General features: G+C 40.3%; 2 protein-coding genes across 2 annotated transcripts; both read left to right on the top strand.

Moving 5' to 3' along the window:
• Positions 1–34,771: 34,771 nt before the first annotated feature.
• LOC149251523 (iron-sulfur cluster co-chaperone protein HscB homolog) lies at positions 34,772–137,228 on the top strand. Its single transcript, XM_089459485.1, has 6 exons — positions 34,772–35,361; positions 35,545–35,641; positions 35,789–35,878; positions 136,276–136,341; positions 136,476–136,544; positions 136,635–137,228. Exons 1-6 carry the CDS (start codon positions 34,985–34,987, stop codon positions 136,770–136,772), a joined length of 837 nt encoding a protein of 278 aa, XP_089315611.1. The 5' UTR covers positions 34,772–34,984; the 3' UTR covers positions 136,773–137,228.
• Positions 130,018–130,797, top strand: LOC149251524 (uncharacterized). The gene is made up of 2 exons (XM_089456541.1): positions 130,018–130,154; positions 130,264–130,797. The coding sequence occupies exons 1-2, from the start codon at positions 130,027–130,029 to the stop codon at positions 130,700–130,702; spliced, it is 567 nt and encodes a 188-aa protein (XP_089312667.1). The 5' UTR covers positions 130,018–130,026; the 3' UTR covers positions 130,703–130,797.
• Positions 137,229–144,179: the final 6,951 nt, after the last annotated feature.

Below are 144,179 nucleotides of genomic sequence, written 5' to 3'. Positions count from 1 at the left end.
GAACCCAAAAAAGATCAACCCAGTTCGAGTGTCGTGAACCAATCCCTATTTAAAGTGGAAGAAAAAGTTGATATCAAGCCATACCATGATGAGATCGACACTCTGAATCTGAACCACTGGTTGAAGCAACTAGAAGTTTATTTCAGTGTCCATCAGATCGAGGAAGGGTAGAAGATCTCATTCGTGCTATTGAAATTAGAGGGCCATGCAAAGACTTGGTGGGAGAGCCACACGAAAACCTTGAGGTTGGAGGGAGAACCTTCAGTGACTAAGTGGGAGGATTTCAAACCCTCATTAAGTCTCAGTTTTATCCCATTGGGTATGTGGAAAATCGATGGATCTGGTGGCATTACTGTTGGGTGTGGAGCCTGATTATCTTTTGTATTCAAAGGTTTCAGCCGGATGTATACCCCAAGAAGATTGTACACCCCTCCACGCAGGGGGGAATTGTCCCCCCCGCAGGGTTCCGGGGGGGGGGGGGGGGGGGTAAATCCCCCCCGGTTGGGGGGTCCGGGGGCCAATAGTCCCTCGACAGGGGTTCGGGGGCAGCGCCCCCGAAGCTAAAAATAGATGTAAAATTACCTTGTAAAAGTCTAGTAATTTCTAGTCAATTCGGGTCGTTAGGCAGATGATATGACAGTAGAAGTTATGTTTAATTTAGGGTTTTTTGCCCTAGAAGGCAACCCCTCAGTATATATGAGGGAATTGTATTGCATCTATGTATATCTGTATTCTGAGTGAGGAAGAGAGAGGAGATTGAGAGCGAAGAGGTGTTACAGCGGATCTGCTGTAGGTTGTATCTCTTCAGTTTACTGGATAATATAATAAAAGGATTGGCTGTTTCTCCATGGATGTAGCCCAAAATGGGTGAACCACACATATATATATATATATATATATATATATATATATATATGTCTCTCTTGTTTTATGCATTTTCTGTGTTTATATTTTTGCAATATTTTATGTGTTCCATTGCTCCGTAACATATAATTTTCTAACAATTACTTCAGGCAAAAGTTGGGCCAAAGCATGCAGGAGTACACCACAAAATTCAAAATGATGGCTATAATTTTGGGTATCTCTCCAAGGAACCCAGATATATTCCTAAAGTATTTGGGGGGTATGCACCGCCATCTGCGTGAGCAAGTGATGTTGTTCAAGCCCAAAACTATGGACAATGCTTATGTACACACACAATACCTGGAGAACATAGGCCTCAAAAGAGCGCAATCAAGTGGATTGAAGCAAAAGAAGCAATAAGACGCTTCTAAGGATGGGAAGAAGAAGAAAAAAGGGGGAAAAGATAAAAAAAATCGCAGCCACAACACACCAGTGCAAAGATCCTAGCAACCACTACAACATTGATGGCCATACAGAGGAGAAGTGCCAGAAATTGCATCCAGAGCTAAGCCCGAAGAACAAGATGAAAGATAATAAGAAGAAGAATCTCATGGCCATTGATTCAAGCAACCAAGTTGAAAGCAACTCGGACATGGATGAGAATATCGTCTGTACGTTAATGTAGAAGGAGCTGAATCTTAGTAGCCTTCAACAACATGAAGAGAAATAAATGACCAAACTCTTCCATGTAAAGATGCAGCTCAAGAAGACGAAGATTGATGCTCTGTTTGACTCAGGATCGTAGGCAAATCTCATTGCAGCAGATATGGTCAAGAAGTTGGGGCTAGAAGTTCATGATCATCCAAACCCATATCCACTGGGATGGGTACATAAGGATGCAGAGCCGAAGGTAACAAAACAGTGTAAAAGTAGATTCACTATCAGTGTTGATTTTATCGATGAAGTAGATCTAGATGTGGTTCCCCTTGATGTATGTGGAGTCATGTTTGGGAGTCCATGCATGGTGCAATATTCATGAGGAGAGCTAACCAGTACTGGCTCATCAAGGATGGAAAATCATTCATCATCAATGCGAACAAAGGCAAGTCGAAATTTTCACTCGTAAGTGCCAACCAAGCCAAGAAATTGATAAGTTCCAACAAGAAGTATGTTTTATTGTTTTTAAGAGAAAATTAGTCTGTAGAGGAGCCAATAAGAGGCAAGGCATTCGTAGAGGGGCATACTAATAATCAAAAACAACAATTGGAGGAGTTGTTACAGGCATACAAGGACGTGTTCCGAGAGCCTAAAGGGTTTACCCCTAAGAGAGAAGTGGAGTGCAAGATCAAGCTATTGCCACACTCCCCATTGCCAAATATTTGGTTGTATAGGCAATATGTTATAGAAGCAAGTGAGGTGAAGAAACAGTTGCAACAGTGGCTTGTTCAGGTATTATTCAAACGAGGACATCACCATGTGGGTCACCCATCATCATTGTGCCAAAGAAGGATGGGACTGGGCGAACATGTATAGATTACAGGGCATTGAAGAAAATCACACTCAAGAACAGATATCCTCTGCCCAAGATAAACGATCTGCTAGATCAGTTGTAGCAAGCAAAGTATTTCACCAGCCGTTATAGTACCTACAGACCCAAAATAAGCTACAATAGGCTAGACATTACAAGTGGATGGAGTTTTTATAGCAGTTCCATTTGGTGATCAAGTATAAGAAGGAAAACACAAACAAGGTGGCCGATATGCTTTCAAGGCCCCACATCAAATATTACAACTTTGGGGACTTTTATGATGCATACAGAGAGGCATATTCAGAAGATGAGGACTTCAAGAAGATGTATCAGCAGTTGCAGAGTCAAAGTCATGTGCACGATGGCGACAACGACATTGATACCATCTCCAGGATGGGTTACTCTACGGACTGGATAAGCTATGTGTTCCTAAAGGTGAACGTTTGCAACTGATTGGAGAGGCTCACACCTCCAAGGTTGTAGGGCACTTTGGTGTAGGGAACACCATGGCTAACTTGTAGAGGTATGTGTATTGGCCCAAGATGCAAGAACAAGTAGCTAGGTTCATAAGAGAATGCATGCTTTGTTGTACCCTCAAGCCTAGCAATAGGAAACATGGTCTGGATAATCCCTTGCTTGTACTTGCTCGTCCTTGGGAAAACATTTCCATGGATTTTGTGGGAGGTTTATCGACAACCAGGAAGTGACATGACTACTTGTTCTTGGTAGTTGATAGGTTAACCAAATGTGTGTTTTGATGCCATGTAAAAAGATCATCAGCGGACAAGAAGCAGAAAACTTGTTCTTTGGACAGGTCTGGGTACACTTTGGGATACCAAGGAGCATCATTTCAGATAGGGATACAAGATTTCTTAGTGCATTCTGGACTACATTGTGAGAGAAGATGGACACAAATTTCAAGAGATCTACAACATTCCATCCACAGACAAATGGGCAGACAGAAGTAGTCAACAAGACTTCGGTACAACTTCTAAGGGGTTACAACCAAAAGCATCTGAAGGCTTGGGTTGAAAATCTGGTATATATAAAAGCTTCTTATAACAGAGCAATCCACACTTCTATAGGAAAGTCCCTGTTTCAAACTTGTCTTGGATATTTGCCACCTTCACCTCTGGATATTGCATGTGGGCAACAAGGAGGAGTGAAGGAAGACATTACTAGAGATGCTTTGAGGGCTAGAAAATTTATAGAGAAGATCAAACAGTTCCATCTACACGTACAATAAACACTGCAAAAGTCACAGGTGAAGTATAGGGCCAAGCATGATCAGCACAGAACAGAGAAATCATTCAAGGTGGGAGACATAGTATCTCTACAATTGAACAAGGAGAGGTTGTAGGGGCCTGGTAAGAAAATCAAGGCTCTAAGGTATGGTCTGTTTGAGATACTGGAAAAGGTGGGTGATAATATCATTCGACTAAGTTTACCACCATATATGCGCATTTGCTCAGTTGTAAATGTAGAGAATTTCAAACTCTATGAGCCTTCCATGTCAGATTAGGAAGAGGAACAGGTCCTACATTCTATGGAGGATTTGGCACTAGACGCTCATGTAGAGTTGACAGAAGATACAATTTTGTAGAAGAGTTCCAGAACTACAAGACAAGGGCAACAAGACCTTTGGCAGATTGGATTGAAGGGACAACTTCTAGGTAAAGCTAAATGGTACACCAAAGAGAAGGTGGAGGAAACATATCCTCACCTCATTTAGTGAAATATTTTGGGAACCAAAAGCCTCCCAAAATGGGGAGGTGTGATCCGAATTGGATCATTTTATTGTTTGTCATTCATATCAATTCATTTGGAGTGGAAAAAGTGGAGGAATCAGCACACGAGACCGTTTTTATTGGCAGGACCCAGTTTGGCAAAACAGTGTCTGAAACCTTCCAGGAGTGTTTTGAGGCATTAAATGATGTTTTTTGGGGATTAAACTTTGCTAGTTTGCGACATATTAATTTTACGTTATTCTACACACACATAGATTTCCAATGGCGCAAGAATCACGTTAATCGGAGTCCGTATGCAAAAGTTATGCCACTTAGAAGTTGACCTTCCTGTTTTGACACCTATAGTTTAGGAGGATGCCGCGTCAACCCCTATTATTCATGGAAAAGGGGTTAGCCACATGTTTGTGATGTAAAAGACTCTAGAACAGTCTATTTTGTAACTCTAGTTAAGAGTTGATGTAGTCAAACGTAACCACTAGTAGGCTATCAAGTCGTGTTATAACCGGGCCACTAGGAGGAAGAGGCATTCGATTCTTTCGAGAGCATTTTGTTCCATAGTTGAGCAAAGATAGCTAGGAGAGATAGGAGGTAGAGCACATACTGAGGATATGTGCACTGTAGCGGCTCACGGGCTGTTTGGTCAATTTAGTGTTGTCTAAATTGCTATCATTAATTGTCAACCCGGGGCTCGTAAGCTGACGAAGTGATGTGTACAGTATGTACTTAAGTAACCTTTCCTAGTTCTTTTTGTCGTTTTTAGATGATGTTTGTGGTTGATTTAACTTCCTAAGATGGAGTGATGGATTTATAAATAGATGAGTGTGTGTGTGTATGGTGATTACTAAATGCTCCTAAAACTTTTTAAAGAGAAAGCTTGAAAAATGACTTGCAATGGAATTGAAATTTCGAATGAAAGCAAAGCATGAAACAAAATGACTAATGGCACTAGTCCACTATCTATGTTGCTGATAAGAACAGAAAGAACATCTATGTTAACTCAATGAAAAGTGAAAAACACTACTTTAACTGCAAAACTTAAATGACAAATCATAACACTTCATTCCTTCTTAACACTCTGCCTCTAGCTGTAATTGTTCATGTGAAAAACAGTTAAGAAGAAATCAGTAGTATGAGTCAAAAAGCTAATCAAACCAATGCTGCCACTTAATGATATTCTGGTCTAATAAAAGTTAAATAATTATGATAAGAAGACCATCAAAAAGTTAGTAAGCAACTTGTCAAAACTTCAGAAAGTAAACTAGCAATGAAACTGCGTAAGTAAAGTAAAAAAATCAGCAGCTAAGACAAGACAACTTCAAATACCATCAATGAAATAAAAACACACTATCCCGGGCTCTAACACACCTGCATAAACAAACTGATCAGTTCTGAAAAGTGCTGGAAATGTAAAGGCATGAAATCAAACTGTACATTATTATACATGATCAAAGAAATGAAAAATTGTAGAAATCAAACTATACATTATTGTACATGTGAAAATGAAAACAAAGAAAGGCAGGAAAATAAAATTAAATGCTACTGTACATAGGTTGTAATAGATGGGGGCCCTCCATCCACTCAACCAGCTAAAGATCAGCTACGCAAAGATGAGCAGAAACAGTCTTCTTCTATTAAACCAGCATGTCAAAATACAGTGAAAAAGTGTTGTAACAGCAGTCTTTAAAACAGAGTTTTACAACCAAAATGATTACGGCAATTACAATAATAAGAGCTAATCTTTAAGCGTTGAAGAACGCTTTATTTATAGGCACAGAGGTAAACTACCCTCTGCGTAAACTAAGCAACTACAGGCCTAACTAATTAACTGCGCAGCAACACGCAGGCAGCTCCGTGCACATTTAGAGGAAACGGTCATCATGGGGAGTAAATCTATGGATAGATCCTGTTCCCCGATGTCTTCGTGGCGTGGAGAAAGTGCCAGCTGTGAATCCGTGTCTCAGTTGCTCACGCAGAGCCGTGCCACCGTCTGCAACTTGACTGTTTGACCGTGGGTGCTCCTGCGTTGACCGGGGGCATACGTGACTGATTTGGCCCAACCAATAGCATACGATCCATGTGGACATCCATACCAACATGCCCATGTGGCTCGTTCCTGGAGAAGACACGTGGAGTATAGCAAACAACAAAAAGGCTGCGGAATCTCTGAACAGCTGCGGAATTGCAGAACAGCTGTGGAATTGCTGAACATGTACCAAAATTCTAAAAAAACAATCAATCATTAGCACAATCAATCAAATCATGTTAAAAGACATATAATGCAATGAATTGAACAAGTTGATGGAGGAAATGATGTCAGAAAAGAGAAGTGAATGAGGAAAAGCTGTTGGGAGGACAGGTAAATGAGTGCAAAGTTGAGGCTCAACATACCCCCACTGCGAGGGTGTTGCATGTCCTCATGCAACCAAAATTTTATCATAATCTTTCAATTCACATGTTCGGATGCCTCTGCCAAGACATCCAACCTTCTCCTTTTCCTTCCTGTTGCCACATTTGTTCTTGGTTTCTTAACCAAGCATCTGAATTTCAAGTTGACCAAGGCTCTGCTCAATTTCCTGCATTTCTTCTTCAATTTCCTGTTCTTTCTTTGCCAAAGACCCAGATGAAGCATTGTATTATCGTGGATCATCTTGTCCACGTTTCTCTGTTCTTTCAGTGCTTCATTTTCCTGTTTGATGTGACGGTTTAGGACCTCAAGCTCAAATACTTCTTGCTTCAAAGATTGAACCTGTTGTTCAAGGGGCAAGACAGTACTAGGGCCAGCAACAGATTGTTCTAATGTTTCCAAATAATCATATGCCTCCTGCTGGACAGGGTCAATGTCAGGTGTTTGTCTTGGCCTAAATTCAAATCCTTGAAAACTGCTTTCTCTCTCTTGCTGGTCAGGACTTTCCTCTCTTGGAGGACTTAGCTCAACAGCTAGCTGAATTGGAGTTTTCTCAGGTGTGCCCAAATCAATGAAATGAGACTGTTTCTCTTTAATCACACTCTTTTTCTGTATAAGTCTACTGCTTCTCCTTATTTGTAGGCTCGTACTTTTTGGTTCTTGCTGTTTTTGCTTTTGTTTCTTTTTGGAGCTGGCAGTTTCATGAAGCTGAGCAAGCCTATGAGCTAATGTTTGGGTATCTTCTTCACTTGAAGGTTCAGGTGAAGGGTATGACTCTTGCAAAATAGCTTTTCCTTTATCCTCCTTTTGTCTTTTTGTTCTGCTCCCCTTTTTCTTTTCCTTCTGAATGGTTTCTTGAACAGTTTCTTGGGCAATTTCTTGAAGAGTTTTTGTAACAATTTCTTGGGCAGTTTCTTCAACTTCTACAGCAGTGTCTTGGGAAGCAGTGTCTTCTTGGGTGACTATTCCTTTCCCTTTTCTTCCTTCTTTTTGGCACCCTAGGAGAGCTACTAGAGTCTTCTGCTGCCTCTTGAAAATGGTTTCTAACAAGGAATTTCTCCCATGTATCCTTTCTGATTTTTAACTGCTCCTCAATCAAGATTTTAATGAGTCCATGGTGATATAGGTGGGGCTCAATGTTTCCCACATTTTTCTGAACAGTGGCACTCATTTTTTTCAGACTAGCCAGCAAGAAATAAGGAAGATTGATGGTATGTTCACCCATAAAATGCATCATTATCTTTGTGTGATAAACATACATTACACCAAATCTGCCTTCACATGTTAAAAATTTCTGAACTAGCAAAAGTAAGGCAGTCCATTCCTTTTTAATGACACTTACAGGTATTCCTTTGGTGAAGATAGTGGTATCCATACCTGGATTTTTCAACATGTTCTTCCACTCCTGGCCTTCAACAGTTCGATTTTTGAACCAACGTTCCCCAGTACGAGGCAAAGCAGTTGCTTGAGCCAAGCTGCTCTCGGTGACAGTGAATTGTAGGTCTCCAATCTCTACAACATTTGTTTTTCCATCAAACGACCGAGCAAAGGCCTTGGTGACTTCCTTGTGATATCCTTTGAACTTCTGAATGAATTTTAACCACTTGGCCTTCTGCAGGGCACTCTTCGTTTGTGGGTAACCGTCTAAAAACTTAGAACCTTCCGGCTCTGCTCTTAATAACTTGCCCATTTCGGTTACCAGCTCTTCTGCTGCTCTGTCAGCGTTGTTCGAATACGGAAGAGAGAGAGCTTATACGGGAAAAACAGTGCTCAGCAGTGGGTATTACGGCTACAGCAGAATGGTCAGCAGTGGTTTTACGGCTACAGCAGAATGGCCGTGATGCAATTACGAAGCTGGTGGTCAGGGTTTTGAGCGGAGAGGTGAGGAATAGAACAGAGTATGTTCACGGTGAAACAGCGTGATGAATGAAACCGGAAGTGAAAACGGTGAGGGCGTAAATAACAATGCGAGGTTGAGGTTTATGCATGCGGGAAGCAGAGTTATGGGTAGAGGATACAACGGCCGAATCCCTGAACGTCGGGTGGCTGCGTACACTTGGCTGCGGAATAACCAATTGGAGAGCCGTGGTACAACAGTACACGTCACTCTGGTACGAAGAATTGATGAGAGAGAGCAGGCCGTATTAAGTTCAAATCACAACGATTAGGGAACCGTTAGGAAGGCAGTGAGGTGGATTACGCAGCGTAATGGTTAAGGATTATGAGGAGTGGACGGGGATCTTGTTAATCATTACATTACATGCCTCCTACCACAATCCGAAAAACCATACATAAATGATATGACTGTTAGTTAGAAATTTTGAACATACCTTCGTATCATTGCATTTTGATCCCTAACCTTTGATTTATTGTTGCCTTTGTATATGCCATGTGTCCTTGCTCTTGTAATGATGCTGGTGCTTTTGACTGCAGATTTTTTTTTTTTTTTTTTTTTGAAACAGAGTTTGTTTTCGTTGCAGGAACAGAGTGTATTGGCTGCGGAATCTTGATGTCAGCTGCGGAATTGGCTCCTAGCTGTGGAAATTGCAGCAACACTTTTCTGCCTGCACAAAGAGGATTAAAACAACTTTGACTGAATGGAATAGTCCTGAGAGGGACTTTATTGGTGAAAATGAGATGGAATGAATGGACTGAAAGAAAATGAGGTGGAATGAAAATGATGAAATGGATGAGATGGATGAGATGGATAGGAAAAGAAGAGAAAATATAAAGCGTCAGGTGACCCTGATTTTCACCTCATATTTTCTGCATAAGACTGCCAATCCAAGATTGGTTTTCAGGCTTATACAAGAGATTTTTTTTTTCTTCTTTTTTTTTTCTTTTTTTTTTCTCTTTTTTTTTTTTTTTTTTTTTTTTTAACTGAAAGAAACAAAGATCAGGCTGATGGAGGAGAAGAATTCTTCTCCACTAGCCTCATTGCAGAATCTTCTTGGAACAACTTAACAAATTCCTCTCTTGAGAGTGGCTTATGGTAGACTTTCAATCTATGGCCATTCACAATGAGAGGAGTCTGAAGCTCATCAATGGTCTTCACTCGAACTGCTCCATTTTTAAAGACTTCATCAATCTCATATGGCCCAAGCCAGTGAGTTTGAAATTTTCCTTTGAAGTCCTTAAACTTGGAATCAAACAATAGTGCCCAATCTCCTTTCTGAAACTTTCTTTCTTTGATGTGTCGATCATGCCATTTAGTTCTTTGGTGCTGAACTAGATCGGTCCTTAGAATTGCATCTTGTCTTATTTCATCTAGCTCATTTAGCTGGTCCATTCTGTGTTTTTGAGCTTCTGATAGGCTCATCCCCAATTGAACTGCCATCTTGAAGGTCTTGATTTGGAACTCAATGGGGAGCAGGACTTCTTTCCCATAAACAAGTTCATAGGGAGAATGTCCTGTTGTGTTTCTCCATGTAGTTCTATAGGCCCATAAGGCTTCAGGAAGCCTTTCCGCCCAATCTCTTCTATGAAGATGAACAGTCTTGGTGATAATGCCCTCAAGGACTTTATTGGTAGATTCCACTTGACCATTTGATTGCGGATGGTATGGAGTAGATGTTCTATGCTTGATCTTGTATTCCTCCATCAGCTTCTCCATCAATTTAGATGTAAATTGGCTTCCTTGATCTGTCACAATTTCTCTTGGGACACCAAAACGAGTAAAAATATCCTCAAAAAGAAATTGAACAACTGAATTTTCAGTGGCAGAAGGCAATGCCTTGGCTTCTACCCACTTAGTAACATAATCAGTGCAAACCAATATATACTTCTTTTGCCTAGATGGTGGATTAATAGGTCCAACGAAATCTAGAGCCCATTTCTCAAAGGGTTCGATGCATACCTGCGGCTGTAGTGGCATTTCATTTGAAGGAGTTGGTCTCCCAACTCTTTGGCAGCTGTCACACCTTCTAACATATTGCTTTGCATCTTTAAAGAGAGAAGGCCAATAATATCCTAAAGAAAGGATTTTATAGGCTGTCCTCTTGTCAGCAAAGTGTCCGCCGCATGGTTCATCATGACATGCCTTAAGGATGTCAGGCATTTCATCTTCCCGAACACACCTTCTGATCATACAATTTGGCCCTGTTTTGAACAATTCATTAGAAATCCAAGAATAATGTGAACTCTCCTGAATGATTTTCCTTTTCTCATTAGGAAATAAGTGTGGAGGTAGCTTCCCTGTAACTAGATAATTAGCAATATCTGCATACCAAGGAGTCTTGGTAGTTACTGCAAACAAGTATTCATCTGGAAACTTATCCTCTACAGGAGAATCTTTGTTAGTGTTTTGGATTCTAGACAAGAAATCAGCTATTGTGTTTTGTTTTCCTGGTCTATCTAACACAGTAATGTTGAATTCTTGTAAAAGTAAAAGCCATCTTGTAACTCTGCCATTAGTAATAGGTTTGTTCATGAGATATCTAATTGCGGAGTGATCAGTATGGACAAAAGTTTCATAGCCGGTTATGTAGTGTCTAAACTTGTTGATTGCATGAACAACGGCTAAGAATTCTTTTTCGGTCACAGTGTAATTTAACTCGGTGGGAGTCAAATTTTTGCTGGTGTAATAAATGGCATAAGGGACCAAATCTTTTTGTCCCAAAACAGCTCCTAGAGCTGTATCTGAAGCATCAGTAGAAATGTGGAAAGGGAGTTTCCAATTTGGCCCTCTCAAAATGGGTGCTTCAGATATTCTAGTCTTTAAAGTTTCAAAGGCAGACTGACATTCAGGATCCCATTTGAACTCACAGTCTTTGGTAAGTAATTTGAAAAGAGGAGATGCTATCTTAGTGAAGTTTTCAATAAATCTTCTGTAATATCCGGTAAACCCAAGAAAACTTCTAACATCTCTTTGGCAATTTGGAACAGGTAACTTGGAGATGACTTCTACTTTGGATCTATCAACTTTAATTCCATCTCCTGAAATATGATGTCCTAAAACAATTCCTTCAGTAAACATCATAAAACACTTTTCATGACTTAATGAAAGATTTGTTTCTTTACATCTAATTAGAACTTTTTCCAAATTTCCTAATGCTTCTTCAAATGTATTACCATAAACTGTGAAATCATCCATGTAGACCTCTACACAATCATGAATTAGATCTGAAAAAATTCCTAGTACAGCCCTTTGAAATGTAGCGGGTGCATTGCATAATCCAAAAGGAAGTACTCGGTAAGCAAAAGTTCCCCAAGGACAAGTAAATGTGGTTTTGTCTTGATCTTCAGGTGCTACCTGAATTTGATTGTAACCACTAAAACCATCCAAAAATGAGAAAAACTTTTTACCTGCTAAAGTATCTAAAACTTGATCAATAAAAGGCAAAGGAAAGTGATCCTTCAAGGTAGCTTTGTTTAATTCTCTGTAATCAATGCAAACCCTCCATTTACCGTTCTTTTTAGGTACTATGACCAAGGGAGAAACCCATTGGCTATCTGAAATAGGGTAAATGAAGTTTACATTGAGTAACTTCTGGAGCTCTTCTTTCACTATCTCCCTAAGATTTGGATTCATCCTTCTTTGAGGTTGTCTGATTGGTCTACTGTTTTCCTCAATGTAAATGTGATGAATGCAAGTCTTAGGGTCTATTCCTTTCATGTCGGTATACTCCCATGCAAAAGCAGTAGAATGTCTTTGCAAGACTTTGGTTAGCTCTTCCTGTTGAAATTTTTCCAAGTTTTTGTTAATGTTTAATGTTTTTCCTGGAAAGATTTCAATGGCAGAACTACCAAATTCTTCCATAGAGAAAAGAGACATTTGTCTAGATGATAGACACTCTATGTCAGAATCCAACTGAAATTGTGTAGAGTCATATTCTGAAGATGGTTCAAAATTTTCTAATGTATTCAGAATCTGACTGTCTTCACTAATCTCAGAAATGGTAAAGACAGGTTGTATAGTGTCTTCATCATCAACCCACTCATTATCTCCTATTTCTGTAATTGCTCTCGCTGGAGGATACAAATTGAACTTCTTTGTTGAATTGCCATCAGAAATATACATGTCCCCAGACCTACAACTTATGAAAGCATCAGCTGTGGCCAGCCAAGGTCTTCCTAAAATAAGAGGATGTCCTCCTAGATTTTTCTTGGGAGTTAAAATCATAAAATCAATCGGATATTCCCAAGAGTCTAGGGAGACTGGAATGTCTTCCAATACACCATCAGGTTTAATGATCGATCTATCTGCAAGCTGCAGTAAAGTAGGTGTAAAGAGAAGGTTAGGAAGTTTTAACTGGTCCATAGTTTGTCTACTCATAATGTTGATAGCAGCCCCTAAGTCAATCAAAGTATTTGGTATTTCTACCCCATTGATATGTGTTTTGACAATTGGACTACCGGGGTCTACATATTTCTGCATGGTAATCTTTCCCATCATAATGTCTGCAATTTTTCCTACCAGGTGGATCTTTCTGGTATCTCTTGGTTTCCTTCCTGGTCTCTTAAGGCTCAACTCCTTTATTGTTTTTGCTAGAATGGGAATCTCCTTAATGGCTTGTAACAAGGGAATCTTGATACAGACATTCTTCAATTCATCTAGAAAATTATAGTCGGGCAACCAAATTTGTTTTTCCACTCCTTTATCGATTTGTAATCTTTCAGGAAAAGGAGGTGTGGCTAAAGATGTAGGTTGCTCAACTATGGGAGTTGTGGGGGTTGATTCTTTTTCTTTTTCTTTTTCTGTTTGAATGTTTGGGTGTTGAAGGGATGCTTCAGAACCCTTATTAGCTCTAAGAGATTCTTCCTCAGAAATGCTTGGTTGTTGAACATTTATAGAAGGTTGATCTAAGATTTTACCTGATCTGAGTTGTACTTCATTGAGAGGAACAATCATATAGGTAGGGAATGGTTGACCTTCCATCATGTAAGCATTTTGAGGGTTCCTATTATTGGGGTTTGGCAATGGCTGAGATGGAAGTTGATTTGGCTTTTGTTGGGATTGTAGCAAGAGTTGAGAATTTTGATTTTGTGGAGGAGGTTGTTGTTGTTGAGGGAATGGCAATGATAGTTGTTGACTTTGATTTGGAAGTTGTGGAGCTTGCTGGTTCTGAAAAGGTGGAGGATATTGATAGAATTGAGCAAATCTCCCATAAGGATTTTGCATCCATGCTTGAAAAGGATTTTGAGGTTGAGGCCAAGGTTGTTGCCAAGGATTCCAATTTGGTTGGGGTTGAAAATTCATAGAGTTGTTAAACCCTTGATTTTGTTGCCCCTGCCAAGGTCTCCTTGCAACAAAGCAGAGAGATTCAAGTGTATTTGGATCTTCTTGAAAGACTGCTTTGAGCCCAGGGATTGAAGGACAATCCTTGGTCTCATGAGTTTCTGAGCAAATTACACATGTTTCTGCAACGTGTGCATCCAAGGGACATTCCCTTAAAGCATGTTTCTTTCTACATTTCGGGCAAAAGATGGCCAAAGCCTCGGCTTCTGTTTTCTGTTTATTATGGATCTTAAGGGTGTCTAATTGTTCACTAAGACTCCCTAAGATGTCAGTTTTGAATTCATCAAGCATATTGCCGATCTCAGCCCTACTTACTGATCCAGTTGCAGATTTATTTGCTCTGAGGAGGGAAGGATCTCTAGGCCCTTTTTGAGTTTTTGATTTGCCCCTTGAGAGATGGATACATAGCTCTGCTATATCATTGAGTGAAAGTTGAGATATATCTCCTTTCCCCATCATGTTCAAGATGTCTATCCATTCATCTCTAATGGCTTTTAGTAGGAGGGCTTTCAAGGTCTCCTCATCCAAATTACTCATTTTTTCTCTTTTCAGGTTATATTGAAATCTTTCAAGTAAATCTTCTAAACTCTCATCTTCTTTTTGTACCATTTTAAATACCTCATCCTTGTGATTAGTAGGCATACAATAATCCAGGTACCTATCCAAAAATGTTTGTTTCATTTCATCCCAAGACCTAATGGATTGAGTGAGTAACCCCATGAACCATTTTAAAGCTTGATCTTTCAATGTTGAAGGGAATAATTTGAGTTTTTGAGAGTCATCTAGATAGTCATAAGTTCGACACATGACTTCAAACTCAAATAGAAATGTTTCAGAGTCCTCAGTTCTTAACCCATGGAAGTTTGGGAGGACAGATGGTGATATATTTTTCATAGTGGCTCGGGAATCCTCATCAACGATAGGAAACCCAAATGAGTTATTCCCATCTCTATTTCCTCCAATGTGACCTCTACCTCCTCCATTGTTTCCTCCTCCTCCTCCTCTACCTCTACCTCTACCACCTCCTTCCTCTGTCATAATGGTTTCCCTAGAGACTTCAGAATCTTCTGGTTCTTCTACAAAGGGTGAATGAGGAGGAATTTCTCCCTCTTCTTCAGATGATTCTACTTCTTCAATTACAATTGGTCTTTGTGTAGAAGAAAGGAAAGGATCTCTTTCTGATTCAACTTCAATAGAAGGTGTGGGAGAGTCAATTCTTGCCTCTTGAATTCCAGGAATTCTAGGGCTAGGAGTATCAGTGGGAGATGAGGGAGGTGTCTCTTGTCTATTCCTTGAAGCAGATGGACTTGTGAAAATCGAACTTCTGGCTGTAGCTAAAAACCTTCCCCTAGAATCTCTAGCTCTATGCATGTCATTTTTTTTATTTTTCTCCAAGTCAGGTTAATAATCCTCTTTCTGATCTTCCAGGTCACTCTAGGTGCAAGAAGAGAGCATACTTAAGAAACTATTAAACCAATAACTTTCTCTTTTCTGATCCTCCAGATCACTCTAGGTGCAAGAGGAGAGCATACTTTGAGAGGTTATCAATTTCCCTTTCTTGAAATTTTCTTGATTTTTTTTAGAATTGGCTACCTAATTTCACTTCCCCGGCAACGGCGCCAAAATGTTTGGTCAATTTAGTGTTGTCTAAATTGCTATCATTAATTGTCAACCCGGGGCTCGTAAGCTGACGAAGTGATGTGTACAGTATGTACTTAAGTAACCTTTCCTAGTTCTTTTTGTCGTTTTTAGATGATGTTTGTGGTTGATTTAACTTCTTAAGATGGAGTGATGGATTTATAAACAGATGAGTGTGTGTGTATGGTGATTACTAAATGCTCCTAAAACTTTTTAAAGAGAAAGCTTGAAAAATGACTTGCAATGGAATTGAAATTTTGAATGAAAGCAAAGCATGAAACAAAATGACTAATGGCACTAGTCCACTATCTATGCTGCTGATAAGAACATAAATAACATCTATGTTAACTCAATGAAAAGTGAAAAACACTACTTTAACTGCAAAACTTAAATGACAAATCATAACACTTCATTCTTTCTTAACACTCTGCCTCTAGCTGTAATTGTTCATGTGAAAAACAATTAAGAAGAAATCAGTAGTATGAGTCAAAAAGCTAATCAAACCAATGCTGCCACTTAATGATATTCTGGTCTAATAAAAGTTAAATAATTATGATAAGAAGACCATCAAAAAGTTAGTAAGCAACTTGTCAAAACTTCAGAAAGTAAACTAGCAATGAAACTGCGTAAGTAAAGTAAAAATCAGCAGCTAAGACAAGACAACTTCAAATACCATCAGTGAAATAAAAACACACTATCCCGGGCTCTAACACACCTGCATAAACAAACTGATCAGTTCTGAAAAGTGTTGGAAATGTAAAGGCATGAAATCAAACTGTACATTATTATACATGATCAAAGAAATGAAAAATTGCAGAAATCAAACTATACATTATTGTACATGTGAAAATGAAAACAAAGAAAGGCAGGAAAATAAAATTAAATGCTACTGTACATAGGTTGTAATAGATGGGGGCCCTCCATCCACTCAACCAGCTAAAGATCAGCTACGCAAAGATGAGCAGAAACAGTCTTCTTCTATTAAACCAGCATGTCAAAATACAGTGAAAAAGTGTTGTAACAACAGTCTTTAAAACAGAGTTTTACAACCAAAATGATTACGACAATTACAATAATAAGAGCTAATCTTTAAGCGTTGAAGAACGCTTTATTTATAGGCACAGAGGTAAACTACCCTCTGCGTAAACTAAGCAACTACAGGCCTAACTAATTAACTGCGCAGCAACACGCAGGCAGCTCTGTGCACATGTAGAGGAAATGGTCATCACAGGGAGTAAATCTATGGATAGATCCTGTTCCCCGATGTCTTCGTGGCATGGAGAAAGTGCCAGCTGTGAATCCGTGTCTCAGTTGCTCACGCAGAGCCGTGCCACCGTCTGCAACTTGACTGTTTGACCGTGGGTGCTCCTGCGTTGACCGAGGGCATACGTGACTGATTTGGCCCAACCAATAGCATACGATCCATGTGGACAGCCATACCAACATGCCCATGTGGCTCGTTCCTGGAGAAGACACGTGGAGTATAGCAAACAACAAAAATGCTGCGGAATCTCTGAACAGCTGCGGAATTGTTGAACATGTACCAAAATTCTAAACAAACAATCAATCATTAGCACAGTCAATAAAATCATGTTAAAATACATATAATGCAATGAATTGAACAAGTTGATGGAGGAAATGATGTCAGAAAAGAGAAGTGAATGAGGAAAAGCTGTTGGGAGGACAGGTAAATGAGTGCAAAGTTGAGGCTCAACACGGGCCACAAACATTACTCTTTGTATCTACAACCATATTCTTAGACAGAGAAAGAGAGAGAAGCAACATCACCTTCCAGTGGAGTTTTCTCTCGAAAGGGGTTCCCTGAGAGCATATCTTATGTATTATGTGTGTGTGAGATTATTTTGTCATTCTCTACTTTTATTGTTGATTTAATTTTACATGGATGCACTAATTACAATTAATTTTACAGATCTAGAAATTAAATAAAACTATAATAGCATAGAATCTCATATGTTTAATATAGTATTATGAGATCTATTGTGACGAACTGTCCAGTGGAATATCCACGACATTTTGCGGATCATTTGGTATCAGAGCAGGGTTCTTTGTGTATTTTGTGGAGATTGTAGGGATCTAGATCGACAAGGCCGAAAATTGTAAAACCCTAATCATGGGTGACGAATCTATAAATGAACCTCGTGATCCTGCAGAGGTGAGGTTTTCGCAGCTCGAAGAACAAGTCGCAAATGTAAACTGCAATGTAAACCTACTAATGACAACCCTAAGCAATAAGCTTCGGATATTTAGAGAAGAAGGGGGTTCGAATGCAAAGGAAAAATCAAAAGGGGGATCGGGAGATCGGGAAGGCACAGATAACCAACCAAAGAAAGAACTCGGAAAAGATCAACCCAGTTTGAGTGCCGTGAACCAATCCCTATTTAATGTGGAAGCAAAAGTCGATATCAAGCCATACCACGATGAGATCGATGATTTGAAGCTAAATCACTGGTTGCAACAACTGGAAGTTTATTTTAGTATCTATTAGATCAAGGAAGGGCAAAAGATCTTATTCGTGCAACTGAAATTGGAGGGTCATGCACTGACTTGGTGGGAGAGCCACATGGAAACCCTGAGGTTGGAGGGAGAACCTCCAGTGACTAAGTGGAAGGATTTCAAAGCCCTCATTAAGTCATAGTTTTATCCCATTGGGTGCGTGGAAGACCGGTGGATCCTGTGGCATTACTTTAGGCAAAAGCCGAGCCAAAGCATGCAGGAGTACAACACAAAATTCAGAAAGATGGCTATAATGTCGAGTATATCTCCAAAGAACCCAGATGTACTCCTCAAGTATTTGTAGGGTCTGCATCGCCATCTGTGTGAGCAAGTGATGTTGTTCAAGACCAAAAAGGTGGACGAGGATTCTGTACAAGCACAATACCTAGAGAACGTAGGCCTCAAAAAAGCGTAATCAAGTGGATAGAAGCAAAAGGATCAATAAGACGCTTCTAAGGATGGGAAGAGGAAGGAAAAAGGGGAAAAGATAAAAAGATGACAGTCATAACACACCATTGCAAAGATCCTAGCAACTACTGCAACATTGATGGCCATACATAGGAGAAGTGTTGGAAATTGCATCCAGAGGTAAACCCAAAGAACGAGAAGAAAGATAATAAGAAGAAGAATCTCATGGCCACTAATTCGAGAAACCAAGTTGAAAGCAGCTTGGACGTGGATGAGAAGATCGTTTGTACGTCAGTGCAGAAGGAGGTGAATCTGAGTAGCCTTCAACAACAGGAAGAGAAAGAAATGACCAAACTCTTCCATGTAAAGATACATGTCAAGAAGACGAAGATTGATGCTCTGTTTGACTCAGGATCGCAGGCAAATCTCATTGCAACAAATCTAGTCAAGAAATTGGGGCTGGAAGTTCGTGATCATCCAAACCCATATCCACTGGGATGGGTACACATGGATGTCGAGCTGAAGGTAAAAAAATAGTGTAAAATTAGATTTGCTATCATTGTTGATTTTATTGATGAAGTAGATCTGGATGTTATTCCCCTTGATATATGTGGAGTCATGTTTGGGAGTCCATACATGTACATGCGTGATGCAATATTCATGAGGAGAACTAAACAGTACCAACTCATCAAGGATGGAAAATCATTCATCATCAACGTGCACAAAGGTAAGTCGAAAATTTCACTGGTAAGTGCCAACCAAGCCAAGAAATTGATCAGTTCCAACAACAAGTATGTTTTATTGTTTTTAAGAGAAAATCAGCCTGTAGAGGAGTCAATAAGAGGCAAGGCATCCCTAGCGGGGTGTACTAAGAAACAAAAGCAACAATTAGAGGAGTTGTTACAGGCATACAAGGACATGTTCCGAGAGCCTAAAGGGTTACCCCCTAAGAAAGAAGTGGAGCACGAGATCCAGCTATTGCCAGAATCCCCATTGCCAAATATTAGGTTGTACAAGCAATAGGGTATAGAAGCAAGTGAGGTGAAGAAATAGTTGCAGCAACTACGGGAACAGGGCGTCATTAGACTGAGTACATCACCATGTGGGTCACCCATAATCATTGTGCCAAATAAGGATGGGACTTGGCAAATGTGTATAGATTATAGGGCGTTGAATAAAATCACGCTCAAGAAGAGATACCCCCTGCCCAGGATAAATGATTTGCTAGATCAGTTGCAGCAAGAAAAGTATTTCACCAAGCTGGAATTGAAGTCTAGGTATCATCAGGTTCTAGTCAAAGAAGAAGATACATGGAAGACCGCCTTCAAAACCAGGCAAGGTTTGTATGAGTGGTTAGTTATGCCATTTAGCCTCTGTAATGCACTAGCTACATTAATGAGATTAATGAATGATGTATTATGCCCTTTTATAGATTCATTTGTTATTGTCTATTTGGATGATATACTGGTATATAGTGATACATGGGAGGAGCATATTTCATATTGGACGCAGGTGTTGGAAACATTGGAGAAGCACCAACTGCTAGTAAATCTCAAGAAGTGCAATTTTGCACAACAGTCCTTAGTGTATTTGGAATATGTGATTGGTGGAGGAGAATTGAAGAGAGATCCTTCCAATATGGAGACCATCATGAAATGATCAATGCCTACTAATGTTACTTAGGTTAGGAGTTTCATTGGAGTGATGTAGTATTGAAGAAATTCATAGCCTTATTTTCAGTTGTAGCAACACCCTTCCATGCCATAACAAGAAGTGGCAAGAGTTTCTAGTAGGGAAAAGGGCAACAAAAGGCTTTCGATGAGTTAAAGAAGAATATTAGTGAAACACTAGTTCTAGCATTACCAAACTTGCAACGAACCTTTGAAGTGGAGACAAATGCGAGTGGGTATGCTATGGGAGTTGTCTTGATGCAAGGAGGAAGGCCCATTTTCTACCATTCTGAAGTATTTCATGGGGCAGTTCTTAACTACCCTACCTACGATAAGGAGCTCTATGCCATGGTGCAAGCTATGAAGAAGTGGAAGCACTATCTGATGGGAAAGGAGACAATAATCCACACAGATCACTAGTTCTTATAATACCTGCAGGCCAAGAATAAGCTACAATAGACCAGACATTATAAGTGGATGATATTTTTACAGCAGTTTCATTTGGTGATCAAGTATAAGAAGGGCACCACAAACAAGTTGGCCAATATGTGTTGGAAACGGGTCCCCTTGTGTCAATTTTGGGGTCAAAAGCCCAAGTTTTGGGGCTAAAGGCCCAAGTTTTGTGTAAAGAATGTAAAGTCTCTGCATTTTGTGGCCACGAAGCGCGAAGATGTAAAGAGTTACTAAGGGTTTTTCCGCCCTTCTTTTGTATAAGTCATGTCGGCTTTAGAGATCTACCTGTGATCCACAAACCATGTGATTGTATAAAAAGGGAGCCTTAGAAGAGTCGAAGGCAGTTAAGTTAAGTTGAGTTGAGTCTTATTATGTTTTATGTATGGGTCTGTGAGAGCTAAGGGCGAAGAGTCTTAGCGTAGGAAGAGGCTCTGCAGTTGAGTGCACAGAGGCCTAGGGTAGAAGTCTGCAATTGAGTGCGTGGACCCCTGCAGCTATGTGCGTAGGGCAGTCAGATTCTGTACTGGAAATCTAGATTATCAATAAAGAGGAATATTCTACAATTATCTGTGAATGCGTTATTTTACTTATGTTATGAATGTTGCGATTATGTTATATTGAATATTGGAGTATGAAGTAATGCTATATTGATGCGCGAATCTATGTATTTTACTTTGTCATATGAATGCAAGTAGGAATATCTATTTACACGAAGATAATTGTAATGCATGTTAAAGTAACCAATACTTAAGTGAATATGGGTAGATACAAAAGTAAGAGTAATTACAGAGGCACATAATTGCCTAATCTATCTATTTAGGGTTCGTGAAGGACGATCAGAGACTTTCGCGGAGGCCTCGAGGATGAATAAGAGACATACTTTTATAAGCCCTAAAGGGATTATTGACCTGCGTGAAGGAAGGGTTAGGGAAAATAACCGACATCACAACTATCTCACGGTGCGGAAACTTGGTTCCTGCATCCCCTCATACTGCTTCGAGTGAGACTTCAGTTTGCGCTTTGCGGATTGATGCCGAAAGGGCTAGTAGTGTAGGGATTTGCTTGGCTGCTTAACGCTGAACCTAGGTCAGGGCCCATCAAGCCAACAAATGGTTTTGTTGCCGGGACCGAGATCTGCATAACGAGATGTGTGATGTCGCATCATTGGAATCCAACTAAGAAGGAGATTGAAGACTGGTTGGATAGAAAGATCCACAAATTTGCGGCACAAGAAAACAAGAATCCGCGATTGATGAAAGAACAGTGGTTGGACATATATTTGTACACATAGATACATGAAATCTTCTTATGTTCCTTCCCGGTTGAATTATACGAGTGGATCGCGAAATTGGCAGACGACCAAGGGAGGTGGAGGCTTAACGGTCTGATTGTCTGGACCCCAGAGTTAGTGCGGAAATTGGAAGCCTCTAAAGATAAGATCACACGCATTGTCGATCATTGGCTCGACCGTATCATAGGAGGGTTTGTGACAGAGTTTGCGGTCGATAATTCGGTTGGTTACAACGAAGCAGAGCGTCGTTTCTTCAAAGGGACGTGAGGTAAGTATTTGAAATCATCAAATACTTGGATTAATATGCTCTTGTGTGAAAAGCGGGTTATGCAGTTACCTTGATGTTTGGGGCTATGCGAAGTGGAAGGACTTTTAGGGACGGAGGAAGAAAAGGCCCTGAATATAGCCCATTAATTGAGCCTCCTTTGAGTGACGACGAAGGAGCAGCACAGGATTCTCCGCTGAGCACTATTCAATTGATAAGATAGGGATTCCCGCGAATACCTACACCACCTCCATCCTCACCTCATCCACCCACACTACCTCCATCATCACCTGCACCACTTACCCCCTCACCCACATCACCACCACCACCACCATTCAACATGGCGAACTTCGTAAAGCTACCTATATTCAAGTGTGTAGGAAATGAAGATCCGAACCAGTTTTTGTTTGTCGCGAAGGTTGTATGGGAAGCTCAGGGTATCACGGACGATCAAACAAAGAAAGCAACGTTGGTGAGTGCTTTGCAGGACCGCGCACTAACTTGGTATATTAAGTATTGCACTGATAATCCGACGTCCGCATTGGCAGATATCCAAACTGCGTTAAATAAGGAATTTAGTAGACCTAAGTCTGAGGTGAAATCAATTGTGGGATTCAAAGAGATCATGATGAAGCCTGGTGAGACACCCTGGGATTTGGATCAGAGATTGAAGTGTACGATTCATGAAGCCAACATGAATTTGACTGATGGGCAGCACCGTGAATGGTTTGTGGCCTCACTCCCGCCTCATCTAAGGGTTGCGCTATCACAACAGAAGATTGGGACCTAGGAGGAAGCTCTGGAAATTGCGATGAGATTACACGAGACACCGATGTAAGATGCTAATATGGGGGTTCAGCCATAACAACTCAGCCATAGGTGCATGAAGAATTATGGTGCCTAAAGTGCAAAAGCCAGGGGCATGACAAAGATCACTGTCTAGTTTTCGCGAATTATGTTGCAGTAGGGGGACCAATGCCTTTGAGGCTAGAAGCTGCAGCAAGGCCAAGTGCAGGGCCCGCGCTATAGTGTGTTATTTGTTAGGTAGCTGGGAAACATGCGACAAACAATTTCCATTTGCTGTAGAAATTCGTATAGACACCACAACAGCTCTTCTGCAACTTCTATCAATTATTGGGTCACGATGAGCGCAATTGTCGGACTTACGAATTAATGATGGACATGACACTTGCATACAAGGTGCAGGCAGAAACGCGACCTCCAGACCAAGGCACTGGAGGAATGCAAGGCGAGTATCAGGGGCGCGACTGAGGCCTAGGTGGAGGAGGACCTGGTAGAGGTTGAGGGTAGGTTATTTGTTACAATTGTGGAGGACCAGGACACTACGCACGAGATTGCCCGAATCCGACGTGGCTGTCATGTCGCTATTGTACTCAGTTTGACCATGCGACGGAGGATTGCCCTATATTGTTAGCTAAGATACGCAATAAGGGAACGTAGCCTCAACAACAAACTCAAAACCTGCAGATGATGAGGGCCGAGCCTTGCGAGGAAGACCCTAAGGTAAATATTGTGCTGCGGAGTGGAGTGACGACTGGTGAGGATAAGGGGAAGCAGCCTGAAGAAGGTGAGTGGGTTCACAAAGCACTAGAAAAGGAGATTGGGTTTGATCTAGAATGCGCAAAAGAAACATTTATGGAAGCGAAGAAAATTTTCGCTGAAGCCTCTAACTCAGGGAGTCAAGAAAAGCCGGCTGAAGAAATGGACTCATCCATGACAACCATGTTCTTGGAGACTTGCATGAAACTGCTACGTGATAGCAAGGTTGTGAAGGGACTACAAGAGATGATCAATAGGTGCGCTAGCAAGGAAACCACTACTGATGGACCGCACGTAGTTAGGAAGCTTGGTAAGCATAAGGCAAGGACTGGACGTGAGATGAGACTCACCGCACAGATAGGAGAATACGAAATGGACCAAGTTATCTTAGACCTAGGGTCTGACGTGAATGTTTTGCCTAAACAGACATGGGAGCGAATGGGGAGGTCGATGCTACAGTGGTCTTCGATTCAGTTAAGGATGGCGAATCAACAGAAAATCGTCCCAATGGGGAGGTTGCAGGGGGTAACAGTTGATATTGAAGGCGCAAGCACATTAGCTGATTTTGAAGTGATAGAGATTGTGGATGACAACAATCCCTACCTTACACTCCTTGGGATCGATTGGGCCATTGACATGAATGGGGTAATCAATATGAAGAAGCGAAAGATGATATTTGAGAAGAAATCGCTCAGCGTAGTGGTGTTGCTGGACCCTACCAAAGGACCACACTATATTGAACCAGTCTGCGATTATGAAAGTGATGACGATTTGGACCACATTTACAAAATAATGACGCAAGATCGGGATTGGGTGAATCCAACAGCAGATGAACGTATTGCATGGGACCGCGAGAGCTCCTGCATATCAGATTCAGACGAAGAGCTGGAGCACTGGAAGAATCAACTACATGAAGTATCTACACTACGCTATAATATGATGACTAAGTCGTTGCGCTGCGTATCATCAAAGTTAAGAAATTTACCTCACTATGATGGGTTAACTAATGTTGATCACTTTGTGGATGCATTTGAAAGGAAAGTACCAAAGAAGCATCGCTTCCAGGCATTGGATTGGGCACTGCGTGCTATGCCTGCAAGATGGTGGGGTACGCACAAAGGTAGTTTTGATGATTGGCGCGAATATAGGAGGATGATGAGGGTACACTTTGGTCATCCGAAGGTGCGACTAATGGAAAAATATGATGGGAGAAATGATCCACGCGACCATTTAGCTAAGTGGACTGAAGTGTACAGAGGGCAACCTCAACCAGAATGGGTCCATCTATTTTCCCATACCTTGGATTTTATACCAATGAATTGGTACTTGGAGGCGGAACTCCGTCATGGCACCGAAGAATCGGATATTTTGCGCCAAGGATTTTTTTATGACGTTCAGTTTTGAGGATGGATTTGAATCTATCGATGAAGCGTTGCAAGAGGTTAAGACAACAATTTTCAAGGTACTGCAAGATCCCCTAGATTTGATTCAACCTGATTGGACTACCCAATTGAGCCACGTGCTGGAATGCTATAGTGTAACAGCGGAAGAAGAAGATGAAGACCCGAGGAAGATCAATATCCCAGAGATTGAAGGCCACCGCGAAGTCGAAGGACTGCAACTAGAGAATCCAGACATAACCGAGCCGCGCGAAACCAGGGAAGTGAACATTGACACGGAGGTAGAGTCGAAGTTTGAAAAGATTGGGGAATACTGGGACGACGCGACAATAGATAAGGTTGTTGAAATACTTCGCGAATATCAAGATCTGTTTCCCACGAAGTTTTCAGATCTGAAAGGGATAATAGGGGACTTGGGTGTCATGAAGGTCACCCTAAAAACGGATGCGAAACCTGTGAAGAAAAGACCTTACCACCTCAATCCAAAGTATAAAGAAAGGGTCCACTTAGAGTTAGACAAGATGCTCGCGGCAGGTATTATTGAACCAGTGGAAGAATCTGATTGGGTAAGCCCAATAGTGGTTCAGGAAAAGAAGCAGAAGGAAGAAATAAGGATATGCGTAGATCTCAGGAAGTTGAATGATGCCTGTTTTCATGCTCCCTTCCCAACTCTGTTCAATGATGAGGTCCTGGATAATGTTGGCGGCTAGGAGGCATATTCGTTCACTGATGGGTTCTCTAGGTACCATCAAATCAAGATCACGCCGAAGGATAGAAGTAAGAAGACTTTCGCCACTGAATGGGGATGCTTCCAATATACGGTGATGCCTTTTGGGCTAAAGAACGCGTTGACAATCTTTTCGCTAGTAGTCATCACGACGTTCAAGGATTTCATTCATAAATTTATTGAAGTATACTTTGACATTTGGACAACGTTCGGACTGGTGAAGCGCCATGTGGAAAGTCTACGCTTGATGCTAGATACATGCCGAAGGTACCAGATCGCACTCAATCTGAAGAAATGTTTGTTTTGTGTTCCTTTTGGGATCTTGCTGGGTCATGTGGTATGCAGACAAGGCTTGATGGTAGACCCTGCAAAGATCACGATCATAATCAATTTGGAGGTGCCAAGGAGTGTGAAACAGTTGTGCACAACGTTGGGGCATACGAGATACTATAGGAAATTCATCAAGAGCTATGCCCAAATCACCGCACCGATGGAAAAAATTGTTAAAGAAGGATGTTATGTTCTATTGGAATGAAGAATTCCAGAAGAGCTTGGATGTGCTAAAGGAGAAAATGGTCACCGTGCCGATCCTAGTCTTCCCGGATTGGAAGAAGGAATTTCATGTGCATGTGGATGTGTCATGTATTGCGCTGGGAGCAGTACTGACACAGGTCAGTGAAGGGGACTTGGATCACCCTATAGCGTTTGCAAGTAGGAAGCTGTCCAAAGCTAAGAAAAATTATTCCACGACAGAGTGCGAAGGACTAGCTATGGTGTACACACTCTAGAAGTTCAGGCATTATTTGTTGGGCAGACATTTTAAGATGTATACAGACCATTTGACATTAAAATACCTGGTCAACAAGCCTATGTTGGGGGGGAAGATATGCAGGTGGTTTTTGTTGTTCCAGGAGTATGATTTTGAAGTTATTGTGAAACCAAGATGCTTGAATGTTGGACCGGATCATCTGTCGTGCATTGAAATAGGAGAGGAACCTACGAATTTGGAGGAAGGACTACCCGACATGCAACTCTTTGCAGTACGCGTCGCGGACAACCACTTTGAAGATATTATACACTTCCTGACAATAGGTACGGCTCCGGAAGGATATACAAGCCAACAGAAGAAGGAACTAGTGGTGTGCGCGACATACTTTTCTGTCATTGCAGGGCACTTGTACAAAATGGGATCAGATGAAATATTGCGATATTATGTGCCAGAGTTTGAACGAAACAACATCCTCGCTGAGGCTCATGATGGAGTTGCGGGAGGTCATTATGCAAGAAAAGCAACAACACAGAAGATTCTACGCGTTGGGTTATGGTGGCCGACCTTGCATAAGGATTCAAAAGCATATTGTAGGGCATGCGATGCATGCCAAAGGACTGGCAAACCCTCGCGCAGGGATGAGCTGCCGCTGAATCCGCAGGTATTGCTACAACCATTCGAGAAGTGGGCGATTGACTTTGTAGGACCAATTCAGCCTCCAAGAAAGAAGACGGGTGCGTGGTACATCATCACCACGATTGAGTCTTAACCAGATGGGCAGAGGTGCAGCCTATGAAGGACTATACAAGTGTGACAACAACCAAATTCATCTTTGAGTACGTGTTGACAAGATTTGGTTGTCCAAAAGTTTTAATGAGTGATCGCAGTACACACTTTCTTAATGAGATTATTAGCGTGATGACGGAGGAATTTTAGGTTTACCATCAGAAGAGCATGCAATATCATCCGTAGGTTGATGGGACGGTGGAAGCATTTAATAAAATATTGGAGAGCGTGCTCACAAAAGTTTGCAATGCTCAAAGAAGTGATTGGGATGTTCATGTGCCCGCAGTGCTATTATAAAACGACTTGCAAGAAGTTGACTGGACAAACGCCGTTCATACTAGTTTATGGTGTGGAAGCTATGATGCCGATGGAGTACATTGTACCTAGTCTGTGCATAGCGGCATTCACAGGAATGGCGGATCGCGGAGCCCTAGAGGAAAGGCTCACGTAGCTAGCAGAGCTTGAAGAAGATAGATTTATAGCTAGATTCCATCAACAAGTTCAAAAGGAGTGCCAAAAGACATGGCACGATCGACACATCAAACTGCGCACCTTCAAGGTAAATGATTTAGTTCTATTATATGACAAGAAGTTTGATAAATTTCTAGGAAAATTTTGGATGCATTGGCTGGGTCCATATGTCATCAAGGAGATTATTGATGGTGGAATAGTTCAGTTGGTAAAGTTGAATGGAGAACCATTCCCAGGGTGAGTGAATGGTAGTTGATTGAAGCCATACACCAGCGATCCGGCTAGATGACTACATGGTGGAAGCACAGTCTTAGTGCTCCAGGCAGCTGAAAGGAGGTGCGGGACTATAAACTACACTGCCCGGGTTAAGGAGCTACGCGGAATGGAGGAATGTCACAGTGTCAACATAAACGCGCGGGAAGTTGCTCTATCCAAGAAAGGGTCGTGTAGGGCAGCTATAAAGTGATCGTTATGGTCACTGTTCATGACTTGACAATGGGAAAATGATAAAATGGAGTGGGGGTGCGGCATTTAAGTCAAAAATTAAGGGAAAGATCTGTGAAAATTTGTTGCCAATCCAACATTTATTAATGAATTTTGGGGGGAACGGTCGGATTTGAATTCGAAAATGTCTATAAATTACAGGTGGTTGCCCAGCCAAAAACACTTGGCATTTTGAGAATTAATGTGTTGACCTCTCAGGCGTGTATGAACCGTGAGTACTTTGAAGCTTTGATAGCGAGTTCAGCGTTTGAGAAGTTGCCAAAGGAGACGCACGATATGTTGTCTAGTATCATCTCGGCGCCCACAGAAACCGCGATCACAGGAGAAGCAATGATAGCTGAGGGAACTACCCCAGAAGTAGCAATGGCAGTTGAGGGAGCTACCCAGAGGTTACGACTGTCGAAGTACCGATAAACATGCCTAAATCATCGAGGTCACACAGGCCGAGGCCTACGCCGACGAAAGAGGGTCCAAAAACAAAGAAAGATAAGTAGAGAGTGCCATAGCCAGTGCATGCATCACCCAGAAAGCACCCATAGAAGGAAAAGTCCACTGTGCAGGAGAAGGGCAAGCTAATTGACCTGGAGCCTAAAGAGGACATTGGATAAATTCGTATGGATGAGTAATTGGAGAAAGTTGGGCTGCGGAAGAAGTCCAAGGCCATCAAGACTTCCCTTGACCCAATCACCTTGATTGAAGGTGATTCGAACGATATTGGTGATGCGGTGAGGGATGCGACCGTGAACTGCTGCAACAGTTTGAGCAGCAGTAGAAACAGGCCTTGGGTGCCATTCAGACAGGTCTACGCAAGTTGCAGATCCAAGCGTCGTAGGTACAGACCAGTGTGGGATGGAGCAGTGCAACGTCAACTAGTTTGGCGCTTGGCACCTTAGAAGCAGCAGGGATGGTGCACACACTGGATCCCTGAGCAATAGCGCTGCCAGACAGAGTATTGACTACGGAAGCCGAAGCTGACAAGGCCACTGTCAGCGCCCTCAAGGGGGTTGGACTCAATTTGGCCGCACTTCCAAGTGAAGCCCTTCACACTTTGCAGGATGGTGTGATCGCGGAACTTCGGGCCTGCGAACAACGCGCGCTACACGTTATCAGTGAGAAGAGGGTGAATAATGCTCAGATGGTTGCACAAAAGAACTCCACTATTGATCTCTTTAAGGCCATCACGGACAAGAATGAGCGCATGACCAAGGTAGTGGTTGAGGCATGCAAGTCTATCCTGGAACTGGACATTCCTGAAGATGAGCCAGTGGATGTGCAAATTCAAAAGCTCGTTGCCGAAGTGCGTAAAGCGAGGACAAAATTGGCAAGTTTGAACTGAACCTTAAGATTGCAGAACTTGCATTGAAGGCCCAACCTTCGACTTTGCCTGAAGTCAGAGAGCAACGCACGACAACTGTTAGGGACGTCGTTGCAGCAATAGATAGCGCAATAAAGGATTGCATTGTGCTCTTCGAGCAGTGTCTTGAAGTAGTCACCAACTTACAGGAGGATCCCAATGTGGAGAGGCTGGAAACAGAGGCGCGGGAGTTGCAACAGCAATATGACGAGGTTAAAGCAACGACACACACCGTCACCATTACCCAAAGGCTAGTGAAACTGCAGGAAGCAAAGGCGTTGAAAGAGCAAGTGGACGCAACACAACACAGGGAAGCATTATTGAAGGCTCGATTGAAGCCTTGGCTAGACGAAGCATATGTGCTCATGACCACCATTGAAGGAAAACTAGCTAGTTTGCAGGAAACACAGCAAAAGGTACAGGTAGATGGCACAGGGCCAGTGACGGAGCAACTGGTCGAGCAGATGAAGTAGGTGGCAACACAGTGCATCGTCGAAGTCGCAATGGTACAAGTGGAGCTGGGAGGTATTCGCGACAGGATCTCCGCGCCAGTAGAGTGACTCGAGGGCGAGTCACCAGATTTGTGTTGGGGGCCTGTTGGGAACGAGTCCCCTGGGGTCAATTTTGGGGTTAAAAGCCCAAGTTTTGTGTAAAGTCTCTGCATTTTGTGGTTGCAGAGCGTGACGATGTAAGGAGTTACTAAGGTTTTTTCCACCTTTCTTTTGTATAAGTCATGTCGGCTTTAGAGATATACCCATGGTCCGCGGACCATGGGATTGTATAAAAAGGAAGTCTTAGAAGAGTCTAAGGTGGTTCAATTCAGTTCAGTTCAGTTCAGTCTTGTTATGTTTTATGTATGGGTCTGTGAGAGCTAAGAGCGAAGAGTCTTAGTGTAGGAAGAGGCTCTGCAGCTGAGTGCGCAGAGGCCTAGGGTAGAAGTTCGTAGCTGAGTGCGCGGACCCCTGCAGCTATGTGCGCAGGGCAGTCAGAGTCTATACTGGAAATCTGGATTATCAATAAAGAGGAATATTATGCAACTATCTGTGTATGCGTTATTTTACTTTTGTTATGAATGTTGCAAATATGTTATGTTGAATACTGGAGTATGAAGTAATGCTATATTGATGCGCAAATCTATGTATTTTACTTTGTCATATGAATGCAAGTAGGAATATATGTTAATGAGAAGATAACCATAATGCATGTTAAAATAACCAATACTTAAGCAAATTTGGGTAGATACAGAAGTAAGAGTAATTACAGAGGTGCATAAGTGCTTGATCTATATATTTAGGTTCGCGAAGGACAATCGAAGACTTTTGTGGAGGTCTCAAGGATGAATAAGATATGTACTTTGATAAGCCCTTAAGGGCTTATCGGCTTGTGCGAAAGAAGGGTTAGGGAAAATAACTGACATCACAACCATGTCAAGGTGCAGAAACTTGGTTCCTGCATCCCCCCCATACTGCTTCGGGTGAGACTTCAGTCTGCGCTCCGCGGATTGATGCTGAAAGGTCCAGTGGTGTAGGGATTTGCTTGGCTGCTTAACGCTGAACCTGGGTCAAGGCCCATCAAGCCAACAGTATGCTTTCAAGGCCACCCACATCAAAGATTACAACTTTGGGGAATCTTATGCACGTGGAGCCATTCACCCATGATGCATACAGAGAGACATATTGAAAAGATGAGGACTTCAAGGAGGTGTATCAACAGTTGCAGAGTTAGAGTCATGTGCATTATGGTGACAACACCATTGACTAACATCTCTAGGATGGGTTACTCTATAGGCTGGATAAGCTATGTTCCTAAAGGTGAGCATCTACAGCTGATTAGAGAGGCTCACACCTCCAAGGTTGTAGGGCACTTTGGTGCAGGGAAGATCGTGGCTAACTTGTAGAGGTATGTGTATTGGCCCAAGATGCAAGAACAAGTAGTTAGGTTCATAAGAGCATGCATGATTTGTTGTACCAACAAGCCTAGCAACAAGAAACATGGTCTTTATCATCCCTTACCTGTACCTGCTCATCCTTGGGAAAGCGTTTCCATGGACTTTGTGGGAGTTTTATTGACAACCAGGAAGGGACATGACTACCTGTTCGTGGTAGTTGACAGGTTTCGCAAGACGTGTGTTCTGATGCCATGTAAAAAGACCATCAACGGACAAGAAGCAACAAACTTGTTCTTTGGACAGGTCTGGGTACACTTTTGGATACTAAGGATCATCATTTCAGACAGGGGTACAATATTTCTCAGTGCATTCTGGACTACATTGTGGGAGAAGATGGACATGAAGTTGAAGAGATCTACAACATTCCATCCACAGATAGATGGGCAGACAAAAGTAGTCAATATAACTTTGGTACAACTTCTGAGGGGTTACAACTAGAAGCATCCGAAGACCTGGGATGAAAATATGTTATATATACAACATTCTTATAACAAAGCAATCCACACTTCTATAGGAAAGTCCCCGTTTGACACTTGTTTTGGATATTTGCCACCTTCACCTTTGGATATTGCATATGGGCAACAAGGAGGAGTGAAGGAAGACATTACAAGAGATGCTTTGAGGGCTGGAAAATTTATAGAGAAGATCAGGCAAATCCATCTACAGGTACAAGAAACACTGCAGAAGTCGCAGGTGAAGTATAAGGCGAGGCATGATCAACACAGAACAGAGAAATCATTCAATGTGGGAGACAGAGTATGGCTACAATTGAACAAGGAGAGGCTATACGAGCATGGTAAGAAAATCAAGGCTCTAAGGTATGTTCCCTTTGAGATACTGGAAAAGGTGGGTGATAATGCCTATTGATTCAGTTTACCACCATATATGCGCATTTACTTAGTTGTAAATGTAGAGAATTTGAAACTCTATGAGCCTTCCATGCTAGATCAGGAAGAGAGACAGGTCCTACCTTCTATGGAGGATTTGGCACCAGACACTCAGGCAAAGTTGACAGAAGATACAATTTTACAGAAGTGGTCCAGAACTATAAGACAAGAGCAACAAGACCTATGGCAGATTGGCTTGAAGGGACAACTTCCAGGTAAAGCTAAATGGTACATTAGAGAGATGGTGGATGAAAAATTTCCTCACCTCATTCAGTAAAAGCTTTTGGGGACCAAAAGCCTCCCAAAATGGGGAGGTGTGATCCGAATTGGATCATTATATTGTTTTTCATCCATCTTGATACATTTGGAGTGGAATAAGTGGAGGAATTAGCTCACGAGACCGTTTTTACTGGTAGGAACCAGTTTGACAAAACAGGGTCTGAAACCTTCCGAGAGCGTTTTGAGGCATCAAACGACATTTTTTGGTGGTAAAACTTTTCCATTTCAACGCATCATAAAATTATGCTATTCTACACAGAAAGAGATTTCCAACGACACAATAATCGTGTCAATTAGAGTCCGTATGCAAAAGTTATGCCACTTAGAATTTGACCTTCTTGTTTTCACACCTATTGTTCGGGAGGATGTTGCGTCAGCCCCCATTATTCATGGAAAAGGGGCTAGCCACATGTTTGTGATGTAAAAGACTCTAGAAGAGTCTATTTTGTAACTCTAGTTAAGAGTTTATGTAGTCAAATTTAACCACTAGTAGGTTATCGGGTTGTGTTATAACCGAGCCACTAGGAGGAAGAGGCATTCGATTCTTTCAAGAGCATTTTGTTCCATAGTTGAGCAAAAATAGCTAGGAGAGATAGGAGGTAGAGCACAGAAAGAGGATATGTGCACTATAGTAGCCCACGGGCCACATACATTACTTCTTTGTATCTACAACCATATTTCCAGACAAAGAAAGAGAGAGAAGCAACCTCACCTTTCAGCTGGGATTTCCCAGGGAGCATATCTTGCGTATTATGTGTGTGTGAGCTTATTTTTCCGTTCTCTACATACATTACTTCTTTATATCTACAACCATATTTCCAGACAGAGAAAGAGAGTGAAGCAACCTCACCTTCCAGCTGGGTTTTCTCCCAAAAGGGTTTCCTAGAGAACAAATCTTGTGTATTATGTGTGTGAGCTTATTTTGTTGTTCTCTACTTTTATGCTCAATTTACTTTTACATGCATGCACTAATTACAGTTAATTTTACAGATATAGAAATGAAATAAAACTGTAATAGTGTAGAATCTCAGATTTTTAATATAATATTATGAGATCTATTGTGACGAACTGTCCAGTGGAATATCCACGGCAGTTTATGGATCAAATAAAGTTAAGGCACTTACGATGGATGTCACCTATACATTTGTTGTGGACATTTTATGATGGTTGGATGCTATTGTTCCTTACTATGCTTTGTATTGGATATGCATTGAAATATTGACTAAGTGTTAACATATTGTTAGAATGTTTTAAACGTTGTGATTGATTGTGTGCCTATTGTTGAATGTATTTGGTTGAGTAAAACTTAGCTGCATTTAGCATATTGTAACTTAAAGATAAATTATGAACAAACCTTAAACAAAGAGACATTCATAGTTTGATTATAATATATGTAAGATGACCAAATCTATGTGACAAAAGCAAGAGACGTTTATAAATTTATTATAATAGGCACAAGATGAACAAGCCACGTCATAAAAGCAAGAAAGTGCCACACAAACTCAAATACTAAAATATACAGAAAACAAAAAGAATGCCACACAAACTCAAATACTAAAATATACCGAAAGCAAAAAAATGCCACACAACCTCAAATACTAAAATATAAGAAACCGAGCTATAAAAAAACTCAACTTTTACAAATAAATATTTAGAAAAATGTCCCCCCTTCAAACCGTATCATGGAGTCATAAATCATAAGAATAATAAAACTCATAGAAAATAACGCAGTAGTCTAACAAGACTTCTTTTTTGCCCTGAAAGTTATGGAAATTCTAGTCATATTTTAAAGAAATCTAGCCGGGATTTTTGTAAATCCAAGTAAACGCTGTCAAACTTCATAATGTTAGGTGCCTTAAAATTTTTTGATGGTGCTGAATCTATTTCCACCTGTCAAAAACGTGATTCAAAAATACCTCTACAAATTTTTTTGAGATTTTTAAACCAAATTCCAACCAAAAATAGATATCGCAACAATTTCTCCCCTCGTAAACGACTCCAAAAATAACCAATATAAATCCATCTCAAAATGCTATCCGGGCTATAATACTATAATACATATTCAAAACATGAATCATAAAAGCCAAAATTACATGAATCGTAAACGAAACTTCCAACCTGTTTCAACTCAAAGCTGCTTCACACCCCCCTGCGCCGGGTGGAGTGAGACCCATGAGTTCGGTTGATCGGAATTCTGGAATGTTGTGGAAAGGAGATTATTGCTGGGTCGTAAAGAGCCCACCTAAGTGAAACGCCTTCGTTCTAATGTCAAAGCAACCTAAACTGTAGCGTAGGCAACTATGGTGGCGAGGAGGAGGCTTCTCAGTTTGGCTGCAACTTACACTCAAGATGCCCTATTCTCTTTATCTTCTCCTTGTCAGGCCTTCGATGCCCTTCTGCACCAAACTTCCGGGTCTCAGCGCTTATCTAATTGGACCCTCTCTAGCTGCTCATATGTTTTTTACAAAAAAGATTGCATGCCCAACTGTCCCAGTGGCCTTTTTTATCACTCAACCAACTTTGGGAGATTTTCCTCCTCAGCAAACGCTCAAGGTGCCGTCGTTAAATGCTGGGCATGTGGCACAGAGGCAGCTGCTGGGCCATTTCTGGTGTGCCCATCATGCAAGAGTGTTCAACCTCTGGATTCTTCAGTGAACTATTTCCAGATATTTAATCTGTAAATCTCTGGACGCTGAAACTCACATGACAACTTGTTTTTATGAGGAACCCCACACAAACAGATATATAAATATTTATTAAGATATGACTAATCCCATTGGATATGTTTTCTATTTAGTCTGGGTAAAATTTTATTGCAAGCAGGAAGTGAAATTGATTGTGTGCGCATGCTTCTCTGCAGGCAGCTAGGGTATGATGTACATATAAATGATCTGGAGAGAAAGTACAAAGATTGGCAGAAGAAATTGCATCCTGATTTATTTCAGTGCAACTCTGAGGTCAGGTCTATTGTTCCTTTTGCAGATTCCTATTGTTGTAATATATTGTTGGCTTGCAACTTTCTGTGACTTTTGCACTAATCCCGAGTATTCATTATGGGAGTTTTGAGTAAAATTTCTTTTATTTTCTCGTCGATTTGGGACCAGGAAGAGAAGGAGTATTCGGCTCAGCAGTCTGCTCAGGTGATCAAGGCTTATAATGTGCTTCTTAAGCCTCTATCCAGAGCACGATATCTGGTACACAAGTCTCCCTCTCCCATGTCTTTGCTCTCTTGAATTTCAAATTTGATTTTATTATTTTCTCACTTTTTAGACTTCCTTTCAAAATTGCACTAGTTCCCACAGGGTTTTAGTTCAGTCGTGAAGGCAGTCCCTTTTCTAGTTGCCCACCGGATTCCAGTCTCCCGAGAGCATATGCTCAAGCGTCGCTGGACGGTTTGCCTACATAAGTAGGCCGCTTTGTGGTTCATCCCTTATGGGCCGAGGGCTGTTAGCCATGTGAAAGTGGAGCCATATGTAATATCTAGCTCGTTGAAGCTTCATATACAAGGAAAAATGTTGCACCACTGTGTACTCAGGCAAACCAAAATCGCTGATGCCCACTAAGCCAGAGCTAGTTTTTTCACGCGTGCCATATGTGTGCGTGGGCATGTTTGTGCACATATCTTTCTCTAAGCCAAGTATCATATATGAGAGTTGACAAATCGAGACTCGTCTAACATTTGTGGGTTACAAATGCCAAATTTTTTTTCTAAACTATTCCAAACTTTGAGAAAGGCATTTCACTTACTGTGTTGACATTTTCTTTTATCCAAAAGTGTGATCTACTTGATAAGGTGTTACAGTGCTTCTTTTCTAGATATATTTGTAAAAGCTAGAATGGCAAGTTACTAAAAGTTTCTGTCATATATTTAGGAGCCCAGAAACTGTCAGGTTAAATGATATAAATCATAGTTTACCCAGTTAGCATTCAGTTTGAGACTGTAAACAGTCAGTTGTACAGACATTTGTGCCATCGTAGTCCACTTTTCAAACATAGAATATTCTGCATATTCTATCATTGCAAAATCCATAAACAGATTCATAAGGTATATAGACATTCAAAAAGACCAAGAGACTAGTTTGAATTCAACTGATACTTATTTTCTTGCAATTAGTTTGTTAGTTGATGTTACCAATCTCATTTTGTTTGCAACCAAAACTCATCACAATTACAGCCTGTCTGGTAGACGAAATAGATGATCTCTAGATATTTTACTACAACCGAATGATCTCTATGCATTCTATGAAACACATAAACTGTTAACTACTATTTTTAGATTAACTGGATCATCTCTTATGCAATACTCTGAAATGCATAAACTGCATACCTCTCTCAAACAAAATTGTGCTTTCAGATTACAAACTTTTGCAGAAGCCATTCTTTGTGACACCATCTTCAAGAATATCTGCAATGCTTTTAGGGGTGGCAGTTGAGGGGGGAAGGTTTTTTTTGGCCCCGAAGGACAGATTGAATTAGGCTACTCTTGGAATCTAGGAAAAGACTCTAATCCTTCAAGACCTTATTCTGTCTGCTTCTTCTCCAATCAGGTCCCTCAATATTGTATATAGGATATTTGCTATCCACGTATATTGGGTGATTAAATGCTTAACAGATGCTTAAGAACTTGTACAATCATGCTCTCCACAAGAATTTGAAAGATCTGAATTCTTTTGAATGATAAATGATATAAACAGAATAGGGACCAACCTTAAGCATTGAATTTAGTTTGCGGGACTTTAGAGCATGCAAAAGATTTAGTACATCTAAATAGTGATGAGACATTAAAATCAAAAGATTACACAAGGATTTTCTCTTTCTTGATAATTACTTGTGAATTATGTTGGCTTCTTTTACTTCTTTGTTATATTATCTTTCATGAAGCAATTACCAAACTATGTGTGTATGAAGATCACAAAAACACAAGACACAAAATGTAGGCACTCTGGCAGGGCAAAACCCCTATCTAGGTGAAAACCCAGTCAAAATCTCTTCCTTCAATAGTTTTCTTGAGACTCTTCAGCCTAGAGATAGACCTCCTCCAACCACCAAGTCAGCCTCCTCTTCCAGAACTTCGACCTTGAGGCTTGAAGCAGCAGCACTTTGACCTAGTGAATGGCAGCAGTAGCAGCTTTGACTAGACAAGAAAAACTTCGATCTCCCAGAGGAATCCAAACGAGAGAGAGATAGATAGCCCAAAATTTCAATTTTCTCTTTTCCTTCCTTTTTCTCCAAACTTCTTTTAGCTTTCTTTCCTTCATCGCACTTTTCCAACTCTTTCTTCTTAATATCGAACTTATGAGCGAGTGAGAGAGTGCTTCAAATGAATTCGATCAGCTTGTATATATAGGCGTGAGGTGAGGTCGAATTGCCCTATTTGAGGCCGACTTGGTGTGGTCAAAAGCCCAAGAAGGGTCTCATAAAATATACAATGACTCTATTGACTCAATATAAATCCTAGGAGTCCACAATGGGGACTTTGACTAATAAAAGATGACCCAAGCATGAAACCCATGCTTTAATAAGTCATTGTAGTAATAATAAAATTTTTCTTTTTCATTCTTTTAACAAGTACATTACATAATGACTCAAAAACATTTATGAAGACCGAACCTAGTTACATTTTTCAACACTCCCTCTTAACTAGGGAGGTATTCATAATAACATATACAAGTACAAGGAAGATCTCAAAACATATGAACTATGAAGAGTTTAGGCACCGCAATGCCATGGACTAGATTCTTGACCAGGGAAATCTATCCAAGGTCCTCCAACAATTTAGGCACTCACGATGCCATGGACTAGATTCCTGACCAGGGCAATCTATCCGGGTGGGACTAAGATGGACTAAAGCTTTTAGCCTCTCTAGGTACCATCAGGTTTACTTGCTAACCATCAACCTAGGGATCTAGGTGCGTATCTGAGGTCAAAGCTCCATGACCAACACCACCCTCCCTACTTTGGGATCCATACATCAACACATAGTGTCGGCTAGATGTCCTCCCAAGCAATGTGTCTCACACACAAAGCCTCAACAAATCTCTTCCAAACTTTTATCATCATCAACAAGATCAACAATATCAACTAAACCAAGCATGCTTCTAAGATATTCAAACTTCTTATTAGGAAGAGAATTTGTTAGTATATCAACTACTTGATTGTTTGCTGGGACATACTGTAGCTTCACGATCCCATCTTGCACCAAGTTCCTAATGTAGTGGAACTTATTGTTGATATGCTTCGTCCTAGAATGAAACACGAGATCTCCAAACATCTTGATGCAACTTTGATTATCACAGTAGGACCCAGAGGCTTCTCGAACAAATCTGTTAGAAGCTTCCTCAACCATACAACCTCCTTTCCTACTTCACATGCAACCACATACTCTGCTTCAGCACTACTCAAAGCAACAAGATCTTGCTTTCTACTAATCCATGAGATCATGGTAGATCCCAAACTAAAGCATCCACCTGTAGTGCTTCTTCCATTGGTCTCACTGCCACCCTAATCAAAATCTGTGAAGCCAATCAACTTGACTTCCTTGCTATCGTACTTTAGGCAGCAATGTATAGTGCCACGAAGATATCTCAACATATGCTTGGCAACTATCTAGTGATCATGTTGAGGTTGCAACTGAAACTGACTAAGAATGTTCACAACAAAGCATATATCCGACCTAGTATTTACCAGATACATCAGAGAACCCACCAACTGACAATAGGAGGTAGGATCTACGAGACTTGAGTTAGAGCTCCTCAACTTCTTGAGATTGGTGATCATAGGAGTAGTCATGGGCTTGGAATCCATCATCCCAAATTTTTGCAACAACTTGATGATATACTTTCCTTGCCCCAAATATATCTCCCCAGGCTTTTGCCATACTTCCAGACCTAGGTAATAGTGCATCAGTCCTAGATCCTTCATCTCAAATTCGGCTGCCAGCATCTTCTTGCATTCTTGTATCCTTCGCTCCACACCTATAATGAATAGATCATCCACATATAGTAGAATAATGACTGGCTCATTATCCACGTCTGTAATGTCCTGAATGAAATAAATTTGGAACAAGCAAAATTTTTCTTCAAATTCTAACTCAAAATTTCTTCAGATAAAAATTCTATTCATAAACAAAAGATTGCCATGTAAAATTTAAGCCAATAGAACAATGCAATCCCATAACACACTGAACAAAAAATCCTCAGCTTTATTATATTAGATAAATTGGGGTTTACATGCACATACAACCCATATAGCTGAGATAAACGGGCCTCAAATAGATCTACAATAATGCTGCATATCGACCTCCAAAACAAACCGAAAAACAATACATTGCACCTTGTGAACCCTGAATGGATCCACCAAGGGAAGAGAAGGGTGCTCGCCCACTCTCACTGAATCACCAAGCGTTTCCGCCTTGGGTCTACTATTGAAGTAGAGAACCATGTTCTCAAACCTCTCCACAAGAAACAATATCAAATCCAAGATCCAAGATGTTTCTGAATGATCTTCTCCTCCTCTTTTATAGATCTCATGGATAGATCCCCAAGCCTCTAGAAGCATCTTATTTTATTATTATTCTAGAATCTTCTCCATTGACTTTATCAAGTGACCTTTTGATTTTATTTTATTTCACTTAAGTCATTTTTGGTCCTTTTTTTCTCTAGTTAATAATTTTTCTTTAATTAAATAACTAATTAAAGTCATTTTTAACTAAGGAAAATGGAAAATCGCCCACCATATTCTCTTTGGCTACTGGAAGTCTCTTCTCAGCATCCCATCCTGTAGATTTTCTCGTTCCGTTTCCAATGAGCTATTACACTGAGGCGTTCCATCAATTAATCTCCCCGGAATGCCACCTCGAGCATAATTAATTAAGTTATGCCCAATAATAACACTGATTTTTGAAAGTTGTCGGAATGCGACGGAATGAAAGGCAAACTGTGTGGATGATGGAATATGCCAAGCGAATGCCATCAAATCCCATAAAAACGCCTCAAAAGTCCATCGGGACCCTTGATGACATAAACCCGCTCCATTAACCTGGATATCCCCTGCCCTGGAAATCTAACCTGGTTGTACTATGAAGAAGAATAAAAATGGGGAGATGACAGTCCTCCTGCCCCAATATTGCTTGCCCTCAAGCATTCCAATTCTTTGGACCAAACTGGCAGCCCAAAGCAACTGAGAGCCAATGCCCAAATCCCATATGAACCATTGGGTGATGCTCTGCTCCTATGTCAACTCACCATGAACGGACCCCTCAATACCCAGATCCCAAACTAATCTCTGACTAAACTTGTCATCAACAAATCCTCCTGGATCCCAATGCCACCAAGAACAAGTATCAAGGCTCCAAGGCTCCTGTTGTGCTATAACTCCAACCGTGAATGTTGCTCCATCCACCGCGTACCAACTCATCACCTCTCTCCAATCCAACCTCGGGCATAGGTCGAGGTCAACCCCACTTTGCTGATGCTGGGCTAGTGCTACTGAAATACTGATGAACTGTTGGTCCACATCCCATTGCCCACGGAAACATATAGTAACCCCCTCATCTAAGTGCCCCTGTTGTACTGTGCCCCGAACTAAGGTTGATACTCCATCAAAAGGATACCAACTCATGATCTCCCACCAATCTAATGTATGGACACCTGTGCAAGGAATATGTCTACTATGCTGATACTGGTCCATGCTCAACTCCTGATGCTCTACCCAGTCAATCAAAACATGTCCAAGAAATCCTGCCTCTCTCCCTCTAATGGGAAAAAGTGGGCAAACTGTGCTACAAGCCCTGTCTATGTACTCCTGGAGAGGGCTGCTGCCTGAAAATGTTGCAGCTTTGCTGGCTACCACTACATCTGTTTGCACCTCATCAATGGGTAGACCCAAAGATGGATGCACTACCACCTCCCTCTTCTGATGGGAAACTCCACGCTCCTCCAATCCACCAATCTCCTGCAAAACTGTCCTGTCATACTCCAGCACCTCCTGAAGACATGTGTCTGCAAATAATGCCACCCTGTTAGCTGTTTGCACATCTATCTGCTCCTCATCAATGGCTGGCCCCAAGGATGGTTGCTCATCCTCCTCCATCATGGGCTCAACATGAACCTCCAGTTGGCTCTCCCCAAAAGGCTCATCATGCATACTGTTTTCGTGAAGAGTTTTGTTGGATATCGAACTTATGAGTGAGTGAGAGAGTGCTTCAAATGAATTCGATTTGCTTGTATATATAGGCTTGAGATGAGGTTGAACTGCCCTGTTTGAGGCCAACTTGATCTGCTTGAGGCCGACTTGGTGTGGAGGTGTCAAATGCCTAATTTGACTCAATAATAAATCTTTTTACATTATTCAAAAGCCCACGAAGGATCTCATAAAATGTACAATGACTCTATTGACTCAATATAAATCCTAGGAGTCCACAATGGGGACACTAATAAAAGATGACCCAAGCATGAAATCCATGCTTTAATAAGTCATTACAGTAAAATAAAATTTTTCTTTTTCATTCTTTTAACAAGTACCTTACATAATGACTCAAAAACATTTATGAAGACTGAACTTAGATACATTTTTCAACACAAGTTAGGAGGGAAACCACTGTTGCATCAAGGATTTTTAAAAGAAGAGACATTTGGAAGTTAGAAACCTCCATGATGAACTATTAGGTCATTTGGAATGATGATTGAATGATTTTTGAAAGTGTCTCGATGAATCATTAGGAAGTTCAAGAAGTTTGAATGACATCTTTCAAAATTGCGTGATGAACCATCGATAGTCTTGGAATGATATTATATTCAATGTTTTGAAACCTCCCAATAGCCTATCGAGAATCTCTGAAAGATATAACAATGCATATTTGAAATCACCTTGATAGACTATTGGGAGAGATCCAAAATTGTGAAAATTTCAATCTATCACAACCACTGGAAATTATTTTCCTAATTGTTAATTTATTTGCAGTTTGCTACGACAAATACCAAATAATTCACATTGTGATTTTCACAAACAAATATTGCGGAAGAAAAATAGTGCTGGAATCTGAGAAAATTTAGCACACACACATAAAAATATGACACCATTATTTTTGGACAAATGTCCCCGGAAAAACCCAACTTGAGAAAACCGATGCATCAACTGAGGGTTTTATTATTATGCAACAGTGAAGTCTGAGTACAATCTATGGATGCCCAATTGGCAATCCAAACAACATGAAAATCTGACCAAAATTATCTATAAGGGAATTTCACTTCCATAAGCAATCTCGACACAATTCTGCCTCAGAAAACTCGTCCTACTGGACCCTTTGCATTAGCTTTTGCACAGTGCTTGCGCAGACCCTTGGACATCTAGCCCGAAATTGCCTCTAATCAAATCGTTCTTCCTATCTCTGCTGAGGAAACTGATTCTCCGACCCTCTGGAATACTTTCCCGGCCTCTAGAAGCTGAATCGAATTTTCCTCCAGCCAAATCGAATTGCTCTTTTGAATGAAGAAATTTCAACCCCCACTTCAGTTATCAGTTTTCCTTATCACTTCATGCATTTAGTTTTAAACCCAAGCATGATAAAAATTCTAAAATCTGGAAATGACAATATTTTTCTGAAAACACAAATTTAGAGATTTCACAACTGCTGAAATTGCAGAAATAAAACACAACAAAATTATGATAGCTACACACACAAAATAAAATATTGATTTTTGGTCAATGTGACCCTGAAAAACCCCCTACAACTCTTGGGGAAAACTAGTTTGAGAGCTCTTCTTTATTTCTGAAAATGCTTTTACAGAGAAACTGAAAGACATAGTAAAAATTCCAGCAACCACACATTACAACTTATCTCGATTTCCATGTTTGAACTCCACCTCGAAAATCATGCCAGTCAGCAATCAACTAAAACATAAACTTTTATAGCAATAAAACAACATTGAATGTTGTACGACCTGCCTTGAAAAATGTGCCCAAAACTTGCTATACACACTGTACGGACCGTACGGATTTTAGCAGTACGTCTGCCTCGAAATTTGTGCCCAAATCTGCCTCAAAATTCATGCTATTGCTGCTGTCCCTTTCCTCGATTTCTGTGCCTTTCTCCTGCTATAGGGTTTTGCCTTGGGATGCGTGCCAATAAATGCTGCTGTCCAGATTTGCTGAAATGTATTCTCGCTGCTCTCCTTCACTTCCTCACTGCTTACAAATTTTCTCCTTGCTCTCTCATCTCTTTCTCTCAAATGCTCATGAAAGAATGAATTGATCTTTTCCTCTTCTCTTTTCCTTTTAATCTCCAAATGACCTTTTGGGTTACCCTAAGATCTAATGGCTAAGATTCATTTAGATCTAGGGATGAGAATAAATGTGCATTTAATTCTCACTTTCTATTTTTTAACTCACCCACTTAAATAAAGACCCACTTAGCCTTTTATTTCCATAGTCACTTTTTCACTTTCTAATTTTTTATCGACTTTAATAAAGTCTCCTTTAAATTAGAATGTAACTTTACCACTTATAAAGTCACTTTGAAATTAAATTTGACTTTAGCACTTATAAAGTCATTTTAGGAGAAAAGTAAAAAATAAATTTGGACACTTTTCCCTAGGCCAAAGATCAAAGCCTTAGGGAACCACTTGTCCTCTGGTACCCAAATTTTAACACTCCCTCTTACTGAGGAAAGTGTTCCTCACCACTCCCATCTTGTCTTTGAAGTAGACATGCTTGCCCCGTGGTAAGGCTTTGGTGAAAATGTCTGCTACCTGCTCATTTGTGGAAATGTATTCAAGCTTGACAACTCCCTTTTGGACATAGTCTCTAATGAAGTGATACTTGATCTCAATATGCTTTGACCTGTCATGAAAAACTGGATTCTCCGTGAGTTTTATGCAACTTTGATTATCACAGTAAATTACTGAAGGTCTCAATGCCTGACCAAATAGACCAAACAACATCTTGTGAAGCCATATGGCCTCACAACTAGCCAAACTAGCAGCCATATACTCTGCCTCAGCGGAGCTCAATGCAATTGATTGTTGTTTTTGGCTGATCCACGACACAACTGTTGAACCCAACCCAAAACAGCACCTGGAAGTACTCTTCCTATCTGAAGCGCAACGTGCCCAATCTGAATCCGTGTACTCTACTAGTCTCACTCCATCACCCTGTCTATAATCCAGACCAAAATCCACAGTCCCCTGCAAGTAACGAAGAATGTGTTTTGTAGCCACCCAACGCACTCTCCTAGGCTCACACATGAACTGACTCATAGTGTTAACTGCAAAACATATATCTGGTGGAGTGTTGACCAAATACATCAATTTACCAATCAACTATCCGTATAGAGTAGGATCCACCAACTCGGAATCAGAGGCGTGAAGCTTCTTCTAGTTAGTGATCATAGGTGTAGACATGGGTTTGCAGTCCTCCATGTGAAATCTACTAAGAATATCCACAATGTACTTCCCTTGTCCCAGGAAGAAATGCCCCTCCTCCTGCCACACCTCCAATCTCAGAAAATAATGCATCAAGCCGATATCTTTCATCTCAAACTCTGAAGCAAGATCTCTCTTGCAGCCCTCAATGAGTCTCTCTGCACCAGTGATGATCAAGTCATCAACATACAACACCAAAATGAGAGGCTCCTCACCCACCACAATGAAGTATAAGTTCGAATCAACCTCACTCTTTGTGAAACCCAACTGCTGCAAGTATGTATCAATCGTAGAGTACCAAGCTCTAGGAGCTTGCTTCAGGTCATAGAGTGCCTTTTTCAATTTGCATACATGGGACTCCTTCCCATGCACCTCAAAGCCTTGTGACTGCTCAATATGAACCTCCTCTTGAATGAAGCCATTGAGAAATGTGGTCTTCACATCCATCTAGTGGATCTTCCAACCCATCTTTGTTGCAATCGATATAATGGAGTGAATAGATGTATACCGAGCTATGGGAGCGAAGGTCTCCTCATAGTCAACTCCCTCTACCTGTGAGAACTCTCTCGCCACAAATCGAGCCTTGAACTTCTTGATGCTGCCATCTGCAACATGCTTTATCTTGTAGAGCCATCTGGAAGTAACAACTGATTTACCTTTAGTTCTCGGCACTATCTCCCAAACATCGTTCTTCATAATAGAAGAATACTCCTCCATCATGGCCTCTCTCCAGACCTGCTGGCTGGCTGCCTCATCATAAGTAGAAGGCTCGGAGTCAACAATGCTTGTTACGAATGCCATGTAACTACATAACTGCTTAGGTGGTTTACTCTCTCTAACCTGTCTCTTTGGCCTAGCAACTGATGTGGTCTCGCGCAAGGTATCTTGAAGCCACTTAGGCTTCCTCTTCCCTAAGCATACTTCTCCCATCGGAGTGAAAGAATCCTCATCATTATCAAAAACCTGAACTCTTGAAGGCCTACCAACTGACCTCATGCCTGACTCTTTGCCTATAGATGCTGAAGTACCCTGCGAACTGTCCATTAATGGAATGCCCTGTGAACTGCTCTACGGACTGCCCTGCATGCTGCCTGAAGAACCGCCCACCTGACTCTGAGAGCCTGATCCAGGTGGATATTGGTGGCCACCCTCCAATTCCGCTTGGACCCCCACCATTGTTTCTTTCAGTTTTTCAGTCTCCTTAATTGTAGCACAATTTACTATTTTTAGCAGTTTTCGGGTCCTAAATTTCTGGAGCCGTTTTGAGGCCCTAAATGACGTTTTTTGGAAATATACTGTCGGCGATTTTCTGTCTAAAATCGTCTTTTCCGTTGCAGTCCTCAGAGAGATCTTTCCAATGGGTTATCATGCGCGTCAAATAGAGATAATATGACCAAGTCGCGATCCCGGGAAGTTGGTTGTCAAACTCACCCCAACGGGGCCCATAAACTCTTGGTGTTACATCTCCTTGGGTTAGGGTTTTGGTTGTTTAGGGTTTGCTCTTATTGTTCAATAATAAAAAGGCCCTTGAGCCTCATTGTAACGGAGTTTAGAGGCATGTAGTTGCCACATCTCTTCTCAGAGATAAGCTACCATCGTCCTAGCTAGTTATTTCCATTTCTGTTTGTAAGCATATTTCAGTGTTTTACAGTAATGAAATGAAGTATTATTTCTGCTGCATCTCTGTATGTATGGTTATATCTGTAATTTGTTGCGTTCTTGTTTAAATTCGGATCAGTGGTATCAGAGCGATCTGCTCTTTCTCTGTCTTTCTTTGCTGTACCCAACGAGGTCGGGATATAAGGAGTTAGGGCTTGAACTGGTCGAAGCTTTGCAAGACCAGCCTCGCAAATCCCGATGGCCTCCCATGGCGAATGAAAAGAAAGACGAGGGGGCAGGAGATCCTATCAAAAATCTTGCTTGAAGAAGCCCTCGAGCGACAAAGGAACGCGTTGATAGACAACTTTGCCCAGATCCTTCAGCGACTACCCAGAGGCAACACATCTACTTCTAACAGCTACTCTGGAAGCGCCACACCCTTTAAGGTACAAGTTAACTTTGACATTCCCATATTTGAGGGTCAAATAGATGCAGATGCTGTAGATAAATGGTTAAATCTGCTAGAAGGGTATTTTTCTGTTCATGATTTTTCCGGCTGGGAAAAGATTACTTTCGCTCTTCTCAAAGCCGCCCCCCACATCAAGGATTGGTGGGAAACCTACTGCGAGCAGAAGGATGAAAGTACGACCTCACTGTTTTCAGCTACACCCACTTGGAATTCATTCCGGGCTGCCATCAAGGAGCGGTACTACCCTGTCGGAAGCTATGAGGATCAATACATAAAGTGGACCATGTTGCGGCAGGGAAGGGACCAAGATGTGCTGGAGTTCACCAATATTTTCCACACCCTTCGCACAAAGTTGGGTATCAAGGATTCGGAGCATCATTTGGTACTCAAATACTGCGGCTGCCTGCACAGGTACATCTAAGACGAAATAGAATTCCTGAACATCTCCTTGCTCGGCACGACATACCGATATGTCGTCAAGATTGAGCAAAAGTTTAAACAGAAAAAGCGAGACTTTGGATCTGCGAATCCGAAGCAAGGGAAAGGTGCCCCCAAAACGTAGAACAAAGGACAAAGTCAAGGCGGGGCGACCCAAGACAACCTGCCAAAGCTGCAAGCAAAGAACAGTGCCGCGAAGCCGAAAAAGGACACGGGAAAGTGGTGTGAGTTCTATAAGAGTTCCACTCATAACACAAGTGAGTGTCGGGCCAAGCAGTCACTGGTGGCCGAGCCAATGTTCCACCAAGACTCCGGGACGGGGAGACGCGGGTGCGGGGAGACGCACAAGGGGGACATGTGGGAGTACCCTCAAATTTTGTTGAAATTTAGAGGGGACGAGGGGACGTCGGGGTATATAATTTTTTTTCCTTTTTAATATATATATATATATTTCAAATTCATATTCAATAATGAAAGCATAAATAGAATGATACATACATAATTGAATTAAATAATGAAATACATTGATCCATACTCATCATTCTTACTAATACATACATGATTCATTCATAAACCACGAAATTCAATAATGAAATACTCTGATCCATATTCATTATTCATTATTCACCATTCTAGAATCTACATTGATTTAAAAATTAAATTCATCATTCTAGATTCTAAATTGATTTAAAATTAAAATTCCTCATTTATCATTCTAGAATCTAATTAGTACTAAGCAAAACAGACTATAATAGATACTGAAATCTAAAGACTGAAATATTACATTAATATAACTAAAACTAAAAAACAATGGAGTGACGAGTCTAAAAGTCACTCTAAAAACCACAGAGGGCTTGGTGCTCTTGATTAAAGACTAATTCCATACCTTTGTACATGACAAAATGCAATGGAAACATTGCAATACATCAAATCCTGAATTCCTGAAAAATTGTTAAGTCTACTGGATTTTGAGTGAGATCTAAAATTCTACTTTCTCCATATGAAATCCAATGAGGTTGGAACCACTCTCAAAAATCCTGAGTCATTTCATGGTAATGTTAAAAATTTAAGTAAAAGGATGAAAATGAAAGATAAAGGAGAATGTCACTTTTACTTTAAGAATTTAACATTACCATGAATTGCATAGCATTAGTAGGGAAATATGGTCAAACACTAGGTTTTCCCCGTCATAAATCATTGTTTACAAGCAAATTTAAGGGGAGACGCATAAACAATTTTGAAGGGGGATGTCCAAGCGTCCCCCACACTGGGGAAACGTCCCCCTCTGGGTCTCCCCGCGTTTCCCCAAAAGAGAGACGTGCGGAAACATTTCCCCAGACGTCCCCCTGTCCCGGGTGCGTGGGGTGCGAGGGGTGCGTGCACCCGACCCTGGGGGACGCGTCCCCGTGGAACACTGGGTTGAGCTAAAGGTTTCAGAATTAGATGCATGTTCTGACTCTGAGTCGGAACCCGTCAAGGGGAATGATAAAGGGAAGCAGATTATCGATGCGGAGCCCAACGCCATCGTTGCCACCACGAAGATCTAGAAGGAGGAACCCGCAGATCCAGAAGGAGGAACCGCGCCTCTTCCACTCCCAGATGTGGGTAAAGGGCTCCCCGCTACAGTTTAGTGTTGATAGCGGGAGCCAAAAGAACCTCATTTCGGCAGAGGTCGTGAAGCGGCTGGGCTTACCGACCACAGCGCATCCACAGCCGTACACCATCGGGTGGCTTCACCAAGGACGGGATCTTCGCGTGAGCCAGCAATGTCACCTTCCATACAACATCAAATCCTTCACGGATGAGGTATTGTGTGACGTTGCTCCCCTTGATGTTTGTGATGTATTATTAGGCCAGCCATACTTGTGGAAGCGACATGCTGTGTATGAATCAAGGCCTCGTGCTGTTATTGTTACTTTTGGAAATAAGTTGTACAGGATACCGGAGGTAGCACCGCCCACCGCCATCTCTTTGGTTATTGCAAAACAATGCATCAAACTCATTTCCAAAATCGGGAAATTTGTTTTCCTGATGATACGCTCTCAAGGAAAGAAGAAGATGGTGGCCACGACCTCCAGACAGGGCCCCTTCACACGACAACTGCAGATGGACAAGGTCGTGGAGGAGTAAGAGGACATCTTCATCTCCCTCGCAGGGGTTCCTATGCAATGTCAGGTCAAGCACTCCATCGATTTGATCCCAGGTGCGCCGCTGCCCAATGGACCAATCTATCGACGCTTCATTCTGGAGAACGATGAAATCAAGAGGCAGATTCAGGAGCTGCTGCAGAAAGGTCACATCCGTCCAAGTTCATCCCCTGTGGGAGCCCGATCGTGTTCGTACAGAAGAAGGATGAGACTTGGAGACTCTGTATTGACTATCGGTCGCTGAACAAGATCACTGTCCGGAATAACTACTTGATCCCATGGATTGATGATCTCATAGACCAACTGAAGGGGGCAAAATATTTCAGCAAGATCAATTTGAAGTCAGGATATCACTAGGTACCAATCGAACCCTCCGATGTGTGGAAGGCTGCCTTCAAAGCCAAGGAGGGCCTTTTCGAATGGTTGGTTATGCTTTTCGGGTCGACGAATGCTCCTGCAACCTTCCTGAGGCTAATGGATGACATCTTGCGGCCATTCACCAACTCATTTGTAGTGGTATATTTGGATGACATCTTGATCTTCAGCCAGAGTTGGGAAGAGCACCTCCACCACATTCGACAAGTTCTCCAAACACTGCGACAACACAAGTTGTGTGCTAATTTGGAGAAATGCACTTTTGACATGACCCAGGTTCAGTATCTAGGATACATTATTGATGAACGGGGGGTGCATGTGGATCCAACTAAGATCCAAGTCATTCGGGATTGGCCATCTCCAACCACTCTGACAGAGCTTTGCAGCTTTCTGGGTCTTTGCCAACTTCTACTGCAGGTTCGTGTTGGGATTTTCTCATATTACTTGGCCCTTGAGTCAAGTCACCAAGGGAGGAGCAAAAGAAAAATTCTTTTGGTTTGAATCTCAATAGAAGGCATTCATAGAGTTGAAACATTGCCTCTGCTCGACACTAGTGCTCGCATTACCAGACTTGCAACAACCATTTGAGATCGAGACAGATGCCTCTAACTATGCTATTGGGGCAGTTCTTATTCAACACGGGCATCCAGTGGCTTATCACAGTGAGACACTTTCAGACATGGTCCGGAAGTATCCCACTTATAACAAAGAGATGTATTCCATTGTGCAGGCCTGCCGAAAATGGAAGCATTACATTTTGGGGAAGGAAATGGTCATCCACATAGACCACCGGCCCCTGTAGTTCATACGAACCCAAGGGAAATTGCAGAATGATCGCCATCAGAAGTGGTCCACATAACTGCAACAGTTCCATTTGAATATCAAGTATAAGAAGGGCAGCACCAATAATGTTGCAGATTGCCTCAATCAACCACCGATCATAGCGTTAACCACCGTGCTCAACTCTTGTGGGCACGAGACTTCGGATTGGCCACTTCTCTACAAAAGCGACCCAAAATTCGGCCACACATACCAGACACTCTTGGAGGGTCAACATGTTCCAGATTTTCACCTCCAGGATGCCCTGTTATGCCACTCGGGTCACCTTTGTGTTCCTTCAAGCGAGCGTGCCAAGATGATTTCAGAAGCACACTATAGTCGGGCTGCTGGGCATTTTGGGGTCGAGAAAACGGTGGCAGTATTGCAGAAGTATTTCTATTGGCCGAATCTTCGACAGGATGTCGGGAAGTATATCATATCCTACACTACCTGCGCCATTGCCAAACGGACCATCAAGAAGTAAGGCCTCTATACCCCGCTGCCAACCCCTAGTCACCCTTGGGTATCCATCTCCATGGATTACATGTCGGGCCTTCCTTCTACTAAGCATGGAAATGACTGTGTTTTTGTGGTCGTTGACAGGTTCTCGAAGATGGCCATTATGGCAGCCTGCAAGAAGAATATCACAACAGAAGCCACTGCTAAACTCTTCTTTGAACGAGTGTGGGTACACTTTGGGATCCCACAGTCTATCATCTCAGATCAGGACAATAGGTTCCTCGGCACATTTTGGTCCAATCTCTGGTTGATGCTGGACACCAAACTCACTAAGTCCACAACCTTCCATCCCCAAACTAATGGCCAGACAGAGGTTGTCAACAGGATGATCGTACACATTCTGCGCATGTACAACTCAAAGCATCCATGCACATGGGATGAGAGCCTCCCTTATGTTCAGCACAACTATAACCGGGCTCTCCATAACTCGATTGGCCACAACCCTTTTCAGGTGGGCTTGGGATTCCAGCCACTATGTCCCATTGATGTGGCCATGCCATTTGCAGCTACTCAGGCAGATTCGGCTCATGTCCAGTCTGAAACAGATAAGGCAAACAACTTCATTGAGAACATCCAACATATCTACTAACAGGTCCACGACATTCTGGAGAAATCAAATGCCAAGTACAAGCAGCGACATGATCAACATCGGGTGCCACACAAGTTTTAGGTGGGCGACAAAGTCTGGTTGCATTTGCAAAAGGAACGCCTTACTGAAGCCTATCAGAAATTCAGACCACTTCGATATGGTCCTTACACCATTACCAAGGCTGTGGGAGACAATGCATTTGAGCTCAACATTCCCCCATTCCTTGGCCTGCACCCAGTGTTCATTGTGGACTCCCTTCGGCCATACTTTCCACCATTATTAGACACATTCGACATTGTAGAACAACTCACACCAACAGGGTTAAATCCAGATTGCTTGGAACAAACTGCAACTGATCGGATCACAGACACACAGATCAAGCACACTCGCTAGCAGCAGATCCAACTGTATCGAGTTGTCAAAGCATGCCAACTCCTTCACCAGGGCAAGTGACTCACCAGGGACCAAGTTCAGTAGAAGTTTCCTCATCTCATAGAGGAACTCAACGCAATGGAGACCATTGCTTCCTAAGGGGGAAGGAATGATCCAGGTGGATATTGGTGGCCACCTGCCAATTCCGCTTGGACCCCCACCATTGTTTCTTTCAGTTTTTCAGTCTCCTTAATTGTAGCACAATTTACTATTTTTAGCAGTTTTCGGGTCCTAAAATTCCGGAGCCGTTTGAGGCTCTAAACGACGTTTTTTGTTTTTGTTTTTTGGAAATCTACTGCCAACGATTTTCTGTCTAAAATCGTCTTTTCCGTTGTAGTCCTTGGAGAGATCTTTCCAATGGGTTATCATGTGCCTCAAACGGAGATAATATGACCAAGTCGCGACCTCAAGAAGTTGGCTGTCCAACTCACCCCAACGGGGCCCATAAACTCTTGGTATTACATCTCCTCGGGTTAGGGTTTTGGTTGTTTAGGGTTTGCTCTTATTGTTCAATAATAAAAAGGCCCTTGAGCCTCATTGTAACAGAGTTCAGAGGCATGTAGCTCCACATCTCTTCTCAGAGATAAGCTACCATCGCCCTAGCTAGTTATTTCCATTTCTGTTTGTAAGCATATTTCAGTATTTTACAGTAATGAAATGAAGTATTATTTCTGTTGCATCTCTGTATGTATGGTTACATCTGTAATTTGTGCATTCCTGTTTAAATCCAGATCAGAGCCACTGCTCACTGATGGACCTGACACTGTAATCGATGTACCTCCTGATCCCTGACCACTGGATCCCTGTGATTGACTCAGCTGCTCCTGAGGGTCTGGTGACTCTGGATACTCTAACTCCCGTGACCTCCTGAAAGCTCTCTCCTCCTCGAACTTCACATCCCACTCGACAACCACTTTCCTCTACGCAGGAATATAAATCCGATAAGCTTTTGAGGTCTCGCTATAACCCACAAAGAAGCCCTTGTCTGCAATGGGCTCTAGCTTGGTCCTGTTCTCCTTGGGGACATAGGAATATGTAAGGCACCCAAAGATACGAAAGTGCACAACATCAGGCTTCTTCTCAGAAGAAGCCTCCTCCGGAGTCATATTCCCCAAGGCACGATGTGGACTGTTGTTCTGCATGTACACAGTAGTGTTGCAGGCCTCTGCCCACAAAAATAAAGGTAACCCCTGATCATGAAGCATGGCTTTGTCAGCCCCTGCAATGGATCTGTTTTTCCTCTCTGCAACCCCATTCTGCTGGGGGTAGTAAGGAACTGTGAACTCCCTCCTAATACCTGCCTCAGCACAAAAATCAACAAACTCACCAAGGGTATACCCCCCTCCATTGTTCGACTTGAGGACGTTGATCTTCCTACCTGTCTGGGTCTCTACAAGAGCTTTGAAATCTTGAAACCGCTTGAAGACCTCACTCTTGGTATTCAAGAAATAAATCCAGGTCTTCCTGGAGTGGTCATCAATGAATAAAACATAGCACTCATAGCGACTTAAGGATACATGAGACATTCGACCACTGACATCGGTATGAATCAAGTCAAGGATCCCGGTCGTTCTGTTGTCACTGCTGGGAAAAGGGGATCTGGCAAACTTCTTCATAGCACATCCTCTGCATACATCAAGGTGATCAGAACTGAAATCTGGCACACCAGTGGTGATCTCCCGCAATGTACTCAAGGCCCCATGATACATATACCCCATCCTAGGGTGCCAAATTTCACAGAACTCTGAACTGCTAGATCTGCTGTCGGTCCTGTCTCGGGTGCTGCTACTCAATGCCATCAGGGGCTGGATTGAGAACTTGTACACCTTGGCATGGCGCACACCAATCTCTCTAGCTGAAGAAGCTGGAGTTCCCCTATGATATATAAGCACTTGCGCTCTCCTAAACAACACATCATACCCTCTGTCCTCAAGTGCTGAGACGGATATCAGGTTCTTCTTCATTCTAGGCACATATAGAACATCTGGCACTTTCAAGGGAGGTTTGGGTCCCCTATCAAATGTCAATGTCCCCACACCAACTTCTTTAACTATGCTGTCATCACCAAGTACTACCTCCATATCAGTATCACCCTCTGAAAGCTTTGAGAAATACTCTCTGACTCCTGTCATGTGGCGGGAAGTGCCACTGTCAACATACCAAATGCTAGAAGATGCTCTACTAGTAGCGGGGAATGCACACTCCCTCTGAACCTATATGGTAGGTGATCCTGCACTAGTGGCCTCACAAGCTATGAACCCAAACCCCCGATCAAAGCTCTTTATCTCTGCAGAAGCTGCCATGGGTTTGTCTAACCCTTTCTTGTTCTTCTTCTCTGGAGACACAACAACATAGTGTCCCAACTTTTGACAATTCCAACATTTGACTTTGGAATAGTCCTTCTCCTTGTTTTGATGTTTGCCTTTACCTTTGTCTTTGCCTCCACTGTTGGTAGCTTGTTTCTTTGCTCTGCCCTTCTTACTTCTTGCTAACAATGCCACATTGTCATCCTCCTCCACCTGTTTGGCTGCCCCAAGATGGTTCTTTCTGATCTCATTCTGAATGCAATCATCCCACAACCTGTCCCAATCGAGAAGATTTTCCCGTGCAACAATGCCATCTACAAAATTCTCCCAAGTCTTGGGAAGACCATTCAAAGCAATCCTCACCAACTCAGTGGGTGCAATGATCTCACCTGCGCCTGCCAACTCATCTCTCACTTAAGTGATCTTTGTGAGGTATGCTGTAGCACTGTCAGTCTTAGCCATTTTAATGGCCTTCAGTTTCTCTTTTAGGATCATTTTTCTGTTTTCATTTGAGCTCTGGTAAATACTGGTCAAGATTGTCCACATCTCATGTGCATAAGTCTTTCCTCTCACATGAGGAATGACATGGTCTTTGATTCCTTCCAGAATCAATCTTTTTGCTTTAGCATTTTTTTATTAAACTCTGTTAGTTGTACAGGGTCAGCAGGTACTACTACTGGGTTCTGTGTGGTATTTACCATAATGCCCCAGACTTTTGCTTCCTCAAAGATGCTCTGGATTCTCTCCTTCCATGCACTGTAGTTGTTCTGCCCATCCAACCTGTCTTCAACTCTCAAACCCAAAGACATGTTTCACTGTCCTACCAAACTGAAATTTTCAAATCTGTGGTAAAGGTTTATGTTTTCTGAGTAAAAATCAGCGCGCTGTAATTTTCACTTTGCTGTCCCGAACTGCACTTTTCAGCGAACCAAGCTCTGATACCATGAAGAAATTTCAACCCCCACTCCAGTTATCAGTTTTCCTTATCACTCCATGCATTTGGTTTTAAATCCAAGTATGATAAAAATTCTAAAATCTGGAAATGACAATATTTTTCTGAAAACACAAATTTAGAGATTTCACAACTGCTGAAATTGCAGAAATAAAACACAGCAAAATTATGACAGTTACACACAGAAAACAACACAGTGATTTTTGGTCAATGTGACCTTGGAAAAACCCCCTACAACTTTTGGGGAAAACTAGTTTGAGAGCTTTTCTTTATTTCTAAAAATGCTTTTATAGAGAAACTAAAATACATAGTAAAAATTCCAGCCACCACAAATTACAACTTTTCTCGATTTCCATGCTTGAACTCCACCTCGATAATCGTGCCAATCAGCAAACAACTAAAGCATAATTTTTTACAGCAATAAAACAACATTAAATGTTGTACGACTTGCCTCAAAAAATGTGCCCAAATTTTAACGTATGGACTGTATGGATTTCAGCAGTACGTCTGCCTCGAAATTCGTGCCCAAATCTGCCTCGAGATTCGTGCCCTTGCTGTTGTCCCTTTTCCTCGATTTCTGTGCCTTTCTCCTGCTATACGATTTTGCCTTAGGATGTGTGCCAATAAATGATGTTGTCCAGATTTGCTGAACTATATTTTCACTGCTCTTCTTCACTTCCTCACTATTCAAAAATTTTCTCCTTGCTCTCTCTTCTCTTTCTCTCAAATGCTCATGAAAGAATGAATTGATCTTTTCCTCTTCTCTTCTCCTTTTAATGTCCAAATGACCTTTTGGGTTACCCTAAGATCTAATGGCTGAGATTCATTTAGATCTAGGGATAAGAATAAATGTGCATTTAATTCTCACTTTCTATTTTTTAACTCACCCACTTAAATAAAGACCCACTTAGCCTTTTATTTCCATAGTCACTTTTTCACTTTCTAATTCTTCATTGACTTTAATAAAGTCACCTTTAAATTAGAATGTAACTTTACTACTTATAAAGTCACCGTTAAATTAGAATGTAACTTTACCACTTATAAAGTCACTTTTAAATTAAATGGACTTTATCACTTATAAAGTCACTTTTAAATTAAATGGACTTATAAAGTCACTTTTAAATTAAATGGACTTTATCACTTATAAAGTCACTTTAGGAGAAAAGTAAAATATAAATTTGGACACTTTTCCCTAGGCCAAAGATCAAAACCTTAGGGAACCACTTGTCCTTTGGTACCCAAATTTTAACACTGAAGCAACTGCATAGTCTTCTACGCTACCTCACTGGGAATAACTCGACCTCTTGCTACTGCCTCTCTGGATCTGGAAAACTTCCTTCAGATCACTGTCCCTGCCCTTCACTGAATCTGTTTCCTCATTGAGCTCGAACTCTCTGGCAACTTACTACTGCTACTCTAGAAAATCGAATTCTCCAAGTGCCCATCGACTTCTTCTTATCATCCTTGGTTGGAGCACAAATGACCAAGATTAAAAATTAATCAAGGGCTAGGATCATCTTGAAGTCGATCCGTGTGAGTTTCTAGACTATTCTCACCTTGACTTAATTAATTTTGATTAATTAACCAATTTTCCTAAGTTTAGACTTAGGAAACATTAAAAAATAGGTTAATAATCTAATTAAGTCATCTCTAGGTGGAATTTCCAAAAACAATTTCTGGGTTTTGGAGATCTCATGCATTCTAGCCTCTCCACCAAATTTCATGGCTAGAACACATCCGATGCTACAAAAACTAACACTCCCTCTTAGCGAGGACTGTGTTCTAGTGTTGTACACACTATCCCAACACCTTGTCTCTGTACCATATCCTGTCATGTTGTTGATGTCTAGCCATACTGCCCATTAGCCACTGCGCAACTCTGATGCTGCATCCATGCTGTTGCTGACACTGCCATACTGTTCTAACCCTGCATCTGCACTACAACTCCCTCTCATCTGTTGTTCCTGCAACTGAGAAGCATCCAAAATACTGAATCAACTGTGTTCAGTGTGATGCATCCGTCTCTCGAGTCCTGACTGCCACTAGCATTTGCACTGTTACTTTAAGAATCTGTGCCATTGCCAACTCTACATTGAGCCATCTGCTCTACTGTCAACACTGTCCTTCGCTCCTTAACATCTGACTGCTACTAGTCTGCAACTGTCACTCTGGTGCTGACTGCATCAACTGCCACTGATCCACCTTGCTACTGAATAATGCGGGCCCCGTAGCTAGGTAATGATCCATGAGGTGGACTCCTCAAGGACCTTGCCCAAAATCTGTAGCTCTCTGGGGCTACAACACCAAATCACCCCACCTCACTCTTGGAGGTATATTTGCGAACATAGCAAACTCTTCCTCTAGCCTAGAGGAAAGCTTGTCTATTTTCGCGGATGCTGCTTGCTAGTCCTGCTTGTCCTTCTTCCTGAGAGGACATTGTGTGTTGTAGTGACCGAACTCACCACACTTGAAGCACTTGACCTTTGACAGGTCCTTCTTCTTCTTCTTTTGCTCCCCCTGCCCCTGATTGGGACCCTTCGATGCTAGGGCCACATTCTCCTCCTCCTTCACACCCTTCAATCCACTGCTACTGTTGCCACTGATGGAGCTCTTAAGCAAATCTCGCCTCATTTCCTCCTGCTGCAAATTGACCCACATCCTGTCCCATCTAGGTAGCGTGTCTCTGCCCAATATACTTTGGACGAAGACTTGCCAATCCTCCAAGACACTGTTTAGTGCCAACCGTACTAGCTCTGATGGTTGAGGCGTTGCCCCAATAGCTGCAAGTTGATCTCGGACCTCCTGAATCCTGGTGAGGAAGGGATCTATGCCTTCTCCCTTTTGCATCTTGATGCATCTGAGCTTTTCTTCCAGGAACATCTTCCGCTGCTCGGAAGTACTCTGATATAGTGTGGAGAGAGCTTCCCACATCTCTCTGGCTGTACCTTTGTTTGCCACATGTGAGACTATATGATCTCAGACTCCATCCAAGATCAACTGCTTTGCCCTCGCCATCTCCTTCCTGTATTCTTTGAGCTGATTTGCATCCTGGGGAACTACCACCACATTATCTATGTAGGCTTTCAGGCCATATTCATCTAGAAGGAAGGACATCCTAGCCTTCCAGGGGATGTAGTTGGAAGCTCCATCCAACCTATTTCTAAGCCCTGCTGTGGCCATATGTGGATCGCATTTGGAAATTCCCTCTCCCTCTGCTCAGCTGCTGCTCTGCTACTCACACTCCCTCCTAGAATGCACAGATTTGCTAGCTCCTACTGCCAATCCGTGATTGGGAAAATCAGATTTCTTGGCTAGAAACCCTCCGAGAGAAATCTCCCTCTATGTGTGTAATTTCTCTTCCACTCGATGTTGATTCTGTTGCTGCAAAACCCTCTGTGTCCAACCAAGGAATCTGCACAACGAGAATCTGAGCTGCTGCTCCTTTCTCTGATTGTTGGAATCACTATCTCAAGCACTCGACTTTTCTGCCAACTTGCAACTGAAAATTGAATTTCTGCCCTAGCAATTCGGCCTGCATATCAATGAATTGCGCAACCTCTAGGAATTTCGGCCTGCTGTTCCCACTAAACAACGAAATTCCCTTCTCCGCTTCTGAGCTTCCTAGCTGATCACTCACGCTTTGATACCATGTGAAAATTTCAATCTATCACAACAACTGGAAATTATTTTCCTAATTGTTAATTTATTTAACAATTTATTTGCAGTTTGCTACGACAAATACCAAATAATTCACACTGTGATTTTCACAAACAAATATTGTGGAAGAAAAATAACGCTGGAATCTGAGAAAATCTAGCACACACACATACAAATATGACATCGTTATTTTTGGACAAAAGTCCCTAGAAAAACTCAATTTGGGAAAACTAGTGTAGCAGCTGAGGGTTTTATTATTATGCAGCAGTGAAGTTTGAGTACAATCTATGGATGCTCAACTGGCAATCCAAACAACAAGAAAATCTGGCCAAAATTATCTAAGAGAATTCCCCTTCCTCCACAAGCAATCCCGACACAACTCTACCTCAAAACGCGTCCTCCTGGACCCTCTGCGTCAACTTTTGCGTAGTGCTTGCGTAAACCCTTGGACGTCTAGCCCAGAACTGTATCTGATCAAGTCATTCTGCCTGTCTCTGCTGAGGAAACTGATTCTCCAACCCTCTGGAAGACTTTCTCGGCCTCTGGAAGCTGAATCGAATTTTCCTCCAGCCAAATCAAATTGCTCTTTTGAAGCAACGACATAGTCCTTTGCATTGCCTCATTGGGAGTAACTTGGTCTCTTGCTGCTACCTCTTCGGATTTGGAAAACTTCCTCCGGATCACTGTCCTTGCCCTTCACTGACTTTGCTTCCTCACTAAAGCTTGAACTCTCTGGCAACTGACTGCTACTACTCTGGAAAATCAAATTCTCCAAGTGTCTTTGGTATGTTTTCCAAGTGCCCATCAACTTCTTCTTATAATCCTTGGTTGGGGCACCAATGACCAAGATTAAAACTTAATCAAGGGCTAGGATCATCTTGAAGTCGATCCGTGTGAGTTTCTACTTATAATCCTTTGTTGGAGCACCAATGACCAAGATTAAAACTTAATCAAGGGCTAGGATCATCTTGAAGTCGATCCGTGTGAGTTTCTAGACTATTCTCACCTTGACTTAATTAATTATGATTAATTAACCAGTTTTCCTAAGTTTAGACTTAGGAAACATTAAAAAATAGGTTAATAATCTAATTAAGTCATCTCTAGGTGGAATTTCCAGAAACGATTTTTGGGTTTTGGAGATCTCATGCATTCTAGCCTCTCCACCAAATTTTGTGGCTAGAACACATCCGATGCTACAAAAACTAACAAAAACCGCCTTTAATGTTCTAAATGATCCTGATGAACAATCAAGGAGGTTTAAAAATTTCTCAAACTTCTTTCAAATAATCTCGATGAATTATCAAAGGCAAAAGAAAGACATATTGTTTCAACATTAGAAGCCCTATGATGAGTTATGGGAAGTGATTGAAAGATGTAAAATATTAAACTTTCGAATTGTCTCGACTCTCAATGAACTATTAGGTATGAATGAAAGATGAGAAAGGGACATTTTCAGAGTCATCCCAATGGACCATTGAGGCTCGTTGAAAGATGTTAAATTACATCTTTAAAGGGAGCCTGATGAACTATTGGGACAATAAGAACTATCCTACGTTTGAAAGTTAAAAGTGTTGCTTGATAGGCCATTGGGGACCTTCCAAAGATGTCATCAGGTCAATCTTTAAGATATGTTAATTTTCTAACCCCAGTAAATGACATTATTTCCTAGTAATTTTCCTGGCTGATTTTAATTAAATTTTCAGCTTACTGAATAACATGTACTACTAGGATTTTAACTGGCAAATAAAAATAATTCAGCGAAAGCAAAACAGCCAATTTTATGCACAAACACATGTGCATAAAATCTGATGTTTCATTAATACATTTTTTAGCATACAAAGGCTTTCCCAACGGGGAAAATATACACACTAAGGAAAATCACAATTACAACAGAACCTGGAAATTTCCAGCTGATGAAAACCCTTCACTGGCTGATCTGTATGGTGTGTACTGCCTCCCAGCAACCCTCCTACATGCTGTACTGTCTACCAGTGGCCTGTACGGCTCTGCACATCATACACGCGGTATTCCTGGGTGCTGTATGCTGCTCACGCGTCCATACTATTTGCGAGCTGCCTCTGCTAAGCTGCCCACAAACTGTATGCACTGGTTACCTGCTGGAATTCTGCACACTTGAGTGAATGTTCTTCTCCACCCAATCATTGAGATTTCACTGTCTTATTGTGTCTTGTGTGCACTAATGTGTCTTCTCCCTTAGCCCAGCCTTCCTTTTATAACGTTGAGTTATTGACTGCATCCACAACCCAAATCTCCAAAGTGATTGATGGTTGATATTAGATCTCAATGTCGCTTGAGATCAACAGTTGAGATTCATCTGATTTGCAAATGCAAATATGATATATTCTTTGCATTTCATTAGATTAACTCACTTTCTCATAAAAATAAATTACTTTAATAATTAAAATATTTGCTAAGGTTAAAGGGCTATTAGATGACTTCCATACATCTAGACACTTAGACCTGTGCAGAAGTACCTAGCTGACCTATAATTTATAAACATCAACAATAGAGGCTTGATGGTTCATTAGGATAAACCCAAAGATGCCATTGAGGTGATATTCAAAATGAGCCCTATAATACTATTGGAATTCTTTTAAAAAAGGAAGCAAAGAGATGATCTAAATCAATCAAAGGCTTCCCAAAAGACATAATCATGAACATGCATGCTTAGTGAAGATTAAGGATGTCAAGAACATTTGAATGGAAAGTAGCCAAAATGAAATAATGCAGATGTAAGCAATACCTGATGAGGATGAAAGGCAAAATTTAAAGAAAAAGAGGGAATCAGCGGGGGTGGGGAGTCACATGATGAGGACTCGACAAGATCCTTGTCTCAAGATACAAAAAAGTGGTGGAATTGGGATTTTATACTTTGGGGAGTGAGTATCAACTTCATTCTTTTCTTCAATAATTTCAATTACATCCATGAAATAACTACATTATTTTTCTTTTCTTGAAATTATTTTTTCAAGGCCCTGTCTATAATTATTTCTTTTCTAAAGTTTGCCTTCAACTTACACATAATTTACAGTGGTTTCATTGACATATTGGTTAACTCTGATTATGGTTCTTTGGGTTCTGTTGAATGTTGCCTATGTTTTGAGCAATAGCTTCAATATTTGGTCAGCTTAGAACACAACTGTTCCAACTTCCAAGTATGACCTAAAAGCTAGAAGGCAATTTTACCAAAAAATTCTTGTGGAAAGTTGGTATATTTAATTTGCCAAACAATTAAATCTAGCATGTGCATAAAGGCTTTCAATTCTTAAGTTTGCCTTAGGCATTTAAGGTTATTTCTCCCCCCTTTCCCATTGTTTGTCCACAACCAGGGATTGTGCTTATTGGCAAACACTAATGACAAGTGTCATCTCCTAAGAATCCTGTTGACTATTATGCCTTGTTGGTTTGCTTGCAGTGACAGGTTCAAATTGAACTTCTAGTATTTTGTCAAGCTTCTTGAATGTAATTGCTTCCTTTGGTGGTGTATTTCCTCTAGAATTTGTCTGCCTTGGCTTATTGTTGTCTCCATCTTTTATTTCTTAACTGGCTTAGACATTGTCCAGTTTTCAAAATTGTGCTGTGATTTATTTGATTACCCTTTTCCTTTATTATAGGTTCATCTTGGGTGCATTCCTAGATGGTTCTTTTTTGTTGTTGCTTTAATGGCAATACATCTAGTCTGGGTTATTAAGAAGGTCACATATTTATGCATATAGGATAAAAGTTGTGAAGCAAACAAAACACAGCAACACAAAGAAATGGTAGATACTCTTAAAATATAAAATGTAGAATAAGTTGACAAAATGCAAGTTCACAGCAAAAGTGGGTTGTTAAGCACTCCAAAACCTCAAAATTTTAAAAGTTACACAATATTGGCATTGGCAATTGTTAAATAAAAGTTTGAATGTAAAGACTTGATACCATCTCTAGCTAAATATTCTTCATTTGATGTTTCTTCTTCATCACATCCCACCTCTATATAATTTTCTAGAAGTTATTGGTTTAACTTCTTGCTAATGTAACTCCCTTTTGGATTAATGGGTTTAACTGCATTTGCCTCTCCTTACTGTTGCAAAGTCAATGCTATCCGACATATCGCAGCCCTTCTCAACAAGATAGTCAAAGAATCATTACAACTTATATTTTATGAGGTTCCATGTTGTGATTTTCATCACATTGATGGAGATTTGCTACTGGTATTCTTGGAGCATTGGACCAACTTGGGGGGATATACGATCATGGAGCCCCTTCTCTTCATTGCATTTGATCATTTGATGGAATTCTTGGTTTAGTGAGTCTTACTTCTCCTTTGTTGGATGGGGATTGTGTTTGTTGCTTGGTGGTCTTCTCACCTGTGCTTGCCTTGTTGATCATCCCTTGGTTACACTCTTCATGAATGTGGGACATACTATCTCATTATCATGGTTTGACATATATGACTATCTTGGGTGTGAATGATGGTTCTAGACCCACAAGGAGTTAGATGGTGATGGTTAGAAGATATATGTTTTCATGATTGTTGAAGTTTCCTCGTGATTTTGCATGATGATGTGGTATTGTTTGGTGTCACTAGGAGGGGCATTGTATATTGTCCTTGTATGTTGGATATGTGATGGGGGACACACTTGATGGTTGGATGGGTTATAGCCCTTTTATTATGCCTGTCTCTCATGATGTTGTTATGGTAGGATGATTCATGTTTCCTTGTGGGATTTTCTAGGTGATTTAACTTTATAATGTTACATTTGCTAGACATCTCCTGGTGGGGAGGGGCTTCATGATGTTAATACCTTCATTGATATGTTATTTCGTAAGTTTGAGTAAGAGAATCGGTACTACATTATGATTTGATGGTGATCTAACTTTTTCCTAAGGTTAGATGGTGATTTTGATTTAATAATCCCTTGGTGGTGGTGCACTTTAGGTTGGACTATGTATTGTTGTCAGCATGGAGGGTTTTTGCTAGGGACAACATCTTTTATTTACATCGTGTAACACTTTATTAAAGTGCACCCTTCATTGACATACATGTTCATGGTGATTTAATTTGTTGGTGGCGGGGGACTATGGTTATTTGAACACTAACCTTTGTGCACACATGTTGAGGTTGATTTAGCTATTCAATGGCTTAATTAATCTAATTTATCCAAATTAAGGTTAATAGCTTGGGCACCCTATTTTATATGATTCCTTTTCACACTTGAATTGACTATTCGAACCTTCTAGTGGTGTGCCTCGCTTCTTGGACACAATTTTCAAGGCATGCAATATTTTATTGGTTTCTTAGAGAGGTTGACACACTTTTGTAGGGTGCACTCCCTTGAGTTGATTAGATTTTGTGACATGGCATATGGAGGAGTATATTTTGATGACTTCTATTTGCCTTGACAAATTCTCTTAGGGTGCTCTTCACATGGAGAAAATTTTATGATTTCGTTGGTGGTTGAGGTAGTTTCATGGCACATTTTTCTATGACACACCTCCCTTACATGCTCTCTCATCTTTATTGTATGGATATTTTAGCTACATTTGGCATTTTTTGACCTTCATTGGGGAATGCCCTCACCTCTTTGACTTGGAATTATATATTATTTTACTTGGGGTGATAATGGAGGTTGTTATCGGGAGGTGTGTGGCACATGAGGAAGGTCATATATGTGACTTAGCATGCTCTTGTGCTTAGAATCCTTTCTATTTTGAAGAATTTTCTTAGAGGGTGCACATGGAAGGTTTCTTCTTGCTATTTTTTGATATTCTTGGAGTACACACTTGTGGAGACATTTCTTGCTATTGTTGGAGATATTATTATTTCAAGAAGTTTTGGCATAGTTAAAACCCTAATTCACCCTTCTCTCCTTGGATTTGCTTTGTGGAGATGAACCACTTGCTACTCTAGAGTTTTGACTACCTCTTTTCATGTGGAGCACTCCATCCACATCACATCTGGTATATTCATCCATGGAACTAGTTACCTTGGAATCCGCAAATGTGGAGTGGTTGCATGCATACTCATTCTTGGAGGGCGCATTTTGTTGAGAAATCTAAAGGGCAATGATTAGAATGATTTCTTTTTCTTTGATAACTGCTTGTGATGTCTTTTTACTTATCTTACTTATTAGTGCCACTTATTATTATTATGTTTGTGTATCATCAAACAACTACCAAAAACAAGAAGAACAAGAATACAAAATATAGGTTGCAAGCCAGGGCCAAAACCTCTCCACTTGAGAGGAACACCTGCAAATCTCCTCTTCCTTATAGATTCTTCAATTGATGAATTCCAAGACCTTTAGACCAAGGCCAATACCCTTCAAGACCAAGTCCAACCTTTTTGGATGGTGTGCTTTCCTTGTCCAAGTCAAACCCAGTTAAATATCTTCCAATAGCACAACTTCGACCTCCAGCTGCAGAATTTCGGCCTCCACTGTAGACCTGAAATTTTCGGCCCTCTTACAGTTGTTGCTGCCACATGCGTGAGCTTCTTTTAGCCTCCCAAGCTAAGTTGCACTGAAACGGATACGCGGTTTGAAACAGATAAGGCAAATTTTCAAAAAATCTGGATACGATACAGCATGAAACGACACAATATATATATATAATAAAAATTTCATATTACCATTCATATTTTAGAATCTAGATTAGATATAAAGACTAAAAATACATAATCAATTATCATCTATGATTTATCATGATTCATCATCATCAATTCAACATAAACATTGTCATCATCATTAACAATTATTATTATTTATAACATTCATGATTCAAGTTTCAACATATCATCAAGTTTTTGTTTCAAATTTCAAACATCAAGTTATCAACATGACAAGTTACATGGACACCATCATTACCAAAATTAATAATGTATACTAATGACTACATGGTACAAAGCATTGTTGCAGTGATCGTTATCAGGATATTATTAGCGAGGGGAAAAAATCGGAAAAAATAGTAAAAATCGGGAAAAAATTGTAACATACAAAAATATTCATTTTTTTTCAATTTTTTTAATATCTAAAGTATCTACAACTTAAAATAAATACATTGACACATAAACATGATAAAAGAACTAATATATAAGATGTTTAATATCATTTCTAGTGCTACATCACACATAACAGTGAATCATGTTCTGAATAGTAAGTCATGACTCATGACTCCCAACTTAGCCTCGAAATATCAACAAAAAATATAATAATGTATCTCATGAGTCATAATGTCATATACAATGAAATGAACCAAATAACTAAAGTCTAATACTACTGATTTCCTCTGCCCCTCTTGCAAAAAAATGCAATAGCTTTCCTTTTCCCTCTAGATGTAGATGCCGGTGGAGTTGGCAGTGGACTCTGTTGTGCTCTAGAAGCTAAAGAACTAGGGGCTATAGGAGGTAGACCATGTCCTCTACTGGTGGCAGGGGTAGCCCGGGTAGGTGGTGTCACCTCCTCCTCTTGATGCTCCGCCTCCTCCTCCTCCTCCTCCCCCTCCACTGCCTCCTGCTCTAACCAATCATCGGCAGACTCCATGAGAGGCCTCTCGGCCTTAACCCTCCATGCAACAGTGGTGTCAATCTTATCCAATGAGATGGCCTCCATATCAAGTATCCTCTCAAGTTGCCTCACCCACAATCGAAGATTGTAGACGTAGACCATGTCATTAAGTCGCTGGGACTCCAACCTGTACAAAGATCATGAAAAATAATTATAAAAAAAATATTGTTTAATGAATTCAAAAAATTATTTGGAAATTTGCAATATTTTAAGTGTTAACCTGTTGCGCTTCTTGTTGTGTATTTTTTCAAATACACTCCAGTTGCACTCGCATCTTAAGGAGCTACATGTTTGGCTGAGGATTCAAATGGCAAGCTTTTGCAGAAGGGGTACCCTGGCACCATACATTCTCCACCATGCATCTACAACAAAATTACAAATAAAATTTTAAATAAACATAAGAAAAAAAATGAAATTTGAAAGTTGAAGCAAAGTATGAAGTTATGAACTTGAAGAGACAATGAAATTTGAAACAAACTAAAAAAAACCTGGCATTTTAGTCATCCTATCAGTCACAGCCATGTCAAAGCCAAATGTGCCACCTGCCATCTTGTATGTCTCAATTTCTTTGGAGATTTCTATACGTCCTGGTGGAGATCGCACCATCCTCTGAACACAGGTTAAGAATCCATCCATGATCTCAGCATCAAATACGAACCCACATGGGTAAGAAAATGCGGGGTTCAGGTAGATCCTTGCAGCATGAATGGGACGATGGAGTGTGTTGTTCCATCGTTCATCAATCACTTCCCGTAGGAGGAGTTCTCTGAAACCCCTCATCTCCTTTATCACTAAGTTGCACGAAACGGGGAAACGGAAACGAGTTTCCGAAACGGGAAGCGAAACGAAACGCGACCTCCCCAAATTTTGGAAACGGGGAAACGCGAATATATATAATAATATATATATATATATATATATATATATATATATATTAAAAATATTTAAAAATTATTATTATATGATTATAATTTATTACATTTAAACATTAAGGTTAAATTTACATCACATTTACTCATGAGTCATGAATGATCACATAATGAAAATAAAAATATAGGAAAATCCAAAATCAGCCTTTATTTATATGGTTGTAGCTGAGCCAAATCTGCTGCTACTGAAATCTCCTGCTGAAATCTCTTTCTCTTGCTGCTGAAATCTCTTTCTCCTGCTGCTGAAATCTCTTTCTCCTGCTGCTGAAATCTACTTTGCTCACTGCTCAAAACACCCTAGCTGAAACAACTGCCAGTCTCCAAGAGAAACGACTTGCTGAATAGTGTGATGAGAGAATGAGACAAACTGCTCTTTTATAACTTTAGAATAGGTTTCTAGAACATCCCGGAAACCTAAAAAGAATTTAAAAACAAATTAATTTTTTTTTTTTAAAAACAACACATAAATTTGGGGAAACGTGGCTCGTACGGCCTGGAAACGCGTTTCCGGGTTTCGTTTCGTTTTCCGGGAGGAAACGACCCCTAGGGCCACGTTTCCTGCAACTTAGTCTTATCATCATAGTAAGCCCAAATGGATTCTTTCGCCCTGTCCATGGCCTCATACAAATAGCTCATTGTGGGCTTTTCACCATCAACTAATTGAAGAACCTTTACCAAAGGTTCAGTAACTAAGCACACCTCCTGCACTCTTGCCCAAAAGTCTTCCTGGTATGAAACTAGTCTGCATATGGCCTCTCCCTCTGGTTTGCGGCTCATTGTCAAAGCACGCCACTCCTCTGAAAGAAACATTCTCTTCACATCCCACATAGAATTCAAGAGGGATTGAAGACATATGAAACTGGTGGCAAATCGTGTAATGGCAGGGCGCACCAACTCTTTGTTGTTGGTGAATTTTCTCATCAAGCTAAGCAGAGATGTATGATTATATATAAATTTTGTAATGCTTTTTGATGACTCAACAATATCTTTGACAAAGGAAATTTTCCCTATGTCCTCCAACATCAAATCAATACAATGTTCAGCACAAGGTGTCCAAAATAAAGTAGGATGCCTCTCCATAAGCATCCTGCCAGCAACAACATAATTTGCAGCATTGTCCGTTATGACTTGGACAACATGTTTTGCACCCACCTTCAAAATAAACACATCCAACAAATCACATAAAGTTTTTGCATCTTTGATATGTGAAGATGCATCAACAGATTTCATAAACATTGTCCCCTTGGGACAACTAACCAAGAAGTTTATAAGGGTTCTCCCCTTTTGGTCGGTCCAACCATTTGACATCACAGTGCATCCTATTTGTGCCCATGATGCCCTAAACTCCTCCAATCTTTTGGTGCAGTCAACCTTTTCATTTTGAAGAATCTGGCCTCTAAAGTCATCATAAGAAGGGATTTTGTACCCTGGGCCAACAGTTGCAATAGCATCAACCGCAGGCTGGAAAAATGGATTATTCCTTGCAACGCTGAAAGGAGTATCACTCCAAAGGAAAAATTTGGCCAACAACTTGTCAGCTTGTTCTTTTTTAGTTTTTTTAAGCATTGAAGTGATAGATGGTTGTGAACCAGGCGTGGTTTTAGGAACAAAAAATGATGAGGCAGCTATTGGGTTGGTTGTAGATATTGATGCTGAAGTAGAACTAATGCCACTTCCTTGTTCACCTAAGCCTAACACAGTCTTTGTTAGTTGCTTCTTCATTTCTGCTTTGGCCTCTCTGTTGTGCTCTAAATTTTCCAATGATCCATTGGCTTTTCGGATGATTTCTGGATTTGCATTTTTGCAAGGCCCTACATCAAATCCAGGGATTTGTGCAAGGTGATACTTCAATCTATAAACCCCCCCTTACATATGCTGCCCACACAACTTGCAAGACAAGTTTATTCTATCAAACCCTCCATCAAGTTCACCAAATTCCCACAGAGGGTCCAATTTCCTTGGCATGTTTGTAACTTGGTTGAACTCTTGACTCTTGTGTTTTAAATTTGTAAGATGAAGTTTGAACTTTGAACTTTGAAGTTGAATGGTGAACCTATGGCAAAATAAGGATTACAGGTTACAAAAACTAAAAAAAAATTACATACATGAGTAACATGACAAAACACATGGAATTTTTGACAATTTAAGTTTTTAACAAACAAAAACCCCATCAAATCAATTCAAAAATATTTGATAACCCATTGAAATATTTGATAAACAATGGGCTATCCAGATTCCAAACCCAACCAAAAACATAAAAAAAAAACCAAAACAAAGTTACAAAACACAAAATTTTGGGGCCCATACTGGTTTGCTGGAGAAAATTCCTCTCCTCCTAGCTCTCAATCCGCTTTTCTCCTCCAACTAGGTCCCAAACAACCAAGCTTTTCCTCCTAGGTCACTCCAAAACCACGTCGTTGTCGCTGTCTGTCCAAATGATTAACAAAAAATCATTTTAAATTTTTTTGGTCTTATAATAGCACTGTCTGCCCGCCCAGCGATTACTACCCATCGAATCATGATTTTTTGGAAGTTATCACGAGTTTTTGAAAAAATCGCCGAAAAAAACCGGTTTAAAAATCATGTGATTTTATCGTTGAAATGTGGAAATCGCGATTTTTCGATAAAATTGCGATTTTATCACGATTTTCGCATCACTGGTACAAAGTACAAAATGAACTATGACTGGCAGTCTACTCTCATTATTCATAATTCATATGGTTGTTCAAAAGTTTAAAAGTTAAAACACCATCATAAATTACATTTACATATCATCAAATATGTCTTCATTCATGCCATTAGAAGGTTCCACATCCTCTCTAGAAGTGGGACTGGGAATAGTGCTACCATGTCCACTTGAAGACCCACCTATTGATGACTCTGCATCAAACAAATTCATATGAGACATGGCATTCAATGTCATATCCAAGTCGGGCAACTATGGTTCCACGTCCCATAATTTGGTGGGGCCCAAATTTGTATTCATCTCTCTTGTGTGACAAAAGGCAAAGGTTTGAATGAACATACACTAGTTCTTCAGCATATTTTGCAAGTTTTGCCTTGCTTAAACCATTTCCATCTGTCCCATTCTCTTTAGGTGGGCCATTGCATATTCAAATCCCATTGCCTCTTGACCCAAGCAAATGTGCTTTAACCTGTGTGTATGATCGCTTATCCTCCTTTTTACACTCACTGCAAATCCACGCCAATGGTCCACCTCCTTGGATCTTCCCAACAGTAGTTACATATTTCCAAAGTGGTGACTTTGGATCAACTTTAGGGGTTGATTCAATTTCATGTTCCACTTCCTCTGCCTCATGAATGGTTGAACTTGAAGTTGCCATGAATGATGATGATGATGATGATGTAAATGAAATTGAAAAAGAAAATTGACAAATATCATATATGTATTTCAAAAGTTCAAAACAAGTTACAATTTACAAACTTAAAATTAAAAAAAATTAAAATATGTATCTCAGTCTTCAGATCCCAAGAAAACCCTAGTAAAACTGAACAACAAACCGGAACCCTAGTGAACATGGACATCACAAACCCTATAATGAGGAAGATGGGTGTCAATTCTCATAAATATAACCCAAACCCAGTGAACAACCAAGTTTGCTAGTTGGTGTCAAAGGTTAGTTAAGTGGTTTGGATAATTTTCTAAAGTTTATAAAGATTTTAAACATTGATCAAGTGTTGGGTTCTATGTATTCCAGCTACAAACATGAACAAGTTACTTTCTGGGATTAGCTGCCAACTGTAACAACTTTCTCCTTTATGGATTTGATCATCAGTTTTTTAACATAGTTTAACATTAACAAATATTTAGCATTAAGTTTTAGCCTTCTTTGTTGTGATGTATTTCACTATATAGAATTTCAACAGATGCATAAAACCCTATAAAATGTGAAGAAATGAGAAGATATTGGTGAAAATTCAGATCTGTTATTGTAATTGATTGCTCAAGTTCCTCTTGCCTTTATTATTCTTCATTACAGAATGGTATTATGGCACAGTTCAAATTTTAAAATATTTAATCCTATGATTAGCCATCTATTTTTAATGGAATTGTCGAAATGCATCTGTTGTTAAGGTTGATAGCTAAATGGTTTTATTATGTTTTTTCCTTCTTGTGGACTTTAAGTGATCTCATCTACAGTTTAATTGCATTCTTAAGTGCATACAACTGTTCTTATGGGTACTGTCCATATGATGAGGTGGCCTTATGATTAGTGTTGGAAAGGCAAGCGAGTAGAAGCTATTTAGTATTAACACATTTTAAAATAGTAAACTTAAAACAATGAAGTTCACTAACCTCTCAGCATCGGGCGATGAAAACAGTTGAACAACTGTATAGTGTAAAAGTCCCAAACCCAAACCACAGCGGCGATCAACTGTCTCGGCGGCTTCCATGATAATGCTTCACGATAATGGCAACAACAGGCAGCAACTCTCCGCGGCCACAAGTCTCAACTGGCAAATGCAACTCTCGGCGGCAAATGGCAAATGCAACTCTTCCTCTCGGTGGCGTCAAGTCTCGGCGACTTCCAAATGCAAATGATAAATGATAAACGATAATGCTTCACTCCACTTTTAAGTTTTAGGTTAGGGTAAAGTGTAAATGAGCGTAGTTTTAACTTGAAACAAACCAATTCAATCGTTCTCGACGGGCAGATGCGGGCATTCTACCAAAAACGTTTCACGATTTTCGAAAAACGTTTTAAATTTTTTTAATATGTTTCACAATTTCCTAAAACGTTTTCATTTTTTTTAAAACGACAAGTTTTTAAGGAAAAACGCCTTGAAAACGGTTGGGAAAAAAATCCCTGTTTCCAGAAGAAAAAAACCGGCAAAAAAAAACGTTTTTCCGGCGTTTCGTTCGCGGATCTGGACCTGAAACGGAAAAACGACGTTTTGGGGTTAGAGGTAGTCGTTTCCGGCAACTTAGCTCCCAAGACTTCCTTAGACCTTTGCTTGGATTTCTTTAACTTCTGGAGCCTGAGGATGGCTTCTTGTGACTTTCGCTTGACCTTCTTGCCTTCTCTTCTTCAAGATTGAACTTGTAGAGGAAAACACTACATCTGCTGCAGAAACCCTAACCTTCCTTCACACATGTTAGAGAGAAATAGCCCAAAACCAAGTCTTCTTCGTTCTCTTCCTCCTTTTCTGCCTTCTTCCTCTTCTTCCTTCGCTTGAATGAGTGAGATATGAATGTGCTTGAGTTTCCTCCTTTATATAGGTTTCTCAAAGGTGGATGTGGCTCCTTGAATTAGGCCGACTTGCCAGCTGCTAGGCCTACTTGCCGGCTGCTAGGCCTACTTGATATTGGAGGGTATTTTGACACTTTTAAGGACAAAATTAATTTTCTTTACAAGTTACAATGTGCCCGAAGGGGTCTTCACCTACGACAATGACTCTTTTGACTTCTTGACCTAGGACAAACCCTAGAAGCACTCAATGGGTGCTTGACCTATAAAATAAAAGACCTTGAGTATGAAACCCATGCTCCAAAAATAATAATAATAATTGTCTTTCATTTTACAATTTACAAGAATCAAAAGTACATTTCATATTTATGAAGACCAAACCTAGTTACACATTTTTCAACACTCCCTCTTAACCAGGGAAGTATTTATAAATGGTACATGGACATTCTCAATCTGAATAGATCTCATAAGAAGAGTCAGATTGGCAACCCATCTATTTATCATCATAACAACCAACATTATCATATAGCAAGGCCTTGACTAACAACTCTATCTCTCCACAAGATCAGAGCACAATGCTGGTGAGACCAATGATTTATAGACACCATCATCATTGTCTCTCAAGGTACATACCCCACCCGAGTGTTCACAGAGTATGACCTTCCTTGGACTATTCTTATCTTGGATAGCTAGTCCTCAAAGAATATTGGTCCACGACTACTCTTATCTTGGATGCCCTACCTCATCCTCAAAGAGTATCAGATGCCAGATGCTTACCCAATCCTCCATTTTGTCTTCCCAAGTGAAGACAAGAATGATGTGCCTATCTCTCCCTCTCAACTAGGGAGGATACATCAACCAAACCAAGCTTGTTTCTCAAATACACAAGCTTCTTATTAGGAAGAGATTTTGTCAATATGTCAGCTACCTGCTCATCGGTGGAGATATATTGTAGTTGCAACACACCATCTTGTACTAGCTTCTGAATGTAGTGATACTTGTTGTTGATATGCTTCGTCTTTCCATGAAACATTAGGTCTTTAGACAATCGAATACCACTGGAGTTATCACAATGTCTCACTGTAGGGTCCATAGGTCCTTCAAATAGTTCAGATAGCAACTTCCTCAACTAGGCTGCTTCTTTTCTTACTTCATAGGCTGCAATATATTCCGCCTCAACACTACTCAAAACAACTGTATCTTGCTTTTTGATCATCCATGAGATCACGGAGGATCCCAAACTGAAACATCTTCTTGTAGTGCTCCTTACGTCTTGCTCACTACCTTGCCAGTCGGAATCTGTATATCCAATCAAGTGGACATCATTCCTCCTATCGTATTTCAAGTAGTAATGGATGGTTCCTTGAAGATATCTCAGAATATGTTTTGCTGCTATCCTATGATCATGCTTCAGCTCCACTTGGAATTGACTGAGAACATTTAGTGCAAAGCATATGTTTGGTCGAGTATTCACCAAGTACATCAAGGAGCAAATCAATTGTCTATACTTGGAAGGATCCACAGGGCTCGATTCAGAACTCCTTAGTCTTTTCAAATTTTTGATCATTGGGGTTGTCATTGGTTTGCAATCCATCATGTCAAACTTCTTCAACATCTTGATCACTTACTTTTCTTGACCTAGATAGATCTCATTAGGTCCTTGTCAGACTTCTAGTCCCAAATAATAGTGCATCAACCCTAGATCCTTCATGTCAAATTCTGCTACTAGTTGCTTCTTACATTCTTCAATTCGACCTTCCACACTTGTCAAGAGAAGGTCATCCACATACAAAAGAATGATTACTGACTCTCCCTTCACCACCTTAATATAAAGGTTTGGATCAACATAACTCTTTGTGAAGCCTAATCTCTGAAGGTATGCATCCATCCTAGCATACCATGCCCTTGGTGCTTGCTTGAGGCCATATAATGCCTTCTTCAATCTGCACACATATGCCTTTCTATCTTTAACTTCAAATCCCAAGGGTTGTTCTATATAGACTTCCTCATCAATTGTGCCATTCAGGAATGCAGTCTTGACATCCATTTGGTGGATGCTCCATCCCATTGATGCTGCCAAAGAGACCAACAAACGTATAGTTGTATACCTTGTTGTCGGAGAAAATGTCTCTTCATAGTCGATGCCTTCTTGTTGAGAGAAGCCCCTAGCCACAAATCTTGCCTTATATTTATCAATACTTCCATTTGTTGCATGTTTGATCTTGTAGATCCATTTGGAAGTTACCACAAATTTGTCTTCAAGCCTAGGTACAATCTCCCAAACTCCATTCTTCATTATAGATTGATATTCTTCATTCATGGCATCCTTCCATTCTTGGTGATTGACAACTTCTTCGAAAGTGGATGGCTCTGCTTCTATTAGTTTTGTCATGTAGGCTGCATACCCAGAGTATCGTTTGGGCTTCTTGCTCTCCCTAAATGTGCCTTGAGCTGCTCCATGACCTTCTGCATCAAGTAGTGTAGACTTCAACCAGTTAGGTCTCTTTCTAGTTTCGGGGATAACCACAGGTTCACTGGGACCTTCATCTTCATGATTTGATTCTTCTTCTTCCCTAATAACTTCTTCTTCAAATACTGGAAGTTCTTCATCATCAGAGTCCATAGGGAGATCCTTTGATTTCTTGAATGCAATACTTTCGTCAAATATCACATCTCAACTGACTTCTATTCAGTGTCCTTCCTTTATGTAGATCCTATAGGCCTTAGAGGAGTTACTATAGCCAACAAATGTTCCCTTCATGCTTGATGGATCCAACTTCTTTCTTTTGTCCTTAGGTATATGAATATAGACAGGACAACCAAAAATTCAAAGATGATCTACAGTAGGTTTCTTCCCAGTGAATACTTCTTCAGGAGTTTTGTTATCTAGTGACTTGTGGGGACTTCAATTTTGTATGTATACAACTGCCTTTGTAGCTTCACCCCACAAAAATTTCGGTAAGTCTTGATCATGTAACATTGCTTTTACACTTTCTTCAATGGATCGGTTCTTTCGTTCTACAACTCCATTTTGTTCGGGATTATATGGGACTATCAGCTCCCTCTTAATCCTAGACTCCTTACAAAAAGCTATGATTTCCTTGGATGTATATTCTCCTCCATTATCAGATCTTAATATCTTGATTCTTCTTTCTATAAGGTTCTCTACTTTAGCTTTGAATTCTTGAAATTTTGTAAATACTTCATCCTTGGATTTCATTAAGTAAACCCAAGTCTTCCTTGAATGATCATCTATAAATGTGACATAATATAGATGACCTCCAAGTGATTGAGGAGTCATAGGACCACAAACATCAGAATGAATAAGATCCAATATTTCTTTTGACCGTGAAGCACTGCTTCTAAATGGTCTCTTGGTGCATACCTAATGCAGATCCTTTGCATACTCCTTCGTGATCTTCTTTTAGTTCGGGGATTCCATCTACTATTGAACTTAGAGTTGGAAGGATTTTGAAATGGAGATGACCAAATCTTCTATGCCAAAGTTCACATGGGCTTATTTCAATGTGAACTAGGGCTTGAGCAAGAGGAGATATCAACTTGTAAAGTCTTCCTTCACGAATGCCAATCACTCTAGCATTTTCTATGCTTGATTTTTTACTCTATACTACAACTTTTCCATCAATGAAAGCCACTCTATCACCTTTATCTTCTAGACTTGAAATGGAGAGTAAATTCTTATGCAAACCTGGAACAAATAGGATGTTGTTGAGATGAATATTGTCTCCATTCTCCAGTTCTATCGAGGTTGATCCAATTCCTCTTACGGGGTAGCTCTTATTATCTCCAAATGCTACAGAGTAAGAAGATTCTCCTTTTGACAATGTCTTTAGTTTCTTGTGATGACTAGTCATGTGTCTTGATGCACCACTATCGATCACCCAAATGTTCTCATCTTGAAATGTGTCAGTGAGTGTTGAGAAGAGTATTTCATCCTTTGTCTTGGTCACTTCCTTCTTTGGAGTAAATAGAAGATTCCATGCTTCCTTGATACCTTTCTTGAGATGGCTTGCTACCTTTGAACACTTCTTTAGAAACTTCTTCAATGTAGTAGAGATCTTCATAATGCCCTTAGCCAACCTTAGCTCTGATACCATGTTGAGAAATCTAAAGGGCAATGATTAGAGTGATTTCTCTTTCTTTGATAACTGCTTGTGATGTCTTTTTACTTATGTTACTTATTATTATTATGTTTGTGTATCATCAAACAACTACCAAAAACAAGAAGAAAAAGAACACAAAATATATGCTGCAAGCCAGGGCCAAAATCTCTTCACTTGAGAGGAAAACCTGCAAATCTCTTCTCTTCCTTATAGATTCTTCAATTGATGAGTTCCAAGACCTTTAGACCAAGACCAATACCCTCCAAGGCCAAGTCCAACCTTTTCGGATGATGTGCTTTCTTTGTCCAAGTCAAACCCAGTCAAATCTCTTCCAGTGGCAAAACTTCGACCTCCAACTACAAAATTTCGACCTCCACGGACCTGAAATTTTTGGCCCTCCTGCAGTTGCTGCTACCACACGTGTGAGCTTCTTTTAGCCTCCCAGGACTTCCTTAGGCCTTCACTTGGCATTCTCTAATATCTGGAGCTTGAGGATGGCTTCTTGTGACCTTTGCTTGACTTTCTTGCCTTCTCTTCTTCAAGATTGAACTTGTAGAGGAAAACCCTAGATCTGCTGCAGAAACCCTAGCCTTCCTTCGCACGTGTGAGATAGAAATAGCCCAAAACCAAGTCTTCTTCGTCCTCTTCCTTCTTTGCTGCCTTCTTCCTTCGCTTGAATGAGTGAGATATGAATGTGCTCCAAGGAGGTCGAGTTTCCTCCATTATATAGGCTTCTCAAAGGTGGACGTGGCTTGTCAAATTACACTGACTTGCTAGTTGCCAGGCCGACTTGATCTTGGAGGGTATTTTGATGCTTTTAAGGACAAAAAATAATTTTCTTTACAAGTTACAATGTGCCCGAAGGGGTCTTCGACTTATGACGATGACTCTTTTGACTTCTTGACCTAGGACAAACCCTAGAAGCACTTAATGGGTGCTTGACCTATAAAATAAAAGACCTTGAGTATGAAACCCATGCTCCAAAAATAATAATAATAATTTTCTTTCATTTTACAATTTACAAGAATCAAAAGTACATTTCATTTTTATGAAGACTGAACCTAGTTACACATTTTTCAACACATTCCATATGGACACTTAGTTTGATGCCTTATTTGGTGGTGCATCCCTTTCATGAGTATTATTTGGTGCATATTACTATAATTTTTTAGATGAGGGTGGATTGCCATTGAAGGGCTAATTTCCATATGTAACATGGTCAACCATGGATTTAGGAGCAATCTAACTACTACATTTTAAAAATATTTGTTGGACTTGCCATGGAGTGAGTTAGGAAATAATAATATTTTATTTGTATGACAGAAGAGACTCACTTTATATAAAGATGAGCTCTCTTTCCATTGTAATGCTGAAAAATGTGGAGATTGAGGAACTCTCCCCTTGGACTAAATTGTACATCATTTCTGAAATTTTAATGGAGAATTTGAGGTGTATTTTCATATGATGTGAGGTTTTATTGCTTGTGTTTTTATGTTTTGATTTTATATTAGGAATGCCTTATAGCATGTTGTGATTGCCTTTATAATAACCATGCTTCATTTTGGATGGAGTAATGTAAAGTTTCAATCCTCTTATTTCTATTGTGATTATGGTACCTATTGCCTTCCAATGTAGTTTTTTGCTATAAACTTCAACAAGCAAAGGTTGATTCTAGCATGCATAGCAGATCCTATTGCCTTACATTCTCATGCACTCATCCTCTTGGACTTATACCACTTTGACTCCATTTAGCCGATATAGGAATTAACACTTGGTATTTGGGTTTTTACCTTCATATTCCTTTCTCAAACCATTCATTTTCCATTCCTACTACAACTATTTGTTTTGCTTAGACTAAGTCTTCACAAAATCACCTTGAGCCTCCATGCTATAGCCTCAACACTCCTACCTTTTAGGGAAGTCCCCCTTGAGTTGGAGAAGAGCCAACCAAAAGTGTGAGGAAGAGCTATTGTGGTGACAGTGGATAACCTTCCTAAGTTGCACAAAAGTAGTCCCTTGATGCTTGGAACTTCACATCATTTGGGGGTGCTAGAATTCGTTGTAACACCAATCAACTTGGCAACATGCCTCATTCTTCCATATTCAAAAGGGGAGACAAAAAACAACCCAAGGAGTTAAGAGCCATCACAATCATATTGATTTTTGCCAAGCTAAGAGGACAAATTATGCAGGAAAAAGTTAGTAAATGGGTCAAGGATAAAAGTAAAAGAAATGAATGATAAGTTGGCTTCCAATTGAAGTACTTCGTTATCAACCATTGCCTTACACTTAGGCACATAATAGAAAAGAATAGGGACAACAAAGGTAGAGAATTATGGTGTTGTTTTGCTGACTTCAAAATGTCCATCGACATAGTGTTGAGAGAGACTCTGGGAGAAGTTGGTAGAAAGGACGATTCGAAAAGATAGGAGGGTGGTGATACATAGGTTATATATACACGTAAAATCTAGAACTAGGGCTTATATTGACATAAGGGTGAAATAGGATTTCTCCCTTTCTCTTGCACTGGTCTGTGTCTACAGAGATAGGCTAGAAGAGTGGATGAACATGAAGGGTTTTTGTGAAGGGGGGCGGGGGTGGGGGGGGGGTAAACATAGCACAAGGATCATAAAATAAATTTTGTTGCTTGCAAATAATGTAACAATAATAGTGAGGACATTGCACAATTTATAGATCACTTAGAGATTGTATAATATTTTGTGTGGAAGGTGGGGATGAACATGATGAATTCATTCCAAGCACATCTAGGTCACTATCAATTCTAAGGGAAGTCATTTGGTCATTGTAATGAATTCACAAGGGTGTTTATCAATAAAAAAACCTTAATTTACAAAAAGTAACAGTGGTCACATTGTTACAATTCTTTTTCTTGTCTAGTTTTAGTAAGTCACAACAAACCTTCTTCATTGATGCTCTCTTGACTCAATAAGTAGATTCCATGGCTGAACACCTTAGGAGCCATTTAAATTATATGAACTCTAATACCAATGTTAAGAAACAAAGAGCATGGTAAGCCCATTACATAAAGAAGGTTAAATATTTTATTAATAATTGAATACACCCATACAACCTTGGGTGGTCTGAAAAAAGTAAAAGGCCAAACAACAAAAATACCTCATTAAATAATGAGAGGTTTGTTAAACTACCTCGAAACCCTAACCAAAAAACCTATCTTCATGTCAATTAAATAGCACATCTATTCCTAGTTATTCAACTCTAATGTCCTCAAAATATTTTTTGATAATTATGTCTAACAAATTAAAATGTAAGGGCCAATCTTGTGATCAGGGACAAATTAGATCAATTTGGTATTAGAACCCATCACATGTATTGATCATAAGTGATATTAAGATAGTCATTAAGGGGATCATAGCTTATTACATAAATGATAACTGTGAGACCCATATGATGCTTCCTTGTTGTGGAGAAGTGGAGCACATTTCCACTGTGGGTATGGAGTAGTTACCTATTATCAAACATTTTGTATACACCAAGTCTCTACAAGTAAGAAAGTTTTCCTTTCGCTATAGTCAAGATTGGTTTTAAGATGGTTCATTTTACCATGGTTGTGATGGATGTTTAAGGATCCTTATTAATAGATATTCCCTTGCCGATAGATGTGTTGTTGAGATGCGGATTAGTTGTGCTCATTGCTTGTTTTGAAGCTAAGAGTCAAAATTTAGACACGTTGTATAGTCATGACTCATAAGAGGCTAAAATTGTTTGAGAGACTTTTGAGCTATGGATTGAAGGAACCAACATAGATTTTGCATAAATATATGTTTTTAGGAAAGCCTTCGTTTAGAAGTGGAAATGAAACTTGAAAGTAAGTAGAGTGGTCGTAGAGAGATTTTATATGGGGATTGAGCCTCTGTGGCAATATGTTATGTAAAAAACTAGTTAATTTTAGGTTTAGTTAGACGAAAGGGCACGATCATAAGATCATGCCCTTTCCCAAAGGGTGTCCATGGCGGTATATAAGCCAGGAACCCCATTGTAATCAATCATCATATGTAATTCATCTTATTAATAAAATATTTCTATATATATATTTCGGTCTCTCCAGAAGTTTTATGCTTCATCTGGTATCGGAGCCAACACGAACTGGTGACACCCACAAGTTCTGCTAGCCATCAGGCCCTACCAGGTTTCCATAAACAACAGCCACGTGTGGGCTGTACGTCTGGCTGCGTACGTGTGGGCTGTACGGGTTTCCATTCGAACATACTACAATTAATCACGCTACAGGTCGAAGGTAGGCACGCCGAATTTTCGAGCAGAAGCGTGCGTCATTTTTTTCTGTGGTGGAACTGCTGTTCCGTTGCGGTGGATCTGCTGTTCCGTGCGGTTATTTCTGCATGAACTGCATCGTTCTTCATCTGCCGTGACCTGGTGTGAGCCGTGGTCTCTTTCCTTAACAGTGGGCTGCGTGATATTCCCGGTGGACGTGACTGTCAACCAGCCGTGACCATTTACGGTGGACGTGACTGTCCGCGTTAAAATATATAATATAATTATAACGTTACATACATAATTATAACGTTAAATATATATAACGTTTATTTATATATAATATATATAACATACATACATATATATATATATATCTATATATCTATATATATATATATATAATTATATCATATATTATATATAATATATATAATTTAATTAATTAAATTTATTTTAATTAATTAAAAGTTTTATATATATAAAAAGTTAATTTAATTAATTAAAAGTTATATATATATATATATAAAAGTTAATTTAATTAATTAAAATTTATATGTATAAAATTTATTTTAGCTAATTTAAAAAAAAAAAGAGAGGAAAAATATTTTAGCTGGCAAATAAATACACGCCCCCGCAAACCCGCTCAATGTCGACAATGACAATGGCGGATTTTCAAAAAAAATTGTTGGATGCAGAGCATAAGATAAATAGCAACCACGATGAGGTCAATAAAAGATTAAATGAATTCTAGATTAAGCTTGGGGAGCAAGCTGATGAAATCAAAAATCTTCACGATACGACAAATCGAATAGAAATAAAGATGGAAAATTACCATGTTCAGACAGAAGCAGGCATCAGAGAGGTCTTAACAATGCTGAAAACTCTGTGTAAAAGGTCGAATTGTACACCCGAACAACTACTAAAAGAAGGTGAAGAGAATCAGGAACACATCTCGTCAGATTCAACAAACTCTCATGAAAAAGTTGAATCCCCAAAAAAATCAGCGACACCCCACCAAGAAGCGAGTAACACAACCTTTGCAAACAAGCAACTCTGGGATAACTTTACCAATCAACACCCGTTTTTCGCTCATCCATTAGCAACATACCAGCGAAGGGCCAAAGTTGAGATGCCTAAATTCGATGGAAACGAAAAAAACAATGTTGCATGGATAAATAAAGTAGAAGAATACTTTGAGATATATGACATCAATGATGATGACGAAAAGCTCAGGCATGCATCCATGAAAATGGAGGGAGAAGCATATAACTAGTATATGTGGTGGAAAAAGACAACACACGTCATTAGCTGGAGGAAATTTAAAGATGCATTCTTCAAAAGATTCCAAGGTGTAAAGGAAGAAGAGTTCTTTTCAAAACTCATCAAACTACGACAAAAAGGAAGTGTGGACGAATACACTCAAGAATGGGAGACTTTAGTAACACGAGTACCTGGGTTATCAGAATCTCGTCTAATTCAGTCATACATCTCGGGACTCAAAACTCATTTACAAGCAGAACTTGAGATGCATGACATTACATCTATAGAAGTAGCAAGACGAAAAGCAAAAACAGCCGAAAAGAAATCCGAACCAATATTTTGGTCAAAAGCGGAAAAAACTTATGCAAGACGAAGGATACCCCAGTATGTGGACTCAAATAATACAAGATATGTTCCACCACATCGTCGTGAAGATGAAAAATCTAATGTGGAAATGCAAAGGATAAAAGAGGGTAAATGTAAGCGCTGTGGTGAGAAGTGGGACCCCAAACATAGATGTGCTAAAGGAAAAGAACCAAAGAACCTATATAATTGTGAAGCAACTAATGATTCAAACAATGAAGATTATGACATAGAAGACACAGAAGACACCCCAGAATTCTCACCAGAATTAGATGACGGAAGTATTCCGCAAGTGTCATTATCAGCTATGACAGGTATATCACAACCTCAGACTTTAAAGTTAAAAGGACACATAAAGAAGAACAACGTAGTGGTTCTCATCGACTCAGGTAGCACACACAATTTTTTAGATGCAACCGTGGCAAGGAGACTCAATATTTTTTCATTTCCCTTACCAAACATGAAAGTGATGGTAGCTAATGGTAAGAAGATTGAAAAGGTAGGGAAATGCCATAAGGTCAATTTGCAGATTCAAGACTTTAATCTAGAGTCTCCATTCTTCACGGTACTGTTAGGAGGAGTAGATGTAGTCCTAGGTATCCAATGGCTACGAACTTTAGGTACTTATGCCGCTAACCATCAAGTACAATTTATAAAATTCAAATGGGGAGGTCAGAAGTACAAACTACACGAATTCCAAGCACCAGAAAATCAAGTTGTATCATCATCTCAGATGATGAAGCTGAGTCGAAGAAGAGCACCTGCTTATGCAATACAATGTCACCAATTAGAAATGTTATCTGCAAATATGACTAGAGAAGAGTCACCAGGGATACAAGATCTGATTCGGAAGCATGAAAAAGTAATTCAAGACCTACCTATGAAGAGGCCGCCTAATAGGGAAATTGAGCATACAATAGAAGTCAAGGTAGGGTCAGACCCTGTCAACATCAAGCCATACCGATATCCACATCACCAAAAAACAGAATTTGAGAGATTAATCCAAGACCTTTTAAAGTGTGCGACCTTGATCATCTTGGAATATCTGATCAAGTGGAAGGACTTACCTGAAGAAGACGCTTTCTGGGAGAATGAATCATTTTGTCAACAACATCCGTCGTTACATGTGCTTTGAGGACAAAGCATTCTTTCGAGAGGAAGGCAATGTTATGTAAAAAAACTAGTTAATTTTAGGTTATTATTTAATTTTAGGTTTAATTAGACGAAAGGGCACGATCATAAGATCATGCCCTTTCCCAAAGGGTGTCCATGGCGGTATATAAGCCAGGAATCCCATTGTAATCAATCATCATTTGTAATTCATCTTATTAATAAAATATTTCTATATATATATTTCTGTCTCTCCAGAAGTTTTATGCTTCACAATAACTTATTAGTGCGAACTTGAGGCTCACTTGGATAGGAGTATTTGCCCTACAACACTTTCCTTTCCATATGACTAACCCAACTTGGGGTCACACTCCCTGTGGAGGGATTGTTTGTTGGTTGCAAGGAGAGAGGTCTAGTTGTACTATAGTTCATCGTTTTCTTAAGGTGTGTGTTATGAGTTCTTTACTTGTGGAATGTAATGTGTTGGTGTAGGTGATGATTATGTTGAATATGTGCATTGTAAATTCGTCATGTATTATGAATGGTTTAATTAGTGACCTACCAACATACATGGTTTAAGTAGGCATTTTAATTAGTTTAGTATTATTTAGCTAATAGTTCTATATGAAAGTGGTATGTCACGTGTGTTGAATTTTGTAGCTATGGTCAGTCGTCATAATTTAGCCCTTGTAATGTATAAATAATTTGTAAGACATGTTCTTCATGTCATTTTGATTATTTAGCCCTTGAAAGAATTATTGTAAGACATGTTCTTCATGTTGGATTTAAAAGAGAAAATTTCGAATTTTGAATTTTGAATTTTTGGCTCCAAAATAGTCAAGTTGACCCTTCCTCAAGTCAAGTCAGCTGCAGTGAAGAGACACACATATTCGCGAAGGCAAAACAATATATAAAGGCATTCGACCTCCTTCACAATGGCACCATTCAACCTCACACAAGAAAGATAGTTTCTGGGCATCCAAGCGAAAGACAAGAAGGACAAGAAGGACGAATAGAAGGACGAAGATCATCTCTCTCTCTCTCTAGCTCATATCTCTCTTATCTCACACGTATGACTTCTAGACAGTTGCAGGGCCGAGTTGCAAGGCCTAGTTGCAGGGTAGTTTGAAGGATTGACTTGAGGGTTGTGGACCGGGATTGACCATAAACTTTCTTGGTCAATTTGACCTCAAAGAAGAAATGGAAGAAGAAGAAATGCAAGAAGAAGACTTGAAGAGAGAAGATTTGCTCCTCAAGGAAAGAGAGACATGTCAAAAGTTCAATGCTATCATTGTCACAAGTTTAGTCATTATAGAAGCGATTGTCTTGAAAGATCGAATGATAGAAAGACGAAAGGAAACCATCATGATAACATGATAGACTTGGATGAACTTCCAAAGAAGCATAAGAATGATGATCCAGGTAATAAAGAATTCTTCTAATTTTTCGGTCTCACTGGTTCTGTTTGTTGGAAAATATGGTAGCCATGGTCGGTATTTTCATGATGAAGAAAATTGAAAATTGAAATTTTGATTTTTGCCTCCAAAATCTTCAAGTTAGCCTCATATTATTTTAGGTTGGTTGGGCCCATAAGAGTGTTAATTTTAGGTATGTTCTATGCTTAGAGCAATTTATTTCAATTTTCACAGTTAGCTCAATACCTCTTCCAGATTAGCAATCACATCAGCATTAAAGTAAATTGCAGACAGAACATAAACATAGATCGCAGAAGACAAGCCAAGACAAGAGGACACAAGATGTGGTGCTAGCCAGGGACAAACCCCAATGTGGGGAAACCCTTGATCAATTCTTCTTATATGTTCTTCAATAGTTCATCAGAGAGCGAGAGAGAGAGATAGTACATATACAACAGAAGTCAACACTTTGATTTATCTAAATAAGAGCATAGATCATCTCTAAGAAGATGATACATGAGGTAGCTGAACTCAGTTGAAGACATGCTGCTTCCACTGATTTTGCCAGGTGACTCCATCACAACGCTGCACCTATCATCGTGCTGCTTCTCATCATCATGCTGCACCTTACTGTGCTGCACCATGCTGCACCCATCATTACCATGTTGCATCTCATCATGCTTCACTAATCATGACTGTACCCATCACTGTACTGCATCATGTACTTGCTGTCCCATGTGCCATTTGCTGCACCATGCTGTCACACTGCTTGTCCCAATGTTTAGCACTGGTGTACCTTGCTGCCACACATGCTGTCCCAATGTTTAGTACTGCTGTACCTTGCTGTCACACATGATGTCCCAATGTTTGCTGCACCAAGCATCATTTCCTAACTGTCCCATTTGGCATGCTGTACCTTGCTGCTATCCTAATGAGTTTGCAGCACCATGCTAATGCTGCTGTCCCATTGTAGCCTTGCTGTACCATGTCATAGCTTGCTGTCCTATAGCTTTCACCACCAAGTATCATAGCCTTGTTGTCCCATTTGCTTTCTCCACCAAGTGACCTTGCTGTCCCATGTATCTAGCTGCCAACACACCATACATACACTGCTCCAAAGAGTTTATATACTGCTGTTTGTGACTGCTCTGATTAGGGCACTAGGGCAGCCCTAAATTCCACACACAGTCCTTGAACAGCCCTCTGGAAAACTGTGGCACACCCTTAAGAGACCTCTCCTTTGCTACGCTGTTGCCTAGGGTCAATATCAGCCCTTAATCTGCCCCTATGCAAGCCTTGCCGTGGTGCTAAGCCCTGCGGCCTAGCACACAGCAATCCTGTAGCCTTAGGTCCCTCAAAACATTGGCTAAACCAATAACGTTTAGCCCTTAAAAGGCTTGGCCTAGCATGCCGCATACTCGGCCTCTATTACAGCAACTCGGACCCCAAAATGGTCCTCCTATTCCATGTTGTTCCAGCCTCCTTATGCTGCGGCTAGGGCATGTTATAACCCTCCTTGACTGCAGCTAGGTACAACTCGTTTAGGGCCTCCTCTATAGCGTTATTTCTCCATCCTAGGACTGCGGCTAAGCTCCTTTAGGCAGCGTATAGAAGTAAGGTCTCTTCTCTTGAATTCCTGCTAGATCATCCTCCTTAGGACTGCGTTAGGGCTTGTAGAGGGCAGCGTGTAGGCCTCCTTCCCTCCTGCGTCTTAGGGCTACTTCCTCCTAGATTTCTCTCACACTAAAACCCAAGACAAGTGGAGAGAAATCAAGAGAGAAATGTGTGTGAAATGACTCTCAAGTCATCTCCTTTTATACTAAAACGTTGAGCACATGTGGGTGTTATTTAGTTGCTGGCCTACCTTGACAAATTGTCTTATAACACAAGTAAATTCATAACTCCATGAATACTTATCGGAATCAGATGATCTTTAGATCAATCCTACACCTCTCGATGAGAGGGATCCAAGAAAAATATTAGTTGCCATAAATAAGATGACTCACATGGAGTTTGGCCCTAGTTGCCAATTTTAACAAAGAGGCACCCATTCGACCCCCTTCAAAAGGTTATATAAAGGAGAGCCTTCCTCCTCATTTGTGACATCGATTTTGTCTTAAACATTTATGATCCAACGAATTCAAGAAGGAGAAAAAGGAGGGCCGAAAATATGAAAGAGGGGATGGCACTTGGGTTGACATTTGATCTTGCTTCTTGGTTTCTGGTTTGGCTATTATCTGGTTATGATTATTTTTGATGTATTGATGAATCTGGATCTCTCTCTCTTATAAGGAAAAAAATTTCTAGGTTTTTCTCTTGTGGGTTTTGCCCCGGCCTCAGGCTTAATTTCTGTGTCTCTTGTTTCATGGTTTCATGGTTATTTTCTACTACTCTTTCATAGCTTAATGGTTGATATTTTCTTCTATATAACTACTTAACGATTTTTTTTTAATGAATGCTATGTGGAATTAATGCTAACTAATCATTGGAAGTAGTTAACATGTAGAAGAAAATTTATCCTAGCTTGTGCCTTAGAAAATTCAACACTATTGCAGATAGTGAAGACTTGTGGCTAGTAGGTAGTGGTGCCTCAAGGTAGATGATAGGGGATCGAAACAACCTCACAAGTCTAATGGAAAGAAAATTATCACAAAAGGTGGAAATTGAAGAGAACAATAATTATGTAGTCAAAAGCATTGGGAAAACATCTATTGAGCTAGAATCAGGTGATAATGTTCATCTTAGCAACATATTGTATGTACCAAGTGTGAAGAAGAATTTGGTTTCTATTTTATGCTTGGAAGGAAGATAAAGGAGATAGAGTAGCATTTGTTGATGGCAAAGTTCTTGTTTGGCCCAAAGGCTCTAGTATAGATTCCACTAGACCAATTGGAATTCGTGAAGGAAGGTTGTATAAACTTTTGAAATAACCTACCCAAGCACTTTTACATAATGATATTAATCCATGTGAGCTTTGGCATAGACGATACAATCACTTCACTATAGAGCTTTGCCAACCTTAAAGCAAATGGTTGCAGGTGTTCCAGAGTTGTAGGTAGAACATGAAGGAGTATGTAAAGGATGTGTGCTTGGGAAGAATGTCAAGAAGCCTTTTCCAAGCAACGAAAGTAGATCTAAGGAAATGTTAGATCTAGTCCATTCTGATGTATGTGGTTCGATGCTAGTAAAATCTCTTGGAGACTCCTTGGGAAGAATGTCAAGAAGCTTTTTCTAAGCAGCGAAAGTAGATCTAGTCCATTATGATGTATGTGGTTCGATGCCAGTAAAATCTCTTGGAGACTCCTTGTACTATGTAACATTTATTGATGACTTCTCTCGCAAGACATGGATTTACTTCATGAAGACAAAGGATGAAGTCTTTGACAAGTTCCAAGAATTCAAGGTTGAAGTAGAAAACTTGAAGGGAAAGAAGATCAAGATTCTGAGATCTGATAATGGAGGAGAATACACCTCCAAGGAGCTCGTTGCCTTTTGTAAATACTAAAGAAGTTGGGATTTAGAGGGAGTTAATAGTTCCTTACAATCCACAACAAAATGGAGTTGCTGAAAGAAAGAACAAATCTATTGAAGAATCTGTGAAGGCAATGATGCCCAATCAAGACATGTCTATGTTTCTATGGAGTGAAGCATCTATGACAACTGTCTACGTTCAAAATAGAAATCCTCATCGAATTTTGGAAGACAAGACTCCTGAAGAAGTGTTCACTGGACATAAACCTCAGGTTGGTCATTTGAGAATATTTGGTTGTCTTGCTTATATCCATGCACCCAAAGATAAGAGAAGGAAGCTAGAGTCTTTAGGAAAGAAAGGAATATTCAATGGATATAGTGAGTCATCAAAGGCCTATAGAATATGCGTTTCATGACAAAAACAAGTTGAAGTTAGCAGGGATGTGACCTTTGATGAGAGTGTGGCCTATTGGAAATCCAAAGAAGTTCCCATGAATTCTGATGAGGACAAAGAACATGAAGCTCCCATGAAAGAAGATTCTAGTCCATCAAATCCTTCAGAACATCCTACTGCTCATCAAGAAGAGCTAGAAGGGTCTAATGATCTAGTGGACCCAGTTGTTGTTCTTGAAATCAACAAGAGACCAGCATGGCTTAGATCCACTTTGTAGGAAGCCAGACATGCAACACCATGTGGATCCTTCAAGGAAAGCAAGAGGCCAAAGAGATATTTTGGATATGCAGCTTTAATGACTAATCTTATTGATGCTGAACCTTTCACCTTTGAAGAAGCTATTGGCTAGCAAGTTTGGAAGGATGTGATGTTGGAAGAATACCAATTGATTATGAAGAATGATGTATGGGAGATTGTGCCTAGACCTAAAGGAAAATCAATGGTGTCCTCCAAATGGGTATACAAGATCAAGCATGCAATGGATGGAAGTATTGACAAATACAAGGCAAGGTTTGTGGCTAGAGGTTTCTCCCAGAAAGAGGGAGAAGACTATGATGAGACTTTTGCTCTGGTTACCAAGTACACTACCATTAGATCTATTATTTCTATTGCTTCCTCTATGGGTTGTAGTTTACATCAGATGGATGTAAAGACTGCTTTTCTTAATGGCATAATTGAGGAAGAAGTGTACATTGAACAACCTCAAGGTTTTGAGGTCCATGGAAGAGAGTCTCATGTTTGTAGATTGAAGAAAGCCTTGTATGGATTTAAGCAGGCATCGAGCGCTGGGCATAAACGAATTGACAGTTATCTGACAAGACTTGTTTCTCCAAGAGCAACGCTGATCCAAATCTGTACTTCAAGGTTGAGAAAAATGAACCTGTGATTCTATTACTATATGTTGATGACTTATTTCTGACAGGTGTGGAGCATCTCATTATTCGGTGTAAGAGGGAGTTGGCTTCTGAATTTGACATGAAGGATCTTGGATTAATGCACTACTATTTGGGGCTAGAAGTATGGCAGAAGCTCGGTGAAGTCTTTCTTGGTCAAGGCAAATATATTATCAAGATCTTGCAGAAGTTTGAAATGATGGATTGTTAGTTGATGCTGACTCCCATGGTGACAAACTTGAGAAAGATGAGAGACTCCGAGTCTGATTTGGCAGATGCATCCATGCACCAAACATTGATTGGCTTGTTGATGTATTTGGTTAATACCAGGCTAGACATTTGCTTTGTAATAAACATGTTGAGCCAGTTCCAAGTGGAATTGAGACATGATCATTGGATTGCAGCAAAGCACATATTGAGATATCTGTGTGGTACGATTGACTATGGTTTGAGATATGTCTCAAATGGTGACATATAGTTGCAGGGCTATATAGATGCAGATTAGGCAGGGAGTGATGAAAACAACAAGAGTACCTCAGGAGGCTGCTTCAATTTGGTTTCTGCGATGATTTCGTGGATGAGCAGGATGTTGAAATTTGTAACTAGGTTTAATCTTCATTATGATGTCATTGTAATCATGACATGTATATTCTTTATAAAGAAAGAAAAAGAAAGGAAAATAAATTATATTTTTATTTTTGAGTATGGGTTTCATACTCGAGTCAAAAGCATGTTCTCCGTGCTTTTAGGTCATCTAGGTCTTTCTAGGATAAAAGATAATATTGGTCATGTGTCGTAGTCCCATTTGGACTCATTGTAATGAAGAAAAATATTTATTTTGTTGAGAAAAAGCCATGGATAAGCCCAAGACCAAGTCAGCCCAAGGAGCAAATCAAGTCGGCCTAAAGGGAGGGAATTCGACCCTTAAGAAAGGCTATATAAAGGAGTGAAGCTCGACTCATTTGGTCACTCATCTCAAGCAAGTTCGATCTGCAATAACGAAGGAGAAGAAGAGTAGCTGGAAGGACAAAAAGGAGTAGAAGTCGAAGTTTGCCAAAGAATCTCTTTCCTTATCTCGCTAGGATTTGTGAAGTTGCTAGCTACAGGAGGCCGAAATTTTGAAGCAGTTGTAGGAGGCCGAAATTGCAGGGCCGAAATTCTGTTGCAAACGCTGAAGTTGCAGTATCAAGGAAGTAGTATCAAAGTTCTGGAAGCTGTCTCAAGGAAGATCTTGTTGGGGGTTGGCTTGGGGCTTGGAGGGTTTGTTGGCTTTGATCTTGGAAGTCTCTTTTGTAAGCAGATTCTAAAGAAGAAGATAAGCATTTCCTCAGTTTCCCCTTAAAGGGGTTTTGCCCTAGCTTGGAGCCTATATCTTGTGTACTCTGTCTCTTTGCGATCTTCATTATTTTGGGTAATTACTTGATGAATATATCTAAAGAAGTGATAAAGAATCAACTAACATCAGAAGTAATTATCATGATAAGGAAAATAAGTTCTAATTTACAAGTCTGCAGATTTTCCAACATGGTTTCAGAGCGAAGGTGCAAGAAGGAGACTAAAGGTCACATCTTTGTTGGCACTATGGCAAGGGTTACAAGGAAGGGTTTCAAGGTTCTTGGAAATCTTGCTACATCTATCAAGATTTGTCTATCGAAGATCATCCCCAAGCTCACAAAGGAAGTAGCAAATGGAAGTTTGCTCTCCACTTTATCCAACACATTCAAGGATGAGAATGTATGGGTTATTGATAGTGGTGCCTCCAGACATATGACGAGAGAATGTAGCCAACTCCAAATCCTATTTGAGGGTAACTCATCTCACTCAATCGAACTTGGAGACAACAAGAGCTATCTAGTGAATGGAATTTGATCTACATCATTGGAACTTGAGTCAGGTGGAAAGATTCACCTCAACAACATTTTATATGTTCCAAGTTTGAAGAAAAACTTACTTTCTATTTCTTGTCTAGAGGATAAGGGTGATAAAGTTGCTTTTGTTGATGGCAAGGTTTTGGTTTGGGGTAAGGGCTCTAGTATTAATGAAGCAAGGGTAATTGGGATTTGTGAGGGGACATTGTATAGACTCTATACACCTCTAGCTGAATCCATAGTTCACTTGGAAGTGAGTCCTTCCGAACTATGGCATAGGAGTTATGGACACCATTATAAGATTTTGCCATCTCTGAGTCAAATGGTCAATGGCATCCCCAGAATAAAGGAAGAACATGAAGGGACCTGTAAGGGATGTGCTCTAGGAAAGAACGTAAAGAAACCGTTTGCAAGTAGTGACACCAGATCTTAGGAAATTTTAGATCTCATACACTCGGATGTATGTGGACCTATGGAAGTCAAGTCTCTTCGTGGGCATCAGTATTATGTAACCTTCTTTGATGATTACTCAAGGAAGACTTGGTTATACCTTCTCAAGAATAAGGATGAGGTATTCAAAAAGTTTCAGGAGCTCAAGAATGAAGTGGAAGACCTAACCGAGAGAAAGATCAAAATTCTAAGGTCATGTTGAAATATGTAACTAGGTTCGGTCTTGATAATGACATATGTAATCATGATTGTATGTATATGATGTAATGAGAAAAATAAATTTATTATTCTTATTCTTGAGGCATGGGTTTCATGCTCAAGGGAATTTTTTTTTTAGGTCAAGCTCCCATTGAGGCCTTCTAGGGCTTATCATTGTGTCTACAAGTCAAGAGACTCATTGTCATGTATGAAAGACCCATTTGGGCATCTTACATATTGTAAAGAAAAATTTATTTGAGTCAAAAGACCTTCCAAGACCTCGTCATGGTGCAAAGATCAAGTTGGCCTACTCAATTGGACAAGTCTGCCTAAAGGGTGCAATTCGACCTAGCAAAAGACCTATATATAAGGGAGACTTCGACGTCACTTGGATCACTCACTCACTTCACTTCAAGTTCAATCAAGAAATAACAAAAGAGTGTGAAGAAGAGGACGGAAAGAAGGAGAAAAGAAAGTTGAGTATTTGGATTGTTTTTGGGCTATCTTTCTCACACGTGCGAAGTGGATTAGAGTGTCTTTCTGCAACATCAAGTACCGAATTGCAGTCATCATCAAGGGCTGAGTTTTGGGTCAAGAAAGGTCTCCTTTGCAAGTCAAAGTATCAAGGAAGAGAAGTCAAGTGAAGTGAAGGAGAGAGGAAACAAATTCATCCATCTTCTAGCCACACGTGTGAACTAGGGTTTTTGCAGTAGATTTTGCTGGGCAGGTCAAAGTTGTAGAAGATTTTTCTGGGCAGGTCGAAGTTGCAGAAGACTTTGTTGGGAGGTTGAAGTTGCAGAAAAATCTACTGGGGATCGAAATTGCAGAAGTTGTTGAAATAAGGAAGATTTGACTTGGTCTTGGAGGGTCTTGGTCAAGGGTCATAGGTCTTGGAATTCGTCAATTGAAGAATTCTTGCGGGTGTTCCTCTCAGTTGGAGAGGTTTTGGCCCTATTTGATCGCCTATATCTTGTGTCCTTTGTCCTGTTATTCTTTATGGTTTGGTAGTTGTTTGATGAAGAGAATACTAATAATAAACAAGTGAAAGAAGAAGCTAATAAAGTTAAGTAAAAATACATCACAAGCAGTTATCAAAGAAAGAGAAATCACCTAACATAGTTGCCCCTAGATTTCTCAACATGGTATTAGAGCTAAGGTGACAAGACAAGGAAAGACAACTTAAAGAAGGACACTCAAGGGCCGAAGCACAAGAACATCATCAAGAGCATCAATCATCAAGAAGGACCATTCATCTCAAGGATCATCACATCTCAAAGAAAGAAGACCTCAAAACCCTAGCTCATCCAAAGAAGGGTTATTCACTTGAAGCATTCTTGAGAAGCTCACATCATCATCACAAAGAAAAGATCTACAAGACCCTACCTCCACTTAAAGAAGGACTACTCATTGAAGCATCTTGAAGTCTATACATCCAAGGGAAGCAAGAAGAGGTGTTGTCATCATCATCAAGGAATCAAGGTGATCTCCCTCTCTTTGAAGGATCACTTTTGAAGGAAGACATCTTCATCAAGAAGACATCTTCTATTATCAACATCATCATCAAAATCAAGAAGGCATCAAGTTGAAGATATTGTCATCAAGGAGTATCTTCACTTGACAAGTAAGTACCTCTATATTTATGACTGAATCTGTTAAAATGACTTCATTTTGCAAGGAAAGCAACAAATTGGTTGGGTCATCAAACTTTCTTGCATGGAAGAAGAGGACAGATTTGATCCTCATAGAAAATGAAGTCGTTGAACATGTTAAGGGATCAATCACTAAGCCTCCAAAGGAAGAAGCTCAAGCTCTAGCAAAGTATATGAAAGGGGAAATAAGGGCTCAAAGGATTCTCATAGAATCCATCAAAGATCCCCTCATTCTGTATGTAGCGAAGTTAGAGACATCAAAAGAAATATATGAGAAGCTAGTAGAATTGTTCTTCGTAAGTACTGTTGGAGAAGTGATATCTTTGAGAAACGAGCTATACAAAATGAAGATCTCAAAGGAAGATGGAATAGCCTCATACTTTATGAGCTGTGAAACCGGATTCGTCCAAACCCCTGGACGAATCCCGAATCGGACGAATCGGACACGATTCTGTCCTGACACGTGTCATGTTGCAAGGACTCGTCGTGTCATATTCTGGTACGTCGTGTCCTGGGCGTGTTCAAAAAATGAATAACGTGTCACGAATTTTGGAATCGAGTCCTGGTTTCGGATTCGTTTTTCGGGCTGCTGCTAGGTTTAAATGCGCTGTTGTCTCTGAGATAGTAACAAATCTGTGGACTGGTTACCTTTATAGTACTGAAATGTATGACTGTGCAGTGTGATGCAATCCAAACTGTCATATCCTTTGCTGCCACTGTAATACGAACTGTAGAGGGATCCAAATTCCCTACTTATCCAAACTCTGTCTTGAGTTCTGTTCTCTCATCCAAATCACAGAGATACCCGGCTTCTGTTCACTGTTCTTTATCACGGAAACTTCAGAGGAGTCTGAACTATAACTGTGATAATGCAAGGTGTCTTCACACCTATTTATAGTGGTTGGTCCCATGTATTAAGCCGACATGAGCTTTCGAATAGATGTATGTCCAAATAAGCTGAGCCAAAATGAGTTTCTTATGCATATTGAGGCCGGCATCAAAAGGTGGATTTAAGTATATATTCACGTGCAATGTCACTGTGCGATCCTTAGAGTGAATCACTGTAATGGTCCTCAGAGCTAGGCACTGTAATGATGTCACATAGTCAATTTTTTTGTTACAGCCGTGACTTGATACTAATCAAAGGGTATGTAATTCACATGCGTTTTTTAGGCAGTGTAAGTATCACTGTGGGTACCTGGCACATATCTGAGACCTATGCGTTGAACTGTAGTCTGTCAAGAAATGTGATTCAATGATGTACCTGTCCGTGGATCAGCACATTCAAGACTTTGAAGACCTAGTGTGAAGCCTACAAATTATGTGAATTCAACGAATAAGTAACTTCTGCACACAATCTCAATTCTGCACCAGACTTATATTCACTACAAGTTCTGCTCTTGACTACAAAAATACTCTATGTTTGAAATCAATAAATTTGTATCATTAATTAAAATTTGTGTAAGAAATATGCTAATAACTAATTTTTAATATATATATATATATATATATATATATTTTTTTAATAAAATAATATATAACGTGTCCTAACGTGTCATGTTCCGGGGGTCAGCGTGTCCCGAATCCGACACCACGAATCCCGAATCCTACGTGTCCCGAATCCCCGTGTCAGGTGACTTAGTTTATGAGGGTATCAGAAATAAGAGACCAACTACAAGAGTTGGGAGAAATAATGTTCGATAAAGAAATGACCACCATAGTGCTCAATGCACTACCAAAGGAATGGGGCAACTTTACATCAAGCATCTATGGAAAGAAGGAAGCTACTCCATTCAATGAACTTTGGTCATTGTGTAAGATTGAAGAAACCAGGTTGAAGGCAAAAAGCGATGTAGGATCAAACGAGCAAGTTCAAGCATTTGTTGCCATGGCTAGGAGGAAAGGAAAGTTTGGAAGGTTTGGTCCTCAGAAAAAGAACAAGAAGGATATGTCGAAGATCCAATGTTATGGCTGTCATGAATATGGGCACTACAAGAGAAATTGTCCTAAACTCAAGAAGGACAACAACAAAAGAGGAAGGGAAGAAGCCCATATCACCGAAGAAGTGGAAGAACTTGAAAAGAAGAAATCAAAGAAGGAAGAAGTGAGAGATCTCTACTATGACTGAGATAATCTCCTTCACTAAGCTCTTTTTAGTTTTGTAAATAATAGCTATCATGGCAAGAGGCATTGTAGGTATGATAGGATGCATCATATTAGAAGCATACCATGGAAGCAAGAGCTCATGACATCATTAGAGAAGCTTGAAAGAATAAGCTGAAGCAAAAGTCTACATGGATGTAGCAGTCATCATATAAAGGAAGTAGCTCTTGATAACCTCATTGAAAGCATAGATAGTACATATGGTTAGAAGAAAGTCATCTAGCATGATAGAAGGATTTCATCATACATCATCACCATTTGGAAGGAGCATTTGTAGGATGAGGATAATCAAGATCCTCATTGGAATCTTCATTAGAAGGTTCACCTCTACTTGGAAGAAGCAAGTGTCTTGCTGATCGATCCATTGTTTAGAAGGATGGTATGGTGACAGAGGGATGCAGCAAGTCAATATGATTGAAGCTGCCGAAGGAAGTCTAGAGACCAAAAAGAGAAAAGAGGTATGTATATATTTGATAGATTAAGTCATGTCATCATATAGTTGCAGACAGTATGGGTAAATGCTCTACCTCATGAGCATGATTAAAGAAAAATGATCTCTGCCTTTGAAAAGATGCATGAAGGCATGGTTCACATATTGATAAGATGAAATCAACATAATACGTCCTCATATGGAATATGAGGTGGTTGACAAAGATGAAGGAACCATGAGTTCCTGGAAAGCAATGCGTGAAGAAAGAAATAAGAGATCGTGAAAGATGCAACTACATTCACAGGAAGTCAAGATCCGATGACTAGAAGAATTGATCATAACATCTCCATGGAGAAGAAGACCGTGATAAGATTTGTAAAGAAAGGAGACCCTTGACATATGAAGTGTTGGAGATGTGTTTATGAATATGCAGGATGTTGCAGGCAAGCAAGATGTCATGATGAAAGGCCATCACAAAAGGTAACTATGATTTGATGTTCGTCTTTGATTTTTGAACATTTGGATGGGTTGATACAGGGCTACCAAAAGAGGGTTGTAGATGTCACCTACAACTAACACTCATGTGGTGGGATGGAAGATCCTAAAGGAAACATGACTTGAAAGAGGTAGAAGTATGAAGAAAAGCTAAATGTGGACTAGAAAATCACTCTCTAATGAAGAGAATGATGACATGACTGATATTGTTTGTGAAGGAAAGTGATGGATGGTCGATGCCCTATGACTGATGAAGGGTCCATAATGAAAAGGGATGAACTTCATGACATCGAAAGAAGAAGCCCCACAAGCAATTGATAGTACCATGATCTCCACCAAGAGCAGAAAGTTGCTGGAAGCAAGTCCCTAGTTAAGAGGGAGCTTGGACAAGTCCCTGGATAAGAGGGTACATTCCTTTTATAGGAATGGGTACATACCTTTATAGGAATGGGTATATCTTCCCTAGTTGAGAGGGAGAGATAGACACATCATTCTTGTCTTCATATTGTGAAGAAAGAATGGAGGATTGGGGATCCAAGATAAGAATAGTCCTGGAAGGACATACTCTGTGAACACTCGGGTGGGGTATGTGCCTTGAGAGACAATGATGATGGTATATGCTAGTCATTGGTCTCGCCAACATTGTGCTCTGATCTTGTGGAGAGATAGATCAAGGCCTTGCTATGTGAAAATACTAGTTGATATAATGCAAATAGATGGCTTACCAGTCCAACTCTTCTTATGAGAATTCTTCAGATTGAGAACGTCCAAGTACCTTGTATGGATTATGAATACCTCCCTAGTTAAGAGGGAGTGTTGAAATATGTAACTAGGTTCTTTCTGCAAAATGACATATGTAATCATGATTTTATGTATTTGATGTAATGAGAAAAATAAATTTATTTTTGTTATTCTTGAGGCATGGGTTTCATGCTCAAGGGAAATTTATTTTTAGGTCAAGCTCCCATTGAGAGCTTCTAGGGCTTGTCATTGAGTCTACAAGTCAAGAGAGTCATTGTCATGTATGAAAGACCCATTTTGGCATGTTACATATTGTAAAGAAAATATTATTTGAGTCAAAAGACCTTCCAAGACCTCGTCATGGTGCAAAGATCAAGTCGGCCTAAAGGGTGCAATTCGACCAAGCAGAAGACCTATATATAAGGGAGACTTCGACCTCACTTGGATCACTCACTCACTTCACTCAAGTTCGATCAAGAAAGAGAAAAAGAGTGCGAAGAAGAGGAAGGCAAGAAGGAGAAAAGAAAGTCGAGTTTTTGGATTGTTTTTGGGCTATCTTTCTCACATGTGTGAAGTGGATTAGGGCATCTTTTTGCAGCAGCAAGTACTGAATCATAGTCATCATCAAGGGCCGAGTTTTGGGTCAAGAAAGGTCTCCTTTGCAAGTCAAAGTATCAAGGAAGAGAAGTCAAGTCAAGCGAAGGATAAAAGAAACAAATTCATCCATCTTCTAGCCACACGTGTGAACTAGGGTTTTTGCAGAAGCATTTGTTGGGTGGGTTGAAGTTGCAGAAGATTTGCTGGCCAGGTCGAAATTGTAGAAGAATTTGCTGGGCAGGTCGAAGTTGTAGAAGAATCTACTGGGAGGTCAAAGTTGCAGAAGAATCTACTGGGGATCAAAATTCCAGAGGTTGCTGGAAAGAAGGAAAGTTTTGACTTGGTCTTGGAGGGTCTTGGTCAAGGGTCATAGGTCTTGGAATTTGTCAATTGGAGTTCTATAAGAAGAGAAGAATTCTTGTGGGTTTCCCTCTTAGTTGGAGAGGTTTTGGCCTTGGATGATTGCCTATACCTTGTGTCCTTTGTCCTATTGTTCTTTATGGTTTGGTCGTTGTTTGATGAAGAGAATACTAATAATAAACAAGTGAAAGAAGAAGCTAATCAAGTTAATTAAAAATACCTCACAAGCAATTATCAAAGAAAGAGAAATCACCTAACATAGTTGCCCCTATATTTCTCAACAGGTCAAACAATGGTGGAGAATACACCTCCAAAGGGTTAATAGCTTTCTGCAAGGAAGTAGGAATCAAGAGGGAGCTCATTGTTCCCTATAATCTCGAACAAAATGCTGTAGTAGAAAGGAAGAACCATACTATTGAAGAATGTGCAAGAGCTATGTTGCATGCTTAGGATCTCCCTCAACTCCTATGGGGGGAGGCATGCATAACAACTATCTACTTACAAAATTGAAGTCCTCACAGGATTCTCAACAACATGACTTTGCAAGAAGCATTTACAGGAAAGAAGCCAAGTGTGGATCATCTTTGAATATTTGGGTGTCTTGTGTATATTCATGTACCCAAGGACAAGAGAAAGAAGTTAGATCATACCAGTTTAGCGAGCATCTTTGTGGGATATAGTGCTTCATTAAAAGTGTATAGAATCTATATTAAGGAGGATCGTCGAATTGAAGTAAGCAGGGATGTCATCTTTGAACAAAGTATGTTCTAGTTGACTCTGATGAAGAAGAGATACCAATCTTTGAGGATATCTCTAGGGATAATGATGGTCAAGAACCAAGACCTACTCAAGAAGATGTTGAAGGTCCTTGTGAGCCTATACAACAAGTAATTGTTCCAGAAAATCAGAAGAGGCTTGTTTGGCTAAAAACTACTTTTCAAGAGGCAGAAGAACATACAACATCGAGGACATCCAGGGAAAGTAAGAGACCGATGAGGTATTCTGGATATGCTGCATATATGACAAAGCTGATTGAAGCATAACCTTCCTCTTATGAGGATGCAACTAAGCATCGAGAGTGGAGGAGTGCAATGCAGGAAGAATACCAGTCCATAATGAAGAACTGTGTATGGGAGATTGTCCCTAGGCTAAGTGACAAATCTCTACTCACTTCAAAATGTTTATATATACAAAGCAAGGTTTGTAGCAAGGGGCTTCTCATAGAAAGAAGGGATTGATTACGGGGAAACCTTTGCTCCTGTTGACCACTCTGTGTCAACGACCCCATAGCAGTACACCCCTTTTTTCGCAAAAGGGATCTATCATGTTCGAGTGTTCGCGCCTTTCAGATTTCATCATCAGCCGACAATTTTGTTAAAGATGTAAACCCATTCTGCATGGTTATAATGTAAATGATCTTAGTAAGACCATCATGTATGTAACAACCTAGGCAAGCATAGTATTTTGATGACAATTTCTACTTTGGGGGGTTTTTTGTCTCACTAATTCATTTGTGTTTCTAGACACAAATGATCGACAGAGTTTTTCCCTCCAACCTCACCCCAAAGCTAGGGTGGATTTTGTCGTCAAGATATTAAGTGAGTCCTAGTGTTTTTTATCGAGTCTTTGTAAAAGTAATTTGGGAATAATCCTAGCTAATTGGCTAGATTATTTTATTACAGATTACTTGGTCTACTAGATCATATTTTGTGTCGCAAAAATGGACAAATGTTGAGGGTCTATAACGAACGGGCATTCCCCCTTTGTGTATTGAACTATAAAATCTTCATGTAAAAGATATTTAGTGCATGGTCCCTCATAATTAGACACCATGGCTAAATATTAGAGGGTTGGAAAAATTATTAATCCCCTCATCAGTCAATTAATTAAATTTTCTGGCAAAATTAAATTAAATCATAACCCAGAAATTTAATTAATTTTGTGTTCTAGGTAAAACTAAATCCTCCATTTGTGAAATTCATGAATTTTAAAGAAGTTAATTTTTGGAGGTCCCTGACCAAGGGAATATTGAGGAAATCAAGAAATTTTGGATCCTTGGGCTTTGGTCGTTAAGTCAAAGTCAATTTTTTGAGGAAATTAATTCAAAATAATTAATTTTGAGTTAATTAAAAATCAATTAAATGATAAATTCGATTTTTCCTCAAAAATTAAATAATTTCGATGGTGATGATTAAAGATTAATTAAATCTTTATGAACGGTTGAGATTAATTTGACAGGAATCAAGCCAACTAGCCGTTGTAGTTTTTACCTATAAATTAGAGGTCAGTGTCAGTCTGTCTTTTCATTCAATCTTTGAATCATGTACTAAGCTCTCAAACTCTCTTGTAAATTTTTTTTGAATTAATGCAAAAGTCTTTGGGGTTTCAACGTGCAGTGGTGTTCTTCTTCATGAATTTATGGTAACTTTGTTTTAATTTCTGCTTAATGTTATGTGAAAACAATCATCCAATAACTCTTTTAGAATAATCTAATACAGAGTTCTTATTTAGTTTGTTGGATCTAGGGTAACATTCTTAATTTTGATCGAAGTAGCAGGTATCTCTATTTCTTTAGAATTTCATTGTTGTTCTATTTCTCTACTTGATTTGATGGTTGATCTAGTGTTTGTAGGAGATCTTATAGGTTTTCGTTGAGCGTTTGGTGATAGTTTTTAGTTGGACCAGCCAACTCTTAACGTATATTTTCTGAAGAGCCTACTTCACATAAGCTCCAAAACTTATCTTAAGATTAAATTTTTTTTGCAAGGTGTTTTTGGGCTAATACCTCTCTAAAATTTCAATTTTTTTTTTTTAAATATTTGTGGAGAAATTGATAAATCTAGCTATTAAGAGCCTTAGATTTCGGATCTGGAAGCGAAGTTGGACTCATACTCTTCAGATCTGATAGATCTACCATCTTTGTGCATAGATCTGGATTTTTTTTCTAACTTGGGTTTATGGGGTTTTACTTATTTTCATATATCTGGGTTCTGAGTATTTTTGTTTTCGTTTTTGCAAGCGCAGGTTTGAAGGAATTTTTTTATTTGAAGCCAGATCTTACCTTCCAATCTAGACCCTGGAAGGTAATATCTGGCCTCAAAACCATTTTGCAAGGACATTATTCAAAATTATTTTCAGTGTGAGGGTTTCAAACTCAGATTTGAAGTTTTTCTGAGAGCAAACTTAAAGGAAGAAATATGTTGGCTTAAAATTTAAAATTCTAGGCAATTTTTTTTTTTAAATTTTTGGGATTCCTGGGCTACCATTTTTCGTTGCGTTTCTCTGGACAAAATTCGATATTTTTTCTTCCTCCTCTCTGTTGTTTGGCCCCCTCTACTGCTACGTTTTTCCTCTTGCTTGATTTATGCCCTCTTTTTGCTTGCGTTTTTCGTATCCTTGTTGCATCCTTTCCTTGTTGCTATGGGTTCAACCTTTACACTGCTTCACGCTGCCATCCGTCTCTGCGTTGCCATTTGCATCTTCTTCACTGACCAGCGGCCCTTGCTTCCTTCCCTTCGCTGCATTCTCTCTAGTGTTCCTTGTAGCTCCTTCGACTTGCAAAAACTTACATCCTCTCCTCTGCGGATGCTGCCATCTCCCTCGAAGTTCGACCCTCTGCATGCAGTCTCATTTCCTCTCTCCATGGCTGCCGTCGTCTACCTGCAAAAATCAAAAGCCCATTCGATTTCCTTTCTTCACTTTATTTTTTTTATGTTTTAAACTTTGGTTAGGGTTTAGTTTTATACAAATTTGATTTTATTTATTTTTAGTTGCTTTTCATTTTATTTTTATTTTTTTTTGTTTTAAATTTTGTTTAAATTAAAAAAGGAAAACTTAAAAAATTTTGATTGTAAATTTTTTTATGACTTTGATTTTTTTTTAGAAATCGAATTTCATTTTTTAATTTTTTCTTTTCCTTTTGGTTTTGATTTTTTATGACGTTTTAATTTTGTTTGAGATAAAAACAAAAGTTTAAAAAATTTCCATTTCCATTTTTTAATGTGACTTTGATATTTCTAAAGAATTAAATCAAAAGAGAACTTTGTGCTTTCACATTAAAAATTTAAATTTTTATGTGGCCTTTGGCCCATTAAAAATTTAATTTATTAAGCCTTTTGATTTTTTACTTTTGTCACATTAAAAAACTTAATTAAGCATTTGCCACATTAAATTTGTTTCATAAAGCTTAACACATTAAAATTGCCTAAGGAATAATTTAATTTTTAATCTAAAGTTCCTTCTAGGGGTTTTTGTGTTAGGGGTTTGGGACTTTAAAATTTAAAGGGGAAAATTTTGTGGTATTAAAATTAATATTTCTATAGTCAAACACGTTTAAATAATTTTATAAATCATCTCTAAAAATTGACTATAGGAAAGCATAAATTTTTTTGGTTGGGTTCAGTTAAGAAAAATAATTTTAATTATGGAATTGTTTGAATTGTGTAGCATTTGAATTTCATGGTTCTACATGGTATTTAACTTCAAAATTTAATTTGCTAAAGTATTTTGCATGTTAAGGTTTTGAGCATTTTCTTATGCTTGATATCTATTGAGATTGTTCGTCGTTAAATTAGCTTTGAGCGTGATTTAATTACTTGACTTATTTGATATTTATTGCATGTTAAATATTTTGTGAATATTTCGAGTAATTATTAAAGTACTTTGTCATGGAACTGTGATAAATTGCATATCTTTTGTTTCATATGCAGTGTATTTTTTTAGCATATGATATTAAATTGTGAAGAAGCTTTTGTTCTTTGAGTTATAATTGCATTTGAAAGAATCTAGAAGATTTGAAGTAAGCTTGTGGTTTAATTGTGATATTTTATGGGGTTTATGTTAAAATAGGCAACTAGGGCCAAACTCCATGTGGGTCAGCTTATTTATGGCAGCTGATATTTTTATTGGATCCCTCGCATTGAGAGGTGTAGAATTGATCTAAAGATCATCCGATTTCGATAAGTATTTATGGAGATATGAATTAATTTTGATTATGGAATTATTATCAAGCCGACCAGCAACTTGAGTAGGCTCAGAAGCCCAATAGTCGTGTCTATTCATCATCTACGTTTTAGTATAAATATAGAGGACTTGAAATCATTTGTAAAACACATCCTCTTCATGTGTTCTCCTCCTCTCCACGTCTTGAGTTTTTGGAGAAGCAGGGACACCTAAAATATTCGTTGGATGATGCCCTAAACACAGTCATTAATGGAGCCCTAAATTACAGTCATGAAGGAGAGGATCCTAGCTGCAGTTGAGTGAGATCTTGCCGCAGTAAAGATTCAAGACACAGATTGAATGCCCTAATCCGCTGTCCTAGAAGGCTTCATACGTAGTCCTAAAGGAGAGAACTAACCACCGCATTTAAGGGTGCCCTAGGCCACAACCAACAAAGGTTTTTATGCAGCAAAGGAGGCACGTATTCACAGTCAATGGAGATATCTAAGAGCAGCAAAGAGACCTATTACAACTATCTAAATAGGTGTCATAATGTCACATTGCTGTAGGTGACCGCGTGACATATTCAAGGACTATTTGGGCATGATAGGACTGTGTGCAAGGAAGCTGATGACAGCATGTTTGTGTAGAGGATTCTAGAACTATAGCCTAGCTGCCTTGCTAGGCTGCAAGCCATAGCAAGCAGCTAAGGCTGATATGTATATGAACTAAAGCATGATGTATGGGCAGCATTATGAGCAACATGATAGATGAGATCATGGGCAACATGATACATGGGCAGCATGATAGATGAGATCATGGGCAACATGATGCATGGGCAGCATGATGTATGAGACCATGGGCAGCATGATGTATGAGATCATGGACAACATGATGAATGGGCAACATGATAGATGAGATCATGAGCAGCATGATGATGCATGATGCAACATGATGGTAATACACAGTAAGGTGCAACAAATGGACGAGATGCAGCACTATGATAGGTGAAGGAGTCACCTTAGAGAATCAGTTGAAGCAATATGTCTTCAACTGATCTCATGCAGATATCAAAAGTCAAAGTGTTGACTTCTATTGTAAATGTACTATCTCTCTCTCTCTCTCTCTCTGCTGAACTTTGAAGAACATAAAAGAAGAATTGATCAAGGGTTTCTCCACATTGTGGGGTTTGTCCTTGGCATGCTACATCTTGTATCCTCTTGTCTTCTGCGATTTATAATTATGTTCTATCTGCAGTTTACTTTAATGCTGATGTGATTGCTAATCTGGAAAAGATATTGAGCTAACTGTGAAAATTCAAATAAATTGCTCTAGCATAGAACATACCTAAAATTAACATGGTATCGGAGCTGAGGTGAAGACAATGCCCAAGCAAGAGTGAAAGAGCAATCACCAAAGACAGTTGGGACAAGACAAAAGGATCAATGGGTTCCTCATAATTCACCCAAGGTGAAGTCGAAGCAGAGAATATTATCAGAATGGCGCAGCAGAAGGTTCTGATGGCCTACCTAAAGATCACTTCATTGGGAAGTTCAGATCTAAAGGTGGAAGAAAAGACAGATGCCTTGGTTACAATAAGCTCAGCCATTATGCGAAGGAGTGTCTGAATGGCAGAGACACTTCTCTTGATGAAGACAAACAAATCATTTCAGTGTCAAGGGAATGACAGGTAATGTAGTTCAGCAAGGAGAAATGGTCGACTCTTCAAAGCAAGGAACCCCAAGCATTTCATCGGATAGATAATCATGGTATTATACTTGGAGCCGATACCACCTATTCCGGAAAGGGTGTAGGGAATGTTACCCCTAAATTGAATGAGGGTAACTCGATTCATTTACAGAAACACTCTTATGTACTTGATCGCAAGAAGAACCTGGTGTCCATTTCAACAATGGAAGTCAAAGGTTCAGGGTGGTACTCATCGATGGAAAGGTATGTGTTTGAAAATAGATTTTTCAAAGATGTTTTTTTGAGTTCAGGGTTGTATCAAGTTGTAGGAAGTCCATTGGGGACCATGTGCATTGACACAGCACCGAAGGTCTGTGAGTCAGATAGTGACAGGGATGACTGAATTCAAAAAGAACATGAAGGTACATGTCTGAGATGTACCGAAGGAAAATCTTATAAGGGGACCATTCCCCTCATGCCACAGGTCCATAGGTTTGGAACAACCCGAGGAGTTTGAGATTCATGATCGAGAATCTCACGTATGTAGGTGGTAGAAGGCCCTCTATGGCTTGAAGCAAAACACCCCGGGCATAGTATGAGAGGATCAACAGCTGTCTGATGAAGCTGAGATTCACTAGGAGTGAAATTGATCCAAACCATCTGAAGGTTGTGGATGACAGACCTCTCATACCGGCACCTATGTCTGACAGGTGCAGACCCTCTCATTTGTAGAAGACAGAGGGAGTTGGATTCCGAATGTGGAAAGATAAACTGCAAGCCTGTGACTACCTTGAGGATCTTAACTTTCAGAAGTTATATGGTAATGACGTCAGACCAGATTTGGGAAATGCCTTTGAGTTTCATAAACTCATTTGCATTGATGTTCTTGGTGAACCTCTGTCCGGACATATGTATTGCAATTAGTATGGTGAGCTCATATTTGGTTAAGCTTCACTGGATTGGTGCCTAGAATCTTCTGAGATATCTTCAAGGCACAATCTCTCATGGATTGAGATACATTGCTGAAATATTTCAAACGCTGAGTGGGCAGACAATGTGGAGGATCACTAGAGCACTTCTCAGTGTTGGTTCTCCTTGGGATCTGCTTCGATATCCTGGATGAGCAGGATGCAAAAGTCGGTGGCTTTGAGCACCGCAAAGGCAGAGTATATTGCTGCTAGCATGACTACCTGAGAGGCAGTCTGGTTACGAAAGCTCTTTAGTGAGCTGTTTGGATACCACTATGTAGCAGGATGATTAATTCTCCTGTGAGGTCTGGATGATGTGTTCTCCATGACGATTATGTAGTAGGATGATTAGTTCTCCTATGAGGTCTGGATGATGTGTTCTCCATGACGATTATGTAGCAGGATGATTAGTTCTCCTATGAGGTCTGGATGATGTGTTCTCCATGACGATTATGTAGCAGGATGATCGTGCTCCTGTGAGGCCTGGATGATGTGTTCTCCATGGCGAGAGTGTAGCAGGATGATAAGTTCTCCGGTGAGGACAGGATTGATTAAGTTCTCCTGTCGAGGCATCCTACCCATGCAGTCTGGAACTCATGGGAAGTACCTCTCATTTGATCAATGAGTAGGGAAATGAGGATAGTGACTATAGTAGTACCGATGGACGCATTGTTGTATCTACTGTACTCCCTATGCTAGGATGACCTTCATTGGTCTGGGATCAATGATACTGGTCTGGGACCAGTGGTAGGAGTTGTACCCACTATGACACTGACTTCGGGTCAGTTGAGGACTAGTCTGGGACTAGTGGTACACACTCTGAGACTGACTTTGAATCAGTGGAGGATGGTATGATACATCCTCGTGACCTCATTGATTTGGGATCAATGATACTAGTCTGGGACCAGTGGTAGGAGTTGTACCCACTATGACACTGGCTTCGGGTCGGTTGTGGACTGGTCTGGGACCAGTGGTACACACTCTGAGACTGATTTTGAGTAAGTGGAGGATGGTATGATACATCCTCGTGACCTCATTGATCTAGGATCAATGATACTGGTTTGGGACCAGTGGTAGGAGTTGTACCCACTATGACACTGACTTAGGGTCGGTTGAGCACTGGTTTGGAACCAGTGGTACAGACTTTGAGACTGACTTTGAGACAGTGGAGGATGGTATGATACATCCTCGTGACCTCATTGATCTGGGATCAATGATACTGGTCTGGGACCAATTGTAGGAGTTGTACCTACTATGACGCTGAATTCGGGTCGGTTGAGACTGGTTTGGGACTAGTGGTACATACTGAGACTGACTTCGGGTCAGTGGAGGACTGGTTGGGGACCAGTAAGAGTGGTACATACTCTGAGACTGACTTTGGGTCAGTGGAGGATTGGTCTGGGACCAGTAAGAGTGGTACATACTATGACGCTGACTTCGGGTCGGTTGAGACTGGTTTGGGACAAATAGTACACACTGAGACTAATAATACTAGTCTGGGACCAGTGGTAGGAGTGGTACCCACTATGACACTAACTTTGGGTCGGTTGAGATTGGTTTAGGACCAATGGTATGCACTCTGAGACTGACTTCGGGTCAGTGGAGAATGGTATGAGACGTTCTCGATCAATTCTTCTTCTTCATGGTTCAGTAGAGCTAAGGAGAGCAGAGCAGAACCAACAGAGCAGAGCAGAGCTAGCAGAGCCAATAGAGCTGAGCAGAGCCAACAGAGCTGAGTAGAGCAACAAAGCTGAGTAGAGCAGTGCAGGGCACTGATGGCAGAGACAGTACAGTTGGACATATGGATCAGCGGATGGAGTTCTCCCTAGTTGAGAGGGAGTGTTAAAATTGGCAACTAGGGCCAAACTCCATGTTGGTCAGCTTATTTATGGTAGCTGATATTTTTATTGGATCCCTCTCATCGAGAGGTGTAGGATTGATCTAAAGATCATCCGATTCCAATAAGTAATTATAGAGATATGAATTAATTTTGATTATGGAATTATTATCAAGCCAACCAGCAACTTGAGTAGGCTTAGAAGCCCAATAGTCATGTCTATTCATCATCTACATTTTAGTATAAATATAGAGGACTTGAAATCATTTGTAACACACATCCTCTTCATGTGTTCTCCTCCTCTCCACGTCTTGGGTTTTTGGAGAAGGAGGGACACCTAAAATATACACTGGATGATGCCCTAAACACAGTCATTAATGGAGCCCTAAATTACAGTCATGAAGGAGAGGATCCTAGCCGCAGTTGAGTGAGATCTTGCCGCAGTAAAGGAAAGATTCAAGACACAGATTGAATGCCCTAATCCGCTGTCCTAGAAGGCTTCATACGCAGTCCTAAAGGAGAGACCTAACCACCGCATTTAAGGGTGCCCTAGGCCACAGCCAACAAAGGTTTTTATGCAGCAAAGGAGGCACGTATTCACAGTCAATGGAGATATCCAGAGCAACAAAGAGACCTATTACAGTCATCTAAACAAGTGTCATAATGTCACATTGCTGTAGGTGACAGTGTGACATATTCAAGGACTGTGTGCAAGGAAGCTGATGACAACATGTTTGTGTAGAGGATTTTGGAACTATAGCCTAGCTGCCTTGCTAGGCTGCAAGCCATAACAAGCAACTAAGGCTGATATGTATATGAACTAAAGCATGATGTATGGGCAACATTATGAGCAACATGATGGATGAGATCATGGGCAACATGATGTATGGGCAGCATGATAGATGAGATCATGGGCAACATGATGCATGGACAACGTGATGTATGAGATCATTGGTAGCATGATGAATAGGCAGCATGATGTATGAGATCATGGACAACATGATGAATGGCAGCGTGATAGAGGAGATCATGAGCAGCATGATGATGCATGATGCAACATGATGGTACTACACGGTAAGGTGCAACAAATGGACAAGATGCAACACTATGATAGGTGAAGGAGTCACCTTAAAGAATCAGTTGAAGCAATATGTCTTCAATTGATCTCATGCAGATATCAAAAGTCAAAGTGTTGACTTCTATTGTAAATGTACTATCTCTCTCTCTCTCTCTTTCTCTGCTGAACTTTGAAGAACATAAAAGAAGAATTGATCAAGGGTTTCCCCACATTGTGGGGTTTGTCCCTAGCTGGCGCCACATCTTGTGTCCTCTTGTCTTAGCTTGTCTTCTGCGATTTATATTTATGTTCTATTTGCAGTTTACTTTAATGCTGATGTGATTGCTAATCTGGAAAAGATAATGAGCTAACTGTGAAATTTCAAATAAATTGCTCTAGCATAGAACATACCTAAAATTAACAGTTTATCTTTCGATCTTTGTCTAGTGAAGTGAACATTTCATTTTGGTGATTAAGAGCTTGATAGATTGTGGCATAAACGCTTTTTCCTTGAATCTAACTTCATCTCATCTTCTAATCATTTGCATATTAAGGTAGTTCTGCATAATTAAAATTTACTTCCAAGCATAAGCTTGGTCGATAGTGAAATAGGTACCCATCCATCTTTGCTTGAGAAGCTTGCTTTTAATAGTACTTAAAATGGTGACTTTGCAGTTGTCAGAGCCACAACTCTTTGCAGCGCCGGAGGCACTAGGTATGTTAGATTTTTAAGAGAGGTATCATTAATCACACCTTAGTGTGCTTCACCTTATCTTCTCTCTGCCAATTACTATGAAATCAAGCTCAATATAGAAATGATTGAAGAGTTACAACTTAGATAGGCATTTAATTAAAATTAACCAAATCTCATGTATCTCACATTAGTTTTAGGATCTGCATTTCATATAAAATGGTTATTCATCCAAGTAGAAGTTGCTAATCAATTACTTGGTCTTAAATTTCCTAGCAAGATTGTTGACTCCATAAGGCACTGGTATCAATCGTTCAAGTCTAATCGAATCCTATAAGTCTTGCTAAATATAAAACAAGTATTTGGTCGCTTCACTGTGTCTCTCGAACTGGTTGGTTCCCAACTGAGAACTTCATTCCATTTCCATAGGGTCTACCCACCTTAGCTTGCTGTAGGGAGACAACTTAAATGTAGAGATTGGGGATCAGGGTGACAACCCCCGATCTGAGCCGTTGTCGCGGTGCCTAGACATTCTATGTGACAACAACTCCCACAACTAGGTATTCAACAATCAGATCATTAGTTTCGTTGGCTGCTACTATGGGATGGAACAACCATCAAATGGATGTCAAGACAACTTTCTTGAATGGGACCATTGATGAGGAGGTTTACATTGAGCAACTTCAAAGATTTGAAATAAATGAAGAGATTCATGTTTGCAGATTGAAGAGGGCTCTATATGGCTTAAAGTAAGCACCTAGGGCTTGGTATGCAAGAATGGATGCATACCTATTGAGACTTGGTTTTACCAAGAGTATTGTAGATCTTAACCTAGGGTTGTGGGGGAGTGCCCCCTCCCTTAGGAGTGCACTTCGCTCAAGAGTGGATCGAGAGCGACCTCGGGAGCGCGCTCCCGAAAAAAAAATTCACTCCCTGGTTTATTGCAAATTTTTTGTCTCAAAGATGTTCCATACACAAATGTTTTTCAAAGAAACAAGAGTTTTTAAGTAGGGCTGCCTAATATTCAAGCCTATGGTCCTAGTATTGATATGCATTTCATGGTAATGTTAAATTCTTAAAGTAAATCACTTTTACTTAAATTTTTAACATTACCATGAAATGACTCAGGATGTTTGAGAGTGGTTTCAACCTCATTGGATTTCATACAGAGAAAGTAGAATTTTAGATCTCACTCAAAATTTAGCAGAGTTATCATTTTTCAAGGATTTCAAGACTGGGGGAATTGCAATGTTCCCATTGGATTTTGTCATGTACCAGGGTATGGAACTCGTATTTAATTAGGAGCACCAAGCCCTCTATGTACCTTGATGTTAGTGACATTGGTTGTCGAACTCCTCTATCATGACACTACTAAAAATGTACCCATCACTCAAACAAAATCTTGACTTGACATGCTACATTTTTTCTATCTTATGTTAATTGCTTAGAGGGTGATATTAATGACAAAGATCCCAAGATAGGCAATGATTTTGATGATATGTAGCTATCTATTGTAGCATGATTTTTTTGGATGCTAGAGGCCATCTAGAGCCTATTTGTTGATGTATTTTCGATTCAGAGATGGATTGCACTTGATGCTATTTTGGTTATGTGAACCCTTACATGTTATATAAATGAGAACTTGTAACTTGTGGACATGGTTGATGAAGATTATAACTTCTAGATGATTGATGTTATATTGTCAAATCCATGTTTTTATGCTTTTTATATGTAATTCATCATTCTACAGTGTTTTGTTGACATATATGCATCAAAATATATAAAAATATATATTATATAAAAATTTGCTCCCAATTCGCTCCCAAACCGAGAGCTTTTGAAAATGTCGCTCCCCACTCTCGCTTCCCGCTTCCGCTCCCGCTCCCAAGTAACCTTGCCCTAACCTATATATCAGGGTGGTCCAGGGTGAACCAATTATCATACTCTTGTATGTGGATGATCTACTGGTTATGTGTAAAGCATCAAATTCAGGAATGCAAGAAGTAGTTAGCAGCCAAATTCGATATGAAGGATCTTGGGATTATGCATTATTATTTGGGACTAGAAGTATGGTAGAAGCGAGGAGAGATATATTTTGGTTAAGGTAAGTATGTGATCAAGATGCTTAAAAAATATGGCATGATGGATTGTAAGCCTATGATGACTCCTATGATTACCAATTTGAAGAAGTTAAGGAGTTCAAAATCTAGTCAGGTGGATCCTACTTGCTACAAACAGTTGATTGGGTCCTTGTTGTATCTAGTAAATTACAAGACAAGACACTTGCTTTGCAATAAATGTCCTAAGTCAGTTTCGGATGGAACCAAAACATGATCATTGGATTGCAGCCATGCATATTCTAAGATACTTGCATGGGACTATATATCACTGCCTCTAGTTCACTGGTAATGAAATCCAACTCGTGGGATATACCGATTCAAATTGGGGTGGTAGTGAGACAGACGGAAGAAGCATAACAGGTGGATGCTTCAGCCTAGGATTTTCCATGGTCTCATGGATGAGCAAAAAGTAGGATACAATTGCTTTGAGTAGTGCTGAAGCTAAATATGTTGTTGCAAGCGAGGTCTGTCCGGAAGCAGATCATCTTAGGAAGTTGTTATCAGACTTGTTTGAAGGACCGCTTAGCCCTACATGGATACATTGTGATAATCGGAGTTGCACAAGATTAATAGAAGATCCAATGTTTCATGCTAAGCTGCACTATCTGCCTACAAACAAACAGGTAGCAGACATTCTAACTAAAGCGTTACCAAAAAAGAAACTTGAGTAGGTAAGCTTGGTTTGGTGGATATCTCCTCCCTAATTGAGCGGGAGTGATATCGCATAGTTCTTGTCTTTACGAGTCAAGCACTAGACTAGGACTAACCGTAAGTCTTAATGAAGGCTATAAAGATAGAATGGAGTCCAGAGGATTGGATAAGCATCTAGATTGGAACTTCTTATGGATTGTAGAATCCAGGGAAAGAAGTTGTTGACTGATGCTCTTTGAGGATGAGATAGGGAATCCAAGATAAGAGTAGTCAGAGAACCAATATTCTTTGAGGATCCATGGTTGGGAATCCAAGATAATAATAGTCCTAATTTCTAAAAGGACATACCTTGTAGACATCCTGATGGGGTATGTGCCTTGAGAGGTAGTGTGGTAGTTTACATAAAGCCTCCCAGCATAATACTCATAATTAAAGATGAGCTTGTCCGGTTAAGGCCTTTAGGGATAGTGTTGGTTATGATAAAGATGCTTGTCAAAAGTGTTGAAATAGCAACAAGAAATGCTAAAAATAGCTTTGCTATAGATAGCATTTTAGGATAGATTCCAATTTTAATTTGTCCTTGAATTAAAATTCGAATTTAGTCTCAGCAGCTATTTGAAAAATAATTAATTAATTAATCTTGAGTTAATTAGTTGGAGAAATTCAAACATGAAGTCTTTGTGAAGACATGCAACAATTATCCCTTTGATTGAGGAAGTTATCCCTTAATTAACGAGATAAGGATGAGTTGTAATTAGTTAGCTCAGTTAACTGAGTTAAGTCTAGTTAAATTAGTTCCAAACAGTGGGAGGAACTAATTGTGAGTTCAATCAGTTAATGCATGCATGTATGCAACTAGTGTTCTCTAGATAACTGAATATTCTCTCATAAATAACTCATGCATGTCAGTTCAGACAAAGACCCAGTTGAGATTAAAGGCAGGGATAGTGTACTATCAGTTGCTAGGATTTTCCTATAAGAAAATCTCTTGCATGCAGAAGGAATTCATTCCTTCAGGATTGCGTAGTTTCTATAGAGGTCAGAGCAGTGTGTGAAGTGAGAATCACATAAGTTACAGCGGGAGGACCTAGGGAAAATTGCGCAAGGAAATAGGAGGCTTGGAGGACAGAGGAGGAGGCATATGTGTTGTCTATTCTGTCTATGAGCAGCAGTGAGGGATTGGACTGAGAGCTGGATAGCTTGAGAGCTAAAGCTTTGTGTATTCCTGAGATATTTCCACTTGTATGATAATACAGATAATGGGTTTTTAGCTGAGGCTTTCCCCAGAGTATTATTTTGTGTTTCATGTGCATTGATTCTTCTTCTGATTATATGTGTTCAGCTTGATCTTGCTCAAATCTATTAAGCATCTGCAAGTTTGATAGTAGAAGTAGATTATAGTATTTTGCTTTGGTATATTGCATTATCAAGATAATCTATAGTTAAATTTTCTACATAAATCTTAGAGGTAGATTTGTGGAGAATTTGCAGGAAATTTCTACATGGTATCAGAGCAAAGGTCATTAGAGCTATGAACATCATATTGAGAAGGGAAAAGTTCGAAGTTCAATGTTCTTGATTGCAGGTACAAAATCGATTTCTTATCACATCTCAAAGTTCGCCAATGGCGTTCAATGGCTTGAGACTCGAGTATGCCCTAGATGGCAGCTCGAATTACATAGCATGGAAGGATCACATGGAAGCTGTATTAGAAGACAATGGTTTGAAGGACTTCATTGATCAAGAAGTCCCCAAGCCAGCAGCAATTAATGCCCAAGAATTGGTGGAATGGAAGAAATGTGTGGCGAGAGCGCAGAGGATTCTTCTGGAGGGAGTTCGAGACCATATTGTCTTGAGTCTCCATGGGAAGGAGACTCCATTTTCAATGTGGAAGACATTGAAGGACCTATATCAGAACAATAACGACCAGAGGAAATTGGTGCTGAAGGACAAGCTTTGGAAAATCAAGTGTGAAAAGGGCGACACGATTTCTACATATCTGAACAAGCTCACCACCTGCAAAGATGAGCTTTGAAGTGTAGGAATCACGACAGCCGATGATGATATGGTGAGTCTTGCTATCCTCGGTCTTCTTAAGAGCTGGCATAGCTACCAGGACTCAGTGAATGGAAGAGAGAAACTGCCAGATTGGGAACGAATTTGGTTGGATCTGATGCAGGAGGAGATCAGGAGAAGCACTAGAGATGGTTCTTGATCTAAGCATGATGATGAAGAAAATCTAGCCTTAAAAAGTAAGGCAAGGAAAGGGAAGGAGAAGGATTCTCATTCCAAATCGAGTTCTTCCCATGGTGGGAAGAAGATTGACAAATCTAAAGTGAGATGCTTTAATAGTCATGAGGTGGGCCATTATGCAACTAATTGTCCATTGAAGAAATCCCTCGAAAGGATCTGAAGGTGAGGCCCTAGCCTCTCAGTTCGAATTGGATTCTACCCTCATCGCATGCATGGTTTCATCAATGATGGGTTGTGGTTGGTTTCTCGACAGTGGAGCCTCATTCCACATGACCGACGATAAAAGTTTATTCAGTACCTTGGAGGAGAAAGACCTCAAGATACTCATAGAGATGGGTGATGATGAAAGGTATAGTGTTTAAGGAGTGGGCACGGTTGCTTTTCAAAGGGAGCATGGAGTTTCTGTCACCTTGACTGATGTGAAGTATGTGCCTAGACTGAAGAAGAACTTGGTATCGATCACGATGTTGGAGGACAAAGGCTATGATGTTGTTTTCAGTAAGGGAAAGGTTTTCCTTAGACACATCACCACGGGTCAGGTGAAACAGATCGGTTCACGGGTACAGAACTTGTATGCTCTTGAGGTTCAAGATGCATGCAAAGCCTTGTGGAGCAAGGCAAATGTTAGAGACTTGGTGGTTGAGAGGGAGAGTACATTACCTCTCAACATGCAGCGCTAGAAGAAGTCTCATACAATTGTGGAGGAGCCACAATTGGAGAAGTCAGCAGAGGGATCACATGCCTCCATACCTCCAAGTGTGAGGTGGGGCGATGTGAAGTGATAGTCCCAATAAGGCTGAAATAGGGGCAGGATCCTTGAGGTACCCAGCCTCTTTGATTAGAACTTGCTATGGGAGCCCCGACGAGGAGTAGCAGGACTGGCTGAGTGTGTAGAGACAGATGCAGATGGAGCGACAGAGGGAGCTTCATCATCAGAGGGTGTCTCTAGCCCAACAGGGAGGTCAGTTGGGAGATTAGTTACTTACTTCTCAGTAACTGAGTTGTAGTGCAGCAGTGGGCAGCATGATGCAACATGATGAGAGGAGGTGCAGTGCTGGGAGAAAGGACCAGCAACAACACGGATATAGCAGGAGGAATCAATGTGATTGATGCAGTCAGAGATCAAAGTGACAGAGGCTAGAGTAGTCAGATACTGAAGAGCACAGAGGTGCAGAATTTTTCAGTTGCCAGAGGCAATAACAGTCAAAGACTTTGATGACAGAGGCATCATTCTGATTCAGTTTGGATATTTTTTTGTTTCTAGAGTTGCTGGGGCAACAACACTAGAGATAAGTGTTGCATGCAGAACATCCCAAAGGTTCAAGATCGGGATCAAGTTGAATTCCTTTCTTGTTGAGAGGGAGTGTTGAAAATAGCAACAAGAAATGCTAAAAATAGCTTTGCTATAGATAGCATTTCAGGATAGATTCCAATTTTAATTTGTCCTTGAATTAAAATTGAGAATTAAATTTGAATTTAGTCTCAGCAGCTGTTTGAAAAATAATTAATTAATTCATCTTGAGTTAATTAGTTGGAGAAATTCAAACATGAAGTCTTTGTGAAAACATGCAACAATTATCCCTTTGATTGAGGAAGTTATCCCTTAATTAAGAAGATAAGGATGAGTTGTATTTGAGTTGTAATTAGTTAGCTTAGTTAACTGAGTTAAGTCCAGTTAAATTAGTTCCAAACAGTTGGAGGAACTAATTGTGAGTTTAGTCAGTTAATGCATGCATGCATGCAACTAGTGTTCTCCAGATAACTGAATATTCTCTCATAAATAACTCATGCATGTCAGTTCAGACAAAGACCCAGTTGAGATTAAAGGCAGGGACAATGTACTATCAGTTGCTAGGATTTTCCTATAAGAAAATCTCTTGCATGCAGAAGGAATTCATTCCTTCAGGATTGCGCAGTTTCTATAGAGGTCAGAGCAGTGTGTGAAGTGAGAATCACACAGGTTATAGCTGGAGGACCCAGGGAAAACTGCACAAGGATATAGGAGGCTTGGAGGACAGAGGAGGAGGCATATGTGTTATCTATTCTGTCTATGAGCAGCAATGAGGGATTGTTTTGAGAGCTAAAGCTTTGTGTAATCCTGAGATATTTCCACTTGTAGGATAATACAGATAGTGGGGTTTTTAGTTGAGGCTTTCCCCAGAGTATACTTCTATGTTTCATGTGCATTGATTCTTCTTCTAGTTATATGTGTTCAGCTTGATCTTGCTCAAATCTATTAAGCCTCCGCAAGTTTGATAGTAGAAGTAGATTATAGTATTTTGTTTTGGCATATTGCATTATCGAGTTAATTTACAGTCAGATTTTCTACATAAATCTCAGAGGTAGATTTCTGGAGAATTTGCAGGAAATTTCTACAAAAAGATGGCTTATCAATCTGACTCTTCTTATGAGAATGCTTCAAGATTGAGATTCCTTGTACCATGAATACCTCCCTAGTTAAGAGGGAGTGTTGAAAATTGTAACTAGGTTCGGTTTTCATTATGATGTAATTCTAATCATGACATTGTATATTCTTTTTAAAGGAAAAAAAAGGAAAATTTTTATTTTTTTATTTTTGAGTATGGGTTTCATACTCAAGTTTTTGTCAAAAGCACGTTCTTCGTGCTTTTAGGTCGTCTAGGTCTTTCTGGGATAAAGAATAATATTGGTCATGTGTCATAGTGTAATATCCCTAATTAGCCATGGCTAATTGGAATATTTGATTTTGCTCAATTTTGCCTTCTATAGTTATTTATAAATAAAAAGGTGAGGAAAGGGGGACATAACTCAATTTATGAATAAAGTCACTCCTAATAGCACAATGTTGTAACTTAAAAGGGGAGCCAAGGGTGCCCAAGGACCACGTAGACACTTGGAGGGACTGCGCAGATGGAGAAGGAACACGTGGCAAGAGAAAGGCTACGTTGGAGGAGGAGGGCCTTAGGGTTTTGAGAGAGGCCAATGCTATAAAGGAGAGATGAGCCTCCTCATTTTGATCATTGGATTATCCTGCATTTGAGCTAGTCACTTCGACTTAGAGCACGTTGGCTGTTTAGCCTGTCTGCAGCACTGTTTAGTACATCGAGTGTCTCCGTTTGGAGATCTCACCCTAGCCTCGGGGAACTTCGAGTGCCTGCTCGGGCAAGGTAGTTTCATCAGTATTTTGCAGGAGGAGCGACCTCTGGAGTTGAGGAGGAACTGAGCATTTTGATGACTGCGCAGTCTTGAGAGGGGAGGACGCAGTCTCTTTTGGTAGGAGCTTTGGATTGGGTTTATGTGGAGGATTTGAGCTTGGTGATTGAGCAAGGGATCAACCCTTGCATATTGGAGGCTTTTGGCAGAGTCTCGGGTAGATTTTTGGAGGATTCTCTTCAGGGGCAGCACAGAGCCTTGAAGGATAGCGTAGAGCCTCAAGGGGGTGATTTTCGGGGGTCAGCTATTTTAGAAAAGCTTTCTGGGCTTTTCTGGGTTTATTGAGCAGAGGTTGATTCTAGAGTTCAACATTTTCTGGGGGGGGGGGGGGGGGGGGAACAGCTCCAAATCCTCACTTGATTCCGGCAGTAGCCGCAGCACAGCGGTTCTCCAGTAGCTTGGACGCAGTTCAGAGAGAGGCCATTTCCTTACCATTCTGAGTGTATTTCTTCACTTGCCTTGTGCAAGTCGAGGTGCTATCTTTCTGATCACCTCTTGTACTCTTTCCATTACTCAGTATAATAAAATGGCTTAGTATTTCTCTCTGCATTTCTCGAGTATCTGCTTATATTCCATGTATACATTATTGTATGTTGCACTACTGTTATTTTTTTTTATCTCTTTGAGCTCCCCGGCTACCATACCACTTGTGTGTTTTTCTCCTATACTTTTAGACAAAGTCTGGAAAGGGCCAGACAACCTCCAGATCTCGTCCTCTTTTTAGAGGGAACATATCCGGTAAACGCCCTCCCAGTCCATCTCTGGTTGGAGTTTGCTTGTGTTTGAGGGATACCCCTGATAAGGGATATTACAGTGGTATTAGAGCATAGATCTGGCTCAGCGTGTGGAGCTAGCAGTCTATGACACCGAGGGAGAAACCCTACATTTGTTACAGAGGTAGGAAATACAAAGATTTTGAGCGTAGGTTGGAGAACACCTACGAAGAGGGAGACTGTGTTCAGGTGGTAGACACAAAACAGGAGGAGCTTGTGGTGAACACGGAACAGGAGGAGCCTGTGGTGGACGCAGAGCAGGAGGATCCGATGGCAGATGAGGACGGGAAGAGATTTGTGGGCATGCTCCTCAAATCAGTGCAGGATCTGTCGAGGCAGATCGAGGTGATGGGGCAGAGATTCATGGCGGTGGAGGCTAGACAACGTGAGAACCCACGGGTTTTATAAGTTGGTGAGGGATCGAGTACATCCCACCATTTTCCAGAGCAGGGTGCCACTCAACGTGATACTACTCAGCAGATGGCCTCACATGCCCCTACACGCTCTACCATGCTCACTTTCCTAGGAGTAGACACGGGGGCTGGAGCCCAGTCACATGGGCGATTATTTTGCAGAGTACCAAGCCTTTGGGCAGGAGTTCAGGGATGCTCTCTCATTCAGAGACTTTGTTCAGCTCCAGCAGGATAGTAGACCCCGCGACCATCACAGAGGATACCGACATTATCATGATGTAGACACCCACCGCACAGCTAGTAGATTCCACTTGCCTACGTTTGATGGCTCATCAAACAGTTCGACAAAGTCTTGGGTGGAGAAGTTGGACATCTATTTCTAGCTTAACTAGATGTCGGAGATAGAGGCCATCAAGGTGGTGACATTACATCTGGATGGTGAGGCCCAGGACTGGTGGTTCCATGGGTTGGTTACACTCGGACACTCCACAGTGATGACATATGCCGAGTTCACCAGGAGACTAATAGAGAGGTTTGACCGGAGGGATTCAGAACAGCACTTTGTTGAGTTGACGAGGCTCAAATAGACCGGGAACCCAGAGACCTACATTGCAGACTTCTTGAGGGTTTCAGTGATGGTGCCAAATCTATCTGCGGCACGGAGGATCTACATGTTTGTTGAGGGGTTAGCAGAGCCACTTCGGGGTCTAGTCAGATCCACTAGACCAGCCACACTCCAGGATGCTATTAGCAGGACCCAGGACTTACAGGATGCCTTACCCAGGACCCGGACACCTTACCCCCAGAGACAGGCTTTCCAACCTAAGGGGAAGGATGTGAGGATTCCGCCTCCAAAGGGGAATCCAGGACGAGCACAGATTGATGATGATGCCAGGAGGGAGCTGAAGAAGAAGCAGTTGTGCTTTACCTGTTAGGAGCCGTGGGCATCGGGACATAGATGTGCTGCTAGCAAAGCACATTTTATTGAGGTCTTCTCCGAGAGCAACGGGGAAGAGGATGAGGAGGATGATGTGGAGGTAGGAGATAGTCATGCCGCGCAGGATCCTTTGCCACCTCCACCACCACCAGCAGGTGGTGTAGCGTTTGCACCTACCAGAGGGGCCCTTGCAACATTGCGAGGAGTTCCCAAGTATTTGATGCTGCACGTACGGGGGACAATACATGGCCAGTGAGTATCAATGTTGGTTGACAGTGGGGCAACCCACAACTTCATTGATGCATAGATGGTTAAGCGGAGAGGTATACAGACAGAGAGCTTCGATGGCTTTTCAGTTTTGGTCCCAGGAGATCAGACCATGGTGTGTGCTCGTTATGTTCCAGAGTTATCAGTGACGATGGGCACCTACACACTGACTGACCACTTTTTCGTGGTCGATATTCTGGACACCAACATGATACTAGGTGTTCAGTGGCTTATCACTCTAGGGAAGGTCACGACAGATTAGAAGGCCCTAGAGATGGAGTGGGATGATGAGAAGATACGGGGATAGCATACATACCCGCCTCAGACTGTTTCGGCTCATCGGATGGAGGTAGTCTTCCGGAAGGGAGACGTAGAGTGGGCAGTGGAGCTGTGTGCATCAGAGGCAGGGACTACAGGGCAGACGGTGCACCCAGAGATGCACCCAGTGGACCAGTATGCCACAGTGTTTAGGGAGATTCCGCCGGGACAGCCACTGGATCGGGGGTTTGAGCACACCATTGAGCTTGAGAAGGCAATAGAGGCAGTGATTACTACCCCCTATAGGCATCCCAAGGCCTATCGGGATGAGATTGAGCGGGCCATTCAGGAGTTGTTGGCTCTTGGGCACATTCGGTCGAGCACGAGTCCTTTTGCTTCTTCCGTGGTGTTGGTGAAGAAGAAGGACGGCACATTGAGGATGTGCATTGACTACAGGGCCCTGAACAAGAAGATTCTGAAGAACAGGTACCCCATACCCAGGATCGACGAGTTAATGGATGAGTTGAGAGGAGCATGGTTCTTCTCAAAGATTGATTTGAGATTTGGGTACCATCAGATTCTTGTGAGGGAGCAGGACATTCCCAAGACTGCCTTCAGGTGTCACTATAGGCACTTTGAGTTTTTGGTGATGCCCTTCGGGCTAACAAACGCCCTAGCTACATTCCAGTCTTGCATGAATCACATCTTCCACAATCACTTAAGGAAGTTTGTGTTGGTGTTCTTTGATGATATTCTCATTTATAACAGGACTTGGGAGGAGCATATCGAGCACATTGAGACAGTGTTGCGCATTTTGGAGGAGCAGCAGTTCTATGCCAAGCTCTCCAAGTGTGAGTTTGGGTTGACGAAGATGTTGTACTTGGGACACATCATAGGGGTGGACGGAGTGAGAGTCCACGAGGAGAAGATCAGGGCCATCAGAGATTGGCCGGAGCCGAGGAACATGACAGAACTTCGGGGATTCATTGGCATTTGTACTTACTACCGGAAGTTCGTCAAGAGTTTCTCACAGCTTGCTGTACCTTTGATAGATCTGACGAGGAAGGGGGCATTCAGTTGGTCGGATACAGTGCAACGAGCCTTTGATAGGATCAAGGAGATTATGAGCAGCTGCCTAGTGCTTGTATTGCTGATTTTTCGCAGCCATTTGTTTTGGAGTGTGATGCGTCGGGAGAGGGGATCGGCGCAGTGTTGATGCAGGGAGGTCACCCTATAGCCTTTGAGAGCCGGAAACTCCTTCCGCATGAGAGGTTGTATTCTATATATGACAAGGAGATGCTGGCCATTATGCATGCATTGGCCAAATTCCGGCAGTATTTAGTGGGTAATAGGTTCAGGGTGAGGACTGATCACAACAGCCTCAAGTTCTTTTTGGAGCAGAAACAGCTACAGGAGAGGCCGCAGAAGTGGATCAGTAAGATCCAATCGTATGACTTTGACATTGAGTATGTCAAGGGTAAGAACAACGTGGTAGCAGACGCCCTTTCACATAGACCAGCCACGTTGTCTCTTATGAACTTGGACACAGACTGGAGGGCTCGACTCTTAGTAGAGTACTCCAAGGACAAATTTGCATGTGAGGTTCTAGATGGGAAGGTGGCGGATGACAAGTACAGGGTAATCGATGAGATCATCTACTATAGGGACTAGATCTTCTTGACTGAGGGATCTCAGCTCAAGAAGATGATACTTCAGAAATCACATGATTCACCATTGGCCGACCATCAGGGATTTACCAAAACCTACAGGGCCATTAGAGAGAGGTTCTCATGGAAGGGCCTCAAGGAGGACATGCTCCAGCATATCCGGGAGTGCGATATTTGCCAGAGGAACATGGGGGAGATGAGCCATCCTGCAAGATTATTGCAGCCTCTTCCCATTCCGAAGGGGAAATGGGAGAGTATTTCGATGGACTTCATCACAGGGTTGCCCATGGTGCAGGGCAAGGATTGTATCTTTGTCGTCAGATCGACTGGCGAAGTACGCGCCTTTTTTCGCCATATCCGCACACTACACAGCAGCGCAAGTGGCCGAGTTGTTCTTCAGAGAGGTCTTCAGGCTACATGGTCTTCCTAAGACCATCATCAGTGACAGGTACAGCCGTTTCATGGGCGGGTTTTGGCAGGAGCTTTTCCAGTTGGTGGGGACGGAGTTGACACCGAGTACCAGTTATCACCCACAAACGGACGGGCAAATGGAGATAGTTAACAAGTGGTTGGAGGGCTATTTGCGTAACTATGTCAGTGGGCAGTAGCGAGCATGGCTGAAGTGGCTGCATCTGGGGGAGTACTGCTACAACACTACACATCACATGTCCATTAGTATGTCACCATTCTATGCTTTGTATGGATATCATCCTTTATCTTTTGCTGATGTGATGTTTGGTGCTAGCAAGGCTCCGAGAGCCAAGATTTGGATCCAAGAGAGTCAGGATATCTTCCGAGCTCTCAAGGATAATATGGCTACAACACAGAACCAGCGGAAGATGTATGCTGACAGGGGTCGGGTGGAGAGACAGTTTGAGGTAGGGGACTTGGTCTACCTACGATTACAGCCATACCGACAGTCGTCACTGAAGCAGAAGGGAGCTGATAAGCTCAAGCCCCGCTTTTATGGGCCATACAGGGTGATACGCAGAATTGGACAGGTTGCATATGAATTGGAGCTGCCCCAAGGCAGCAAGATTCATAACGTTTTTCATGTATAATGCCTGAAGAAGGCATTGGGGCAACAGGTAACAGTGACAGATGAGCTACCACCCACGGATGATGAGGGGCATTTGGTGTTGCAGCCAGAGGCTATTATTGATACCAGGGAGAGGCAACTACGGAGTAGGATGGTCCGGGAATTCTTGGTGAGGTGGAAGAATTTACCAGATGAGGATGCCACTTGGGAGAGTGAGAACATTTTGCAGCATCCATCACTTCAGTTGCTTGAGGACAAGCAACATTTTGCCGGGGGAGACTGTAATATCCCTAATTAGCCATGGCTAATTGGAATATTCGATTTTGCTCATTTTTGCCTTCTATAGTTATTTATAAATAAAAAGGTGAGGAAAGGGGGACGTAACTCACTTTATGAATAAATTCACTCCCTAGTAGCACAATGTTGTAACTTAAAAGGGGAGCCAAGGGGGCCCAAGGACCACGTAGAGAAGGGCCCACGTAGACACTTGGAGGGACTATGCAGATGGAGAAGGAACACGTGGCAAGAGAGACGCTACGTTGGAGGAGGAGGGCCTTAGGGTTTTGAGAGAGGCCAATGCTATAAAGGAGAGAGGAGCCTCCTCATTTTGATCATTGGATTATGTTGCATTTAAGCTAGTCATTTCGACTTAGAGCACGCTGGCTATTTAGCCTATCTGCAGCACTGTTTAGTGCATCGAGTGTCTCCGTTCGAAGATCTCACCCTTAGCCCCGGGGGACTTCGAGTGCCTGCTCGGGCAAGGTAGTTTCATCAGTATTTTGCAGGAGGAGCGATCTCTGGAGTTGAGGAGGAACTGAGCATTTTGATGACTGCGCAGTCTTGAGAGGGGAGGACGCAGTCTCTTTTGGTAGGAGCTTTGGATTGGGTTTATGTGGAGGATTTGAGCTTGGAGATTGAGCAAGGGATCAACCCTTGCATATTGGAGGATTTTGGCAGTCTCGGGTAGAGTTTTGGAGGATTCTCTTCAGGGGCAGCGCAGAGCCTTGAGGGATAGCGTAGATCCTCAAGGGGGTGATTTTCGGGGGTCAGCTATTTTAGAAAAGCTTTCTGGACTTTTCTGGGTTTATTGAGCAGTGGTTGATTCTAGAGTTCAACATTTTCTGGGGCGGGAACAACCCCAAATCCTCACTTGATTCCGGCAGTAGCAGCCGCACAACAGTTCTCCGACAGCTTGGACATAGTTCAGAGAGAGGCCATTTCCTTACCATTCTGAGTGTATTTCTTCACTTGCCTTGTGCAAGTCGAGGTGCTATCTTTTTTATCACCTCTTGTACTCTTTCCATTACTCAATATAATAAAATGGTTTAGCATTTCTCTCTGCATTTCTCGAGTATCTGCTTATACTCCATGTATACATTATTGTATGTTGCACTACTGTTATTTTTTTATCTCTTTGAGCTCCCCGGCTACTATAACACTTGTGTGTTTTTCTCCTATACTCTTAGACAGAGTCTGGAAAGGGCCAGGTAGCATCCAGATCTCGTCCTCTTTTCAGAGGCGACATATCTGGTAAACGCCCTCCCAGTCCATCTCTGGTTGGAGTTCGCTTGTGTTTGAGGGATACCCCTGATAAGGGATATTACACATAGTCCCATTTGAACTCATTGTAATGAAGGAAAATATTTATTTTGTCGAGAAAAAGCCATAGATAAGCCCAAAACCAAGTCGGCCTAAAGGGAGGGAATTTGACCCTCAAGAAAGGCTATATAAAGGAGTGTAGCTTGATTCATTTGGTCACTTATCTCAAGCAAGTTCGATCTACAATAGCGAAGGAGAAGAAGAGTAGCTGGAAGGGTGAAGAGGAGGAGCAAAAGTCGAAGTTTGCCAAAGAATCTCTTTCCTTGTCTCGCTAGGGTTTGTGAAGCTGCTAGTTGTAGGAGGTTAAAATTTTGAAGCAATTACAGGAGGCCGAAATTGCAGGGCTGAAATTCTGTTGCAAGGGCCGAAGTTGCAGTATCAAGGAAGCAATATTGAAGTTCTGGAAGATGTCTCAAGGAAGATCTTGCTGGGGGCTGGCTTGGGGCATGGAGGGTTTGTTGGCTTTGGTCTTTGGGTCTTGGAAGTATCTTTTATATGCATATTCTAAAGAGAAGCATTTTCTGGGTTTTCCCCTTAGAGGGGTTTTGCCCTGGCTTGGAGCCTACATCTTGTGTACTCTGTCTCTTTGTGATCTTCATTGTTTTGGGTAATTGCTTGATGAACAAATCTAAAGAAGTAATAAAGAATCAATTAACATCACAGGTAATTATCATGATAAGGAAAATAAGTTATAATTTACAAGTCTCCAGATTTTCCAACAGAGGAAGCAGATATCCAATGCACTCAGCATTGCTGAGGCAAAATATATTGCAGCTAGCTTGGCGAGTTGTGAAGTAGTGTGGCTTCGAAAGCTACTCGCGGGGTTGTTTGATCATGTGCTAGAAATGACCGTGATATATTGTGATAATCAGAGCTTCATAAAGCTGACAGAGAATCCAGTTTTCCATGACAAGTCAAAGCACGTCGAGATCAAGTACCACTTTATTTGCGACATGGTGCAGAAGGGAGCAGTGAAGCTCCAATATGTCTCTACTGATGAGCAGATTGTTGATATTCTTACAAAGCCTCTATCTAGTGCAAAGTTTGTATACTTTAGGGACAAACTTGGACTTGTTGAGAACACCTCTCTCATTGAGAGGGAGTTTTGATGAGATAACATCATGGACTGACATTCTCCCTATGTCATATTGACTAGAATTAGGGAGAATGTTCTAACAAAGGACAAACATTCTTTTGGTTTTAACTTATTGACCGGAATTTGAAAGCATGGTCCTAGAGGCCCAAAATTACTCAAATAGAGTGTGGCCTTTCATCATCATTGGCATCGGACCCAGAATTACTCAGATGGAGTGTGGCCTTTGGGGATTCACCATGTGTCAGGTATTGACTAGAATAATGGTGAACCAAGACTAGTCTGTATATTATGTGACAGATAGACCAGAGTTATGGTGACTAGTTGATGCTAATGATGTGCCATGTGTTAGAGATACCGACCAAAATTATGGTTGATCTACCATGTGTCAGTAGTATCGACCAAAATTATGGGAATAATGCACAATGTGTCAAAGGTACCGACCAGAATGATGGTAGCCTATTGATGTTGATAAATCTACCATGTGTCAAAGTTATTGACCAGAATTATGGTAGTTGAATGATGTTGATACCAGTGTTGTGAAAATCGCGATAATATCGCGATAAAATGAAATAATCGTGATTTTTTCGCCGTTCCAATAATATCGCGATAACTATACGAAATTATCGCCGGAAATTTTTTTTGCCGATTTTTATTGAAATTATCGCGATAATTTCGATTTTATCGCGATAAAAACGGAAAAAATCGCGGGGCTTCGCGGCAGCGAGGTTTTATAACGTGTTTTTGGTTTTTTGTTATGAATTCATTTGGACAGTCGCGCGCGGAGGGCAGAGAAGAGCTGGAGACCAAGCTGGAGAGGGTTTTTAGCTGAATCTAAGTGCTTAGAGGAGAAAATCAAGAGGAGACCACTGATTTCTCCATAGAAACGGTATGTGGATTAATTTTTTTTTGTTTTCATTGTTTAAAAACATTGTTTTTGTATGTTTTTCATTGTTTTTGGTTGGGTAACTTGGTATGGGCACCATTTTTCTTTTGTTTTCATTGTTTTTAAAGATTTTTTTGTATTTCTTCATTGTTTTTGGTTGGGTAACTTGGTATGACTATGGGAACCAAATTTTTTTTTTTTCATTGTTTTTAAATATTGTTTATGTATTTTTCATTGTTTTTGCCATTTGGTTGGGTAACTTGTATTTGAAACTTTGAACTTTGAATGGTTGTTTTAGGTTGGGTAACTTGGATTTTCAATGTACAATGTTAAAAATTAAAAATTAAAATACTAAATTGTAAATTTGTAACTTGTAATTTTGTAAATGCTAAATTGTAATCCTTATTTAAATTTTCCCATAGGTTCACAACTGCACCAAAACACCATTCAAGAGTCAAGACTTCAAGTTTGCAACTTCAAAGTTCAAAAACAAACATGCCAAGGAAATTGGATCCTTCTGGGAATATGGTGTGCCTGATTCTCCGAATGATACACTAAACTTGAGTTGCAAGTTGTGTGGCCACCCTATGTCCGGGGGGTGTACAAGTTGAAGTTTCACCTTGCAAAAATCTTTGGAAAAGATGTGGGGCCTTATACAAATACAAATCCTGAACTTATCCAAAGAGCCATGAGAGCATTGGAAGAATTAGAGCAGACTAGAGAGGCCAAAGAAGAACTCAAAAGGCAACTAAAAAGGTCAGCTGAAGGAAGTGGGCCAAGTGGCACTGGTTCTACTGCAGCATCAACCAATCCGGTAGCTGCCACATCATTTTTTGTTCCTCGAACCACACCTGGTTCACAACCATCTATCGGTTCAATGCTAAAAAGAACTGAGAAAGAACAAGCTGACAAGTTGCTGGCAAAATTTCTCCTCTGGAGTGATATTCCTTTCAACATTGTAAGGAATAATCCATTTTTCCAACCTACTGTTGATGCTATTGCCAGTGTTGGCCCAGGGTACAAAATCCCTTCTTATCATGATTTCAGAGGCCGAATTCTTCAAAATGAAAAGCGTGACTGCACCCAAAGATTGGAGGAATTTAGGGCATCATGGGCACAAACAGGATGCACTGTTATGTCAGATGGTTGGACTGACCAAAAGGGGAGAACCCTTATAAACTTCTTGGTTAGTTGTCCCAAGGGGACTATGTTTATCAAATTTGTTGATGCATCTGCACAAATCAAAGATGCAAGAACTTTATGTGATTTGCTGGATGTGTTTATTTTGGAGGTGGGTGAACAACATGTTGTCCAAGTCATAACGGACAATGCAACAAATTATGTTGCTGCTGGTAGGATGCTTATGGATAGGCATCCTATTTTATTTTGGACACCTTGTGCTGCCCATTGTATTGATTTGATGTTAGAGGACATAGGGAAAATTGCCTTTGTCAAAGATATTGTTGACTCATCAAAAAGCATTACAAAATTTATATATAATCATACATCTGTGCTTAGCTTGATGAGAAGATTCACCAACAACAAAGAGTTGGTGCGCCCCGCCATTACATGGTTTGCCAACAGTTTCATATCTCTTCAATCCCTCTTGAATTCTATGTGGGATGTGAAGAGAATGTTTCTTTCAAAGGAGTGGCGTGCTTTGCCAATGAGCCGCAAACCAGAAGGAGAGGCCGTATGCAAACTACTTTCATACCAGAAAGACTTCTGGGCGGGAGTGCGGGAGGTGTGGGCCGTTACTGAACCTTTGGTAAAGGTTCTTCGGTTGGTTGATGGTGAGAAGCCCGCAATGGGCTATTTGTATGAGGCCATGGACAGGGCCAAAGAAGCCATTCGGGCCTACTATGATGGTAAGGGAGATGATGGGTTTCAAAGACAACTCCTCCTATGGGGAGTGATTGATGAGCGATGGAACAACACACTCCATCGTCCCATTCATGCTGCTGGGCTTTTCCTGAACCCTGCATTTTCTTACGCATGTGGGTTTGATTTTGATGTTGAGATCATGGATGGATTCTTATCCTGTGTCCAGAAGATGGTGCGATCTCCAGAACAACGTATAGAGATCTCTAAACAAATTGAGACATATAGGATGGCAGGTGGCACATTTGGCTTTGAGATGGCTGTCGCTGATAGGACGATTAAAATGCCAGGTTATTTTTAGTTTGTAACTTTGTTTCAAATTTCATTGTCTCTTCAAATTCCATTTTTTTCTTATGTTTATTTAAAATTTTATTTGTAATTTTGTTGTAGATGCATGGTGGAAAATGTATGGTGGCAGGGTACCCCTTCTGCAAAAGCTTGCCATTCGCATCCTCAGCCAAACATGCAGCTCCTCAGGATGTGAGCGCAACTGGAGTGTATTTGAAAAAATACACAACAAGAAGCGCAACAGGTTAACACTTACACATTTAAAATATTGCAAATTTCCAAATAATTTTTTGAATTCATTAAACAATATTTTTTTCATAATTATTAATTATTATTTCATGATCTTTGTACAGGTTGGAGCCCCAACGACTTAGTGACATGGTCTACGTCTACTACAATCTTCGATTGTGGGTGAGGCAACTTGAGAGGACACCTGATGTGGATGCCATCTCATTGGATGGGATTGACACCACTGCTGCATGGAGGGTTGAGGCTGAGAGGCCTCTCATGGAGTCTGCTGATGATTGGTTAGTGCAGGATGTAGTGGAGGGGGAGGAGGAGCAAGAGGAGCAGGAGGAACAGGAGGAGGAGGTGACACCACCTGCCCGGGCTACCACTGCCACCAGTAGAGGACGTGGTCTACCTCCTATAGCTCCTACTTCTAGTTCTTCAGCTTCTAGAGCACATCAGACCCCATTGCCATCTCAACCAGCACGGGCACCAGTAGCTGCATCTAAAGGGAAAGGGAAAGCTGTGGCATTTTCCCGCAAGAGGGGCAGAGGAAATCAATAGGATTAGACTTTAGTTATTTTCTTCATTTTATTGTATATGACATTATGACATGATGAGATACATTATCATATTTTTTGTTGATATTTTGAGGCTGAGTTGGGACTCGGGAGTCGGGACTTACTATTTAGGACATGTTTCAATGTTATGCATGATTTTAGCACTAGAAATGATATTAAACATCTTATATATTAGTTCTTTTATCATATTTATGTGTCAATGTATTTATTTTATGTTGTAGATGGTTTAGATATTAAAAAAATTGAAAAAAAAATGAAAAAAATGAATTTTTTTTGTACCAAACGATTATTTCCCGATAATTTCCGATAATTTTCCGATAATTCCGATTTTTTTCTTGCGCCGATATTATCCCGATAATGATTAATGCAACATTGGTTGATACTATTGATTATTTGTTATAACCTTTTCTTAGAGAAATTTGTTCACAAGAGGGAGTGTTGAATTTTGTAGCTATGGTCGGTCTAGTCATTATGAATACCTCCCTAGCTAAGAGGGAGTGTTGAATTTTGTAGCTATGGTCGGTCTCCATAATTTAACCCTTGTAATGCATAAAGAATTTGTAAGACATTTTCTTCATGTCATTTTGATTATTTACTTTTATCCCTTGAAAGAATTATTGTAAGACATGTTCTTCATGTTAGATTTAAAAGAGAAAAATTTGAAATTTGAATTTTGAATTTTTGGCTCCAAAATAGTCAAGTCGGCCCTCCCTCAAGTCAAGTTAGCCCCAATGAAGAGACACACACATTCACGAAGGTAAAACACTATACAAAGGCATTCGACCTCCTCCACAAAGGCACCATTCAACCTCACACAAGAAAGATAATTTCTGGGCATCCAAGCGAAAAACAAGAAGGATGAAGATCATCTCTCTCTCTGTCTCTAGCTCGCATCTCTTATCTCGCATGTGTGAATTTTGGACAGTTGCAGGACAGTTTGAAGGCTGACTTAAGGGCTGTGGACCAGGTTTGACCATAAGCTTTGTTGGTCAGTTTGACCTCATAGTTGACTAGCAACATTAAGTGTATCTCTTGTTGAATTGAAGAATTTCTATAAGAAAAAGGTTGTTGGGTCTTTCCCATAAGTGGGCTTTCCCAAGGTAAATTTTCTGTTCTCTTTGTGCATTGTGATCTTTGCTATCCTTATGGTTTTATGGATGAATTTCTGAAGTGTAATTGCTTAATGATAAACTGGAATTGTTAAAAGAAGATCCATAACATTAGAAGTAATTATTGGTATTTCAGAAATATTGTGCTTGTATCTATTGCACTTGAAAACTCAACAATGTGAAGGCCAAGAAGCAGGTAGTGAAGAACTAGAATTCACCATTTGATGAGCTGAGTTATTTGAAACTTGATCAGTGCAAGCAATGTTAAGGTGTATATGTATAAATTTGTTATTTAGTGGCTCTGAGATTAAGCGTGTTGTCTCATATGAATGCTTTGTTATGTTATAGACTCCTAACTACTGCATTGATGACTACATTAAATAGCTCGTTATTACATTACTTTATTAGTGAGCATTTATTATTCATCTAAGACCTAAGTTCTAAATACAACCATTATCTCCAATACCCTCCCATAATGGTCATTTTACATGCTTGTTCAAGATACAAAAAAAGAAGGCTTTGGACAAGAAAGATGCTCGCAGTCCACAAGAAAGATGTTCAAAAAAACAACTAGAAGTGAAGTGTATTTGGCAAGGTTGATGAAGTACAATTCACATCACTGTCCTTTTGTTTCACCATTGACTCACCAGCTAATAAGAACCAATGTTGGCTGAGTGGTTAGCATTTCCACCATTGACATAGAACTTGGCTTGTTTGTTGAACTCACCTCCTTCACATCTTGGTGGTCCAAAATTGAAAATATCAAGATTTTGTGTTTGCTTCTTGGATCAAGCATCCTCATGTTCACCTTCCTTGAGGGTCTCCTTTACCACTTCATTTTCACCCTCCCTATGGGTCTTCCTTCTTATGAATTACAACAAACAATGCATAAGATACCCACTGTTTGCCTTCTCTTATTTGCTGATTTTGACTTTGTCAACAACTACAACTTATAGGGATTCATTTCTTGAGTTCCGTCATACCTGACATGTCTCTTGCCTAGGCATTATGTTTGAGTTTTTAGTGACATTACAACCATATTTTTGGTGAACCAGTCCTGCATTCTCAACTTTATTAGCTGGAATAAACCCAATTCTTCCACACCCTTAGCAACCATGCTTTTTCTATTATTATTAACAATTAAACACCCATTATCACTGAAAATAATATGTAAGGGTGGGCTATGCTTCATTATGCTACCTACCAAAAGTAGCTTTTTCACCAAACGAACATATTAACTGGCTGAAAGTAGATTTTTCACTAAAGGAACATATTAGACATTTTTAATCATTGCCTTTTTACCTTTTCGTTGAAGCAGGGCATTTCCCTTTCCTTAAACCTTGTATTGTTCCCTGTCACTCAACATGACAGAATTAAACTGAAACTGAAATTTATCCTTTTCAAATTAACATACCAATTAAATCCAATAGTAAAATGTCAAGATGCTCCTGAATTAATGTACCAATCAACCTTACTACTCTGTGAATCATTATTTTTGTCCATGAACACATAGAACTCTTCCTCCTCGTGTTCAGCCACATTAGCATCTTTCTTTCTAGATTGAACATCAGAAGCATGCTCTTGTTTGTGCTTTCCATCCTATAGCTGTTTCCTACAAACTCTGCTTATATGCACTAAGTTTGCACAATAAAAACGTCGAATTGTTGTTCTACTTTAACCCAACTCAAAAGAGTTGCCTGCATCATTTTCTGCCCTCTATTTGCTACTCTTGCTCTTAAACTTTGTTGCAAGTGCCACCTCAGAAGTCTCATTCACACTGCTATCCCCAATTGTTTTTTCCAGCTATCGTGCTGCAAAATCTTAGTGCTCAACTCCTCAAAAGTCAGATCTCTATCAATACAAGTAATGTTCGAGGCCCGAATAAAATTTGCATGTGAAGAAGGATTTTTTTTTTTAAATTAGGACTGCCATATTTTCTTCTTCTGTTGTCCTGTCAACCGGTTTCAATTGATCTCTAATATCCTTGATTTTTAACAAATGATCTTGCAAAGAGTTGCATTCCTATTTAAATTGAGAATAACATATTTTTAAGGAACAATGCTTTACATTTATCTGAGGTTTCATGCCTCTTCTAGAGATTCCCCCACATGATACATGCATAATTACCATCTTGAGCTGTGGGAAGCATCTGATTTGTTCTGGAGAGCTTGATCAACATCAGAATCTCGCGATTCTTAGCATCATGCTTGGTTTGGCTGTCCACATCAGTCTTACTGTGCACTTCTTTTCCCATTACAAGTTTGTCCAAACATCTGTATTCAAATACAGGTAGCATTTTCTGTTTCCATGAATTAACATTCTGACCATTAAACTTTTCGTTTCCACTCAAAATTATATGGGCTAAACTATCCATTTTTCTAGAGTTTAAATACACCAAACAAATCGGAAATTTGAATTTACTCTTTTGACTCAATGATTGGCAATCAAACAATATGCCAATTTTAATGACGGCAACAAGGTCTAAACCTTGGAATAATTTTTTTTCTGTTCTATATCTAGAAAGTCAGAAAAACAACTTTTCTAGAGTTTCACTCCAACAAAACTTAGTCTTCAATTTTTAAATATAATTGCATAAACTTTTTTCAAAATTCTCTTCAGATTAATAGTAAATACAGGCTTAGCAATCATAATACTTACTCGATTAACTTCTGCAATGCATATTCTAAGCAATCTGTGAGTTCTTCTCTATCTATTGAACTCTTTTGGAGGCATTAATTGGCCAGGCATTACTTTCTAATCTAGAATACTGTAAAGATGTAATCAGTGGATGAAATTGGCAGCTCAATTTGATAAAAGTGGTGACTTTCCTTTTTTTCTGTTTGGCAGCTACTCAGACAGCTCTCTAATCCAGCAGCACACTCATTTCATGGTGCCAATAAAAAAAAAATCTCATGGATTCACTTAATTATTCACTTCACATGGACTTGTGACCCTTAAACGGTTCTGCGCAGCCCTTGATGGCTCTTTATATGTAGGTAATATACAAATTGAAGTCATCTATCCTTCACTTGTGCATGAGCAGTCCCTCGGTATCTTCTCTGATCTCAGGTTCCAACAGTCCCTTGGCTCTTCGTCCACTTCCTTTGCTTCTTCTCACCATTGATACCATGTGAGATTTTACACACACAAGCGTGGACAGGAATATACACATAAGAAGAGAGGGTAGATTCATACATCCTTTATGATGCAATGTCTCATTACCTAGTAGAAGGGAAGAGGAGTATGTTGCATAACACCCAAATACCTAATTATTAGCTACTTCATTGGTGATTACTTTAAATCCCCCATTACTGCATACTTCATTAGTGAACATTATTATTTATCTAAGTTCTAAATATGACCATCATTTCCAAGAATATTTATTGACTTCTGTCATAGTTTAGATTCTAGAGTGCTATCATCGCTGGTTTCTCTTATACAATTATATGTTTTGTTGTTTTTTACCCGACTTTCATCTGAATGTAGTTGTCCAACAGGAAACAAGTTATTCTGACCTCTATTCATATTAGTCTATCCATCTATACATAACAGGTGCATTGTTGTACCCTTCATTTGTTGGCAGTCTAGTTGTTGTCTCTGTCTGTCTTTGTCAGAGCCCCTGCCCATAGCAGGAAAAAATTAAAAAGGAAATCATTTGAGGAATCACAATCTGCACCAAGCACCTCTGCCCTCCATCATGTTAGTGTTAACAGGCTAGCCACTAGAGTATGTGGAAAGTTCACACTGTTTGTTGTTGATGCTGAATATATTTGATAATTCAGATACTTTACTGTTGACCTTTGTATCTATTTTCATCCTCTCTTCCCATTTGGATGGCTGTTCTTTTATAGTAATGATTCATGAATTTCCAGTAGGTGGATGTTAATACATAATCAAATGTGATAGAAGCTGGCTCTACATCAATAATGTGGCTATTGTTATGAGGTAGAGTTTTACCAGTAGAATCTCATAAATTATGGTGGATTGACTACTCAGTTCTTCTGCAAGTAGATTCCTATTGCTTTCTTGAAAGAACCTCCAAGTTCCGTTTACTCAGAATTATTACTTTTTGCACATTTTGGGTTTCTTTTTGCGTATGTCATTTTCCTAAACTATATAGAATCTTTGGAAAGTAAAGATATTATTGTTACTTTTTAATATATGTTCTCCACAATTCTACCCGGATATATCAAAATATTATATCAAGTGCAGTTTTTAAAAGAAAGTGTTCCCACAGTTTAATGAGATTATAGATTTAAGCTGAGTGAAGTCTTTGGAACAGTAGTAATATTAAGTACATACAACATAAGCAATTGACCTCGAAAGAACTCAACTGGAGTAACTATTTCTTGGCATCATATTTGTTTTTTCTACATTCATTTAGAGGGACAGCTTTGGAAAACTAATTAATTGATTTTTTATATTTGTAACTTGTTCTTTTTGGTAGTTGCACCTGCAAGGCATCCATGTTGATGAGGAAGCAACTGTGCCTGATCCAGAATTGCTCATGGAGGTAATGGATGAAAAGTGTATCCAGACTTCCTGGAAATTGAGACTAAGTTGATTTTCTTTTCTTTTCTTTTTGAAAATAGGAGAGGTTGGCTTATTGTCCACGAGAGGTTATAACTCATCACTGCTTTGCAACAGATCATGGAGGTTCGACAATCTGTAGAAGATGCTAACAATGATGATGCTCTCAAAATTCTTCAGAGTAAAGTATGTTGTCATATTAGTTTAGTTCTATGTAACATGTTGAATTTGATTATTTCCTTTTGTTCCCAAGTCTAATTGATTTTCCTATGCCAGACACAAGCGAAACTTGAAGAATGCCGGACATCTTTCTCAACTGCATACGAAAGACATGATTTTTCCTCTGCAGTATCATCTGTTCAGAAGATGTCATATTATGAACGTGTAAATGAAGAGATCAGTAAGAAGCTTTAATGGAGATCATAATAATCAAAATAGGGAGAGTCTACATCAGCTGAAGTGATTGGTTAGTAGGTGTTGTATTTTACTTCCAACGGACGAAGTTTCATATTCCCAAGTAAAAAGCCATGGAAACCAGGTAAAAAGCAGTGAGGTGAAGGTCACACAGCATGTAAATCCAGAATCCAGATGGAATGGCAGTGTCGATATAAAAGACTTGTTAGCGAATTCATCTTTACAGTATAACATTTATTGTACTAGGTTTTTGTGTCATAAATGCACAAAAAGCCACTGATGTCATGATAACCAGGAATCAGAGGTCTAATTTTAAGGTATGTATCAGTTAAAGAGACTGCAAGTTTGCCTCTTTAGGTGAATACCTAACTGACACAAATTATTGTCACAAAATGCCTTTAGAGAGACATTTATTATTCTGATTATATTGAATATATAGGAAATGCTTGTAACAAATGTCTCTTCCCACTGCCTTGCAAGCGAGGGACTATGTAGGCATATTTTTATTTTTTTGTCTATTTATAGAGAAGTGAGGGGAAGTAGTTGCATATCTGTTTTCATTATATTTTACTTTCATGTACAGTTCATCTGTGCATTGCTTTTCTAAGAACACACACCCATTTGAGGTTCCAAGGGATGAAGTTTCATGTTCCCAAGCAACTAAGTCACATGACAAGAGGACATGGAAATGTTAGTGTCTGACACAGGACATGGATATATATATTAAAAATATTACAAATTACAAATACAAAAATGAAATATAGACATAAAGATCCAATTTTCTTGAGAGTACATTTACAAAACACTCGGAATCCCTTCAAACATTGATTTTTCCCTTAACCTGCACAATGAGAGACCGAGAACTCTTTCCATACAACTGAAAGTGAGTAAATATCAGTGAAAACTGTTTTTTATAGTCAGATGGGTAGGACATGGCTAAGGCATGTGTTCGACACGTGTCTTGTGTTTAGGACACATGCCAAGCATGTTGGCATGTGTCCTGACTCCTAAGTTCTAACATGTCTATGTACGACATATAGTAAATGGACATGACACCCTTGGGGACCATGTTCTGTTACTTGGCCAAGGTGAAAATCAGAGAACCTAAGGTCATCCAGTCAGTAAATCCAGGTGAAATAGTAACTTGGATCTAAAAGACTTGTCAGCTAAGTCACAGGACACGCCTGTCACGAACTGCATGTGTCGGAATGGATTTGTGATGATACATGTTGGACATGAATGAACAAGACACATGCCCTTCACGTGTCCTGCATTTAGGACATATGTCATAGGAAAAGGTGCCCCCCAGGTCTAAAGAGACTACCTGTCTTCCTTTTTCATTCATTTCACTCAGTAGGTTGGAGCATTAAGGAGTTTGGAGTGTAGCTGAGGGTTTTAATGCAACGTTGAAAAGATTCCAAGTGCTGGGCAAGAGGATTTGTCGACCAGTCTTCAATTTTTATCCTACAGCAGTCCATTTTCTTCTCCATTTCATCGAAATCATGGCTCAATCAGCAAGGGCAGCTGAAAATGGTCAAAAGAAAGGAAGGAATGACCCCATTGAGGTGTCCCACTCCAATTTCATCAGCCTCTGCTAGCAGCTAGTGCAGCTTCAAACGTTGAAAAAGACATTGCTGTAGCAAGACAACAGGCTCAAGAGAAAACAAATCCATCATGGAAGTATGTTACAAGACATCAAGGGACTGGTGCCAAGTTAAAGGGGGGAGGGAATGTTCTTTGGACATGGTTTTTGCCATAACTGATTTAAGAGAACCTACTACCGAGTTAAGAGCCATTTGTTGGCACACCATATGGGCTTGGATCATGTCCCTGAGTGAGTGCATCCAACTGAAAGAATTGGAAAGAGAGGATAATGTTGGCTTGGGGAAGGTGGCAGTAGCATGTACGAAAACCAAAAATAAGGATCCTCTTCCATTCTTGAGGATATCATCTATTAAATATCCATTTGGAAGTGAGAGTACAGTTCAAGCAACAAAAAAGAGGGCAGCTGGTCCAATGGACAAGATATTTAAGCAAGAGAGGTGAGATGAGGTTGATCTCACCACTGTTTTTTTTTTTAAATATCTGTCTCAACTTCATTTCATTAAATGTTGCATGGTCTCCTTTGTTTATTGAGATGTGTAGAGCTCTAGTTGAAGGCACTCCAACTATGTGACTCATAGTTCAAAAAGGCTTAGATCCTCATTTTTGGTTAAAGGCAAAGAAGGAAGTGGGTAAAATGCTGGAACCTACTAAATCATCACAACCCTCATCTGGTGTTAGTATTCTTTCTGATGGATGGACAGATGTAGTACACCATCCACTCATCAACTTCATGGTGTCTTCCTCAATGGAATAGTCTTCTTGAAATCAATGGATGCTCTTGGAAAATACACGGATGCACAATATATCGTGAGTTGTTTATTAAAGTTATTGAAGATGTAAGTGTTGATTCTTGTGTGCGAATTATTATAATGCACTTGTTTTCAACGCTGTTGGTATGATTGTGGAAACTAAATATCCACAAATATTGTGGACACTTTCCATTGTTCATTCCTTGAATTTAGCACTTAAATCTATTGCTTCACATGTGGCATGGATGAGAAGTCTTTTGAGGATGCACACCATATTCACAATTTTGTACAAAACCATACCAATGCCCTCGCAATCTATAAAAAGTACACAGACCTATCATTGTTGAAGATTGTAGATATGCAGTTTTCCTTCTTATTCAACATGCTTAATGTTGAAGAATCTAGGGCAATTGAGATTCTTCTAGTCATGATAACTATTTGTGTAGAGTTTTCAACTTTTCTTATTAGCACAATTCTTCACTTGTTTTATTATTAGAGTGTGTCTTTTCAATTCATCAAATTGTTACCAAAGCAAAAGAGACAAGAACACAAGATATTGGCTTTCTGCCAGGGTCAAAACCTCTCACACTTTGAAAGGAAAGCCCGCACAAATTCTTCTTATAGAGATTCCAATTGACGAAGGCCAGAACCAAGACCCTTGACCTATATTTCCATTCCTAGACCAAGACACAATGATCCTTCTTCTCTTGATTATTTGATTTCTTCATGGCTCTTTTGATTCTTCATTTTCTTCATGGCACCAAAACATGATCACTGCAACATTCCAACGTTGTGATCTATCCTTGAACTTTGGCCTCATCATTCCTTCATCATGTAACATTTTGCATCACTGATCGTATTACTATAGTACCTGCTATCATCGAGCATTACTAAGCCCCAATGTCCATCCACATTCTAGTGAGTATAAGCCTGAGACATCGAGGAGAATATTATTATAATATCACCCAAGCTAATCCACAATGTGGTCATTGTAATAACGTTTTTGTGTATAATCCACATTTTTCTATCTTGCACCCATTCAAAATCTAGAGATATGTTGAGTCTGTCTGTTGTATAAATGCGAAGGTACATCCTCTTATTTATAGTTGTTGGGTGTTAATTTTTGGTATGTTCTATGCTTAGAACAATTTATTTCAATTTTCACAGTTAGCTCCAGATCTTTTCCAGATTAGCAATCGCATCAGCATTAAAATAAACTTCAGATAGAACATAAACATAAATCGCAGAAGACAAGCCAAGACAAGAGGACACAAGATGTGGCGCTAGCCAGGGACAAACTCCAATGTGGGGAAACCCTTGATCAATTCTTCTTATATGTTCTTCAATAGTTCAACACAAAGAGAGAGAGATAGTATGTTTACAACAGAAATCAACACTTTGACTTATCTAGATAAGAGCATAGATCATCTCTAAGAACATGATACATGAGATCAGTTGAAGACATGCTGCTTCAACTAATTCTCCAAGGTGACTCCTTCACCTATCGCTGTGTTGCATTTCGTCATCATGTTGCACCTCACCGCGCTGCACCATGTTGCACCCATCATCACTATGCTGCATCTCATCACGCTTCATTAATCATGACTGTACCCATCACTGTACTGCATCATGTACTTGCTATCCCATGTGCCATTTGCTGCACCATACTGTCACACTGCTTGTCCCAATGTTTAGCATTGGTGTACTTTGTTGCCACACATGTTGTCCCTATGTTTAATACTGTTGTACCTTGTTGTCACACATGCTGTCCCAATGTTTGCTGCACCAAGCACCATTGCCTAACTGTCCCATTTGGCATACTGTACCTTGCTGCTGTCTTAATGAGTTTGCAGCACCATGCTAATGCTGTTGTCCCATTGCAGCCTTGTTGTACCATGTCATAGCTTGCTGTCCTATAGCTTTCACCACCAAGTATCATAGCCTTGTTGTCCCATTTGCTTTCTCCACCAAGTGACCTTGTTGTCCCATGTATCTAGCTGCCCACAGGAGAACTAATCATCCCGTTCCACAGTTGCCACGAGAGAACTAATCATCCCGACCCACAGGAGAACTAATCATCCTATTCCACAGTTGCCACGAGAGAACTAATCATCCTGGCCCACAGAAGAACTAATCATCCTGTTCATAGCGTACCACCAGGGGAGGGTGAGTCGCCCTGTGGTCGTATGTTGCTCCAGTAAGTACCCCAAGCCCCCCAAAGCTCCCAGAGCTCAATGCATGCAACATGCAGGACCCTTATAAGAAGGTCTCTCAACGACTCCAAGTCGTTCGGGAAAGTCACAGATTTGAACTTTCCTCGGGGCTTTGACAAAATGTCTGTGACCTGTACATCAGTCTTAATGCGATGGAGCCTCCTCGCTCATTGACTTACCATATCGCAGATAAGACAATATATGATGTCTATCTGCTGGAGCAATCATCGAATATGGGATTCCTCAATAATCGAATCCCCCCTCTGGTTGTCACAGAGAATCATAGTGGTATTCATCATGTGTACAAACAACTCACTTAAGAGCTTCTGCAACCATGCAGCTTCACACGAGATCATACTCGTAGCTATGTATTCGGTCTCGGCGGTGCTTATAGCAACTGACTTCTGCTTCCTGCTCATCCATGATATCGAAGCAGAATCCAAAGAGAACCAGCACTGAGAAGTGCTCTAGTGATCCTCCACACTGCCTACCCAGTCAGCATTCGAATAATCATGCAGTTTCATATTTCCGGCAGTGTATCTCAATCCATGAGAGATTGTGCCCCGAAGATATCTCAGAAGATTCTTGGCACCAATCCAATGAGGCTCAACCAAATATAAGCTCACCATGCTAACTGCAAAACATATGTCCAGAGAAAGTTCACCAAGAACGTCGACGTGAATGAGTTTATGAAACTCAGAGGCATTTCCCAAATCTGGTCCGACATCACTACCATATAACTTTTGAAAGTTAAGATCCTCGAGGTAGTCACACGCTTGTAGTTTATCATTCCACATCCGGAATCCAACTCCCTCTTACTTCTGCAAATGAAAGGGTCTACACCTGTCAAAAATAGGTCGTCCTCATAAGGTGTCGGTATGAGAGGTCTATCATCCACAACCTTCGGGTAATGGTTTGGATCGGTTTCACTCCTAGTGAATCTCAGCTTCATCAGACAACGATCAATCCTCTCATACTACACCTGGGGTGTTTTGCTTCAAGCCATAAAGGGCATTCTTCCACCTATATACATGAGATTCCCAATCATGAATCTCAAACTCCTCGGGTTGTTCTAAACCTGTGGACTTGCTGCATGAGGGGAATGGTCCCCTTATAAGATTTTCCTTCGGTACATCTCCGACATGTACCTTCATGCTATACTTGAATTTAGACATCCCTTTCCATCGATGAATGCCACCCTGAAACCTTTGACTTCCATTTCCGAGATGGACACCAGGTTCTTCTTGCGATCAAGCACATAAAAGAGATTTTGTAAATGAATCGAGTTACCCTTATTCAATTGAGAGTTAACATTCCCTACACCCTTTCCGGGATAGGTGGCATCAGCTCCAAGTATAATCCCACGATTGTTTCCATCTCTACCAAATTAGAGAGTGCACCCATCTATCTGATGAAGTGCCTTGAAGCACTACAATATATAAGCCAGATTCCCAAAGAATCTGAAGGAGAGGGCCAATACAATATAACGCTTCTTTATCTTATCAGAAACAACATTTGATTCTTCATACCTTGGGTTCCTTGCTTTCTTTGAAGAGTCGACCATTTCCTTGATGACCTGCGTTACCTGTCATTCCTTTGATCATTGAAGATGTCCCTGGAATGATTGTTATCTTCATCAAGAGACATGTCTCTGCCATTCAGACACTCCTTTGCATAATGGCCGAACTTATTACAACCAAGGCATCTGCCTTTCCTTCCACCCTTAGATCCGAACTTCCCATTGAAGATCTTTAGGTAGGCCATCATAAAATTTTGCTGCGGCATTCTGATAATATTCTTTGCTTCGACTTCACCCTTGGTGAATTTGAGGAGGGATGAGGAATCCACTGATCCTTTTGTCCTTTCCCAACTGTCTTCGGTGATTGCTCTTTCACTCTTGCTTGGGCATTGTCTTCACCTCAACTCTGATACCATGTTAATTTTAGGTATGTTCTATGCTTAGAGCAATTTATTTCAATTTTCATAGTTAGCTCCATATCTTTTCCAGATTAGCAATCACATCAGCATTAAAGTAAACTGCAGATAGAACATAAACATAAATCGTAGAAGACAAGCCAAGACAAGAGGACACAAGATGTGGCGCTAGCCAGGGACAAACCCCAATGTGGGGAAACCCTTGATCAATTCTTCTTATATGTTCTTCAATAGTTCAACAAAGAGAGAGAGAGATAGTATGTTTACAACAGAAGTCAACACTTCGACTTATCTAGATAAGAACATAGATCATCTTTAAGAAGATGATACATGGGATCAGTTGAAGACATGCTACTTCAACTAATTCTCCAAGGTGACTCCACCTATCGTTGTGTTGCATTTCGTCATCATGCTGCACCTCACCGCGTTGCACCATGTTGCACCCATCATCACTATGCTGCATCTCATCACGCTTCATTAATCATGACTGTACCCATCACTGTACTGCATTATGTGCCATTGTTGCACCATGTTGCCATCCTGACCTATGTGTTGGTTGCACCTTGCTTGATTGTTGTCCCTTGCTTGCTTGTTGTCCATAGCATGCTTCTTGTCCCTTGCTTGCTTGTTGTACCTAACATGCTTGGTGTCCCTTAATCATGACTATACCCATCACTGTACTACATTATGTGCCATTGTTGCACCATGTTGCCATCCTGACCTATGTGGTGGTTGCACCTTGCTTGATTGTTGTCCCTTGCTTGCTTGTTGTCCCTAGCATGCTTGTTGTTGCATGCTAGTTGTCCTTAGCATGCTTGTTGTTGCATGCTAGTTGTCCTTTGCATGCTAGCTGTAACATTGCATGCTCGGTGTATTTGCAGCTAAGTACCATACAATTGTCCCAA

The sequence above is a fragment of the Pinus tabuliformis genome, chromosome 7 (assembly GCF_031772625.1).
Source record: "Pinus tabuliformis cultivar Carrire ecotype Pingquan chromosome 7, CPIR1, whole genome shotgun sequence".
In the NCBI taxonomy this organism is placed as follows: Eukaryota; Viridiplantae; Streptophyta; class Pinopsida; order Pinales; family Pinaceae; genus Pinus; species Pinus tabuliformis.
Note: the sequence above shows the minus strand (reverse complement) of the source record. Positions and strands in the feature narration are given on the sequence as shown.

Coding starts and splice junctions, on each gene's coding strand:
- LOC149251523 (XM_089459485.1), top strand. CDS start 34,985: ATGGTGGCGAGGAGGAGGCTTCTCAGTTTGGCTGCAACTTACACTCAA. Junction 35,642..35,788: donor TATTTCAGTGCAACTCTGAG/GTCAGGTCTATT, acceptor ATTTGGGACCAG/GAAGAGAAGGAGTATTCGGC. Junction 35,879..136,275: donor TATCCAGAGCACGATATCTG/GTACACAAGTCT, acceptor TCTTTTTGGTAG/TTGCACCTGCAAGGCATCCA.
- LOC149251524 (XM_089456541.1), top strand. CDS start 130,027: ATGTATGGTGGCAGGGTACCCCTTCTGCAAAAGCTTGCCATTCGCATC. Junction 130,155..130,263: donor CACAACAAGAAGCGCAACAG/GTTAACACTTAC, acceptor ATCTTTGTACAG/GTTGGAGCCCCAACGACTTA.